Raw genomic sequence first — 110,890 nt, forward strand, 5'->3', positions numbered from 1 at the left:
ATGGTTTTGGGGCGAAAGAGGCGCAGGTTGCCGACCGCTGGGTTAGATAAATGAAACGGTTCTAAGCCACTGTGGAATATTCCCTCGATATGTAAAATTGAGCTGCCAAAGAGAAAGTAGAATGAAGAAAAGAAGGGAAATTAGAATGTTTCGTCTATATTCCAAAATATAGACAGAATATATTGTTCTGTCCGTCTTCAGTTTTCTTGGTTCTGACTCCATGTTATTGAAATTAAATTTAAAATATGAGCCCCTTGAATGTACTTCCGACGAAAAAAAAAACTTTTGACATACGCCTAATGGACGGTAACCAAAATTTGTTTTGTAAACAGGGTTTAAGGACTTTGAAAACTTTCTTTGCTTAAACTATTCCTTGGTTATTTAGAATAAGGAGTTCTGTCAATTTTGAATGTGCTTCGTTCTGACTTGGAGTTTGACTCCATGTTATATAAATTAGATTAATGACTAAAAAAAATGGGCCACTTGAAGGTACTTCAGACGGGAATACCTTTGGATGTACGCCTAGTGGACGCATTCTCGATCGCAAGGGGTGAACTTGTATCTTGTACAATAGACGTCGGTAACAGGCCAAGTTCACGGGAAGTAATTACTCCTATGTTTTAGTCCCAGTCCGTTATCTCTGTGCACTTTCATCGTAGGGCAACCTTTCTACAGTTACCAGTAATTTTGTATGTTCAAATCATTTTCTTTAACCTTTATTTTACCCTGCTATGGTAACTCAACCTCCAGAAACACAAATGTTAAAATTAAAGAAAACGAAATGTAAAAATAAATACTAGAAGATATTCTACACCATACAGTCTGCCTGTATTTTGGGATTGGGGTAGAATATTCTAAGGTCAATTCCCTTCTTCATCACGTTTGTCATACTCTCCCCTTTTCTGCTCAACTTTGCATATGAAGGGACATTTACAAAGGGGGGGGGGGGTCCGTGTTGGGGAATTAGCTGGAAATCGAATGAACTTTCAGATATTCATCCATATCCTAATTATAGCTCAAGATAGGCCTTCTGAACAGTGGCGTCAATTCACGAAAATGTAAGGGGGGGGGGGGTGTATTTTTCAAAATCTGACGATGACATATTTGTTGTTTCTTTTTAAATTTTAAGTAAAAATACCAAATAATGTGTTTTCCCATGAAAATACAAATTTAGGACGTGTTTAGACCTCGGGCTTAACGAGACAATGTCCTCCGTACTACCAGTCGTTCTAACCTCCGTATTTTTAGGTACTCTCTCAGTTTTACCGTCGAACTCTTAATTAACTTTTCGTAAGTTTCGCCACTGAGTAGAGGCAGTGCACATATTTACGCATGAGTTTTTTTCGGGAGGGGGGGAGGGGGTAATGCTAAGAAGAATAAATTTTATTGGGTAATTTAAATAAGAAACGCCAAGAAATTCGGAAAATTTAGGATTTTTGGGTGGAGGCCATCTTCCTGCGTATATCCTGTTGAGAACTTTATGTGTGGATTTTATAATTTTGACAAATTTCAGGACACTATTTTGAAAAGGACACCATTTAAGTTCCTCTGAAAAATTGGCTTACTTACAAAGAACCAAATTTTCAGAGTTCAGACCTTGTCAGAACTACGGTTTACTTGACTGTACTCAAGTCAGTCATAGTCACCAACCGTAATTCATAGCCAGAACGTACTCTTAATAGGACAAGTAGTCGTCCATGCACAACTTACTTAGATTACTTTCCATTGGACGCTTGAGTCTTTCCCGGATTCTTCAAGATCAGCCCCTTTTGTTTTCCTTTGCCAGTAGCCCTGACTTATATATTAAATAAATAAAAAAAAATCAACTGAAAGTAAGGAGCAACTTTTAAACTTAAAGTGAACAGAAATTATTACGTATATGAGGGGGGTTGCCTCCTTTTAATACCTCACTCTTCACGCTAAAGTTTTTTAGTGCTAAAAAAAAAAAAAAAATATTTTTGTTCTAATTAAACGGCCCTCGTGTTTCAGGAGTCTTTTTAAGAGAATTGGAACAAAAGGTCAAACTTTAACGCAAAAAGCGAGGTATTAAAGAGAAGGCAATCCCCCTCATATACGTAATACTTTCTGTTCGTTTTAAGTTTTAATGTTGCTCCTTACTTTCAGTTGAAATTTTTTTTTTTTTTTTTATTTCTGATCGTTTTTTAAATAATGCAGAGGAATCCGGCTTCCCCTCCATGGAAAGTTGCCTTCTCCACGGAAAGTTCTCCCATGTAAAATACCACTCCCTCTCCCGCCATGAAAATTCACTCCAGATGATTCCATTCTCGCTGAAAATTACCGTCGGAGAATTTCTTGCGGACGATTCCGCCTGAAAAGTTCTTCTTAGCACACTTTCATTTGAAAAAGACCTTAATTTCTAACTCTTTTTCTGATCCTGTTGGAGATCCTTCCTCCGTGGAAATTTTTTCGCGGAATCCCCCCCCCCCCCGTCCAGTGGAAAGTTGCCCCCGCAGAAAATTCCCCCATGGAGCATTTCTCTTATGGACCCCCCCCCCCACTCCCATCATGAAAAGACCCTCTAGACAATCCTAAGCCGGTGAAAATTTCCACCGGACAGTTACCCTTTACATCTCCACATGTAAAATTGAGTCGTCAAAGATAGACAAAGTAAGACAAATAAAAAAATTTCGCATAGGAATTCAGAAAATTTCCCCTGGAAAGTTCCCTCCCCCAAACTTTCCTCCCCACGGATAATTATCCCATTGGAAAATCCCCCCGGCAGAAAATTCATCCCACTCAAAAAAAATATCTGGACCCTTCCTAATTACTATACGTAAACAATGGGTAGATTTCATAACTTACAGACCTTTTCCCAGGGGCTGTGGGGGGTCATATTATCTCCAAAGGCATAGTTATTTTACCTTCCAACTATGCTGAACAAAATAGCTATCTCAAATTTTTATCGGACGACTTTGAGGAAAAGAGAGGGACTAGTTGCCCTCCAATCTTTTTGTTCACTTAAAAAGGGCACTAAATTTTAATTTTCGTTCTAATGAGCCCTCTCTTGATATCCTAGGATCATTCATTCGATAAGATCAACCCTGGGGGGAAAAAAACAACAAACAAATAAACATGCACCCGTGATCTTTCTTCTGGCAAAAATAAAAAATACCATATTTTAGCAGATGGGAGCTTGAAACATCTCCAGTAGGGTTCTCTGACACGTTGAATCTGATGGCGTAATTTTTATTAAGATTCCTTGACTTTTAGGCACAATAAGCTAATTCTTTTGATGTATATTCGTGTCAAAATTCCGTTTTTTAGAGTCTCTGTTACTATTGAGCAGTCACTCCTTACTTAAGTTACCACGAACTGCTTGAAAAACCAAATGATCTCTAAGTCAGGATTTATTAGCGTTACATTTAATCTACATAATAATACAACAGTTAATCATTAAATTGTAAAATGAAACAAAATATTTACACATCATTAACTCCGATTGAATTTGAACCAAGATTATCAATTTTCACTAAGAGCGCTCTCCACAAAATTAACGTCAGGCGGAGCTAATAGTGGTCTATATAATTCGTAAATATCACAATTTTTATTAGTATATGAAGAATACATGTATGGAGAAATAAATATTAGGGGGGGGGGGGCAAGGGGGACTTCGAAAAATAATAAATCACGAAAATTCAGGCGTAGGAAAGAAGCAGACCCTAAGCCAACACATGCCTGCCTGCATTTAGTTTAATATACTATAGGCATATAAAAACAAGTTTTGAGTTATTTATCTGCATTTGGCCAATCGTAAGAAAAACTGACCAAGAAGAAGAGTTCTGTCCTTGAAAATTACAAGCCCTAAAACTACGATTTTTGGTGCCCCCACCCCCAGTAACCAAACACCTCCCAGGGGCATACCTAGAGGAGGTCAAGGGAATAAACTTGTCCAGCCTCTGAGGGTGTCAATCTTTATTTTTTTGTTAAATCTTCTATTGTAGTAGTGATGGTTGGGGGGGGGGGGGGTAACAAAACCAAACACTGTACTCTCTGTTACCTCACCAATCCCTAGATCTTGCATTTGGGTCAAAAATAAATAATAATTGTACGATTTTCAAATTACAATAGTACAAAAATCTTCTCGTTCTGTATCCGAGATTAAAAAACACAAAAATTGTCCAGTCTATTAGATTTGAATATTACAAAGTGCAACTTTGCCCAAGCTCCAATAGCCAAACAACATAAAGGGAGGGGGCGAATATTGAAACTTTGAAATAGTAAAAAGATAACGAAATACATTGACAAAAAATGTAATTGTTACCCAGCGAAAGGGTCTCTGATTACGAAAATTACGATTTATTTGTATGTATTTAGTCACTCGTAACCAAGACCGACCAACAGAGTAGAAGGTTTATCATTAAAAATTACAAGGTCTAAAATTAATTTTGAATGATTTCTCAACAAGGTTACCCTAGTGCTTTCCCAAACCCGATTTCTTCCATTTTAAGTGAAAAAAAAAGTATGGATTTCAAACTCCCCCCCCCCCCCCGAAATGTTTGTCCGACTCGTTAAAACGAAAAAAAGTGAATATAAGCAAATTTTTGATGCGTGTTCTAAGTTTTTTTTGTAGCCCCCCCCCCCCCCCCCCGAAAAATTACTGGATACATTCTTGCCAGTGACACCAGGATTTGAACCTCTGTTCTCACAGACAAAGAGTGAAGGATTATTCCGTTCCTCTTTCTGGATTTGAGATACAAAACGGAAAAAGATTTTACGCTATTATAATTTGAATGTTATAAATTAAACACATACCCCTAGCTTCAATAGCCAAACAATGTAGGAGGAGAGGGGGTAAATAATGACACTGAAATGGCAGAAAGAGAACAAAATACATTGCCAAAGACAAACTGAAAATTGCACAAAAATAGGATCTGATCAGAAAATTATGATTAAATGACAACTTAAAAATTGGTTCTGATTTCACGTAAAGCTTTTCCTCCCACGATATTACAATGTTTTACACAATATTTTCTTTAGAGTGCAGCTGTGCCACCCACACTCCCGCTGTGGGCACCCTGAATTCTCCCTATTTTATTCAGCTAAGCAATATTTTCTTCTTTGGTTTCAACTATATAACTAGTATTGTCTGTTTCCGAATGAAAAATTGTCAAGGGCTGATCTTCATCACTTTCATCGTTCACTCCTGTTTCCACTGTCATATCATATTCACCTTCTTCCATTGTTTCATCCGGTTGCATTACATCATCATTTTCATTATCATTTGAGGCACCACTTAAAGATAAACCCTGAAATGATAAAAATAGATTTGTAAAAAAAAAAAAAAAAAAAAAAAAAAAAAAAAAAAAAAAAAAACCGGATAAAGTACAATTAAAAAAGCCCACTCTTATACAAGTATCCTTGTGAAACGCAAACCTAAAACTCTTTAGAATAAGAGATATTTTTTAAATAAAAAAAAATCGTTTAGGGCTTGATATCTTATATCAGCTAGTTCACGATCTTTCAAAGTTTTAATTAGAAAAACTGTGGTATCGTGGTTGCAATGGTAGCTCCAACCTAGCAAAAGACGACACGGCCCATAGTTGAACCAAAAAATAGCCTAAAACCACCCTAAAAATGGCGTCGGCTCAAAACAAAAATACATCATTGGAAATGCCTTGGCCGAAAACAATATACCGGGAAATTAAAGTCCCTTGGTTTGAACAACAAGTAAAATCTATTGGCTTGAACAACACGGAAAATTACTTTTTTCCCATGGGATGCATTTTTTTTTCTCCGCTACTAGCGGGGCACTGGAACATCATAGAGAGCTGTTTAAAGGCCAATTTTTAAGAAAATTGCTACATCTACGTGTTTTTATAATTAACAAAACAATATTTAAAGTAAAATCGACTTTTTAACAAAAAACCGCATGTTCGTATACAAGATGACGAATGACGTCATAATCGTAGGTTACAACTATTTTATAGCAAAGAACGAACTCTAGCTCATAGTTACTGAAATATTAAAATAAAATGCAACTTTTGACAAAAACTAAGTTATCATATGCATGAGGATGGTGCACACTTACCCTTTGACAAGATAATATGATACAAGTATTTTTTTAAAAGTTACTTCTCTTGAATATGGTGCCATAATTGACTGACTTTCGGTCTGATTCTCTTGTGATTCGTGTTTCGCTTTTCCAACGAAGAAAAAGCAAAAGGCTTTTTCCTGTGGGTAATTCAACAAATTTCGAGTTTCTAATTTAATACCGCGTTATTCAAAGTCAATGAAGGAAAGCTATTATTAAAATTCATTTAATGAAGAAAAACCATGTTATTAAAATGTCGCAAATGAATACGAAAGAAAATCCTTCCTTTATATTTACAATGAGAGATTAGCATCTACTGTAACAGTGTTGAGTACTTCCCCTCCCCATTTTTTTTTTAGTGAAAAAAAAGATGGTGCCAATATCACCAGTTTCAATTAAATGTACTTGATGTATAATATAGACGCTCTCCCCCACCGTGCGGCCTTTTAAAGTATCAAGGCCATTAAAATAAAAACAGTTTGCCTCCTGGACCCATCTTAGGTCTATTCATTTCTAAAATTTGCGACTTACTAAGATTTTTCTTTCGATTCTTTCAGAATTATCAAATTTTTGGGGCCATATTTTTGTGAAATGATGGTGAACCATAAAAATAGTTAGGCAAAACTAATCAATAAAATTTGACAACGCTTTTCGTCAGTAAAAGTTCAACATTAACAATCTACGATTCCCGAAGACAATAAATTTTCAAAAGAAAGCAACGCCTACTTAAACTGTTCGGTGCTGAATGTTTTCAGCTTATTTTGGCTGATCTTCCACCCGCACTTCTTTTTTTTTTAATTTGGCACCTGCTACTAACAAAAATTGCATAATAGACGACAAATATTTTTTTTGTCCTGATGTAAGTGACAGTCGTAGGCTTGTCGCAGAATCTTATGTTTAACAGGAAACATGCACCTTAACAATGAGATTTGATAGCACCAAGAATAACACCGATAGCACCAACATGCACCTTAACAATGAGATTCGATAACACCAAGAATAACGCCAATAACACCAACATGCACCTTAACATTGAGATTCGATAGCACCAAGAATAACACCGATAACATCAACATACACCTTAACAATGAGATTCGATAGCACCAAGAATAACACCGATAACACCAACATACATCTTAACAATGAGATTCAATAACAGCAAGAATAACACCGATAACACCAACATACATCTTAACAATGAGATTCGATAACACCAAGAATAACACCGATAACATCAACATGCACCTTAACAATGAGATTCGATAACACCAAGAATTATCTAACATCACATTTTGACCAAGGCTGGATTTATTCATGATGAACTCTGATCTCCTAGTTATGAACAATCTAGATTGTCACTGCAGAATAGCTCGATCTCATGTCCAACGACTTCGAGAGAAAATCTTATCTCTAATGTGTTGTCAACTGACATTTTGATACACTTATTTCTATGAAGTTAAGGATTGATTTTAAACTGGCCGGCCTTACATAAATACCAAAAAAGTAAAAATAAATTGAACTTGATGGCTATAGCTCAATCTCGAGATTAGCTAAATCGTACTATGCATGGGTCTGGCATTATTCAGTGTGTGGCCTAGTCTAGGGCCAGAGTATAGCCATAAAGCCACTGTTTAGTTTTTTTTCCAGATCTAAAACAGGTCATAAATAAAAATAGGACCTTTCTTAACAAAATCTCTCAGGAATAATATGTAGGGAAGACTAGGAGGTAGCAGCAAAGAGTAAGAAAAACTCTTAACTCTTATAAAGTCAAGTTCCTTTCAATCAAGAACACTAGCACCTTTACATAGAGCCTAAGATGAAAGGCCCACCTTTGCCAGAAAGACAGAGTAAGATTTCTCTTTTTATTAAGTAATAATTTTTTTTTAGAAACCACAAACAAAATCAATCTGTAGCAAACCAAAAATGTTGCTTGCGAGAATGTGCTACAGAAACAACAAATATAAGGTAAGCGGAATATAGGTGCTTCGGGGGGAGGGGGGGGGGTAAGGGGTTTAGGTGAATCCGTGTACCGAAAAATACATATATAAATACTTCACACACAACAAAACTATATCATAATCATGATAATAAAAAGACATAAAAGAATGAATCCAAGTACTTTTAAAGATATTATGAGTATATTCTAAAGAATATTGACCAGTAATCAGAGGCCTATGCAGATTGTTTGGCACGCGGGAGTTATTTCAGCTTTACCCTCCCCCCCCCCCTCCCCCACTCTTAGAAGTGCTCCAGGGGTATAAAGAAATCATTCAAACTCCTTAAAATTTTATAGTTCCGTTGGGTAATTTTGTACTGGCAGTGGCGAAGTCCAAGGTTACGTCCTTGTTAAAGCGCCAAACATTAGCTTTTATTAAATATCCGGACGTTTCCAGACGTTTATTAAATATCCGGACGAGTCCTGGATGTTTCATTTACCTAGTAAAATAACTTTCCAATTTAGTAGAAAGTCACTTTTATTGTTCCATTCCCGAGTTTCATTTACCTAGCAAAATACATTGCAAGCACATTTTAAAAAGGAAACTTTACAAACAAATTTAATTTGCAGAATCCTTATTAGTTTATTTTCAGAGAACTTTTAACTCTGAATAATCTAGTGTGTGATCTAACCAAGAAGAGGTATTCAGGCCATAGTGGGAATAAACAATAATCGGGAGCCTCCTTTTCAATACCCAGTAGTAATGCTAGTAGATTGATGTTGGGCTTGCAAATACAGGCCCGGGGTTCGATTTTAGCTCCCCGTAGGGTTGGGTGAGAGGTTGCTACTTGTGAACACCTCGTTTTTATGCAGGCGAAATGTCCGCGTCGTTTTTTTTTATCTTTTTGCTACTGGCCAAAGTCTCGTTTTGTCTGTTTTCTTCATTGAGGTTTTTCTCTCTAGGTTGCTACTTGTCCCTTTAAAACAGACCCAACAACTTAAATGTCGATTCAACAATATATGCGCCATCTATGGGTCTGGAGAGTCTTTATCTTTTTTTCAAAAGGAAGGGCCCGGTTCCCAGATGTTAAATGCCAGCTCAGTTAAATGTTATCTCAGTAGAAATCCAGAGACACTCAATTGCAGAGTGTCAAGCTAAGATGAGACATCAATTGCAAGATTTGATGATTTGGATTTCAGTTTAGAGAACATAATTATTGGAGGAAGTCCTTCCCCCTATAGGAGGATTTCAATAATTTGGATATCAGTTCAGCCGAGTATTAGCAGGCTAGACTTGAAATCCTTTGTCCGTGAGGACAGGGGTTCGAGTCCTGGTGTAGAAATCCAGGTAAAGCATAGGATATATTAAATACGGAACCTAACCTAGGTACCTTTTCTCCCCCTAAACCCAAAAAAACTAAACCTCTATATGCAGTCATGTGAGCCGTCTTAGCCGAGTGGTTGGCGCGCTCGACTTGAAATCCAGAGGACAGGGGTTCGAGTCCTGGTGTAAAAAGCCAAGTAAAGCATAGGATATATTAAATTCTGAACCTAACCTAACCTAGGTACCTTTTCTCCCCCTAAGCCCAAAAAAACTAAACCTCTATATGCAGTCATGTGAGCCGTCCTAGCCGAGTGGTTGGCGCGCTCGACTTGAAATCCAGAGGACAGGGGTTCGAGTCCTGGTGTAGAAAGCCAAGTAAAGCATAGGATATATTAAATACAGAACCTAACCTAACCTAGGTACCTTTTCTCCCCCTAAACCCAAAAAAACTAAACCTCTATATGCAGTCATGTGAGTCGTCTTAGCCGAGTGGTTGGCGCGCTAGACTCGAAATCCAGAGGACAGGGGTTCGAGTCCTGGTGCAAAAAGCCAGGTAAAGCATAGGATATATTAAATTCGGAACCTAACCTAACCTAGGTACCTTTTCTCCCCCTAAACCCAAAAAAACTAAACCTCTATATGCAGTCATGTGAGTCGTCTTAGCCGAGTGGTTGGCGCGCTAGACTAGAAATCCAGAGGACAGGGGTTCGAGTCCTGGTGTCGCTGGTTCTTTGGTTTAGAACGGGGGTCAGTGGCGTGGCAGAATTTGTAAGCTTAGGCAGAATTTACCCAGTTCTAAATGGGCACTAAAGAAATCTGGTAAATTTAAACAGGAAGGGTACACGAAAGCACAGGATGGCTGGCCCTTAACCTTTTGTTACACTTCCTAGGCGAAGGGCCATGAAACGGAAATCAGCACCGCCAGTAGGGACTGTAAAGTCCAATGCCTTACTCTTTTTCTTTTTATCTTTTATCTCCTAGCTGACAGATTTCAGCATTTGGTCCCTCACTCCCTCCCTTGTGTGAGGTATGGTCATATTGTTATTAAAGAGTTTACGGTCAAATGGTAGGGCTTTACAAAAGACTACGAAAAGTTTATCTAAACATGGTTAATATTTTAAAATGATATCTCGAATTCTTGACAAGACGATCGATAAAAATCGGGATTATGACACATCGATCAAGGTTGAAAAAATACAAAACAAAAAAGGCGAATCGTCAGTGGAAACCATGCTTCGCACTAAAATAAAATATATCCGAGATTTCGACGATATGCCACCCTTCAACAACCCCTTCCCAAGAATGTACCCAATTGCATTCTTTCCTTCTAACTGAAACTTATAATACAGCCCTTCATCAATAAAAAAAAAAATTACTACAAATCGAAGGAAAAAGAAAGAAAAAATAGAAAAAGTTTCAAAATGAAGAAAAAGTCAATTATGAAAGAGAATTTTTTCAACTTCGGCAACAGGAAAACCAGACAAATTTAGGTCATGACATTCGGATTACTTATATGGGGTTACTTAAGTCCCAATAACGTATTTGATTCTTCTGAAAAAAACTATAACGTAAGCATAAGCATCAGTTTGGAATTGTATACTCATTGTATACATACTACTGATTATTGTATATATACTATTGATCATACAATGAGAAATACTCGTTTCAGGCATCCATTGTTTCATCAACATCACACGATTATTTCATAGTTGAGCCATGGACATTAGCCAATTATATAGGTAGATATTTCAAATTGGGTATAATAAATATTTCAGTGATTAATAGGGATTTCAGTAGAGTCGCTATAAACATAAGAAGGAAAGCAAATACCTTGACATCCGTTTTTTCAAATTCTCTATTTTTCTGGTGTATTTTCATATGCTTAGAAAGGTGATCACTGCGCATAAACCGTTTTTCACATTCGGCGCAAACAAACTTCTTTTCTCCGGTGTGAGTCCTCTTATGTCGCTAAAAATAAAAAATGGAATAAAATAAAATAAATTTTCCAGATTCGATCATCATACCTGGAGGAAACGGTTTGGCACTATTCACGTACTTTTATTTGAATACTGCAATATTCGAAACAAGGACACCAATTCGCAAAATATATTGGAGGGGGGGGGGATAAAATTTTATTTTTCGAAGCCAAGGGACAATTTTCTTGTTTCTACAATTTTTACAATGAAAAAAAAAACAAAACAAAAAAGGGTGTTTTTCTAAGTTAATACCAATTTTTATTTCTAGGGGAATGGGGGGGGGGGTATGGGTGGGGGTTGATTGAAACTTTAGGTATTAATTATCAACTGAAGAATATAAATCCAAATGACGACGGTTCAAAACTAAAATAAAGGGAAGACCAAAAAAGACAATTTTAGGACATAAGAAAAAAAATTAACGAAGTTAATTATTTAAAAAAAAAGTAGAAAAATAATTAATTAGAACATCACATTTTTTTTTATCGAGATGGTCTCAAGTAAAGATCCAGAATAGTCAAACTCCAAACACGGTCTAGTGAGCAGCATCTGACATATTTTTACAATAATTTTGCACCAAAAATTTTAATTAAAAATGAAGATTTTTTTCTCTATTTCATGACTCACCCTAGCCAGAAGAATGTTTGTGCATTATTATACAATTTTTCTCCACAATCAACACCATACAACAAACCAGGACAATCTTTTTTTTTTTTTCTGAAAGTCCAAATCTCCCCAACTTACACCTTCTTCGCTCTCTTGTTGCAAAAAGTGCAGCATAATCTTTTTTCTTTAAAACTAACATTTTCATCAAATCATCAGTCAACCAATCGTCAAATGATACGCCAATCAATAATTTAACAAATCAATAAATTATAAGTCAACCAATCAAATTATAGAGTTTACAAGCTAAGAAAACAGAAAAAGACTATGGCTGAGTCGTTTTTCGTCCAGATGATGTTCTGCATCAGGGATACAATTTGGGAAGGACCAGGAGGCCAAGGCCTAGATCTAAATTAAAAAAACAGGCAAAACTATGAAAATGGGCTACTTAAGACGACAAATATAACCGTTTCACAACATAGCATACGCATCACCGCCCCTCCAATTTTCAAATAGTTCGTGGTAACGAAGGAGCGATGCGGCTCAATAGTAACCGAAATTCTCAGAAACGGAGTCTTGATAACAATGGATACATCAAAAGAATCTAATTTTGATGCTTATTCAAAATATGTAAAATTCAGCAAATTTAACGGGTTGTACCTCTGACCGGCATGTACCTTTGACCACCTTGTTTAGTGCTGCCATCTTACACATTTTTTGCTGTTAAATTTCCCGTTACATGCATCAGCCCTAGGAAGCCCTGCTATACATGTTTTAAAACACGTGCTTGCAGATTTTTCAAGAAATTTTTATCCATTTCCATGTCTAAAAGTAAGTATTTTAATGTGCTGATTTTTTATTATACTCTTTTTTATATTAAAAATGATTTAATTTTCAATGTTTTACATTGCGGTTATATCTTTGGAGTAAATAAATAGCATAGTATTTCAATCTTAAATTCATAGCCTATAACTGAATGAATGTCTTCAATAAATAATGGTGCTATGATTTACCTTTGACCGCAATGAATATTGTATCTTTGACCGGTCAATGGTACAACATATTATTATCCGACAGAACAAAAAGCATTAGCAAGGAAATAAAAACGGTCGATTATTTAGCATCCTTTACACGATTTATATTCACTGAGACTTAAATTGAGAAACTTGCAGGTTTTATTCGTCCTTCTTCGGATTTTTCTTATCCATCAGCAAGTCAACTTGCAATGTTTTTTTTTCGAAGGTGAGTTTTTCACCGGCAATGTTTATGTTAATTATAGATTTATGAAAACGGTATAACTAAATAGTGATAAATTTATAATGGTTTGCTGAAGCACGATTGATGATGCAACTTGCAGTAATTTTGGATGGGCTTTTTTGAGGTTTAGAATGCATCCCCATTCTCCTTTTTTTTTGTATGAGTAGCCTAGATAACCTTGCAACAAACCGGCAAGGATATTTAGCTTAGACGCAAAGAAATCTCTCAGAAAAAAAAGCCTGAAGGGGTAAATCAAAATTTTTTGAATCGAAAAATTGTAGGTATTTTAATACCAATTTACTACTTTTATTGACTGAAGTGTATTTACATGATTATTTAGCTTATGTATGTCAGGGAATATGCCGAGGAGTGAAACAGGGAAAACTCAACCTGCCCTCGACAAGGAAGATATGAAGAAAGCTGTCCAACAAACCCTGCGAGGAAAAATAAGCATTGGTGAAGCTGCAAGACATTACAACTTGAAAAAGCCAACACTGATATTTCATTTGAAAAGGTTTCAAACAGCTGGTGAGACCAAATTTGTTTATGAACGAAACCTTAATGTAAAATAGGTTTTCAGTCATGAAGAAGAAAGGTTACTTGTGAGTTATGTCAAGGAAGCTGCCATGATGCAGTGTGGTCTTTCATTTAAAATTGTCAGGCAGTTAGCTTACCAGTATACGGTCGCCAATAATAAAAATTAACCACTATCGTAGAATGACAATAAAATGGCTGGTAGACAGTGGTTAAGGGATTTCAGAGAAAAATTCTCCAAAGAACTCTCATTAAGAAAACCAGAGCCAACTAGTCTCGCCAGGTCAACAGCTTTCAACAAAGAAACTATGAAGCTTGTCTTTAATAATTACAAGAATGTTCTAAACCACTATAATTTTCAGCCATCCGATATTTGGAATGTTGATGAGACGGGTTTGTCAACGGTTCACACACCGCCCAAGATATTGTCCGCTAAGGGGGTAAAACAAATCGGAAGCATTACGTCTGCTGAAAGAGGCGCTAATATTACGATGATAGCTGATAAATGCTGCTGGCATCAGCCTTACACCTATGTTAATATTTCCCAGGGTCAATTTTAAAGATTTTATGCTGATAGGTGCACCACCAGGCACTATTGGAGCATCAAATCAGTTAGGGTGGTCCAATGAAAAATTATTTCTGGAGTTTCTGAAACACTTTATTAAGCACGTCAAGCCAACAGTTGCTACACCAGTGATTCTTCTGATGAACAACCCCGAGAGTCATGTGACCATACCAGCGATCACTTTAGCAAAATCTTCTGCGATACATTTATTAACATTTCCTCCCCACACCAGTCACGAAATGCAGCCACTAGACAGGTCTATTTTTGGACCTTTCAAAACCTTTTATAACATGGCAGCAAATGATTGGATGTTGACAGCTGGTAATTCTGGCAAGCCTATCACAATATATAATGTTGCTTATTTAGATGGATTTGCATATCCGAAGGCCTTCAGCTCGACTAACATTCTAAATGGCTTTAAGGTAGCTGCATTAGTGCCACTCAATGAAAATATTTTCAAGGAAGATTAATCACAATATATGATGTTGCTTCTTTATTTGGATTTGCATATCCGAAGGCCTTCTGCTCGACTAACATTCTAAATGGCTTTAAGGTAGCTGCATTAGTGCCACTCAAGGAAAATATTTTCAAGGAAGATGAATCACAATGTATGATTTTGCTTATTTAGATGGATTTGCATATCCGAAGGCCTTCTGCTCGACTAACATTCTAAATGGCTTTAAGGTAGCTGCATTAGTGCCACTCAATGCAAATATTTTCAAGGAAGATGAATTTTCATCTTCAACTGTAATAGACAGACCACTTTCTGTCGCCGAAAGTTTGAATCGGAATGGTAAGGAAACCTTGGAAGCCACTGATTTTTCATCCGAAAATGGCACTGAAATCATTTTACCAGAGATGTTAGACCTCGTTCAAAGGTAGGACCCAGGAAAGAAGTCACCAAAGGGAAGCAGAGAGGCAAGTCAAGAATATTGACTGATACTCCGGAAAAGGAAGAAATTGAGAAACATAAGATGAAAAAGAAAAAAGTGAGTCAAGTAGGCCGAAAGAAGAAAGCACCGAAATAGTTATTTCAAGTTGATTCAACATCTGATTTTGACCCAAATACTGAATTGGTGATAGATGATAATGAAGAATATGATACAGATTTTGTTGGTTTGGCTGATTTGGAAGAACGGGAAAATTTTGAAAGAAATAAAATTTTTAAAGGCGATTTTGTTGTTGTAAAGTTGGCTGGCAAAAAGAGTGTGAAATATTTTGTTAGAGAAGCAATAGACTTATATGAAAGTGAGTTATAAATTAAATATCTAAAGAAACTAGGTGATACAAATTCTTTTAGGTTTGTAAGGACTGATCAAAAGGAGTATCACATTGATGAATCAGGTATTTTATTTCAGGTATGATTGATGAATCAGGTATTTTATTTCAGGTATGATTGATGAATCAGGTATTTTATTTCAGGTATGATTGATGAATCAGGTATTTTATTTCAGGTATGATTGATGAATCAGGTATGATTGATGAATCAGGTATTTTATTTCAGGTATGATTGATGAATCAGGTATGATATTTTATTGAAACTTCCAGCTCAAGTGAAAACCTGTAGGACTGCTCGTCAAATAGAACATTTGCGATTTGAAATTGATTTGTCAATATTTAATTTAGAATAGTTGATCCTTGCTAAAGAACAAGTAGTAAATATGTTTCTTTTAATTTTTGTACTTATTTATGTAAGTGGTCAAAGGTACAGCATAGGGTGGTCGAAGGTACATGACCTATGTTATACCTTTGATTAGATGACTTATATTTGTGACCTTTATTTACTCTAAAAAAATTAATACAACATAGGTTCCAGAACTTAAATGTGGGCATTAGGAACTAAAGTTTGCCATGGATATAATAAATCATTTCATATTGAAATACAGTTGTTGTAATTTTATTTTTTTAAATGGTCAACGGTACAACACTCTACCTACCCATCAAAAGTTACGAGCCTGAGAAAATTTGCCCAATTTTTGAAAAAGGGGGGAATACCTCCAAAACATTAAGTGATCTTAATGAAAATTACTCAATCAGATTCAGCATACCAGAGAACCCTGGTATAGAGGTTTCAAGCTCCAATGTATAAAAATGTGGAATTTTGAATTTTTTTGCCAGAAGAAAGATCACGGATGCGTGTTTATTTGTTGTTTTCTTTTTTTTTTTTTTTTTTTTTTTCTCCAGGGGTGGTCCTATCCAACAGTGATCATAGAAGATCGAGAGAGAGCTCACTCGATCAGAAATAAGAGGTTCTAGTGCCTTTTCTAATTAGTCAAAAATATTGGAGGGCAGTTAGGCCCCCTCCCACGCTCATTTTTCCCCAAAGCCACCCGATCAAAATTTTTAGATAACCATTTTTTCAGCACAGTCGAATAACCTTATATCTATGTCTATGAGAATGACTTAACCCCCCACAGTCCCTAGGGGAAGGGCTGCAATTTATGAACTTTGCCCATTAATTAAATATAATATTGGTTATTGGGAAGTATATAGACATTTCCAGGGGGAATTTTTCTGGTTAGGGGAGGTCGGGGGGGGGGGGAGTTACGTAGGAGGATCTTTCCATGGAGGAAGTGAATTTCCCATGGAAAGGGAGCCGCATTTCCCAGCATTATTTAAAAAACGATCAATAATCAAATAAAATAAAACAGAAGTTTTTTTTCAACTGAATGTAAGGAGCAACATTAAAACTTAAACGAATAGAAATTATTACTTACATGAGGGGGGTTTTCTCCTCGTCAATACCTCGCTCTTTATGCTAAAGTTTTTTTTAGTGCTTTTAAAAGAGCTATTTATTCTAATTAAACGGCCTCTGTGATTCAGGAGTCATTCTCAAAGGATTCGGACAAATTTCGAACTTGCTCCTTACTTTCAGTTGAAAAAAACTTGTTTTTTCTTTTATTTAATCATAATACAGAGCCTGTCGCGATCCCTATTTTATAACCCCTCCTCTCCTGCCTCATGACTTCTCTGCAAGAATTAATTAATCTAAATTAATATCATAACAAAAATAGGCAAAAAAAGAAGAAATTTTTCAAAATTTAGGAGGGATTCTGACCTGAAGTTCATCTGAGCGGGTAAACCTTTTCCCACAGAAATACCAGGAGCAAACAAAAGGTCTATCTCCATTGTGCCACCGCAGATGAGCTCTTAAATGTGAGGTTTTGCCATACTGCTTTCTACACCCAGGAATGTGGCATATGTGAATTTTCCTCTTTGTTAATGGAGACCTGCAAAAAAGACGTAAGCCTGACAAATTCGGTTAACACAAGAGTATTTAAACATTATCATGACAAAACAACAACATGAGGTCAACTACATTTAAAGATTTTCTTATAAGCGTTTCTCCCTCCATTTGGGGACGACTTACATTTCGTTTGGAACCACGAGGATGACCAAAGAGATGGATGACCTGTGACACGAATAAATGCAGATATTCTGTTCACTGTTCGAAAATAAAATGGAGCCAGACACGTACACCGGAGTTTATTTTCATAGAGATAGGGGGGAGGGGGGGTGGTAGAAACGATATTCTAGGAGGGATATGGGGCTGAAGGCTCCTTCTCACGCTTGGGTACCTACAGCAAAATTCAAGTTTTGACAAATTGCGCCTCTAAAATGTACAAAATTTAATTAAAAATAACGGCAGTGCCTACAAAGTGTTTTTTTTCTTTTCTTATTTTAATAATGGGAGCTGTGGCGCATTAATAACTTGATGAGTTTCTGCTTGTTCTGGCAATTAGATATTTACCAGCTGTATCTTTTAATAACAGCGGCTGCGGCACATTAGTAACTTGATGAATGTTCTGCTTGTTTTGGCAATTAGATATTTACCAGCCGTATAGAAGGTCCGTCCATATAAGAGACAACATTGTTTCATAATCTAAAAAACATCAACTAAATCGATTATCTAACTTCAGCAAGAACGGTGGCAACAAACACTGAAAAGGTTTAGAGCTGGTACCTTGCAGCGCCAGCCACATCCAAATTCTGTAGACAGGATCGCCAACCTCTGTGCAGACGACCGAAGCCAAAAAAAAAAACGCAACTAATATTTATTAGATGTACTATTAAATTAAATAAACTAAATATTTATTTATTTATTAATACCGACAGCGGTAAGCTATACAAAAAGCTTGTCGCACTAAGGAATAACATAATAAGGTAACGATAGATCTTACTTTACAAAATATACACACAACAGAAATTCCCTATAAATATACATGAAAACACTTAAAATGGATCTTGAAAGAACCGACTGGGAAAATTCGTAGAAGCTAGTTTCGTTTTAAAAGTGTGGATTGTGAGAGTATCAACGGTCTCTGATGAAAGTACATTCCAAGGCTTGCACACACGGCTGGACAGTGAGTTCTGACCTAATCTTGTACGTGGCCGTGGTGGGTGAATTTTGTGCTGGTGTTGACGGGTGGTGTTGTATCCTGAGAAGGCGAAGAAGTGAGATGGGGTGATATTGTCAATGTTCTTAACGATTCTGAATGTATTTATTAGGTCTTATTGACTACAATATTTGACCAAATACTTAATATCTATTCCAGCACAAATATTTGCTACAGTATATTTTTGTTTAATACACGTACATAACGTTGTATAAGGTTTTATAAGAAAATGGAATAAGCGATGACCTCCAACTCTGCCCTCAGAAACTAAAATGGGATAAACCACAAATTCAAGTTTATAGGAATTATAACTGGATTTACTTAAGGCCTGGAAAATGATGGTACATGTTGTTTTGAATAAGGCAGGACGGGAAAGAGGTATATGACTAAATTTCTATGAATAAATCAATATATCTATAAAGATTTTTTTAGTAAGTTAATTATTTTTTTTTTGTCAAATTTCAAATTTGACTTGTCGAATCTTCGACAAGCCCAATTTGTCTCGATTTGGACGCTGAGTCTTCAAATAAATTTCACGTAAATGATATGCTTCCACAAGAAATGTACAATAACATAAATAATACGGCTCTTTTACGTGCAACGAAGCAAAATTTGTATTTATGTACCATATATATGAATTTTGTATTTTAGATTTTTAAGTATTTACTATATTCTATCTATTTTTGTATAATTATATATCTTTATGTTATTTATATTTTTTGTATGTTTTTTTTTTAAATTCGTTTATGTTTTATATATATATATATATATATATATATATATATATATATATATATATATATATATATATATATATATATATATATATATATATAGAAACAACTACCCCCACCCAGCCCTCTCATCAAAAAGTAGTCAAAATCAGGTAAATCTTCAATAGTGCACCCACTGGGGGGTCCTTAGGCCCAGCAAAACGAAAACGAAAGAATTAAAAGCAAACCTATTATCCCCATCTTTGCAATTAGGGCAGGTGCAAGCCACGCGTCGGAGTCGTGTTTTCCCCCCAGTTTCCTGTTCTCGATTGCCATTGAATCCAGATGCTAGCATAACAACTGTCGTACCGTCTGGCGTTGTTATTGTTGCCGTATTTTGTGAAGGCTGCTCCTGAATGTTACCAGCTGCAATAATATAATTATAAATAAAAAATTGATATAAAAAACGATTTTATAGCAAAATAAGATTAATTAGCTAATTAAAAATTCCTGCAAATTATTTGATATTAATTTATGAATTCAGTCATACTAATCGTAATAATAATAATCTCATAATAAAGCATTGATCACTAAAAAAAATTGGGCATTACCAAGGGCGTATCCAAGTTTTTTGTTTGGGGGGAGGGGGAGGTATACGAAAAACTTTAAAAAACGCATTAAAAATCTGTTTATATGCTTTTTGTCGTGTTTTTACGATTTGGACAGATTTCGAGGGGAGGGGGGGATTCTAAACCCGTACCTCCTCCTTCCCCTGGATACGGCCTTTTATATCTCAGGAAATAATACTGTCACAAATATACAAATAAAATCCAACAAAACCATCTAAAAATCAAATAACAGTCACCAAAGAATACAGTTGTAGAATAAGACTTCAGACCATAGACTAATGACAATAGTTATATTAGAAAGCGATTCCTAAGATTTTGAAAAGTACACTTGTAGAAAGAGGGATAAAAACTAAAAAAGAAAAGGAATGAGTAAAAAAATTAAATAGCAAAGTATAACAAAAACGTGTTAGTACAAGAAGCACCTAAAAAGAAAAACAACTGCCTCTTTTATTAATTACAGTCGACTCTCGATAACTCGAAAACCTCTATATTTCGAATTATTTTCAATCCCCTTGGAAAAACCTGTCTAAGTCGAAGAAATTAGCGTAAAGAGCGAGTTACTGAAGAGGGAGCTCCCCCGTCATATACGTAATAATTTCTGTTAGTTTTTAGTTTTAATGTTACTCCTTACTTTCAGTTGAAAAAAGACTTGTTTTTTATTTAATTTCAGATCGTTTTTAAACTATGCCGGGAGATCTGGCTCCCCTCCATGAAAAATTCTCTTCCCCCACGAAGAATTCATCCATGGAAAGATCCTCCCACGTACCCTCCTCCCCCCTCCCGCTTGTGATTCACTAAAATAGACTTACGCGATTGTCCTCTATCAAAGAAAAGGAACCAAAAATTAATACAATATCAATAAGGTAGTCACAGTTATATTAATGATATACACAGTTGTATGAGAAATCTATGTTCGAAAGAGAGAAAATAGAAATATTAGAAAGTAATTGCCAATATTTGAAAAAATAAACAAAATAAACACATCAGGAGTAAGAGAGAAAGGAAAAAGAAAAGCAAAAATTTAATGGTAAAATTGGCCAGAAAATATTATATCTTTTTAAACGAACAATACTTGCATACATAGGCCTACATGTGTAATTTTTTTTTCAAAGATGGCACTATAATTGTTTGTGAATACTGGCATACTACTATTTTTCGGCATTAAAAAATGGTCTGGATAGATTACGACTGGAAAAATTCGGTTAGGGCCTTAATCAAAATTGGGAACATTTTTCATATGAGTAACGTCACAAATACCCAGACATCCAATACCGTAATGGTTTTACTTTTAACAGCCAATAAAAAAAAATTAAAATTGTTTTCTGAAAGCGACATAAAACCCGTCTTTCTTTTCACTGAGCGAAGTTCAGTCCCTGGTACTTTTTAATAAAAAGAAAAATAGATAAACAAAAAAAAAACCTTCATTGACACCACGACAAACTTGCCCATGTATAAGGGCGTAACCCTATATAATTGCCAGATAGCAGAGAAAAGCAAAAAAAAAAAAAAAAAAATAAAAGAAGAGGCAATAGCTGTTATAGTCGTGATCAATGGCTGCAAATTTTGAACAAAATTTATAGCATCTATAAAAAAAAAAAATTAATGACAATTTGTTATCAATCAAGCCTCATCAGAAGTATACCAACACCGTATTAGGGTTTATACATCACTCTTTATTTTCAACAAAAAAAAATAATGTTTTCTTATTTTTAATATAAAGCATTTCTAATCAAACAAAATAGTTGGCTTCCAAGGCCGTGTCTAGGGGCCTTGATCTAGGGGCCTTTTAGCTACGCATAAAGATGGATAATTGATTTTTTTTTTTTATACGACTTAATAGGTAATAGAAAATGACTTTACCAAACACTTGTGCACCAATAGGCATCATTTGCTGAACCCCAACTTGTTGAAGAGCTGCGGCCGGGATAATTTGAACATTGCCAATACCAGGGATATGTTGGACTGGGTAGTTTTGCGCTATATTGGGTATTTGGGTTTGCCGAAGTTGACCCGCTGGAATTAATGTCATACCATTGATTTGACCTAAGGAGGAAGTAAGTCTGAAAAACGTATACAAAAAACTCAAATTCACAGCAACAACAAGAAAAATAGGCGTAACTCTGATAGGATAAAGGGGATTCGATACTTTAAAGAATCACCCCATTTTGTCCGTTAAAAAATTTTAGTTTGTGTAGCCATACTATTTAGAATTGAATGGGCGGTCTTGCCATAACTTGTAGAGTTCAAATACGAGACCCGAATAAACGACAGAAAACAAAAAGCCGACATTCACTTTCCTGGAAATCTTAGAAAAATCATTTAACTTCTCCCGAATGTGCCAGAAATAGAGATATCCAGGTTAAATAAACTTGCATCATTGGAAAGTGTGAATTTCGTTTTCTGGATTGAACGGAACAGAATCTCTTTTTTAAAGTTCAAGAAAGAGCCATCCCTAAAAGAGTCTAGGATATCTACTCGGAAAACATCAAAACCAGCTCAAAAGAAATATCATTTGAATAAATTGACAACTTAGGTAGTTCCCTGTTGTGAAAACCGCCCTTGATTGAAAACCTTGCCAATACCGGATACACATTATTATGCTGCATGCACACCGAATACACAGCACTCTTCTAAACAATTAGTAATAGAATATACGTTTCCTTTATTTTGAACTAGCCCCTCGTTAGCTTTTCCAACTGTTGACACATTTAAGTTCGCCTATCAATTTTTACCAAATTCACTTTGGGGTTCCAAATGAGGATGGGAATCTTGCTAATGACCCTTTGTATTTGAGACGGTCAGCCGACACTGAGACTCCCAAAATTATTTTTAAGGTATAAAATCCCTTTAACAAAGAGGGATAAATTTTTTAGCTGCATAAGCCAGGTAAATTTTAAGATCCTTGGGTTTGATTGAGCATTTATAAATGAATGACAGATAGGGTAGCATACAGTTAAACTGAACAAGAATAGAGGGAGTCAGTGTTACCAACACGGCACAAATTGTACCGTTTTTGGTAAGATTTAGAGGTCGTGGCACAATGCAGTATATCTGAAAATTTGTTGGTACTATACAAATTTCCCAGTACTTTTTGGTTTTACTTGCTCCTTTTGACTTGGATATCTGTTCAAATTTTCAAGTATTCTTTGTATGGCAAATTTTTAACCTGCTGTCCAGATAATACAAATTCATGTGTAGCGGTATAATTTTAGAGGGAAAACTGGTAGTTTATTTCGAAGTATTGGCAACGCTGGAGACAGTCCTGTCATCATGTAATACTTAGCAACGTTATTGAAGAAAATCATTTGGTACGACTTTATTAGGAGTACGTTCCCAGAGGAAATTTGAATTTAATACGGATTTACTTCAAATTTAATACGGATGAACTGCGAATCGGGAATGGTTTATTAACTAATGCCTTACGATTATTAAATATGATTAATTTTGATGAGTAATGAGTAAAATATAAAAAACACGTGTTAATGCCTTAAAGTACAAAGGACATTAAGACGAAAACATTTTTGCCACCTGGCTCTATCTTAGGTCTGTCGATACATGAAAACTAGGATTTTTATGATTTTTCTTTCGGTTGTTACACAATACTGAAGGTCAGTTTGCGTGCGGCAAGTGTCACCAGCGTTTCCAAACCAAACCCTGAAAACCAATATGCGGAAACTAATTTGGTAAATTCAATAATGTTTTTCGCAGTTAGAAATTGAAAGATATTGCAGAAATCTACAAAAAAAATTATTTAAAGACCTGTCTGAGCTTCCATGACGCAATATTTCACACTTATCCTCCATCAAGCCCGTACCCAGGATTGTTTTTTCGGAAGGGGGTTTACTCAAATATTTTTTTCGGGGGGGGGGGGGGGGAGAACAAAAAAAAACTACAGCCTCGTCCTCTATGGTGTACTCTAATTGTTTATCTTGCATCTAATGCTATCCAAAGGGGGATTTCAACCTTTGTTTATTACACTTGAATGTTTCATGTATTTATTTCTGTCACTGGCTTCTAAAGTGAAATAATAAACTTATTATGTGTGCTTTATGTGATAGAAGTTAAGCAATACAAGTGACACTTGTGGAATAAATATTTGGAAGGGATAAATATAGCTGAGTGGGATAGTTGGTCTTTCCAAAAAGATGCTCTTGTAGCTATACCAACAACTAATAATTTGAAGAACTGAATAATTTTAATAATAAACAAATTAATGCCTATCTTAGAGTTTAAGGTATTCCATGATACATCTACTTCTTTCCAATTCCTATTTGCTAATAACATGTTAGGATTAGCCTATATTTTAATCATACAATCGCTGGATTTTTACCTAGCTACTGCCAATTAATGGCTGTGTTTTACTTCTGCTATAGCAATTGGAAAAGTTACACTTTCTAGAGCTCTATGATAATACATTTTTTTGGCTCATTTTCTGCTGATTTTTAACACATTCTTTATTTTTAAAATTGATGGACAATTGGAAGAACAACTTGAAAATTTTCTTTATTAAAAACTAAATTCCTAGTTTTTCCTATTTCTTAAGACTGATATTTTTTATTTATTCATATTTTACTACAATTTTATTTTATATTTTTATATAAATATTTTGTTATATAATTTTGTTTATGAATATTTCATTTTTATATAATCATACTATTATTTTATTTATAATACGTAATTTTCCTATTTTTAGGGCGTATGGTTGTGTACGTTTCCACTTAATCAGTTTAAAGAATCAGGTTTAATTTTAGTGTCCTTGGTACTTTGACACCCATTAATCCTCATAAATTTGGTTTTATCCAGCTTCGCTCTTCATTGGCTATTTTAGAAATTTCGTCATAGCTATTTGTATTAAAATGATTTACCTTATCTTACTCAATTCTTAGGTTGGGCCAAACCCACCTGACTTATCAGTTAAAACCAGCCTCAGCCAATATATACTTATCGAGAATTTTGAATGACACATGTACTTACATACATGAAAAGAAAACCTTTAATTAATATCTATAGTTTTGTTTCAATGTAGTGGAAATAAACTACTGAAAAAGGCATGAAAAAAATTGACCTGCCAAACTTCAAAGATTTAAAATTTGATGGAAGTTGGCTTTGACACCCTCTAAAACTGTATATAGATTGTATAACAGTAAGTTCACAGCTGATGATTTTTGGCACTTCATTATCGGTGCGTACAAACAGCTCCTCCCACTTACTCTTCCATTAGCGGGTTAGTATGTATTTGTCATTCACTGAAAAATGGTATCAAATTGTATTATTCGTAATTGCGAAAGCAGTAAGAAACTTGGTGAGCCGGCGAAGTGGTTTGCAACTGTCCCATCTCACAGGTATGACTCAATTTATATACAAATTATGAATTAATCTATTATCTATATACAGTGGGCTTAACTGATTGGCCTACATGGGCACCCATATGGGGGGGGGGGGGCAGGGCATGATGCTACCTTATTTTTATATTTTTGTTCTGAGATTTCTATTATATAGCATTAAAAGTAGCAATTAGACGAAGTTTGCCCCCCCCCCTGGAATTCAGCTTATGGGCGCCCATGTTGGCCTATGTAGGATTTCTAAAAAGGGGGCGGGGGTTGATAAAATTTGTGAAAATAAGGAAATGGCTTAAAAGCTTATTCAAGGTGATAGTGAAGTATTCGAAGAAACTTATTCTTTTATGCCAGAAAAGGCCTACGAGCAGACAAGCCTGAATTTATCCAACCTTATACAATAATTTCTGGTCGTTTTGAGTTTGATTCATTTGATCTGCCATTAGCGGTCCAATTATCCTGGAACACGTATCTTGGTAGAAACCTTCTCAAAATGCCTTTGAAACCAACTCGAGACTTCGAAACCTACTTGTAATTCCTAAAAACATCTAATAATAACATTGCACTTCTAATTACCGATTTTCATATATGTATTGAAATAAACTAATTAAAAATTAGATTCTTTAAAATTTAGTGTTACAACGTCGAAGCCAAGTTTCGCGTACAAGAGAAATCTGAGTTGTCTACCCGTGAAAAGATCTAATCTCGCTTATGTTTTTACGTTCTCCGGAGCATTCGCATCTCGGTCCGGGTTTTTATAATGGGTGAGATAGGGAAAGATCATGCTGTCTATTATTTATATACTGTGCCCTTAAATATACTTTTACTCACACTCTAAATATCTTACACACTGGCTCCAAACGCTTACACTGTTTTTGAGAAAAAAAAGTTCTTGCCACAAATACTGAACATTACCAAGCAAGGCCGTATCCAAGGGGTTGCCGAGTTTGACCCCCCCCCCCTCCCGAAATTTTCATCCGACTCGTAAAAAAGTCATAATATATATATATATATATATATATATATATATATATATATATATATATATATATATATATATATATATATATATATATATATAGTTGTATTCTTGAATTTTTTTTTTTATAAATTTGTGTACTCTGTCTTTACTTCCAAGAATCAACATGACAGTTTGTCATGTCCTAGTTAGTTATAGTCAATTTGGAGAATTCGAGACGCTGAAAAATATTCTTTTTTTCTGATTAAACTAGCAATTTTCTACCCTTAAAAGAATGGCATTCCTTTCTGATGTCATTCTTTTTTCCTCTGTACATTTTAATAAATCTGCAATTCCTGGAAGGATTATTTTTAGCGGTACGTTCTTAGAACAAAACTTGAGCCGTTGATTAGATTTAGCAGAAATAAATTTGACAATCCAACGATAATGCAAGGAAATACAAAATATCACAGGGTCGACTGAACTAGTAACTTACCACCAACAGAAATCTGATGCACTTGTGAAGCTTCTACGTTTTGGGGCCTCGATGTTGGCTCATTCTGAGACTCCCCACTTTCATCATCACTCTAAATAAAAAAGCAAATATTTAAAAAAGCGATCATTAATTAAACAATTCAATATTTGTAACACCATCTACTATCACTACTACTAATAACAACACACCGTGCACAAAGCCTCCTGAGGCCGACACTACGCATGCTACTCCTCTATTCCAGTCTGTTCAAAGCCTCACAAATCAATTCCCCTTTAAGCTCCAATATCCTGTCGTGTGACCTCTTTCAAGCTCATTCGAGGAAGTCCTGTGTTTCGTTTCATCCAGGATAGAGGTCCTAAAATGCAACCCCTCTTCTAGTTATCCTATTGGCCCTGTTGAGATCCCTTACTTCCATCGGAACAGACACCCTAGTCTTTTCAAACCCTCACACATCAATCCCCCTCCCCGCTTTTAAGCTTCAATATGCTTTCTTATGACCACTTCCCAGTCCATTCATGGAAGTCCTGTGTTCCGTTTCACCCCGGATGGAGGGCTTAAAAGGCATTATCCTATTGGCCCTATTGAGATCTGATACTACCATAGGAACAGATCAACCAGTCTGTTCAACGCCTCACAAATCGATCCCCTCCCCCCGCTTTTAAGCTTCAATAGACTTTCTTATGACCACTTCCCAGTCCATTCAAGGAAGTCCCGTGTTTCGTTTCACCCCGGATGGAGGGCTTAAAAGGTATTATCTATTGGCCCTATTGAGATCTGCTACTACCATCGGAACAGATCAACCAGTCTGTTCAAAGCCTCTCACATCAATTCCCTTTCCCCGCTTTTAAGTTCCAATGTCCTTTCTTATGACCTATTCCCAGTCCATTCAAGGAAGTCATGTGTTTTGTTTCACCCTGATGGAGGGCTTAAAAGGTAACCTTTCTCCTAATCATCCTATAGGCCCTACTAAAACCGGAACAGATTGACCAGTCTGTTCAAAGCCTTGCACATCAAACCACTCCTTGAAGCTTCAAAATCCTTTCTTATGACTTCTCCCCAGCCCATTTCAGGATGTCATGTGGTTTGTTTCACCCCAGATTGAATACCACTCATAATGAAGCAGAGCTGAGCAAACTTAATTGGTATACTAAGAGTTATCAGCATATTAAGAGCAATATAGAGACCTCAGTAACAAAAAGTAGCCAAGTCCAGAAAAGTTACTGAACCAAATGGCTTACTTACAAATTACTTTCCAAATTGCTGTGCTTTTTGCTTTTTACAAATAGCAAAAAAGCTGTGAAATAGATTCTAGAATGCACAAGCCCTTGCCCTTGCACCATTTTGGTCTCTTCTTACTGCTTCAGAAATTAGGGATATACGGAAGTGTTTCTACAAGTATGCGAAATATTGGCTAAGGCTGCCTCTCTGGACTAATAACAGCTCACTATACTTGCGGTATGAAGTTGCAAGTCCAGTGTCCGCGGTACAGAAAAGAAATGAGAGATATCGGAGGCAGATTATTGGTGAAAGCACCTCTGAAATTGTCCGTCTTTGATAATATGTTTGTTATTACATATAATTGCCCCTATTTGTAATTTTTTTTTCTTATTGTCTGTTCTTCTCTGTTTTGGTTCTGTTTGTATTTGTCAGAATTTATTTGTTTTTTTTTCCATTTTCTTTCTTTATACTCCATCAGTGTTGTATTTTCAATTTATGATGGGCAATAAATTTATACATACATGCATACAAGATATATCTACAACACTGCTAGTAATGCTACTAAGAACTACTAACAACTGAATGCAGCACTAAGCCGCAGGAGGCCAACACAGCTAAGTACAAAATCGGATTATTATATTCTAATATTTTTGTAAAAATTTAAAAACATAGTTTTTCCCTTTAAACTTTTACTATCGAGTTAAACACACGTAATAGCTATCATCCCTGAATCACCTTATAATGAAGAATTTTTCCACTTGACTGTTTTTCCCAAAACTCGTCTTTAAGCTTTCGGTTATTTTGGACTAGGGTTCACTCTTTACTAGTTTGCAACTATTGCTGCAACCATGGTCTTTGTACAATTTGGGTGATGAAACTGAGAAATTGTAGAAATAACAATTTGCTACAAGTACCCTGATACTTTTCTGCTATAAGCATTGAAAAATAAAACAAAACAGAGCCAACATTTCATAAAAAAAAAGATTAAAAGAACAAATTTACAATTATATTAAAAAAAGAGTCGATGAAAGAACGGTTATGGATGAAAATAACTCCAACTTACTTCCATCTTAAAAACAGCTTAAGAAATAAAAAAAAAAATAATAGCTGTGTTTTCACTACTATTGCGTTTTTTGCCGCCACTTTTGCGAAACTACACACAGGGATTCTTACATATAGAACATCATAAAGTCAAGGAAATCAAGCAATCAAGGAAAAAGTTAAAATACAAATCAAAGTGTATTCTCTGAAGCTCTTTTTTGTATGCGTGTGTGTATGGGGGGGGGGGGGGGGGGCTTGCAAATTCTTCAAGACAACAAAAACCATGCAAACTATACGAAAACTAGAAAATAATATGGGCCGAATTAAAAAAGCACAGTATTTTTTCTTTGTGAGCTCAGCCTATATACATGACTGACAAAAGAGATGAAAGGAATAAAAGCCTTACGGGATGCAAACCTCTTATAATTGTAGAAACTCATAAATTCTTGGTATTTAGTCTACTATAGGCTTTTTTCTGCGACAATTTGGATTCTTGGTTGACAATCCAGATTGCAAGAAATAACGTTTCCTGTGACAATCTTGATTGTGACAACCGGTTTTCCTTCGACGATCCCATTATTATTATGAGGATAATCAATCTATATTATTATTATTAGGATAATTATTATATTAGGATATTCGAATTATTACTAGGATAATCAAAACGAGAATCTTGGTTGATAGCGGGATTATCAACTGAAATTATAAAACCAGCGGCAAAATTCAAAAATTCTGACCAAGGGCGTATCCAGGATTTTGTTCGGAGGGGGGGGGGGGGAGTACGCAAAAAAGCTTTAAAACGCATCAAAATTCGTTATGTGCATTTTTGTAACGTTTTTAGGAGCCGGACCATTTTTTGGGGGGAGGGGGGGATAAACCTCTTAACCCCAAAATACTCCGTACTTGGAATAGTGAATTGGAAGATGCTGAATGGAAATTGTTTACTTTTTTATTCATCCTATTTGCAACCGTTTGTTTTCAGTAAAAGAACAATGGACAGTGAAACTAACATCTGATCGTTTGAAAAAAAAAACGTGGCTCAATGATCAGCAAAAAATGAGCTAAATACACATGGCTCCAAACAGTTTAAGAGAGTGTACCTTTGCTTTGGAGGTTTGGTTGTCTTTGGGAGTTTTAATATTATTTATTTTCATAGTTTAATATGGCAACACTGACAGAACCGTGCTACTACCCTAAAAACTTCATAACCTTGAAACAACATAACAAAAATTTAAAAATCACGGTTTTACGGTATGAAGAGACCTTAGATGCGTATTATTATTTTATTTTATTCTTTTCGACTGAATTTCAATAGGTTGGTCGAAAATGTCATTTGAATTTTTTTTAGTTTATTTCTATTTAACTTCAAAATGCTATGAAAAAAAATTAAATTTTATAGATTATCTCGATTTAAATTTAATAGGTCCTTTGAAAAAAAAAACTCCCAAAAATTCAGTTAGGAGAAAAACCGGTTTAGGCTAATCAAAAAAACAACAACAAAAAGCATGCTACTAAAGCAACTTACCTGACTGCTTTCGGATGGGGAGGGGGGTTGATGAGCAACCTCTGATTGCTGGTTTGAATTTGTGGCTGGTGCTGGAATGCTCGCAACAGTTGCAATTTGAAAAGTCTGCACTCCGTTTGGGGTAACAAATTGTGCAAGCTGTGGTGACGGAACCTGAAATTACCAGAAAATATGAACCAATAAATAATTTTAACCCAATTTAATTTGACAAAGAAATTTTTACAATACAAAACAAAGATTATGCTGAATAAAATATGTTTAAATTCCAAGGATTTTGAAAATGAAACCAGATCGTTTGATTTTTTGCAATGGAGATTTACACTATCATATAGATCTTAAAAATCGGGAATTTAATTTTTAGCGAAAGAGACCTCCATATCAACTTCTTCAAGACGCAGGTGGTTGTTACGTAATATGGTTTGTTTTCTTCAGGATGTAAGTGTTAGCTCGGTAATAGGGAATATTTTCTTCGAGATGCAAGTGCTTGTTACGTAATAGGGTTTGTTTTCTAAGAGATGCAGGTGTATGTTACATAATATAGTGTTTTTACACGCTGTCAAATTAAACTAACTAATTCTGTTTATTTAGTTCCATAGTTCAACGTGGGAACACTGCCCTGAAAGTTATGCAGTTTTTGATAGTAGCGGTCACCGCATTTACGGAGGTGAAAAATCAGCTAAAGTTAAGGTAGAAAATATAGCTCAAAGCAGCTCAAGATGATATAGTTTTCCTTTGAAGGTTCAACGGAATCAACAGACGGTTAATATTTAAATTTCTACGGGGGAAAAGCGCTGTCAAACTGAACTAACTAATTATGTTTATTTAGTTTTACAGTTCAACGTGGCAACACTGCCGTGAAAGTTATGCAGTTTTTGATACTAGCGGTCACCGCATTTACGGAGGTGAAAAATCAGCTAAAGTTAAGGTAGAAAATATAGCTCAAAACAGATCAAGATGATACAGTTTTCCTTTGAAGATTCAACAGAATCAGCAGACGGTTAATGTTTAAATTTCTACAAGGGAAAAGCACTGTCAAATTGAACTAACTGATAATGTTTATTTAGTTTCACAGTACAACGTGGCAACACTGCCCTGAAATTTATGCAGGTCTTGATAGTAGCGGTCACCGTATTTACGGAGGTGAAAAATCAGCTAAAGTTAAGGTAGAACATGTAGATCAAAACAGCTTAAGATGATATAGTCTTCCTTTGAAGATTCAACAGAATCAACATACGGTTAATATTTGAATTTCTACGGGGGAAAAGCGCTGTCAAATTGAAATAACTAATTATGTTTGTTTAGTTTCACAGTTCAACGTGGCAACACTGCCCAGAAAGTTATGCAGTTTTTGATAGTAGCGGTCACATCATTTACGAAGGTGAAAAATCAGCTAAAGTTAAGGTAGAAAATATAGCTCAAAACAGCTCAAGATGATATACTTTTCCTTTGAAGGTTCAACAGAATCAACAGACGGTCAATATTTAAATTTCTACGGGGGAAAAGTGCTGTCAAAGTGAACTAACTAAATGTTTACTTAGTATCACAGTTCCACGTGGCAACACTGCCCTGAAAGTTATGCAGTTTTTGATAGTAACGGTCACCGCATTTACGGAGGTGAAAAATTGGCTAAACTTAAGGTAGAAAATATAGCTCAAAACAGCTCAAAATGATATAGTTTTTCTTTGAAGATTCAACAGAATCAACAGAGGGTTAATATTTAAATTTCTACGGGGGAAAAGCGCTGTCAAAGTGAACTAACTAATTATGCTTATTTAGTTTCACAGTTCAAAGTGGCAACACTGCCCTGAAAGTTATGCAGTTTTTGATAGTAACGATCACCGCATTTACGGAGGTGAAAAATCGGCTAAACTTAAGGTAGAAAATATAGCTCAAAACAGCTCAAAATGATATAGTTTTTCTTTGAAGATTCAACAGAATCAACAGAGGGTTAATATTTAAATTTCTACGGGGGAAAAGAGCTGTCAAAGTGAACTAACTAATTATGCTTATTTAGTTTCACAGTTCAAAGTGGCAACACTGCCCTGAAAGTTATGCAGTTTTTGATAGTAACGATCACCGCATTTACGGAGGTGAAAAATCGGCTAAACTTAAGGTAGAAAATATAGCTCAAAACAGCTCAAAATGATATAGTTTTTCTTTGAAGATTCAACAGAATCAACAGAGGGTTAATATTTAAATTTCTACGGGGGAAAAGCGCTGTCAAATTGAACTAATTAATTATGTTTATTTAGTTTCACAGTTAAATGTGGCAACACTGCCCTGAAAGTTATGCAGTTTTTGATAGTAGCGGTCCCGCATTTACGGAGGTGAAAAATCAGCTAACGTTAAGGTAGAAAATGTAGCTCAAAACAGCTCAAGATGATATAGTTTTCCTTTGAAGATTCAACAGAATCAACAGACGGTTAATATTTCAGCAAAATCAGGTTCTGTCGAAAGGATTGAAATTTTCGATAGCCCCTTCGAAAATACCTTATAGTGAAATTATCGCGAACACAGAGGGGGCATTTCATGACTCTCGTGCGGATATTGGAGATATTGCTGAGGTTAGCGCACATTTTGTTGAAACCTTGTTGGATTCGCCTTCTGTTAATAATCCAAATTTAAAAAATTTTAGTAAAAATGAACACTTGGTCTTACACACACTACATAAAGATCATTCCAGGATGATTACAAAAGCTGATAAAGGCAATACTGTTGTTGTATTAGATTCAGATGATTACAACAAAAAATTCAGAGACATTTTAAGTGATTCTAACAAATATGTACAACTACCAACTAATCCCAAAAATAAATTTATCAAGGAAGTCTGAAGACAGCTTTCTTATCTAAAAGAAAAGGTGAAATTACAGATCAGTTGCACAAAAGATTTTACCCACGTTGATGCACATCCCTTCGCTTTTATGGTCTTCCTGGAGTTCATAAGCGCGGTAATCCACTTCGACCAATTGTTTCTTCTTTTAATTCTCCTACAGCAAAAATAGGGAAATTCTTATCAGTTGTATTTCGCCCACTAATTCAGGCTCAAAAATCCTATATTAAAAATTCCGCTGATTTTGTTTCCAAGGTAAAGCAAGCAAATTCTTGTACGAGGTTTAACCTCTCGTATTTGGTTTAACCGAAAGGTTAAACCAAATACAAGAATTGGCAGTTTTGATGCAGATTCAATGTATACCAATTGTGATCCTCAAAAGGCCGAACTGATTTTGGAGCATAAACTTAATTCTAACCCATCTATATCAGAAAAATCTACCCTTTCGAATCAGAAACTTCTTTCGCTTACCGCCCTTTGTAACAGAACTTCTTTTTTACTTTCATTATAGAGGCATTTTTATAGACAGAAATATGAGCTTTCAATGGGCACCCTCTTGTCTTTAATACCGGCTGATATCTCCATGAACGACCTTGAAGAAAGGGCTAGTTTGCAAAATTCTTGTTAACTTGGTTTTTGGATTCGTATTAAAGAGGATATTTTTTATTCCGGAGAACAAAGTGATTAGTCTCGGGGTTCTTTTCTTCACTTGCTCAACTTCTTGGATCCAAAACTCAAATTTACTCAGGAATCAGAGATAGAGAGGCGTCTTTCTTTCCTAGATGTTCTGGTGCACCGAAATGATTCTTGTTTCGAGTTTGGTGTCTATAGAAAACCCAGACATAATGACCGTTACTTAAATTATTCATCTAATCATTCTCCTGCTGTGAAAAGAGGAGTTGTCACTTCTCTAGTTTATATAGCATTGAAAGTTTGTTCAACAAGCTTCTTGGATTTAGAGCTTAACCACCTTAGAGATATTTTATTTGGGAATGGTTATCCAATTAGTTTAATAAATTCTGTAATTGCAAAACGCATTAAAAGATTATCAGATAGTTCCACAGAAAACACAAATCAAAGGGAAAATTCAGTTCATCTTGGTCAACCATACGTTAAAGGGGTTTCAGACACTTCAAAAAATCTAAGGAAAAATAACATTTACACTTATTATAGACCCAGAAAAACTATCAGGTCCCAAATTTATCAAGATAAAGACCCTATCCCGATAAGTGAAAACTCCGGTGTCTACAGAATTCCTTGTTCATGTGGTCTTTGGTATATCGGAAGACCTGATCAGCGAATAACGGATAGATTAACTCCGGACTCTAGTTCAATTAATAAAGCACTTAAAAAGCGAGAAAAACCAGGAAATTTTTAATCTGTCCTTGCAGAGCACATTTTTGAAAAACCAGACCATACTATTTTGTTTAATCAAGCTAGCCTTATTTCGCTTGACAAAGGTATTGTCCAGCACTACAGAGAAGCTGTTGAAATTTATAAATACCAACATTTAGGTCTAGCTTTAAACAGAGATTCCGGTGATTTAAGAATAAACGAGTCATATTTCGGTTTTCTCAAAAGAGAAGCCGATACTATAGTAATCCCTGAAATACACCTTGCACCACTTTCCCAGTCATATAATCAAACACGTTAACAGCCCCTTAGGTCTCAAAGGGTGTCTGCAAGAAATGCATTAACTAAAATTCGAAGTCAGATGACATAGTTCTCCAACTTATTTAATTGCTGGTTCGTTTTGTTTGTGAGTGAATGAATTGTTTTCATTTCTTTGTCAGTTGTTGGCTAGTATCCGTCGATGGCAGTTCATAGTTTTTTGGTTTTTGTGCAAATCGCGGATATTGGCGAATAACTCGCTTTTATGGTTGTTAGGTATTTGGTTTTAATTTTTTTAATTTTTGGCTTTTATTGAATTTTATTCATCTTTTAAGTTTTTGTTGTTTTTTTTTCTTTGGTTTCTGGGTTCTTTTCACGTTGACTTTCCGCGTTAGATTTTTGTTGTTTTTTTTTTATTCGGCACTTTCCTTGGATACATTATTTCGCTTCGCGCTGAAGAAGAGAGGCGTTTGTCCTCTCGAAATATTCGCTTTGTTTTTTCAGTATTTTAATTTGGCCTATAAAAACCCCAATTTTGCTCGTTTTTCTTTCTTTATGTGCTAACATAACACTAGGGAAATTAAATGATTATGAATTTGGGAGAGTTAATTTTAATGAAATTATAAATAATCCGGATGGCAAAGCCCCCAATATTAATTTCTATAAACATTTTTAGAATATTATTGATAGTATCTTTGTGGAGGAGCTGAGATTTTGGGACTCTGGAGCTCGGTGGGGTGATGCATTCCCGGTAGTGCATCTAAAGGTTCAGGGCCTAAATTCCTCGTTTGATGATATTCAATTATTATGTAGGAATTCGTGCCCTGCAATTATCGATCTCTGTGAAACATTTTTGAGCAAGAAACATCAGGTAGTTTCGGATGTTCCCGGTTATGTATCGATATTTCTTAGTCGTAAGACAGCCCATAAAGGTGGGCTTTGGTTTTACAACTGAAATAATTTTCAGGCTATACTAAGACATAATTTATGTACAAATAATGAAAAGGAGTTTGAGTCACTTTTTATAGAAGTCCCAATCAACGCTAAGGAAAGAGTAATAATAGGCGATGCATATCGTTCTCCAAGTGGGTCTATAACTCAATTTATGGAAACATTGTTAATGTTCTTGGAAAAGTTTTTGGTGAAAAATCCGAAGTTATATTGATGGGTGACTTTAACCTTGACTTTGCGGAACCGTCATCAAGACAGGCTTCTGATCTTTTGTCTTTACTAATTTCGTATTGATTAGCTCCTTGTATAAAGATACCAACAAGGATTTCGAACCAGTCAGCAACATTAGTTGACAATATTTTTTCATCACTACACTCTATTAAGAACGAAGTACTGCTCTCGGATACTTCCGACCATTTGCCAGTTGCAGCCTTGTTTCCAATCCTCCAAAATCTACAAAGATTAGTCCCCCAGGATACACCGAGATTCTGTTGCCCACCAGTGGAGCTGGATAGAACAAAAGAAGATCTGAATACATCTTCATTGGACTATTCATTACCAGATAGTATAAATTTGCGGATTAATAGCAATATTTTTCGCCAGTTCTTTTTAGAATGTTAAGGAGAAACTCACGTCTTATTTTCTAAGAACATCTTCAAAGAGTTTTCGATCAAAAAGATCAACACACATGGCTCCCTGGTTAACATAGGGAGTCCTCAAGTCAATAAATAGGAAGCAGAACCTTTGGAAAAAGTACAAAAGCAGACCAAGTGGTGGTAAATTAGAAGCATTTACATTGTACAGTAATATGCTAAAATCAAATATTCGGTGAGGTAAAATAGTATATGTTATAGAGAGATTCGTTTATTGTGATGAAAATATAAAGAAAACATGGGACATGATTACAGAATTTACTTGGCTATCCAGGAAACTAGAATGTCTTCCTATATCAGTTATGGTATAAGATCAACTTATTACAGAAAAAGGCCAAGTAAGACATCATATGAACAAATTCTTTGCGGTGATAGGGAAAAACTGCTAATAGCGTTTCATATTTGATTAATAGGTCATTTCAACTAGGAGTATTTCCTCAACGTCTTAAATTATCGCGTGTGATAGATCTCTTTAAAGGAGGTAACCGTAAGGATCCTGGGAACTATAGGCCGATCTCTCTTTTGTCAGTGTTCTCTAAGATATTTGAAAGGCCAATGCTCAAACGTCTGGTGAGATTTCTTGAAGCAATTTTTTTTTCCATCAACATCAATTTGGGTTTCGCGCAAAGTATTCTACAGAACATGCTTGTAATAAACTTCTTCAGTTTTTACGACAATTTTTAGATTCTAATCTTATTCCTTCAACCATTTTTATTGATGTAAAGAAAGCTTTTGACAGCCTTACACACAAGATCCTCATTCGTAAACTTTCTCATCGTGGTGTGCGTGGGGAACCATTGTCTTGGTTCTCTCCATGCCTCACTGACAGATCTATTAACATGGAACATACAGACAAGGAAGTTCAAATTGAATACGAAGTACCCCAAGGTTCTATTCTTAGGCCAACCCTCTCGTTGATTTATGTGGATAACCTTTACCGACTTCTGAACATCCCAATCATCAACATTTGCTGTGGAATATGTCACATATGATGTTCTTACACTTTCTTGGTGTTCAAATCTGATTGTCGAAAAGAGCAGGTAGTTTTTGTAGATGACAATACTCTAGATGCTGCAGCTCCGGATGAGTCATCCCTTATTCTAAAGCTTCAAGCAATGACTGAGAAGATACTCAATTGGTTAGACATAAATCAACTAGCTTTAAATGTAAAAAAGTCGTACCTTCTTATTTTTTTTTCCGTACAGTGTGAGCTGCCCCACAAGTACTGCGCTTCCTACACCAAGAGGATCCATAAGTCGCCCCCCGTATCGATATATGCGATTCCTGGGAGTTCTTTTGGACGAAAATTTATCATTTTAAGTGTCACGTTCAAGTAATAAGCGTGAAAATTTCCCGCGGACTTGGAATCATTCGTAAATTAAAGCGTTTATTTCCTTTTCCTATATTCCGTCTTTTATATTTCTCTCTCATTTTCCCTTATATATGTTACTGTTTGTCTGTGTGGATGTCTACATTTCCTTCTGTACTTGCTTCTGTTCATGTTCTTCATGAGAAAGCGGTAAAAGTTCTCCAGTCAGCTACACTCACTCCTGATGATCTCCTTAAGATTAAAGATATTTATGTTATATCTCCATCTTCGATGGCATATCAATTCTTCCACGGAGATCTCCAATGTTGTTTTTCTGGACTACTTAAACTAGTAGGAGAAATAAATTTGTATACAGTTCGAAACTGGGAGGATGTGATGATTCCGGCTACTCCCTCGGTTCGTTCAGACTTTGGTCTGGTCGTGACTGTGGTACGTGCTTGGAACTTGGTTCCTGCTGAGATTCGTCAGTCACGAACACCTGGCTCCTTTAAAAGACATATGAAAAGTTTTTTATTAAAGGGAAAAATTAAATAATTTTTAGTTGTTTTATGGCTTTTTTGGAGGGAGGGTGGGGGGGGGGGGTGGTTGTTTTGTTTTGTTGGCGTTGGACCCTCAAGGATGAAGAGAATTTTATTTTGTTCTTTATTGTCGGGTGATAGGAGGGTCGCTGTTTCGTGTGGAATGTCGGCGAGTTAACTTCTTTTCCTTATATATTTATAAATTAGACATTGTTTAGTATTGTTTATGCCAAGTTTTAATATTATTCTTTTATTCTATGTCGTTTCCCAAATAAAGGACCATTGAGCCCTTTGGGATATTGTTTTTGTTATTGTTATTTATGGAAATAAATGGAACTTGAACTTGAACCATCAAACCAGTTTGGCTTTAAAATTAATATACTACTCGCTTTAATAGGTAATTTAATAAATAATCTGTAATTCCTTACTAAGGGTAATCAGTTATAGTTAATTCTTAAATAATAAGTGATAAACTCGGTGAAATCATAATAATTTAATATTTAAAAAAATAATACATTTCATTAATCCACTTTGGTTTTAAAATTAATGTACTACACGCTTTAATACGTAATTTAACAATTAATTAGTAATCAATTACTACTAAGCACTAATAATAAGTGATAGATTGACTTTAATAATTAACCAACTAATATTAACCAAAAACATTAATCTACTTATGTTTTTAAATATTTTACTTACACTCTGTACCTGCGGTTGGATAACTTGAAATTGACCATTTGGCGTCTGAATAACCTGATGTAGAGAACTTGGTGAAATCACTTGCACTGGTAAGTTCACTGTTTGGTAAACAGTTTGACCAGTCGCAGTGGACACTGGGATTTGAACTGGTATGGTTTGCTGCATCGGTATTTGTACAAAATTTTGTTGCATTGAAGCCTGTGGTCTCACTGTAATGGCCTGACCTAAGACGAATAAAATACTGAGTTAGCCTTTGACAGTCATAAAATACAACTTTGTAAATAATAGCCACACAATGATGATTTTTAAGGCAATTAAATTTTAAGTTATCCCTTATCAGGTTTCAAGTCCTTAAAGCACCAAGGACATCAAAATCAAAATTTTTTACCCCCTGATCCCATATTAAGTCTATTCATAGGTAACAATCGTGATTTTCTAAGATTTTCCAATTCATGCTCGAAAATTATAAAGTTCTTAAGGAAGCATCAAAGTGGATGGGTACCTTACACAGGTGAAAACTGTCGCTGGTTTAAAAAAAATAACTAACCCCATCTAGAGTTTGGCGTTTCCTTTGATTTTTCAAAGCTTCGTAATTACTTCTTTTTCAAAAACTGAGATCGATATTTATTTTACACTAACTTTGCCATTTACAAAAATTTCGCCTACATCGGGAAAAGTCTGAAACCGACAAACGCTAGATGGCCATGGTTTTTTTTTTTTTGTCAAAACAAGCGCCAATTTTTACTCTTGTAAGGTGCCCATACTCTATAAGCGGTAAAATATTTTCGTCAGTGTTGCCGCGTTGAATAGGGAGAGCAAATCAGCAAAATTAATTAGTAAAATTCGACAATGCTTATCATCTGCAAAAATCCAGACATTAACAACGTTTCGATTCCCGAAGATACCTACACCTTCAAGGGAAACGCCTTCTTAGGCAGTTGGTGCCAAATGTGTCTAACTTATTTTTCATCCGCGTTACTTTTTTTTGCCTTTTATGTTTGACATCCGCTACCACCATAGGCGTAGGGAAGGGGGCAGCTGCCCCTTTCCTTAGAAATTCAATTTTACACTAGATACTAACGAGAACTTTTCGTATGTAGGAACTTTTCTGTTGGATGTTCACTGGTAAATGGTTGAAAAGCTGCAAATAAACAGAAATTTCCAAATATCGTTTCCGTTATTGGTATTTACGTTTCGATATTCAATATTGACTTTGGTCTGATATACCGATATATCAATTTTGATACTGAACATCGCTCAACTTAAAACTTTTGAATTGGCTTCTTAGAAGAAGAAGCTGTTATCTAACCATAATGTGATTTGGGTCAAATCACTTTTATGGTGTTTATGTTTTTTGGAAGTACGATAGTTGGTTTATTATATTATAGTATTGCAAAAAGATAATAACAGTATAGTAATCCAAGAAGATTAATATTGAAGCTAACTGATGATTGAAGATTTTTGGTCATTATTGATTTTTTTTTTTTTTTTTTTTTTTTTGCCTTGTGCGCGGCCTTTCTCGTGGCTTACTTTTGTGTTTTGAATGGCTAACAATAGTTTTTTCATTTGATTGCTTTTCGTTTCTGTTTTTCTGTATAATCTGATTGCGACCAATGGATTGTAGAAGGGTATGAAGATCACCCTTCATACCCTTCTAATCATTATTATTTTTATTATTATCATTTTATAATTATTATTATTTTATTATGTATTATAATTAAGGGTATTGATTTGAAAATAATGTGCAGAGAAATGAATTATGTTATGCTTTATTGGTGTTTGAGTTTTTTTTTTTGTTTTTTTTTATCTCAATAAGTAATTGGCTATTGTTATCCGAGTTTGTGATCCGTATATACTCCCCTAATTACATGCCAAGGAACCTTTGGGGGGACTAGCACAGTGTATTATTGTATGTGGATTGATAATGAATAAAATCTTATCTTAATAAAGATTTCAAAAAGTAAGATGGAAATTGGTGACGATGTAAGGTTTTGTGAACTGCCGATGGAACTTCACCCCCCCCCCCTTCATCACAGAATCGGCTGCCCCCCTAGACAAGGTGCTGCCTACACCCATGGCTACCGCTAAAACTACATAACTACGTTTGGAGATCTTTTTCATCAAAATTGAGTTCCCGATTTCCCTAATTTATCCCTGATTATATATCTGGTTGTGTAAGCTTACACATAATCAATTCAAACAATCGAATTAATTTCACTGTCCTTGGTACTTTAGGGCAGAATATAGAAAACTGATAAAATTAAGAAATAAAATTTCTCAAATAATTTATTTGGAATTTTTAAATTAATTTAATCTTTTCCCTTGATTAAAAAAAATTAATCAGAAATCAAATTGGAATTTTTAAGCGCTACTGACAGTCCACGGCCACCAAACAAAAACGACTCTTGTTGATAGAAGAGCATCGCCAAGTGCTGAAAACCATGTTGTGACCAAGATGGGCCCAGGATTGCACAAAACCTCTATTCATGGATGTCCCAGCGACCTCTTGCAGTTTGGTTCTAAGCCAGCTTAAGCACTTCGGTGTAGACTTGAGAGGACATGTGATCCCCGTCCTGCATTGGTATCCGGAATCATTACTTTTCCTGGGGCAAAAATAATTTCAATGATTTAAAGAACACTGAAAATTGGAACTTGGAATGCTACGAAATTAAAAAATGACTATCGTATTGACATTTTGACTGACGAATTCAGACAATTCAAACAGGACTTATTGGTAGTTTCGAAAACCGACGTTCCAAGTGTAGAGAGTATGGAATAATGTGGCAGAGAATTTGTTTATTCGGGATGGAAGTATGGCGTTCATAGACAGAGAGTATGGCTGTTAAGGAATAAGGAAGCTGGTAAGTCTTTTTTAGGTTCGGAATGTATTAATAATAGAATACTAATTGCTCATTTTATGACTAGGAAGTTCAGGGTATCAGTTATAGTAGTATACGCCCCTGTAGAACCGACTGACGGAGATGCTAGTGACTCAGATGAATTTTACTTACAGTTACAGGAGCAAATAGACAGGGTCCCAGGTAGAAATATGATGGTATTACTGGGAGATTTTAACGCCCAGGTTGGTAGAAATAGCGATAGATGGTATCCCAGCTTTGGTAAATTTGGTGTTGGAAGAGAAAACAGTACTGGCGACAGATTTTTGCAATTTCGTGGGTAAAGCAATCTGATTATAACCAGTACGGTGGTTAGTCATAAAACGTCTCATAAGTAAACTTGATCTTCATGTTAGGGTAAAACAGCTAACCTTATTGATTATGTTATTGTAAAACAAAGAATGGGAGTATCAATAAAAGATACTAGGATATATAGGAGCGATGTTCTTGATGTTAAAAGTAAAGATCACCATTTAGTAGTGTCAAGGGTTAATTTAAAGCTGAAATATCGGAAGGGTAACTACGTCCCGGAACGTTATGATGTTGGGAGACTCCAGGATGAGAATTTGAAAGAAACTTTCCAGGAACAGTTGAATACTAAACTTAAAAGTTTAAAATTTGATAATGTGGAAGATGGTTGGAATAATTTTAGAAAAATTATTTGTGAAGTTGCTGAAGGTGTATTAGGGAAGAAAGCTAGAACTGGAGCTAAGATTATTAGTGGAAAAGCTTTACGTTTAATAGAAAGGAGAAAGGACTTGTACAAGAATTATCTGAGTGATAGATCGTATGAAAACAAAAGAAATGTAAAGAAAGTGGAGAAAGTATTAAAATATGAACTAAGGAGGTGTGAAGTGGAGGCCATGGATAAAATTACCAAGGATCTGGAAGATGCAGCTAGACGGCATGATAGTAAAATGTAAAGTACTGGCACGTTAACATTTTGAGAGGGAATAGTCAATCCGGACTTGTCCCAGTTAAAGATTAGAATGGGGTCGCAATTAGCGATAAGGAAAAAACTAAAGAGAGATGGGCCGAACATTTTGAGAATTTGCTTAACCGAGATAGACTTACAGGAAAAAATATAGAGGAAAATGAAAAAGTTTGTGATACCTTGGATGTGATGGAAGATTTTTTATGTTACGAAGAATTAGCGACAGTACTAAAAGGATTAAAAATTAAAAGGGCTCCAGGTGCTGAAAGAGCAGTAAATGAGTTTCTTAAATATGGTGGCTCTGAGGTTAGAAATAACTTACTGAACATTATGAATATGATTTTTGAAAAGGTGAACGTGCCAAACGATTTTAGGAAAACCTTAATTAAACAAGTGTGTAATAAAGGTAATTAGAGTGAGTTTTGTAATAATTAAGGCATTAGTCTGATCTCTGTAGGTAGCAAAGTACTTAGTAATATGATACTATTTAGACTAAGAGATGCTGTAAACAAGGTTTTAAGGGAAGAACAGTGTGGTTTTAGAAAAGGTAGAGGATGTGTCGACCAAATTTTCACTCTTAGGCTAATAATTGAGAAGTGCCTGAGTTTTTAAACACCTTTGGTCCTCAGTTTTATATATTACGAGCAAACGTTTGATTCTGTTGATCGAAGAGCTTTAGTAAAGGTTTTATCCTTGTATGGTATACCAGACAAATACACTAAAGTGATTAGTGCTATATACGAGAATGACACTGCTGTGGTTAAGGATTGGAAATGAGGTTAGCAGCTGGTTTTGTATTAAATCAGGAGTTAAGCAGGGTTGTGTTCTATCCCCCTTTATATGGATTATTTTGATGACTTTGTCTTAAGGAGCACAGGAAAGGCAATGGGAGACCACACAATCAAATGGGGAGGAAATAGTCTCCTGGACTTAGATTATGCTGATGACTTAAGTATTCTAGAGGAGACTATGGGCAAAATGAATGAACTTTAAGAGGTTTAGTGCGTTCAGGGTGCTAGAATTGGTTTGAAAATTAATGTTAGGAAGATTAAGTCACTAAGGCTAGGAATAAGTGAAGCTGAAAAGATGATGTTGGGTAATGAAAAGATTGATCAGGTGGGCAACTTCACTTACCTTGGTAGTATTATTAGTAATGATGGTGGGAGCAGTGAAGAAGTTAAAAGTAGAATAGCCAAGGCTCAGGGTGTATTTTCACAGTTTAAAAAAGTTTGGAAGATTAGGAAGATAAGTCTGCGAACCTAGATTAGAATATTAGAAGCTACAGTGATGACAGTGGTCAAATATGGTTCTGAAGCATGGACGCTCCGAAAAGCGGATGAAGATTTCCTAGATGTTTTCCAGAGAAATTGTTTAAGGATTGGTTTGGGTACCCGGCTGACTGACCGTATTTCAAACAATAGGCTATACGAAAAATGTGGTTCAATACCGCTCTCTAGGGCTATAGTGAAAGAAAGGTTGAGGTGGTTAGGGCACGTTGTGCGGATGAAGGATGTTCGGCACGTTGTGCCGAAGATTGTTCTCTTCGGCCAACCATCCAGGGCTAAACGGAAAGCAGGTCGTCCCCGTCTGGGGTGGGAGGACGTCATAAAAAAAGATTTCAAGGATATGGGAATTTTGTAGGACGGTTTAATAATAGAGACTTTCAATAGATCGGGATGGAGGAGGAGCTTGTGTAGCTGTGTTGGCCTTAAGCGGCTTGATGCTGAGGTGAGTTGTTAGCAGTAATAGTAGTAGTAAAATATTATCAATATAAAATAAAATTTTTATAATATATAAATTTTATTAATTAGTATATAATTTATTAGCGTTTGGCTTTCGTTTCAAGGTCCAAATTTATTTGGATCCAACCAGAAATTTTTTGAATGTAAGGAGTCTTAGTTTTTATTATTTCGAACTTTTTTTTTCATTAGTTGAAAAAAGTAAAGAGTAGAAATGAAAAAAGTAAGCAGTAGGTTAGAATACAGAACAAAGGTTTGTTACAACAAAATGAACAAACGCGCACTAGTCACACATATTGTGCCCTTTTGGCAAAAGTAACTTTCTCTTCGGTCCGATGCAGAGCAAAAAAAACAAAAAAAAACAATAAAGCTAAAAAAATATAAGTAAATTCTTATGATTAACTTTATTGATTCTTATGAGTTTTCTGGTCAACACTAGATGGCCTAAGATTTCTATTTGCCAAATGTTAGCTCGAGTCTTCTCGCTCTTTACTTACCCGATCTAGAGGTTAAATTGAAGTAGTGATAAGATAAAGCAGATGATTAACCCCTGTGACTCACAATTGCTGCAAGACTCCAAGAGGCCTCAACACCGGAGGTCTGGTATTATTTTGCCGCCTCCCTTTCTTTTTAAGATTATATTTTATTGATTAGGCGTGGCTACCCTAGGAGGTGAAGTAAAGGATTTCAAGTTTAAGCCCCGCCTCTACAATGTACAAATTACATAAAAATAAAATTTTCCGGTTAGCCTTGACTGGTATTTTCTACTCCCGATCCATTCCTCCCACCCTCAGCCTCCTGAATCAAATTCCTGGGGACGACCTGAAAAAATTTTACTAGCAAAAACACTACAGTTTTGTTGATTTTTGTTTTTTTTTTACAATAATGTAATTTTTTTTACAATTTTGTTGATTTTGTTGAACCACAGAATCTCAATTGTGCTAGTACCAACGAGTGACATATTGATAAAGGTGGTAATGTTAACTTACTACCTTGACATAAACCGAAAAAGAGAAAAAGGGGGGATCCTCCCAATAATCAGCTGAAAAAATCTTTTCTTCCCAGTAAAATCGGTCAGTTTTTCAACAGTTATTGCATTTTCTCCCTCCGAGGATTTTTTTTTCCTTTTAGCTGGTCCTGAAGATTGAGCCTGTTTGAACCTATGCATACTACGTTGAACAAGAAAGTGTCTAGGGACAAATTTTGCTGCTAGAATCAGTGGCGTCCATTCACAAAATTTAAGGGGGGGGCAGATCTATTTTTTAATATCTAGGGGGATGGGGTCCAATTTGTCATTAAAAAAAAAAAAAATTCAATGGATATACCGAAAAGGGAATTTTTCAATAGAAATACCCCAAATAAAACATGAAAGGGCCTAACCATACTACTACTACTACTTCTACTAACAACTCCCTGCAGCACCAAGCTGCCTGAGGCCAACGGAGCTACGCACGATTCTACCCCATGGATACAGTCCTGCCTACTAGAGTCGTTTTTTTTAGCCTCCCCCAAATTACCTGCTTGCATGGCTGTGCTGTGCAGAACTGTTGGTGATACAACGCTAGCTGTCGGTGCTCGGACTGTCGATCCGGTTTGTGAGTGACTAACATTTGTTTGTGTCATCTGTGAGGCCTGATTTGAAGATGAGACCGTATTTGGAGCTGTAAGATGAATAATAGAATTTAACAAAAATAAAGCTACAAGATAAAATTTCACTTTGAGTAGCACTCGACCTCTGAAGGAGCCTAAAAATAACTTGGGACCAAAAATTTGAATTGCTCGATCAAGCTAATTATGGCCGTCTCTTCTAAAGAACCCAGACGAGAAAATATTGTTTTTAAATAGAGAAAAGTTGACTTTTAAATTTTCAAACGTTTTTGTGGGTTTTAATAATAAAGATAGATTAGGTATAGCCGTTGAAGATAGTACAGAAGAGAGGGACAAATAGGAACCCACGTAGCGTACATCACATATTATTTACGTACTTCTAATCTCCATATGGTATTTTTTTCTCAATTTTTACAATAAACACTTATTATTTGGTTTCACCACGGCTAACAGTTCTCAGATTAAATCTGAATGTTCCTACCAAAACGTAACAGAGGAGTTGTTAAGGCGTAACTTGGCACCCAAAATCGGTAGGAACAGCCATAAAGGCCTACTTCACTGGATTTTTGACGCCTCCCTCCATTCATGCGGGCCTTCGGACTTTAAAAAAAAAAAAACTTTTTTAACTAAATAAATTATTAAAGTAATAAACGCAGTCCTTAATTATTTGCATTGCAACAACAAACAGTCTCTGATACTCATTTCGTCATAAAATAATGTCACAAAATAATTCGTCACATTTCGTTACAATTCGTCGCATTTCGTCACAAAATAATGGAGTGTTCTAAACTAATAAAAACTAAGATTCATCAAACTAAGATGCAAACAAAGATTCATAATACAACTACTCGCAGGATGGCTTCATGTATCAGTTGTATAACGTTAAACGTTGCAGACAGAGCTGGAGTTTACAGACATAGCTCATTATTATACAGGATTTTACTTGTAACTACCAAAAATGGGGAGAAAAAACATCTATAAAGCATAAACACTTGTGTTCAAATGTTATTTTTTTTTTTAAAGTACTTTTCTTGATTGTCAGTCTTTTAACAAGTTGAAAGGAGAGCCAACTGATAGATTCCTAGTAAATTCTATCTTGAACAATTAAAGAGCTTTTAAAAGTTTAAAAAATGGCTAAATTTATCAGTGGCGTCAATTCACAAAAATTTTGAGGAGAGGAAAAAAATCATTTAGCTACCCGAAATCGGGAGAAAAAGCATCTATGAAGCTTAAAAACTTGTGTTCAAATGTTATTTCAAAAGAAATTGTACTTTTCTTGATTGTCAGTCTTTTAAAAAGTTGGAAGGAGAGCCGAATGATAGATTCCTAGTAGGTTCTATCTTGAACAATTAAAAAGCTTTTAAAAGTTTAAAAAATGTCGAAACAGCAAGATTTATCAGTGGCGTCAATTCACAAAAATTTTGAGGAGAGAAAAAAATCATTTAGCTACCAGAAATCGGGAGAAAAAGCATCTATGAAGCTTAATAACTTTTGTTCAAATGTTATTTCAAAGAAATTGTACTTTTCTTGATTGTCAGTCTTTTAACAAGTTGGAAGGAGAGCTAACTGATAGATTCCTAGTAAATTCCATCTTGAACAATTTAAGCATCTATGAAGCTTAAAAACTTGTGTTCAAATGTTATTTCAAAAGGAATTGTACTTTTCTTGATTGTCAGTCTTTTAACAAGTTGAAAGGAGAGCTAATTGACAGATTCCTAGTAAATTATATCTTGAACAATTAAAGAGCTTTTAAAAGTTTAAAATATGGCTAAACAGCAAGATTATCAGTGGCGTCAATTCACAAAGATTTTGAGGAGGAGAGAAAAAAACATTTAGCTACCAGAAATGGGAGAAAAAACATCTATGAAGCTTAAAAACTTCTGTTCAAATGTTATTTGAGAAAAAAAAATTGCACTTGTTTTTCATGATTAATTACAAGAGAAAGCACCCTGCCCTGAGTACTTACAGAATAGCTTTGAGCACGTTCGAGTATAAATTTTGATTTAATACGTCTTTACTTCAAATTTAATAAGAATTAACCGCTTAGGACGGTTACTAACTAATGACTTAATACGCATTGTAATGACTATTAAAATAGGAGTAATTTTAAGGAGTAAAATATGAAAAATACGAGCTTTAATGCCTTAATACTAATTCTCATAAATTTGGTTTTTTGCCTCCATTTTTCCCAATTTGATGATGAATGAGCAGAAGTTATAAAATACTAGTCAACCGTTACTAAGAATTTAAATATACTAAAAATTTAACCGTTACTAAATACACTAAAAATTTAATACAAAGATAATTTCCATTATTAAAAAACCCTTAAAAGGCCAATTAAAAGGCTCATGTGTTTGAGAAATCGTTCTTAAAGAATTGGGAAACAGATTCAAAGTTTTGCATAAAGAGGGGAGGATTGAGAACAGAGCCGTTTCTAGGGTTGGTGGTGCCTAGGGAAAAATTAAATTAAAAACAATTAATTACAGCGCCCCCTTTACGATTCAAAAATAAGCAAAAAAATTAATTAAAGTGACAAATTTGATCATGGTGGAGAATACCCCCCCCCCACCCACACTGCGGCGCCTGGGGAAGCTGTTAATTCGCTCTCACCTGGAACGTTCTCTTTGCAAGACATTGCATGTTCATTCTGAATGGTTTCCGAATAATTGAAAACCTGTCTGTGGATTCCTTTTAAAAGAAGTTCAGCAATTAAATTTCAATTCAAGCAATTTCATTAAAAAACAAAACTCAATGTGACAACAAATCAAAATAAAGCAAAAAAATGCTTGAAAAATAGATATTGGGTATCATTAATGTTAAGGAATAATACCTATTAAAAAAAAAAAAAAACACTAAATAATAGCTCAACTGATAAAAAGAATACAATAACAAAAAAAAATCAATATAAATTCAAGAGACAATTTCCAGAGAGAAAATCTAGGTAAAAGGCCGAAAAATTAGTTTTTAGCAACACCATAAATTTTGTAATAATAATAAAAAAAAATGAAGTATCATACCCCAAATTTCAGGTGGGAAATCCAACGGTTTTGTCCTTATGCTTTTGAGAAATTCCTTTAAATACAACTAAAATTGAACGTATATAATTACAGATTTTAATAAAATAAAATAGTAGAAAACTGGTAAAGTGAAATTAATCCAGTACCTTGAACATAATATTCTTGACCGTTTATCTCAATTGTAGATACCGAAGGTTGTATGACACTAAATGATATATTCTGACCAGTTGATGTCTGGATTAACTGTCCACCCTAAAAAAGAATTTTTGAATCTTTAAATAAAAATATTAATATTAATTTTTATTTAAAAATATTAAATAAAAATTTTGAATCTTTAAAATAAAAATAAATTGAACGAACGTTGACAGTGTGGGTATAAATCAAATAAAAACGAAAATATGATACTACGATCAAGGCCGTATCCATGGGGGGAGGGGGGGTACCGGGTTTGAAACCCCCAAAATTTTTGTCCAGCGTAACAAACGTAACACAAATGCATATGAATAAGTTTTTGATGCGTTTTAAGTTTATTTTTTTACCCCCCCCCCCACCGAATAAATATCCTCGATACACTCTTGACTATGACCTAATGACTATCACAAATAATCTACGGCCATTTCATTTGTGTACAGTTTAAGCCCAAGATTAAGTATTTAAATACTGTCTGTTGTTAACAGGAGTAAATACAACGAACACTAGTGAAATTTTACTAAACCGACTAAGACCCCTGTCTTATTTTTGCCTGGTTTGTTCCAAATTTCCAAGGCCGTATCCAGAGGGAGGGTTAGGGGGTTTCGACCCCCCCCCCCAGAAATATTTGTTTGATTCGTAAACACGTAACAAAAATGGATATAAAAAGATTTTGTATGTTTTTTTTTTTGTTTTTTGTGTAACCACCTCCCAAAAGAAAATCTTTGAGTAACCCCCCCCCCCCCCAATAAAATTCTGGGCACAGCCTTGCAAATTTCCCTCAAAAATCAGAATTTGAAATATTTGCCTTATTTACCACCCCAGTTTAAGAATAGAAGAATTATGCAGAATTTCAATGCTCCAGATGTAACGGCGAAGACATTACATACAAATAAATACATATTCAAACCTGCATACGCGTGCCTAAGTGCACTTGTACTATGTTTTTATTTTATTTATTTTTATTGTCTATTATGGCAAGAGCGTAAAACACTTACTTGATGAGAGGTTCATGAAATGCTTATTTGACCTTGTTATGTAGACTTGAAGGCTACAGAAAAAATGTCAACAGAGTCCTTTAAGATGGCATAAGTTATCAATCTTGGGAAGGGGGTATCAGAAGAAGCATTCGATAAAAATTTAATTTTTAGGCAGCAATTCTTCCAGGGAAGGGGCCTTTGAAAAGATCTTGGTATCTGGAGGGGGAGGGAAATTTATAAAAAATTTGCTCTCATATTAAAATATAAAAGCAAAATGTTTTCCATTAAAAAAAAAAACAACTAAGTCTTCCCTGTATAATTTGACCTGTATCAGTTTACAGCAACAATAGAAATCGAACGAGATACTCAATAGATAGGCAGAAATACAATTAATAGACAGAAACAATACGCTTAATTTTTTTTCACTAATACTTCGGAAAGTCCATGATAGACTTTTTTGGCCTTATTATGCAGACTTAGAGGCCAGGAGGTGGGAAGGGGGGCATCAAAATCTTCTCCGATAAAATACACGACAAGATTTATTTTCAATTTTTCAGGAGATAATTTAGACAAATCTCGGTGGGGGTGGGGGTTTTATGAAAAATTATTGTGCTTATATTGAAAGTGCTAGGTGAATTTTTCTGCTAATGCGGAAACAATTATACTAAAATATTAAAAAAAAGTTAGGATTCTGTTAAAAGTGCTAGGTGAAAATCTTTCTGCTAAAACGAAAATTTGTAAATTATTCTTTTCATTTTCTAAAAATGAAATCAAAATAAGAATGGGTGACCAATACCTGGATAATTTGACCCTGTAGATTTTGCAGGGAAACAATCTGAGGTGATCCTGAAATTTGAACAGTTTTTGGACCTCCTTGACTAGCAGCTTGAAGGCTTTCGGCCGGGATTTGAACCAAACTTATAGATGGTGCTCCCGTCTGCAGAATATTCTGTATTTGCTGAGGACACGTAATAACTTGCGCTGTTTGTTGGGTGGCTTCTGCATTCTAAAGGTAAAAAAAAAGTGGGATGTGAAAACACGACCATACATAACAAAACACGTAATACTAAAATACTTCTTATGAGTAGAAATGGGGGTACCAGCCCCATGAGAACACCCTGCTGCCATCTATAATTTAGTCTAACTCTGTCAGCACACCATATATGGCAATAGCCTCCCCAGGGAGAATGATTGCAAAATCAAAGTGGGTTAATGACCTAAATTTCCAAAGTTTGAGTTATTTGCTGTTGTTGTTGTTTTGGCCAAGTACACGCTCAGGACGAATTTTAATAGCTGATGGGAAGGAAACAGTTAGATCACGTGTTTCCTTCTCAGCCCATCAGACAGTCGGATACATATCCTTTCTCAGCCAATCAGAGGCTTGCGTACATATGATTTTCCCCGTTACATAACAATTCACCCTTGAGATTTCGTATATAACGGGCATGCAATGTGATTAAATTATCAGAAAGTATTTTGACACAGTTCAAACAACTAGAATAGATACTATTCATGAGTTAGAAGCCTTGGCAACTTCAATTTACCATGTAAGTTCTGATTTAGTACATTTTTTATTTCCAAAATAAAATTATTTTCCTTGGTCACCCTCCAGTATATTCAGGTAAATCCCCTCCCCCCTCTCCCTCTAATACAAACATCACTATGCAATCTTTATACTCGCTAGAAAACGTAAAATATGTTTTTTTTACCCTCAAAACCTAATCCCTCCCCCATTGTTTTACAATGATAATTCTCGCAACTAGAAATAATTATCTTTCTCGATAAATTTAGACATTTCTGTATTGTAATCTTTTCTCTAACTGAGACATCCGTCACTGTTGTTATTAACCCGCTCTGGTTTGACATAAGGCTCTCCAGCACGAGGCCTATAATTAGCTCTCACCTTTTTTTAAAGCACTTCCTGTTCGTTACCGTTAGCAGTTTAGTCAAATGTTTCTCAGATTCAAAAGGATGCCTAGTATATTTCGCGAAATTTTTACTTTTTGCTTTACTGAAATGAGATAAATGCTTTTCTAGACAAAATTATGGGGCGTGGGAGGCGGGCTTGTTGCCCTCCAATCTTTTTGGTCACTTAAAAAGGACACTAGATATTTCAGTTTTCGTTCATATTTCAATTTCAGTTTTTCGTTCTCCCGATTTTCTAGGACTACGGTTCAATACGATCATCCTGAAAAAAAAATATTAAAAAAAAAAGATCACTACGCATCCGTGATCTTTCTTCTGGCAAAAAACACAAAATTCCACATTTTTGCAGATAGGAGCTAGAAACCTGTACAGCAGATTTCTTTGATACTCTGATTCTGGTGGTATGATTTTGATTAAGATTCTTTGACTTTTAAGGGATGTTCTCCCCTTTTCCGAAAATCAGGCATATTTTCTCAGGCTTTTAGCGTTTTCATAGGTAGCACTAAGCTTAATGAATCTTATATACTTGGAATCAGCATAATAATTCAATTATCTTTATATATTTATTGAAATCAAAATTCGTTTTTAGAGTTTCGGTTACTAGTAAGTCGTGTCGCCCCTTATAAAAGCTCCTTTTTTACCATCAACGTGTTACAAACAAGTTTGTTACCACGAACTGTTTGATTAAAAACCTTTGCCCAAGACCAACAATTCAAGTTGGCGTGGATCATTAAAAAGAGTGTCTGTAGATATCTCATTTGTGGAAAGTGAAACACATTAAGGATAAAACCCAATTTTTAGGCATTTTGTTTTCATTCTACCTAAGACTGAAACAAACCCAGAAAGTAAGGCGCAACGTTTAAACTTAAAACGAACAGAAATTATTCCGCATTTGAGGGAGGCTGCCCCCTCCCTAATCCCGCTCTCTTACCACTAAAGCTTCTTAGTACGTTAAAAAGGCTTATTATCCTTTTTGTTTCAGGACTCGTTCTTAAATAATAAGGACAGAAGTCAAACTTTAGCGTAAAGAGCGAGGGGCTGAGGAGGTGGTAGCCCCTCTCGTATACGGAATAATTTCTGTTCGTTTCGAGTATCAGTATTGCACCTTATTTTCAGTTAAAAAAAACTTGTTTTTTTTACTTAATTTCTGATCGTTTTTCAAATAATGCTGCGAAATCTGTGAAAAATTGCCCCTTCCCTACGGAAAATTCCTTCCCCGGAAAATTCCCCCATAAAACCTTTCCTGAAAATTCCCCCCAAACAACGCCCGCCTCGCTGAGATTTCCCCCTAGGAGATTTCCCGCGGACAATTCCCCCAGAAAATCTCCTAACTTTCATTAGAGAAATTTTTTATTTTTTTATTTCTGATCATTTTCCAATCATGCCGACTCCTCCCCCCTCGTGGAAAATTATTACCTTTCCAATAGAAAGTTCCTCCCGTGGAAACCTCCCCTAAGGAGGTCCCCCCATGTAAAAATCCCCAGATAATTACCTCTCCACTGAAAATTATTCTTTCCGTATGTAAAATTGACTGGCCATAGAGAATGTAAGTAAAACAAGAATTCAGTATGAATTCTGGTAATTAACCTATTAACCCCCCCTCCCGTGTAAAATTTGCCTTTGAAAATTAACCTCCGCGCGGAAACTTTCCTCCCCAAGACAAATTCTTCCCTTGGAACCCCTCTCCCTGTAGAAAATTCCCCCGAAAAATATCCGTAAATTTCCCAATAATAAATGCTATATGTAAACGATGGCCCAATTGTATAACTTACAACCCTTTCTCCAGGGACTGTGAGGGGTCATGTCATCCCCAGAAGCACAGTTATTGGAGCTTTCAACTATTTTGAATAAAATGTTTATACCAACATTTGGATCTGATGTCTTTGAGGAAAAAAAGGGTCATGGGAGGGGGGCTAGTAGCTCTTCAATTTCTTTTTGTTACTTAAAAATACTAATTTTCCTTCTGTAAAAAAGGGTGAAATTATTTACCATACTAACTTTTTTCTCTTCTTTTTTAAGGACAATTATGAAGAATGTATGCCGCCTCCCACCAAGAAAGCGAGAGTGGACGAGGCAGCCCCCGTGAGACCATCCATTATTAAGTATGCTGGCCCTTACACGACCCCAAAACAAGTGTTGACTGCCCAAGTGCAGCCATCTGTGCAGGCTGCAATGCAGCCAGGTCGAAAACTAAAGAGCGAATGGGCAGCTGCTTTCTATGGACTACCTGCCCCGTCTACACAAGGTCCGCCGATGGTAAAGCATGCTTCGCCTGGGCCTTCGGGCATTCAAATAAGCCGGAATTTGCAAATGTGAGCATTTTTTCTTATCTATCTTATAGAAATATATAATATATAAAACAAAACTATTTTTCAACCTAATATAAACTTGTCTCAGAGATATGAAAATATTAACCCCTCGCCCCCCAACCATTGTTTTAAATTGCCCCCCGCCCTCCCTCAGAGATATCTAAATATAATGTAATTTTTTTGCTTGCTAGTCAAAAGAAACCGCCGCTCTTTTTCTAATCTTTGCTATTTTCTCTGTCCCCCCTCCCACTGTTGCTATCTCTTCGCTATCTCATAATAATATTTTTAGGTAATTTCTAGTCAATTACCGCTAATGCTCACCATTTGAAACTCAAAATGCTATTTTTCACAATTGAATATTATAGTTTTATGGGGAAGGACAGAGATTATCCCATTTATCTATTGCACATATGGACTGTCTAATTTGCATAATATTTTTAACAGCCTTCAATCTTACAAACCCTTGCCAAGATTTTAGTGAGGGGAAAAATTGACAATATGAGCTAACGGTTCCCGGCATTTAATTGTATTTTCCTGCCTGCTGAACAGTCTTGGACTACAGAACATACGCGCGGCTTAAAATAAATGCGAGCTATTGAGTTCACAACCTGTACTGGGAATTAGAGAGAAACAACTTATGATCTAGCAATATCTTTTTTAGACATTATGTAAACGGTTGGGAGCCATGGTGCAGGCCGGGTAGTGCCGGTGGGCCCGAGAAGCAGCGCTCCCCGCACCGCAGGAAGCGCTGCGGGAAGCGCCGTGGGAAGCGCCGCGATGGCCTCTAATCCAAAAAAAAGAAAAAACAGTAGGGCTGATTTAAACAATGAAAATAAGCTATTTTTTGAACAAAATCAAATTACAACTTCTATGTAAAGCGGTGTTTTAGATTGTAAATATCGTATATTAGGTTGGAAATTGACTGCTTTCAGAATATCACTGGAGTGGGGAACAATGAATTAACCAAATGCTAGTATGGACATACTACTACTACTACTAAGCGCTGAATTTAAATAATATGTAAATAATAATCCAAATTTTAAAAACAGTAGGGACGATTTGAACCCTTTGAAAATAAGCTATTTTTCATTTATAGATTGGACCTTTGTTACCTTGTTCAATGTCACTATCGTCATCAGTTGGAGAAGGAGAAGACCTCTCAAAAAATTCAATGGAAATACCGTCGTTAAAAATTTATGTGCTTTTTGATTATTTTTTAAATTTATATAATATCGGAGTTAAGCCGGGGGACTTAGCTTTGCTAAGTCCAAACACACTACAGCTTTTGGACGATTTTACAAATGAATTAACTGGGAACCCTCCTCCTGCTCCTCCTCCTCCAGCCTCCGATAACCTAACGAATCCACTTCAAACAACTGAAGTGGAGCATTCGCATACCCCAAATATTGAACAATGTGGGGGTGGGAGTGTTGATAATATACAAGAGGGGGAGGGGGGCAATGTCTAATTTACAACATTTCCAGACTTTCAGCTGTCAAATTCGATATTAAATAATATAGTTGTCTACACTGTGACTTTTGGGAACCCTTTTAATTCACTTATGGGGGGAAATTTTGTGTTTGACCCTGTAGAAATTGTGCATGAATATGTAGATAAAATTCATGCACTGCTAGAGAACCAAATTCAGTTGTGGGGGAGGGATTCAATTAAGGTTTCTATTGTTTTAAAGGTGTTTTGTTTAAATGAGGGGAAAAGTGAAGTTTACCACCATTATATACATTCCGAGATGCGTTTGATCTATCCGAATTTATAGAATTTTGAGGGTGCCTTTTGCGAGTGGATAGGTCACATTATTGCGCATTTTGAGAACTACAATGAAAATGGGAGCGGCTCTCTAGTTCTTTATGTTGAAAATTTAAGTGTAAATATCTGCAAATTTAAGAAAAATTTTATTTTAAGAGGGGGGGGGGCAGGGTCTGTGGGGTCAATAGTTTTAAAATATAATCCAGATTTAGTAGGTTGTCGTGGTGTATAGCGGATTTGTTTTGAAACAGGTCAAAAATGTTTCAAGTACGCTTTCCTCATATCAGCATTTCCGCCTCTAGCAGATGACACTACCAAGACGAATTTAGACGATTGGTCTGTACATGGGAAGTACGGGTCCAATTTTCCAATAGTAGATTTCACTTTTTTAGATACCCATTAACGCTAAGATCTATTGATATTTTTTAAACGGCCAATACTTATTTAAATATCGGCGTTACTGTGATTCGGTATGAAACTGAATTTGAAGATGGGGTTCGTTTAAAAAAGAAGGGGGTGGTCTTCCCTGTAAGAGGCCCGTCAATTGAATTAGTCAAACATTGGGTTTGGTTGTTTTATACTCCACTATCTAGAGACTTTGCCAATTCAATTGGCCATTTTAACCCGATCACAGACATCAGTAGAGTTCTGGGGGGTGGTAGGGATCTAGGGGTACGTTTCTACTGTCCAACATGCCTGTCGCGATTCCGTAGTGATATAAAACTACAGGATCATATGAAGTATTGTAGCCGGCATGGATACCAGACAGTGGAAACGGTTTCAGGGGATAGGGCCATTCTACGTTTCAAAAATTTTCAAAACACCCTCCTCCAGTGCAACAAAATATCTTTAGACTGTGAAGCTAAGCTGGTGGAGGTGAATGATCCCCGATTTCCAAATCGAATCAAAGAATACTAGGCTATTGCAGTGTCATATGCCTCTGCCCAAAGAGACAGTTCAAACACCATGTGGTTGTTTGAAATAGTAGAAACATTGGATGAGGGCGAGTGCATGGTCAAGGCACTGACCAAACTAATTGGCACGGCTAATGGTGCTATTTCTCGTTTGATAACTACCCATTATCCAATGGTGTTGTCTGCAGATTATCGTCTCGCTATTAAAGATAAAAAAATTTGGTGGGTTTGTAAGGGGGCGTTGGTAGAGGGGGATGAGGGGACTAACGGTAAACGCGGGGCCGGTGGGAGGGGGAAAGTCAGAGATCATAATCACTTGTGGTAGGAAATATCCTCTAGGGGTAGTAATTTTAGAGGGGTAGCGCATCAATCGTGTAACTTAAATGTTAGCCAACAGTTTTTTATCCCTGTTTTTATCCACAACTCAAATTATGATTTAAAATTTATTTTACCGGCACTGGCACGTATGCACAGGGAGGGGGGAGTAGACAGTCCATGGGTAAACAGTTCATTTACCTATAACATTATTCCCAAATCGGCCGAGAAGTTGTTGCTTCTCGAACTGAAATGGCAGGCAGTGGATAATGGGTATACGTGTTGGAATAAAATCAGGTTTTTAGATTCTTTTAGTTTTTTTCCAAAGGCATTGAGTCAATTGATTCAAGTGCAGAAAAGCGACATTTTTGATAGCTTTCCTTTGCTTAAACAGCACTTTCCAGACAGTGAAGTGTATGACCTGTTGATCTGCAAAGGAGTGTACGCATACGACTATTACTGTTCTGACGCTTACTTAAGCGAGGTACAACTACTTCCAATTGAAGATTTTTATAATTTACTCACCAGTAGTGAATGAACAACTGTGGAGTATGATTTTGCCAAGAAGGTGTGGGCTAAGGGGAATTGTAAAAATGGGTGGGATTATTGTAGACTGTACTTGGCCAGTGACGTTTTAACTCTGTTGGATATAGTCTGTAAGAACACAGACCAAATCTATTCAGAGTTCGGGTTAGATATAGACTTGTAAACAGTTTTCTCTTGAGAATGGCAAAACCCTATAAATTGACACCATTTGAACTTGTCCTCTCGCCGGTCGAACATTTTGAAGACAATCTAAGCAAATTCATTAATGATGAGAATATTGCCGATGATAAAAAACTGCTTTTACTTCAAGATGCATTGCGACGTGTGGACAAACATAAACCTTATCGTGAGAGACCCACCACTGTCGCCACAGATCCCTCTAAACAGGAAACATCTCAAGATTCTGCACAATCAAAGGAGAAGGAATTGAATTCAATTGTAATGAAAATTGGGAACCTATTGCCACTGACCTATCGAGAACAGAGTAAAAGAGTATTATCATATCTCGTGTTGGAAAATGGTGATCATGTTCACGTCGACAGCACAGGGACACGAATTAAAAGTCAGAGAAAAAGTTATAATCTACTTGATTTAATTTGTGATGTGGTGACGAATCGTAAAGGACTTTTATCCTTTGACAATAATCTATACACCTTTCTAAGTGTATCAGACTTTCCCAAAAGTCTTATTGGCAATAAGCAAATTCTTAAGAAACTAAGAGAATATAGTCCTCCAACAACACCAACACCAACACCATTTAAAAAAGAAGAAGATTCAATATTTGAAAATACTATCAGTAGCAGCAGCACTGATTTTATAACACCTGTGGCTGCTAGTCAAAAGCGATGACGAATTGATTCATCCTCCAGTGTGCAAAAGGGGAGTGGATATTACACTACGTGTTTACGTTCAATATGGATGAAGTTCTGAAAGGTGTCTATGAAAATATTGGGGAAGTTGGAAGTTTAAGTTCTCCCAAAACGCTTTCTAAAGTTGTCTCCGGCACCACATTGAAAAAAGAAAAAGAATATCTAGAGAATGAACCGAGTTACACACTGCACCGGAATCACAGGCTTCGCAGCAAACAATATCGACAAACTAAAGCCTTTTCCCCTCTTCATATAATACAAACGGATCTTTTAACTTTAGACACAATTCAACGGCGTCACAATGCACCCTACAAATATATTCTAGTGGCAATCAGTGTCTAGTCGCTACGCCTATGTCATTCCATTAGGGTCAAAGAGAGGTGTTGAAGTTGCTCAGGCTATTGAAAGTATTCTTGAACAGGATTCGTATAGAAAAATTCAATCGGATCATGGCAGTGAATTTGTTAATCCCCATGTGCAAAAGGTTCTATTGAAATATAATACATCACTTTATCATAGTCACAGCCCGATAAAGGCTGCATTGCCTGAACGATTAATAAGAACGATTCGTCTATTAATTTCAAGATATTGTACACTGAAAAACAAACCGGCTTTTATTCATAATTTAGATAAAGTCATGCAGATATACAACCATCGACCCCATCGATCTCTGTCCAACTCAAGCCCTCGGGAAGTTCGCTGCAGTGAAAATGCATTTGATGCTTTTCTAAAGCAATATTCCAATGGTGAAAAAGAAAAAAAAATGTGAAGAAGAAATTCAATGTTGGTTATACTGTTCGAATTAATAGAGCCACCAATATCTTTGAAAAGGGGAATTATTTATGGAGCACCGAACTTTTTAAAGTGTCCAAAATCTTGGACATCGAACCCACGACATATCGACTGCGAGACACCAAAGATGATGAGATTCTCGGTGGTTTTTATGAATATGAACTGCAAAAAGTTAGAAACACTAGTGCAATTTATCAAAATGAAAAGATATGAAAGAGTCGTACTCGAAGGAGCAAGAGACAGTTGCTTGTTCGCTGGCTAGGATACAACTCAGATTTTGATTCTTGGGTCAGTGCTGAAGATATTAACAATGCCCAATGATTTCTATGTGACTTTCATGTCCAATGTTTCTGATCCTCTACAATGATCTGAATAGAACAAGTGATTTTTGGACAAAACTCTCCCCCACCATCAAATTCGACAACAATGGAAAGTATGAAGTGGCTCTTGTCGACTGTATTCTCAAAAATACCTATGACATCCTGAGAAAGGATCGTAAATATGAAATAAAAATTAGACCCTATGATTGGCCGCCACCACCCTCAAGTGATCAAGAACAAATTCAAAAAATCAATTGAATGAATTATCCATATATTGAATTACCCTACGAGGAACTCACCTGTATGAATGATTTATGTCGTTCTATTAATAAAAGAACTTCCGCTCGTAAAAAAGGAGCTTTTCATTTCAACTATTCAAAGGAGGAGGGCAAGATCTATATTAGTTCACCTATTGCCAGTGAAAAGGTTATTCTCAATGATAATCTAAAGGATGTTCTTGGCTTTAAGCTCAATATAATCAATGGTAAAAGTGCCGGAAACACTAATTTCATTCTTGCTGACTACCCGCCTGCCTTCTCCACGGACACTTGTATATTTCTGTACGCTTCATTTGTTGAAACATCTCGGGTTGGTAATTCAAATGTTCCCCTCCTACGAGTTCTTGAAAGAAAAACCAATCAAGAGCATATTCACCACTAAAATATAAAGCATCTTCAATATATTCCCGTAAACACTTCCTATTTGGAACTCTGTCAGTTAACACTAAGAACTGAATTGGGTGATCCCATAGCAATTTCAAAAGGTTTGGCTGTGATTACATGCCATTTTCGTCCCATCCTTCAAATTCAACAAGATGTCTAATAGAAAAGTGGTATTCACTTGTCCTGATATTAACTGCTATGTTAATACTCTTGGCCCAAGACAACAGGGCAATGGAATGGACTGTTACAGGGGTTACTCGTCAATGTCTGGCAATGGTCTTGATAGTTGGTTTGCTAAGCGGTTTTGCTCTTCACTACCACTGGCTAGAATAAATCTTTTACCAGCTGCGACAGATTTTGCATCTTCTACACTATACGATTGGGGTTCTGGCAAGGATTTAAAAAAAAGCGCTTCGGAAAATCTTAGGTCCAGTGCGTGAACCCTTGGCGAAAAATTAAAACAAAATGGTAAAGGCTTAAAAACATCGAGTAATAACTCATCATTCATCAGTGTTCACTTAGTTTGGAGACGAAACACATGTTCCCTCTTGTCAAAGAAAAGAAGGAAAAAGCCGACAAGTGTTTTAAGCAGAAGAAGAAAGCCCAGGAAGAAAATAGTTAGACCGAAACTGGATTTCTTCTCTTAAGATGTCCTACCTACCACATAAGGATTATCAACCTTCAATCACTGCCTCATTGAATCTATTCAATGCTGAAAATGTTGATGTGAGTGTCAAGCATGAATACTATGAACAATTTTATCCTCAACAACCCCTCTCCGATAATATTCACTTTCAAATTTATTCCAATGAAGACTACTTTATGGACATGTCTTCAACATTTATAGATTTGCAAATGAAAGTCCGGAAATCCAATCATACAATGCCAATTCGGGCCGATTGAATATCCTATGAAGATGGTAAACTACACAATTTATTTAATCTAATCAGTATCTACATCAATGGAATGCTGACCAGGACAAGCACTAATCTCTCAAATTACACAAGCTATATGCGAATTATGCTGATGACACCCAAGTCATATAAGGAATGGAAAGGCATTTCAATTGGAAATGAATTTATCACTAATACTGATAGTACAGATGTACTGAAAAATGCTGCAACTAGTGAATTACATCTAGTTGGAAAAATATATCATGAAATATTTAATATACCCCAATGGCTGCCGCTCAAGGTTAAAGTGGATATAAAACTGTCGCTTGCACCCTCTAATTTCATATTGAGAAAAGAACTTGCTGCCAATCCTGATGTAAGTCTCTCCCTCACCTCGACAATACTTCATGTACGTAATCAACAGTTCATGAGTTCTGTTGCTTTGGCAGTGGAAAAACTGAGAGCCAATGGAAATAATATTAAACTACTTGTTCCTCATACAATCACCAATCAACGTCATATTGCCATGGGCTCACGCACCTTCACCGATTCATCCTTTATCAATGGTGAAATTCCGTCAAAACTCGCTTTGGCATTTGTGAAAAGCACTAGTGCAATAGGATCATGAACTGAATGCCCACATAAATTCGAGATGTTTGGAATTTCATTTCTTGTGTGCAAAGTAAACGGTATCCCACTCTACAATCTATCTTTTGATAAATCCTATAGAACATTGTATGAGTTGACCATGCAAACCCTAGATCATGATTCGCAACTATTTGAAAATGTTGTAACCGAAGATATGTTTGCTAAAACACATGGTATCATTGTACTGGATTTGTCTGGCACGCAGTATATGAGTATAGTACGCACAGGGAGAGTGCGTTTACAGTGTAGAATTGCCGACCCATTGGCTGAGAGTATTGCACTAATCTCACTAAATCAATATGAAACCTATTGGGAAATCACTCCCGAAGGCAGTGTTCTACTAGACTTGGCACCATGAACACCAGTCAAATAATCAATGTATTTAATATGGATCCCTACATGTCCCAGTACAAATCCTATTGTCTGCCCTCGGACTTTCTTGGAAAAATTCAAAGTGTCAACAATATCTTAATTATTGTTAATAGCAGTCCGTCGACTGTGCTGGCGGGTCATTGGCTGTGCATCTTTCAACCAATGAAGACGATTGAATTTTTTGATCCTCTTGGTCTACCCTATACATTCTACACACCCCACATCAGAAACTACGAGGTATATTGAGAGCAGTGGGAAAACTATTATTCAAAATCGGAAGAGGGTGCAGGATCTAACGACTAAAAGCTGCGGCTTCCATGCACTACTATATTTTGTGTTCCGATGTCGCGGCTATACTTACAAGCAATTTCTCCAAATTTATGTTGACACTCCATGTCTGAAGGATTTCCTAGTGGAAAATATCCTCTCAGACCTGTACAGTGTTGATTTCAGTGCCCTAAGAGTAAAGTATTTAAAAAATGTTTATTAATTTATTTATTAATAAAATGCATATATATATATACAACAATGTCTTTAAATCATCATTTTAGATTTCTGCTTTTTCTTTTGCGGTGTATGGGTAACTGTCGTGAACCACTAATGCTGGTAAATAATTTGGTTTGACTGTATATTGATCTTGATTGACTGCAAAGTCAGGGTCACATTTTCTTTAGTACAATGTAACTTCACTCTTGTCATATCAAGGAGGCACACTTGTGCCTCTATAAAGAGGCGACCCACCACAATGTTAAGCGATTTCAGGTCCTAGAGGTCGCAGAGAGACGGCAGTAATCGCATTTTGTAGCCCAAGCTCAAACTAAGAATCTTGCAAAATTTCATCCTCCTCCGACTTTATCTTCATGGGGTAAAGTGGGCCGGAAGTTTCGACCCTCCCACCGCAGCCCCCCTTTAACGTTGTCCGATTGGGATGAAATTTAGAGGTTAAGCTTTCCCAGGGCCCGGAAGCTTATCCTCGAAATTTCAGCTCAATCCCATCACTACTTCCCTGTTTTCAAAAAACCAAATATAGTCACTTAAAATTCATCATTTCTCTTTTTTTCTTAGCCACGCCTACAGGCCACAGTTGGCAACTGATCCGGGTGAATAAGGACTAATTCGAAGCAGAATTTGATCTGTTAGGGCGTTTTGATATTTTCAGACCGAAAAAATTATCCCCCGAATCTACATTTACGAAAAACCTCGTTTTCCTATAATAGCCCATGTTAATTTTTCCCACCACAACCCCCTTTAACGTTGTCTGATCGGGCTGAAATTTAGAGGATAAGCTTTTCTGGGGCTTGGAAGCTTATCTTCGAAATTTCAGCTCAATATGATCACTCCTTCCCTGTTTTCCAAAAACCAAATATCAAGTTTTGTGGGGATTTGCTTGCGTCAAAAATAGATTCCATTTACTAAAAAACAATTATAATTGTGTCTCTTTAGTCCAGCGATTGATACTCCAGATTGTCAGGCGGAAAACCCGGGTTCGATTCACCGTCAGAGCAAATTTCTTATATAATGAATTTTAAAAAAGAAACTCTATTTTCTTTTTTAAATTATTTGAAAAAAATTACGTTTTCTAAAGAGTTAAAGAGGCTGAGTTACAAGGTCGACCCTTAAAACGTACAGGGATTAGGAGGCACAGTTGGGGGGCTGTTAAAGAGGCTGAGTCACAAGTTCGAACCTTAAAACGTACAGAGATTAGGAGGCACCCTGTACGACGTGATTTGAGTATTCAGGAATTAAAAGCCTTAACACAAGAATGTTCAAGAGCGGGGGTTTGGGGGGCGGCAGCCCCCAACTTTAACTCCTGACACGATCAGCTAACAGTTAGTCAAGCAATAATAATTAATAAACTGTACAAAAACGTGCAGAAATTATTTGAAAAAAACTACGTTTTCTAAAGAGTTAAAGAGGCTGAGTTACAAGGTCAAACCTTAAAACGTACAGGGATTAGGAGGCACAGTTGGGGGGCTGCCGCCCCCCAAACCCCCCGCTTTCGCAGCCTTTAAATAAAAAAAAAGTTCTTTAAACTGAAAGTAAGGAGCGACATTAAAACTTAAAACGAACAGAAATTATTCCGTATATGAAAGGGGCTGTGCCCTCCTCAACGCCTCGCTCTTTACGCTAAAGTTTTTATTGTTTAAAAAAAGAGTTGTGAGAAAGTCGAGAAAATCGTCATCCAAAATCAAATGTTTTTCCATAAACACTAGATTTGATCTAATTCTCTCTTTCTCAAATTTATTCATTTTTTAATCCCTTCACTCTGACCGCTGACTCTAGACTGACCCTGATTCGCTAGCCCTAACCTAACCAGAAAAGAACGGGAACATTTTCGATTTCGAACCAATTTTATTGAATAATTACAACAACAATAATCCTAAGCATATACAATTAGCAATAGAGTTTATTGTCGTCGATATGTTTCACTAATGCACATAAAGCATATTGAAGTCTATTCACATGTGTTATATCAACTTTAGCGGAAAAACATAATTGATCCTTCATTTTAAATTTGCTCAAGGATATCACATATCTTGCATATACTACATCCCATTCCAGACAAAGTCGTGATCCTTTCGTGATTTCCACCGCAATGTTTGGTGCTCTTGTATTATTAGCATCAACTCCACTATCAACTTCTAATAGGCTAAACATTCCACTCGCCATCAACACAAATATATATCCAAATGAGTAAAGTCAAACTCTTCTTCTTCTCACTCCTTTGAATTCTATTCACAGACTAATAAAACTATAGCAAAAACCCTTTCCTTATATTCTCTGCAATCCTCCGTCGCTAATGTGTAAGCAAGCCTCTGATGGGCTGAGAAGTAAACACGTGATCTGACTGTTTCCTATTCTATTAGCTCTTAACATTCGCCCCGAGCATGTACTTGACCAAAACAACAATAACATCAAATTAATCGACCTATTGAAATTTAGGTCATTGACCCACTTCGATTATGCAATCATTCTCCCTGGGGAGGCTATGCCCATATTTGGTGTACTGACAGAGTTAGACTAAATTGTAGATGGCAGCAGGGTGTTCTCATGGGGCTGGTACCCCCATTTCTACTCTTATGGCACTTTTCTGTTATGGCGCTATGTTAAGTTCTTCATCCATTGATGCACTGTAGAACCGGTTTCTTCGTTAGTTTCGCCAACACAGAGATAATTGGCAGAATAGATGGGAAATATATAATTTGGCCTATATATTTGCACACTAGGGAGAGGGGGTGGTGGTAAATTATTTGGACAGTGTGAAGTTAGAAAACAATTCTTATGTAAACTTTGGAAATAGGGTTTTCTTGGTTAAAACCAATAATTAAAATTCTAAGTCAGAAATTCATATGTATAATTCTTCCCAAGGTCACTTGAACCCAGAATAACCCCACTATCTAAAATGCAAACATTGTAACCCCACTTCTTGGAATAAAGCGATAATATTTCCTGTCTGGAAGAAGCTCAATGGTCAACAACCCAACCCGGATTGTCTTTATCAGAAGCAGATTGTGCTGAATATAAGTTACCAATTTAGATTATTTGAGTCAGTTCGAATTCTGTATCTGTCCTAGCCATATGTACCTTCACTGTATTATACGTATAAATAAACGTTTTATACTCTGAACACAGACTATGTGATGGTTAGAGAATCGTGGGCATAGGAGAATCGATTCAACATCATCTGTATACCAGCTTCCTGTGGAAACTCCAGTAGTAACTTCAGAAATAATGGAGGATAGCTCCGTTTCTAGCGAACAACATGAGGTTCAAATGGAATCTAGTCTAGTTAGTGTAGAAGTAGGTAAAGGGGGCATAGAGGTTAAGGCAGGCTCGAGTGGAGAATCAAGTAGTCTTAGGAGAAGTAATAGGAAAGCAGGAAATAAACCTCCAGGTTATTATAGAGAGTATTGAAATAATTATAGAGATAAGTAGAGTAAGATGATTGTAGAGATTAGTATGTTATTGCAGTAAAAACGGTGCTGGAAATTGATGTTAAGTTAAAATGAGGATGTAGCTGGTTTTTTATGCTGATTAACTGGACAGGAGAAATGCTTTCATTGAAATAGGAAAAATAGAAAGATAAAAATGAAAAGCGAAAGTTGTTTGACCAACCCTTTTCAAATGATGTATTTACTTCCTTTTGATACCTTTGTTTGAGGATAGAAAATCGTTTTTTTTTGGAAAAAAAAAGATTTTTAAACCCCCGGGGAAAATCTGTAAACTTTGGAAATAGGTTTTTCTTGGTTAAAACCAATAATTAAAATTCTAATTAAGAAATTCAGATGTGTAATTCTTCCCCAGGTCACTTGAACCCAGAATAACCCCACTATCTAAAATGCAAACATTGTAACCCCACTTCTTGGAATAAAGCGATAATATTTCCTGTCTGGAAGAAGCTCAATGGTCAACAACCCAACCCGGATTGTCTTTATCAGAAGCAGATTGTGCTGAATATACGTTACCAAATTAGATTATTTGAGTCAGTTCGAATTCTGTATCTGTCCTAGGCATATGTACCCTCACTGTATTATACGTATGAATAAACATTTGATACTCTAAACACAGAATATGTGATGGTTGGAGGCTCTAGGCATCCTACACCGGTAAAACCCAGAAAATAGGCCAACGCTACCATACGGCCATAAAAAGTAGAAGTTTCACTGTACAGAGAAATAGACAATTCACAGAGAAGTGAACAAAGAAAGTTTACACTTATTTCATAATATGCAGAATAATTGTACCTAACACAAAAACATATAGCCCAAATTTGTTTCTAAAATATTATATTTTTATCATATTTTGTGATATTTCACTAGGATTAGTCAGAGAAAAGGTTCTGCTTAGATGAAGAACTTAATATATGCGCTATAACAGAAAAGTACCAATCTTATTATTGATGTCTTATTATATATCTTATGTATAATAGATCTAAAATATAGATCTAAAATACTCTTATACATCTTAATAGAGATCCTGCTGACCAAGTTAAAGAGTTCAAATATCTGGGATCACTTATAGATGTAACGGGTGGAGCATCGAATGAGGTAAGATCAGCAAAGCCTGGTGGGCCTTCGGGCAACAACAAAAACCCCTATGGTTGAAACGAGAAATTGACTACAAAACAAAACTAAGAATATACTCGATTTACAACATCAGACGGTCGCAAAGAATCAGCAATCACGAGCTCACGAAGACGTGCGGACAAAAACTTACAATGTCCAGCATATTCAAGAAAAGAAGCCGCTTGGCCATTTAATGGGGCGCCCAGAGGAGACCCTAACACGCCAGGTCCTTACTGCAGTGCCTCCCTTCTCCTGGAAGAAAATACCAGGAGGGAGCTTAGATCAAGTCATGGCAGAACGTCGTGAACATTTAGCACATCTGACTGAAATAGGTTTATTAGAAAAATTTTTTCTAGTTGCAAAACGATACGACATGTCCTAAGAAGGATATTCCTTCCTCCCCTTTAAAAACATCGAGATTTTTAGGCAGGACCATATCCACCGGGGGTTACCGGGTTTGAACCCCCCCCTTTTTGTACCCCCCCCCCACCCATCCCCGAATAATAATAATCACTCCCCGGCCAGAAATCCAGGATATGACCTACTTTTTACGGTTTCCCAATAAATTGGAAATTGGATTTATCGGAACTATTATTAAATATGAAACGTGTAGCCTAAGCTAAGACCAAGGACTTTCCGAATACCCATCTCCTCCCTTATTCCCTCCAGGCCGCCAGGGCATTATTTTTTCATGAACTATGAACATTTTTATGCTGGCTAGATGAAATTTTCAGATATGAATCTTCAGCCCAAATAAGTGTCCTGAAAGCAGGGCCGTATCTAGGATTAGCTGGTTCGACCCCCCCCCCCAAAAAAAAGTTTTCTTCCAACAGGTAAAAAAATAACCAAAATACATATAAATAAATTTTGATGCATTTTGTAGTTTTCTTTGTACCCCCCCCCCCCCCCGGATAAAAATAAAACGAACAAAATTCAAGGATTCCGGAGTGCCCCCTGCCCCTCCCCCTAAAACTCTGACAATATTTAATTACACTTCTGAACTTTCAAAACAAAATGCTACTCTTACGTCATCTTATCATTAAATCACAAACTAATGAGCAATGAGCAGAACGATCGGCATTGCATTAAAAAGACCTACAGTCAAAAAGAAGCAGAAGTACAAGTCCTTGAAACAACTGAGACGCTTGGGAGATAAATCGGATATATATATATATATATATATATATATATATATATATATATATATATATATATATATATATATATATATATATATATATATATATATATATATATATATATATATCATATAACTTGGGCTGTATATTTGCATATTAGGGGCTGGGGGTTAGGGGGCTGCATGCAAAATATAACCTAACCAAAATACCAACTAAATATTTATTAAAATATAGCTACAATGTAGATTTCCACTAAGCCAAAGCTAATTGTCTCCGTATACAGACAGCAATAAACCGGTTATTATCTAATTTTATAGATCCAGATTTCGAGTGTGCACTGGATAACAGATAAGTACCGAAGCAGACTCTAACTCAGGGGTCAGCAACCTATCACCTGGGGTCACCGAGTGACCCATGTTATTTCATCATTGTTAGCGCACGGCGTGTGTCGTTCTCTGTTTTAGACCATATTCTCAGGGTTGTCACCAATAGTGATTTATCGCAATTTCTAGTGATTTTTTATATTGCCTAAAAAATCACTAAATCAGCACATAAATCACTATATTATTGAAGAAAATCACTAAACCAGCCACTACATGACTAAAATCTAGTGATTTTTTTCTCACCGGGCGGCAACTCTGTGTTCAGTAGCAAAAGAATAGTGACGCAGATGTGCAGCGAAATACTTATTACCGCTCAGCCTAGCGTTCGATATGTGACCAGAAATGACTTGTTATCTAGGGACGTGCTTAGAATCAGAAACTTAAAACGAACAAACATATTTATGAAAGAATCAACGAACAAAACTACGTCAGACTTAAATTAATACAAATTATCACAAAAAGGTATAGCTTAGCCCAAGGGCAGATCTAATTTCAGGGGCACGTGCCCTCCCTAAAAAGTCGAAAGTTGTACTAATTACAGGGGCTAAGGAGAGGAAAATACCGATAGGGAAGAATTATTCCCCGCCCCCCCCAAAAAATACAAATTAATTCTGTATCAGCCCCTGGCTTTGCCACTCTCACTCTCTGACACTTAGTGGAAGTACATTCACTAAAAGGCTGTTTTAAAATGAAAATATCACTGAACCAAATGTCCCCTTTATTGTTCGTATTTTGATCTGGAACTGAAAAAAGTTGGCAATCCCCTGCTCTGCCTTGATTTTCTGTCGGATTTAAAAAACGTTATAGTAGTTTGGTATTCTCTGGATTTTAAAGTCCCAAAAATAGAATAGATTTCTAGCCTCCTAATTTGGACCCTCCATTCACTCCTGAAACATCCATTTACTTAAAACAACAACTAACCAATTTAATATAGTAAAAATTTTAACTTTTAAAGTAAATCACTGAAATCGCGCAAAGAAGAAAGAGAAATCACGCAGTCATTAGCTTTAATTCATCTCACTTCATTCCCAAGTTATTTCTGTGATATGTGAGCAGAATTGCCGCCCGGTGAGAAAAAAATCACTAGATTTTAGTGATGTTTTGGCTGATTTAGTGATTTTCTTCAATAATCTAGTGATTTATGTGCTGAAATAGTGATTTTTTTGTTTAGGTAATATAAAAAATCACTAGAAATTGCGATAAATTACTAGCGGCGGCAACCCTGTCTGTGAGTGAACTAGCAGCAGCCAATCGGAACACAGGCATGAAAAGAAACAAAAGGTAGAATTATAGAAAAATATTTCCCCCCTTCCCCAAGTACAAAATCTTAAATCTCCCTACTCCTGCACCTTTCAAAAAAACTTTCTGAAAATTTCAACTCCGTCCCACAATCGCAAGACAAACCAGGTTAGACTTGCACAAACCGGACACCATTTTAATCAAGCCTACTGGCTGTAAAATGAAGAATACTCGCTTGGCTTCAGGCTTTACGTGCCCGTTGTATATCATACAAAATTTCGGAGTTAGAGATCAGTGATTGGCTGGGATTTACCAACATGAACAATAATATAGAAGGTAGAATATATCCGTTAAAATGGAAATCCACCTATCGTGAGGCGTTCAAAGAGAGGCGTCCCTCCAGGTCAGTGAGGTTATGAAATTAACGCGGATTGTGTGTTTTCTTGTTTATTGTGGCACTTGGTTCCGGCTTGATTTCGGCGGGTATCAAGTGAAAAGTGGCTGCCTATATTTTTCTTTTTAGTGTGTTCTTGCTTTGTTTTACTTTCTCCGTAGATCCTTGTGGGGGTGGGGGTATAGGATCTTGCGTGTGCTCTTACTGTTTATTGCTTGTTATTATTCGCTGATTGTGTGCGATTAAATATCTATCTACCTTGTGACTGTCAGGATTAGTCCATTTTGACTGTTATGAGGGATTGCTGAAGGAGAGTTCTCAGAGCTAGGGTGTCATCGTTTTTTTTTTTTTTTTTTTTTTTTAAGAATTATCCTGGCTTGGGTATATAATTTAGCTGCTGCATTAGCCCCAAAATTTCTGACTTTTATTCAGTGGCGTAAATTCAGAAAAATTCTGGGGGGGGCAAGATTTTTGCCACCTCACGGAAGAAAATTTGCAAATTTTCACTTTTACTTTGTCAGGAAAGTACAAAACTATGCTGATTATATTCTGTTAAAGAAAAAAAAGAAAAAAAGTTTGAATTGGTGAAAGTTTCGAATTTAGAGCGAGTGGATGGCTTGGAAAGAGCATTTCCTGCCGCGAAGTAGCGGATATTTTTGAAATATTATTAAAAACTGTATTATCCCTTATATTGGGCCTTTTAGACTCCTTTTCAGGGAAGCAAATTACTTAAACACAAATATTGTGCTGTGAAGGGTCTAAGCCAAAAAAGAAATTTTATAATTAGGAAATATCATTTTGTTTTGTTAAGAATTGAATTGAGTGAAGGCCTAGAACAGGGTTTTCTGGCGTAAAGCGCAGTGGCGGAAATGAAAAAAAACCTGAGGAGGGGTAAATTCCATGTCTCACAGGTCAGCCTCAAGTGGGTGAATTATCAAAAATCCAAGGGAGGGGGAAATCAAACCAAATTAAGTGGTAGCCAAATTAAAATTCTCCGGATAACAAAGCTTAGAACACAATTAGATATACAAAAATTAAAGTATATAAACAAAATTAAGCAAATAAATCATAAATTTGTTTGCATCACGACTGAAGTATCCAGAGAGAGCCACTATTCTAATGGGAAACGTCGTTGCTTCAGGGAAGCAAACTTGTCGACGGCAATGTTATAATCTATCTTTTTCGCTTTTTCCGGCTGGGTTGCTATAACTAACAAATCGCTAAGTCGCTCATCAGTAATGGTTGTTCTGAGATATGTCTTAACCCTCCTAAGCGTTGAAAAAAATCTCTCGTTAGAGGCAGTTGAAACGGGGAGCGTCAAAGCAATTTCGAAAGCTTCCGAGATGACAGCAAAGGCGTCTTTGTTCATGTACAGGTAGGCAAGAGCTTTTGATGGGCATTCTGGTTTCATCCTTTGTAAATAAGAATTTGCCAAGGCTATCTCCGACTCAAACTTCAACTCGTTTATTTTTTATTTTTTGTATTTTATTTAAATTTGTATTTTTTATTTGGATGAAGGATAAATAAGGGTATAATCTAATAAAATCTGGGGGGGGGGGCAAAACGAGGTCTTTTGGGGGGGGCAACTGGCCCCCCCCCCTGCCCCATAGCAATTTACACCCCTGCTTTTATTTGGACATTAGTTCTTGATTTCAGGATCACGTCAATGTCGTCCCATAGCAACTTTCCGAGATAGCGTAAAAGTAAAAAATCGCACTTTTGCGGGATTTTTCTTCTTTTTTTTTGCTCCATACCCCAAAGGCCATATTTTTGAAAAATCTTTTTTAGTAATTTTTGAAATTTAGAATGACTATCGGCCCTTTATTGAATAGTGCCTTATCAGTAGTCTTGACAAACCGTTTCTTTGCTACTTTAATGGTTTTTTTTTAAATAAATCCCCCTCCCCACATTCTTATTGAATTGACGTCCCTAACTAGATACTACCTGAAATATCATCTAAATAATGAGAGAGAATCGTGATACCACATCCGGGGGAACCGACGATAGTCAAAATGAAATAGCGAATTGTATTGTTACAACGTACAGGGGGGCCGACGATCTGACGATTTCGGAAGAATATAGGCCATTTCAGCAATTTCTAACGACTCCCATAGAGGACGACTATACTGCAAAAGACAAAAACTCTATCCTAACTCAGAAGACCCCATTTTATCCTGGCGCTTTAAACTTAAGGACTTAGGCAAAACCTGGGATATTACAACTAATGGTCAAAGAAATCGAAAGATACAGATGGAACCTTAGAAACCCTCAGAAACCCACCCACCTGGCTCGGCAGAACAGGGATGCAGCGATATCACAGCATCATATTCCGGCAGATGAGATGGAAGACACCGACAGGGTGTTGGGTTTCTTTTGACACGTAAATCCAAATCCGCACTCATAGCCACAAAACCAGTGTCAGTGTCTCACGATGATTCTGCTATGAGCGAAAGTACAAAACATTTCCCCCAAAATTTCCGCAAATTTTTGGACACTTTTATTATCAAATAAAAGCAGTTATTTTTTTTTATTCAAATAAAAGCATGTTTTATTTCATGTAATAAAACTGTATATTCAAATAAAACTGTTCTGTTGGTTGCCATGCCACATGATAAAATCTTTGAAAGATTACATAAAAACACACTTTAATCGGCTATCTCCCACTTATAAAGGATATTTTCGTTTTAAGACTGATATGTCGATCTCGGAGCCTCTCAAGCGAGGGCCATTCTCTCGGAAACCAGGTGGCAAGTGCCAAGCGTGGCGAAACTGTGCCAGGTGTTTCGGGGACTGTTCCAAGGATGGCGGGACTGTACGACACACGTTGCGTTTCGTGATATGCACAGGGTGGCGGGAAGTCAGCGTCCCCTCGTTCTCAAGACATCAGTCACTAAGGTTATTCTCAGTCCATGAAAAGACAGTATTCTGAGAGAGGGAAGTGGCCTGGGGTAGGAGCTTGAAAATACCTTAGTGGGCGTTTACGAGTCAAACAAGAAATTATAAGCATTGCAGTGCACATTTTTAGAAGAAGCAATTTCAAATTCTCTTGTTAAAATTTTCTATCCCACAGCGCACGAATTTGGGTTTTGTTTTTTAATTTTTGGGTAATTTTGTGACACAAAAGCTATTTGGCCCAACTTATAAGTTTGGCCGGCCAGTCTTATAAGTTTAGTTCATATATATCCATTTATGCCAATTTATAATCTTATATCTATCCTTACAAGTTTCGCTGATAAAGACAAATATATAGGACAACGAAGCCATTAATGCGGATTCCACTATTTATACCGTTCTAAAATAGCGCGAATTAAGGTTTACGGTGAAATGTGACCACGGAATTTTGCAGAATACGGTATGATCTCAATGGGATCACCTACTTTTTGGTTTCAACCGCAACATTTTAAAGGAACCAAGAATTCGAGAGACAAAAAAAAAATTCAACTTTGATTACATGCGAAAATCCTTTGTGCGCGCGATGAATTTTTGCAAAAATAGCGGCCTTTTGCATCTGAGTGCGAAGTATTACGGTTGCAAATCTCAAATTATATCTGATTACTTAGAACTGCCCCCCCACAACTAAAAAAAACGGCACTTGTCCATTATAAGTAAACCAGCGCTATACACGAAAGAAGTCAAGTTTGGTTACTGCTAATGAAATAAAATAGGATTAATATATAATAGTTTAGAAACAAATTTGGGCTATATATTTGCACATTAGGGGGGTGGGAGTAAAGCATAGCATATATTAAATACGTAACCTAACCTAGGTACCTTTCCCCCCCCCCCTAAACCCAAAAAAACTAAAGTTATAAAATTTTAGATGTTACGACGGTTAGTGGTTCGTGATGACGGTAAGTTTAAATATAGTTTCCAGATTAAGAAACCCTTGTTTCTTCGTGGGGGGTAAAGTATAGCATATATTAAATACTTTAACTAACCTAGGTACCTTTCCCCCTAAACTCCAAAAAACAATCGCTTAAATATTGTAAACTCAATGAGAAACCACGCTTTGCAATCCATCTATCTCTTGCAAATAGCCATTTGCCGGGTTTCGTGTCTGGTTTCCTTGTACTGTCTATAGCGCTGGTTTAGTTATAATGCACAAGTACCAAAAAAATTTTTGGCTATTGGGCCTCTAAAAAATTTTGCCGCCGCCATATGGTGAACCGTCACTTCGGCACTACTTTTAAAAACTGCCGTAAGTATGAAATGGCCTTAATGTGGCAGACAAAGGATTACTTTTTTGTTTCTTTTATTTTCTTTTCAAGATTAGCCCAGAGACAATTTACAATGCCGTTCTTAACATAAAAAAGTATTTAAAAAAAACCTGGTCTTTGGGGAATTAAATAGTTTTCGGCCAATCAAATTAGTTTTCGTTTTATTTTTTTCGTTTTATTAGTGCTTTCTTGACTTTTTTGGGCTACATTTTTTTCTCTAATTCAGCTTGTTTGAATCTCCTTGTTTAGAACTTTGGGTCTTGACAAGGCACTTCCCAGTATTCCCAGCATTTGTATTGAATTCTAATCCATAAATTGCTGTTCGCCTTTTTTTCAAAATCCGAAGCCATTTTCATGGAACATTTAAAAACCTTACAGATAGGGAAAGCAGTGGAGGTATGAAGTTGGAAACTCCTTTCCAGACACATATTCACATTCAGACTACAGGCAATAAAAGAAAGTGTTTACCCCTACTAGCATAACACTTTTTCAAGTTCAAGCAAATTTGTTGTTTTGAGGGAAGAGGGCAGAGTTTGGTACTTAAAAACTGTGCTGTATTGGCCTACTTTGCATTCATTTAGCTCAAAAGCTTTCCAAGGTAGCGAAAAGCCCCAAGACTAGTTTACAACGATGGAGCACCCACTTTTCAACAGCTGGTGGACATGTCAGAACGCCACGTGTATTTCGGTACTGGTGCATTATATGGTCACTTCTAAAAAGTCAAGTTTGGTTAATGCTAATGAAATAAAATAAAATAGGGTACCTGTGCCTTTACAAGAGAATCAGTCACGAAAAACCCGTTTTTTACAGATTAATCGCTATAGAGTAATAAATGATAGCGTGGTTTTCATTGCGTATACGATATTTAAACTGTTGTTTTTGGGGTGTAGGGTGGGGGGAGGTACCTAGGTAAGGTTAGGTTACGTATTTAATATATGCAATGCTTTACCTACTGTACAACTGGTCTGTGTGGGACTTTTTAGAAAGGCCAATATAATGCCCACGTACCATAAACTATTATATATTCATCCTATTTTATTTTATTAGCATTAACCAAACTTGACTTTTTAGAAAGGCCCATATAATCCCCAAGTACCTAAAATAGGATGAATGTATAATAGTTTATAAACAAATCTGGGCTATATATTTGCATATTGGGGGGGGGGGGAGTAAAGCATAGGATATATTAAATAAGTAACGTAATCGAAACTAGGTAACTCCTCCCCCCTAAACACCAAAAAACAATAGTTTAAATTACGTAAACGCAATGAAAACCACGCTTTGCATTGCATTTCTCTATAGCGGTCTCTTGCAATTAACCCGTCTGGCTAGTTTTTCGTGACTGGTTTCCTTGTAAAACATATAAAATTGACCATATAACACACCAGTACCTGTATTTCATAGCTCCATGACTCTTCGTACAATTTCCATCAGACGTGGCACCCTTACACCTCACTTAGAAATTCTAATTTCTGATGTAAATGGGAGGTAAGTTTAAACTTTACCCCCCCCACCCTAATGTGCAAATATATACCCTGGATTAGTATACATAGGGGTGGGGGTAAGGTTCATTTCCGACAAAAATGATTATTAAATTTGGAAAGAGGATAAAAAAAGGCATCGAGTGGTAGGCTATATTCACTTTATTCGTAAGTCAATAATATGATTTGGTAAAAATTTACCGATAATGGGATTAATACCGAATAAAACATGCACATGAGGCTTTTCTAATGAATATGTAGGCTAGAGCTAGCCTATTTACTCTCCATTTCTGTTTTCAAATTGTCTATAATGGTCACTACCATGACAATTACACCCACCCCTCCCATAGCGGGAGTAGATTTAGTCCTTGGCTAAGCTACAATTTTTTTTTTATTATTATTATTATTATTGGCATTAGTCTAGGCTATTTTGTATCGTGAATAAACTGTCGATAAAGACACGTGCAAAGAAAATATAAACCAACAGAACATCAATTTCTTATATAGCCTAGGGCTAAGTTTACCCTACTGGACCGGAGAGAGGGGCTGGGGTACAATCATCATAAAACCGACCATTATATTTGGAAGTGGTGTTGAATTGGGAATGAAATGTTGTAACTTTTTTATAATGTTAAATACAGATTGTGAATCTTGGCGCACAATTACCCATGTCTGAAGTAACTCGCCGAGGTTGCTTCTAAAAATTAACATATAACCTACTCTGAATACTGGGAAGAAATAGGCTAGCCTAGGCTATTGTTAAAGACTTGTTTTGTTCTCAAAGTACCAATAAATTTTGATCTTTGATATTCTTTACATCACCTAGATAGGCTAATCGTGTTTATGTCATCACTAAATAAAAGTTACAATAAAACAAAGGGGGAAGGTCCACCAAGAAAAGGGTCAAGCCCCTAAATATCACTCTAAATAGGAGGAAAAGTAACAAAAAAATCACTTACGCTTTCCTGATTATTATCTTGATGTTCCTGTGATCCTTCATAAAAATCCTCCTCCTTTTTCATCCTTTAATTATTGTAAATATAAAAAAAAATATATAAAAAATTAGTTACTAATCCAACCTTGTGGGCAGAGTCAGGGCGTGTACATATCTTGCTGTCTCCGGCGCGACGCACCGCCCGCCAGGCGGAATTCCGATAACTACCCGCCCCTTTCACCCACTGAAAACCGGATCCTAACATAGGTGACAGATGGTCTGAGATTTGAGATAATGAAAAAAAAAGATTGTTATGTTTGGTTGATTATTTTTAGTAAATTTTAACTGACGCTAAAAACTTTTTAGTACAGGAAATGGTAAAAGAGTATGATCTTTACAACTCTAATTTATGAATATCCGAATGATTCGTAACATTGGCTTGGTTACCAAAAAAGGTACTTGTGTATTATAGCAACCACATTGTTCTTGATCTGAGAAGAACCGGTATCGGTACTTGTTAAGAAAACGGTAAACACGCGATAAGTGAAGTTTCGTTAATGCTAATCAAATAAAACAAAATAAAATGAAAAAATAATAGTTTAGAAACAAATTTCGGCTATATATTTGCACATCAGGGGGTGGGGATAAAGCATAGCATATATTAAACACGTAACTTAACCTAAGAACCTTTTCTCCCCTACATCCCAAAAAACAAAAGTTTAAATATTGTAAACGCAGTGACAAACCACGGTTTGAAATCCAATTCTCTATTGAAAGAAACCCGTTTGAGTAGTTTCTTAAGCATCTTCCCTATATAAAATATCGCGTGTTTACCGCTTTCTTAACCAGTACCCCGGTTTCTCTGACCATGGATGAAATTCATCAGTTTGCGGTGTGTAGTGGTAAAGAATAGTGTCTGTCCATGGATGTTAAAATGAAAATTTGAGCTTTACCAAAGACTGAAGAAGAGGCAATCAGATTTTTCCAGGATAAGGGATTGTTGCCCAAAACAAAACAATGCGTCAATGAACACGGCATGACTTTATACTCTTTCGACAAAGACCCTTTTTGGAAGTGTACAACTAGGCCAAGTAGGAAAAGAGTCGGTTTGCGTGTCAATACGCGGTTTGCTAACAGTAAAATACTATTTGTTACTGCAGTTCGTTTCATTTATTGCTGGGTTTACGAATTAACGTCTGTGGCCTGGTGTGAATGAGAGCTAGGCATTTCTAACATAACAGTAATCGATTGGAATAACTACCTCCGTGAAGTGTGCGTGTTTCGTGTTTCCTGTGCAACAGCGGAGCGGAGTACATGTGGTGGGCGGCAGTAACGACAGATAGCAGAGCTGCTTTCAACTCGATTCTTACGGACATCTATGCCTTCTGGGCGGCTTGCTTTCTATAATTCTCTGTGGTAGTTTCCAAAATTTTGATAATAAACTATTATATTTTCATCATATTTTGGTATGTTTCATTAGGATTAACCTAGCATCACTTCTTGGGTGTTGTCGCTATAATATACAAGTCAATCTATACTGCTGTAATTTATGAATATCCGAATGAGTCGTAATATTAACTCGGTTATCAAAATAAAAAAAAATAGCAAAAATCATTTTTTAAATTAGATAAACCTTGCAAAATAAGAAATAAGGAGAATTAAGAAAATAAATATTCTGCTTAAATGAAGTACAACAAAATTGTTTTCAGCTTCGCAACTTTACTCAATCCAATTTTATAAGTTTTTAATATATGCAAATACATTTCCTAAATTTTGAAAAAAAAACATTGATATGGCTTATAATTCTACTCAAATAACAAGAAGTGCGTTTTTAGAACTAAAGCAAGAGAAAAAGAAACTGATAACTGAAAATTAAGGTAAAATGTTGTTTTGTCAAAATTTCAATAGACCTGTCATTAGGCAAATTTCAGGACCCTCTAGAGGGCAAAGGAGTGGAGGTAGGTACTTCAAATACCTTCCAAGGTCATACTTCGGCCTGTAGACCCATCTCTGAAAGTTCCATTTTCCTAACCTAACCCGTTTCCATGATAGCCAAAAGTAGCTAAAGTAGAATTTAAGCGTTGGTTACATCATATGTTATTTCAGAAGGGGTTGGCATACAAAAACTGCAAGAATAGGTGAAATTTAGGTACTTGTATGATATACCCCCTGAAGCTCAAGTTGTTCATGCATTGACGTACTGTAAACCGGTTTCTTTCGCTAGTTCATTCAACTTAGCGTGAGAAAAGACAAAGAGAAGTGAGAGATTAGATGGTAAATACATAATTTGGGCTATATATATGTACAATAAAGGTGGGGCAGTAAAGTATTTGGACAATGTGAAGTAAGAAAACAATTATTACTTCGTAATATCTGAATAATAATTGGAGCTAAAATATTTCGCAAGCAGTCCCGCTGTACTTTACCCCCACCCCCTTATGTGTAAATATATAGCCTAAATTTGTTTCCAAAGTATTATATTTTATCATACTTAAGTATATTTTATTAGGACTAACCTAAATTCACTTCTTGAGCTGCTGGGGGTATATCATACAAGTACCGAAATTTATAATAATTGGGGTCTTGTTTATTTACGGCAAAGACTCAAGTTTACGCTGTGTAAAACTCGAGAACAAACCGGTTTCTTCATTAGTTTCTTTCAGCTTAGCGTGAGACAAGACAAGTGACAGAATAGATGGGAAATATATAAATTGGGCTATATATTTGCACATTAGGTGGGTGGGGGTGAAGTATTTGGACAGTTTAAAGTAAAAAAAAACAACAATTCTTACTTCATAATATGCAGAATCATTGTACCTAACACATTTTGCATGCAGACCCGCTATATTTTACCTCCACCACCCTAATATGCACATGTATAGCCCAAATTTGTTTCTAAAGTATACTATTTTCATCATATTTTGTGATATTTCATTAGAATTGAGCGTCAAAGAAACAGGTTCTAATTAAATAAAGCACTTGAGTGTTTTAAAGTGATTAGTGCTATGTACGAGAATAACACCGCTACGGTTAAGGTAGGAAATGAGGTTAGCAGCTAGTTTTGTATTAAATCAGAAGTTAAGCAGGGTTGTGTTCTATCCCTCTTTAAATGGATTATTTTGATGGACTTTGTGTTAAGGAGCATAGGAAAGGCAATGGGAGACCACAGAAATAAATAGGGCGGAAAAAGTCTCCTGGACTTGGATTATGCTGATGATTTAAGCATCCTAGATGAAAGTTTGAGCAAAATGAATGAAGTTTTAAAGGTTTTACGCATTCAGGGTGCTAGAATTGGTTTGAAAATTAATGTTAGGAAGATTAAGTCACTAAGGCTAGGAATAAGTGAAGATGAAAAAATGATGTTGGGTAATGAAAAGATTGATCAGGTGGGCAATTTCACTTACCTTGGTAGTATTATTATTAAAGATGGTGGGTACAGTGAAGATGTTAAATATAGAATAGCCAAGGCTCAGGGTGTTTTTTTACAGTTGAAAAAAGTTTGAAAGAATAGGAAGATAAGTCTGTAAAACAAGATTATAGTATTAGAAGCTACAGTGATGACAGTGGTCAAATATGGCTCTGAAGCATGGACGCTCTGAAAAGCGGATGAAGATTTGCTAGATGTTTTCCAGAGAAATTGCTTAAGGATTGTCTGGGTACCCGGCTGACTGACCGTATTTCAAACAATAGGCTTTACGAAAAATGTGGCTCAATACCGATCTCTAGGGCTATAATGAAAGAAAGGCTGAGGTGGCTAGGGCACGTTGTGCGGATGAAGGATGACAGATTGCCGAAGATTATTCTTTTCGGCCAACCATCTAGGGCTAAACGGAAAGCAGGTCGTCCCCGTCTGGGGTCGGAGGACGTCATAAAGAAAGATTTAAAGGAAAGGGGAACTTCGTGGGCGGGTGTAAAAAGGGAGGCTTTGAATGGATTGGGGTGGAGGAGGAGCGTGCGTAGCTGTGTTGGCCTCAGGCGGCTTGGTGCTGCGGTGATTTGTTAGTAGTATGTATATATATATATATATATATATATATATATATATATATATATATATATATATATATATATATATATATATATATATATATATATATATATATATATATATATATATATATATATATATATATATATATATATATATATAGCGGCTTGGTGCTGCGGTGATTTGTTAGTAGTATATATATAGTAGTAGTATGAGATAGATAGATAGATAGATATATATATATATATATATATATATATATATATATATATATATATATATATATATATATATATATATATATATATATATATATATATATATATATATATATATATATATATATATATATATATATATATATATATATATATATATATATATATATATATATATATATATATATATATATATATATATATATATATATATATTATATATTATATATTATCAGCGAGTAAATTTTCAGCGAGATTGAATTGTCTAGATGATATAACTGTGGGGAGGGAGGATTTTTCTGCGAAGGTAATGTAAGACTTTCTGGCATTACTTAATTAACAATCAGAAATAAAATAAAAAAAAGTTTTTTAACTGAAAGTAAGGAGCAATATTAAAACTTGAAACGAATAGAAATGATTACGTATATGAGTGAGGTTGCTTCCTCCTCAACGCCTCACTTTTTACGGTACATCTTGAATTTTATCCAAATTCTTTATGAACGACTCCTGAACCACACAGGGTTGTTTTATTCGAACAATAAGAAGCCTTTTTAAAAGTCCTAAAAAAAACTTTAGCTACTAAAAAGCTACTAAAAAACATTAAAGATTTTAAGATTTTAAGAAAAAGTCCTAAGATTTTTGTGCTACTTGGCTTTACTCTCCTTCTGCTTATTTGTCTGTTGCACACCGAAATCTGTTCATAATCGCCAAGGTGTTTAATTTGGTTTTAACTGTATTTCGTTTTTTTTATCTCACTTTCACGTTTAATATCAATGCATTAATGGTATATTTTTATAAGGGCTTAAATAGAAAATTTTAATTTATTTTAAACACCACTTTGTCAACAGAGGTCCAGAGTGACATAGTATTTGGCTACCGAAGTAAAGTTCAACCAATCAGAACCTGGCTTCATTTAAAGCAACTGGAAATAAGCATGCAAATCCTTATAAAGTGACAAAAGCTTGTCGCAAAGAGCGTAGAGCTCTACAAAAGACGATACATACAAATCTAACTTATCACATAAATACAGACGCCAAAAAGAATCCTTAAACTATTTAAAAAAGTAAAGCAATTAAGAAGGTTAAACTAGTAACGTAGCGGAAGTCACTCCCACTCCGTAGTGCCAGGCGATTTTGCAGTCAGATCGTGTAGAACTCGCGAAATTCTTCGTACGTTTGCTATCTCGGCAACCATTTGATTTACAACATGAAAAATCCATACACTGAGCACTTCAGAAGCCAACCTTACCTTTACTTCTGCTAATTTATGACCCAGACTGAGATCCATTTCTGTTTATACCATTTATAGATCACACCCGCCTCCTTCTTAATTCAAATCAATTATTTGACAAAACATACATTACAAAAGAGCCTTGGACTTAACAAATACGTCGTTCGGCCCAAATCGATCCTGAGCATTACAGAAAAAACCTAACAGCATTCATAACAACAACGAAGCATCGGCCACAACAATAAAAACCACAAGATTTTAAGTATTAAAGTTCTAGTTCCTTACTTTTATTTTTAAAAAAATTAGTTTTTTTTATTTAATCATTTGAAGCCACCAAACTAGCAATACTTCTCTTCCGCCTCAGACAAATATTCCTGGCAGCATGAGAAGCAGTCTGGGAGCCGAAATCTGATTTAGTTAATCGATTGAAAGGGGTTAGAACTTTACGAGAATTACGACGGCAGTAGTTCGAATGGTTAGAGAAAAGAGATGGACAATGGTCATTTACCTGAGACATCGGGGCCCAGTTGGTGGACAAAGTCCTTACGGGCACCAAATGGTTCATTGGCAGGACAGCACTTGCTGTCCCGCCAATGAGAAACATGCAAAAAATATAAGAATCTTTTTTTAGGACTGTAACTATCCTGAAAATACAACAATTAATAAAAAAAAATAAAGCAATTGAGGCTTTCAGCTTCAGCTTATTGTAGCGTTAATAGCGGAGTGGTTATCACGATAGACTTGAAATCCTTTGTCCGTGAGGACAGGGGGTTCAAGCCCCCTGTGTCACTGGTTATTTGGTCTGGAAAGGGGGTTAGTGGTGACCGAAACAAAAAAGTGCATTATCTGAATTACCATTGCTGACAACTTTATATAGAAAACTTTCAGTCCCCTGGTCTGAACAACAATGAAAATCACTTTTGTAAGGATAGGACTGATGTATCTCTTTTTCTCTTTTTTTTCGGGCATTGACACATCATAGAGAGCTGTTTAAGGTTTTTTTTAAAGAAAATGGCCCATCTAGTGCCTTTTGTATTTAACAAAACAAAACATTTAAACATAATACTTTTTTGAAGTAAAGAGCCTTAATAAAGATTAATGACAAAAAGTTAATACAATAGTTCATACTCAAAACATACAGTGATTACTATGAATGAATAAATAAAAACCAAAACGAACCAAAATTAAAAAGAATAATCAGGTGAAATAAAAAAGGGAATAGCATCCCTACAAACCCTATGGAAGCGAAATGATCATTTGGGGCAGTGCTGAAGCAAAATGTTCATTCCTTTATAATAGGAAAAAACTAAATCATGAAAACTGTAAAAACCCGTAATATAAGAAAAAAAAAGATGCCGAGACTTCCAGGAAATTAAACATATTTTAAACTATTAATCTAGTCTTATAAATATCACATACAATAGATTTTCATTTGTGTTTTTCTTTCCTTTTGAACACATTTGTTTCAATTTTATAGAAAATCAACCATTTATTGATTTGTCAATCCAAAATATTACTTCGATAAATTATATAGATTGGTACAAAAATAGCCAATGGTAATTTAAAAGTTTGTGTATATATCAGTTCTCTATATGTTTCAGTAAGATAGAATCAAAATGAAAACTTTTAAAGAAAAGTATGCTTTTAATTTAGTTGAATTAAATTGAGAAGAATATATGTAAATATTCATTGCATATGAATATAATGAATTTCATATATTTTCTAATCTCTCAAATATCTTGATTATTATGGTTATTCTCTTTTTGCTGTTTTAAAACCTTATTGTTCGAAACAAACATCGTTCTGAGCAAAGCAAAGATAGGATTAAAGCCTTTTAGAGATTTTGATAGGAAGAGAGTATTCCTATTCCCATTGTTATAGTGACCCTTCTTATTTATAAACATAGATTAACCTTGTAATATTGTTTTGTTGTTGTGTTATTGTTGATGTTGCGAAAAATAAGAAATATAATGCTCAAAATACCAATCATTATCAACATAACGCAAATGATGACCTTGATTAAACCCCATAGGTTTTTTCTATTCTGGATTTGGCTTTGTTTGAAAATATCAGAACACAAAGCGATAAGAACTTTTAATGCAACAAAGAGAAAAAACAAAGAAAAAGAAATAAAAACTCTCAACTAGATAATTTTTCTTTGTTGCATAGCTTTTTTGTATTTGAGATTTCCAATGGATGAACAAATGAGCTCAGAAATCTTAACTCTAGCAATGCACAATTTTGTCAGTAATTAAGTTATTTTAATATTTAATTAACTTATTAACTTATTTATAACTTCTTTTTTTTCCCGACAGAAATGTTCGGCTCAGCTAATTATTTTAATTCGTTCATTTTAGAAACTCCAGAGGTTCCATTATATGACATGGGACTCTAGGGCTGTATTTTCTTCCAGATGAAAAAAGGTTTCTTGGTATTTTCATTGAAAATACCTCTTTTCGCATTTTCATTAAAAAAAATTGCTGTATCGATTTGGAAATATCGAAATTGCTCCCACCCCTAAATTTTCTGATGTATTGACGCCCCATACAGGGAACCTACATAATTTTACTTGCAGACGATTGCACTATTATCCATGAGTTCTAAACCTACAAGATGTTCAAGAAAACTGAAAACCTCCCTCCCTTACCTTATACCCCTTTTTAGAAAACTGTGGCAGAGAATTCAGTTTTTGGGCCTTGGACTTAAAAAAAATCACTTAAGACTGTAAAAACATCACAGCAGTACAAGTAGAATGACGTCATCTTCAATTGAAACGATCACAAAAATGGGACTAGGGCAACACAATGCAGGGCCAATATTAAAGTGTTATGACGTCATTTTCAACAGTAGGTATAGTGGCGTCATTCTCACGATATAAGATGCTGACCCAAACTTTGACAGTTATAGAAAGTTTTTACACTGAAAGTTAAACATTAGCTATCAACATTTACTATAGAAGGATGTCTTATCAAGTTAGGAATAAGAGACTAGCGTTTGCAAGAGAAAGTCAAAAGTCTTCGAACTTACCAACAGACGATTATCTGCAGTTTACTACTCCTCGTAGAATAATTACTATCTCTACGAAGATTCCCAGTAAGTTTAATATGAAACAAGAAAATGCATGGATACCATCTCGCAAGCGAAAGGATGTAGACCAATCGAGTCCACCAGAAGCTATTTGTCCCAGGAGCAAAGAAACAACACCAGCTAGTGACTGGAGAACCTTACTAACTCGCTATAAGAACACAATTGATACACGAAATTTCAATAAATATTCAGCCAAAGTCATAGAAATCTGTGAGCAGTTGTGTAAAGAGGACTTTGAAGACGCAATAGAAGTTATAACGACTGAAGGCATAGAACGCACAACGCCCGCTAATGAAATGATCTACATTGACCTTCTCAAATCCATAAGAAATGACGCTAAGACGGCAAAGCAATTCGATGGATGCTTAGAGGCTGTATACCTTAGATATCTTGGTCAGAACAGTAAAAGACAGGTAGCAATGGAGGCTAACAGAAAGAAAATGAGTGAGGAGAAAACTACTGAAGAGCAAAAGGAATCTCATGAATCACTAATGAGTAAATTTGAAGAAAATATTTTAAGATTTTACGGCAATATTCTAAAGGAGAACCTCATTTGCAATGAATTTGGCAGAAACATTGCCAAGCAACTAGTTGAAATGAAGCAAGATATCGCGATTCGAAGGGCGTGTATATTCATTGAACATGCTGGAAAAGAGTTCTCTAAGAACAATAAACAGCTCGTTCTTGCCATTCAAAAATACGGAAGAGATTATCAACTACCAATTCGAGATAAATTTCAAGTAATGGATTTGATTGATCTTGTTGAATGCAAGTGGAACATTGATCTAGGCCCAGATGATGCTATTGTAACATCAAAAGTCCCAAAACATTTGTCTATAGAAGAAGCCGAAACTGGCACAAATAAGAAGGAAAATTCAGTTGTTTTGAAAAAGATCAGCAGTAGGGCTCCATTATCTGCAACATCTGGAAAAGAATGGAAGAGTGTACTTAAGAACTTTTTGAGCGAGATTACTAATGCATCTTACGATCGCTTCTCAACCAAGATTTCTGAACTTGTATCGCAATTAAGGAAAGAAGATCTAGAGGAAGCAATAAAGATAATGTGCAATATGGGGGCTAAAAGTGGTGAAGATGTTCATATATTTTCTAATCTGTTTAAATCTTTGAGGACACAAACCAACAAAGTGAAAAATTTTGACTTGGAAGGCTATCTAGGATCATTATTCAAGAAACATCACGCCATAAAACTTGGAGATGAACCAAAACCATTTTTAAACATGAATGACACAGAATTTTTCGGTACTCTTTTGAAGGAAGGTCTTATTTCTGCCTCGAACGGCAAGGAGGTAATTGAAACAATGATTAAATCTAAACAAGATTCTTCTATAGCTAGGTCTTGCAAGTTATTGACATGTGCTGGAAAGAATTTCGCAGAGCAAAATAAACACATCATTACCGACCTGGAAATTCTCCTGGAAAATCCTAACCTTCTTTCCAGCACAAAAAATCATATATTGCACCTTATAGATCTTGCTTTGGATAGTTGGATGATTTCTTTTGATCTTGATGAGAGCAATCCTCATAAAGAAATTTTGCAAGAGTCAAACCGCGATATTATCGGTTTTACTTCTCCTGACCGAGTTACACCCTCTTCAAGTGATAAGCTATCAGCCCTTCAAACGGAACCCACAGAAAATAAAATCATAACCGCAGGTAGTAGTAAAAAGCCTGTTCTGAAGCATTTGGCAAAGAAGAAAAGATCCATTCAGAGCTACAAGACGAAAAAGACGTCCAGCAACTCAAAGCTCCCCAGATCAAACGTTGTTGCTTTAAAAGTTGATGAAATGACCTGTAAAGGTGGGTCAGCCCAAGTAATAACAGAAGCCGAAACTGGCACAAATTATAATGAAAATCCAGCTTTCTTGGAAAAGACTAGCAGTATGGCACCATTATCTCCAACATCTGAAAAAGAATGGAAAATTGTACTTAAGAATTTTTTGAGCGAGATTACTAATACATCTTACGATCGCTTCTCAACCAAGATTTTTGAACTTGTATCACAATTGGTGAAAGAAGATCTAGAGGAAGCAATAAAGATAATATGCAATGTGGGGGCTAAAAGTGGCGAAGATGTTAATATATTTTCTAATATGTTTAAATCTCTGAGGACACAAACCACCAAAGTGAAAAATTTTAACTTGGAAGCCTATCTAGGATCAATATTCAAGAAACATCACGCCATAAAACTTGGAGATGAACCAAAACCATTTTTAAACATGAATGATTCAGAGTTTTTTGGTACTCTTTTGAAGGAAGGTCTTATTTCTGCTTCGAACGGCAAGGAGGTAATTGAAATAATGATTAAATCTAAACAAGATTCCTCTATAGCTAGGTCTTGTAAGCTATTGACATGTGCTGGAAAGAATTTCGCAGAGCAAAATAAACACATCATTAACGACCTGGAAATTCTCCTGGAAAATCCTAACCTTCTTTCCAGCACAAAAAATCATATATTGCACCTTATAGATCTTGCTTTGGATAGTTGGATGATTTCTTTTGATCTTGATGAGAGCAATCCTCATAAAGAAATTTTGCAAGAGTCAAACTGCGATATTATCGGTTTTACTTCTCCTGACCGAGTTAAACCCTCTTCAAGTGATAAGCTATCGGCCCTTGAAAGGAAACCCACCGAAAACAAAATCATAACCGTAGGTGGTAGTGAAAAGCCTGTTCAGAAAGAAACGGCAAGAAAGAAAATGCCCATTCAGAGCCAGATACCTTCTGATGACCCCTTCGAACATCATCAAGGCCGGACTAAAACCTGTATTGACACTTCAATTACAATGTCCAATGATTTTGAGGCGCTGCAAGAAGCAAAAGAGCCAAGCCCTGTTTCAAATAATTCTTATGTGAAAAAACTTATTTATGGTGGCTCAGTTCTGTTAGCAGTTGGCACAATAGGCTTGATGTGGTTTATTCGCAAACCTTAAACTGTTGGCTTTATTATACATGCAGCTGTTATGCAATGTTAATCTTAATAATATTGTTGTTTAATTTTATTGTATATATTATCCTTTATAAAAATTGTTTTATTTTTATTTTGTATGTCTATTAACTAGAATATTGTTAATAAGCAGCCTTCAAAGTAAAAAAAAAGTGAAGAAGCTGCAATATCAGGAACGAATGAGTATATAATAATACCCAACTACTTTTCCGGTTTTTGGAACTGGATAATAAGATTTTAACGGGGCTAACTGAATTGGAAAGACGGTTTTGCTGGGATTTGGCGTTAAGTAGCTTAATGAGGCAAAAAAAAGAAAAAAACGTGGAATGAGGACAAAAAATGACTGGATAGTTATACAAGTTTTAAAAAACTCGTTTTCTCCTTTTCTTCTACCTTTTTTCACCGCACACATTTTACATAATGCGGATCCCAAAAATCGTATATCATAACCAAAAGCTTGAAGAATAATGTATGCGAAGATATTCTTTTACATTTCAGTATATAAAATGTTCAAATTTATAAAACTAGTTACTACTTATTACTACTTACAACTACTGCTATAATTACTACCACTACTACAGTTATTGGTACTACGAATACAATTACTACTACTACTACTGCTACTGCTAGCATTAGAGGTACTTCTACTACTACTATTGCTACAACTACTACTGCTACTACTTCTACTACTATGACTATTGCTACTAATTAAGGCATGAAGGTGAAAATTGCAAAGTATATCAATGGAAAAGCTAAACTAAATCAGAACACATTATGTGCATGCAGGTTGTCAAAATGGCGTATCTCAGAAACGGTTTAGGGTATTAAGTGGGATTTTCAGTGGATGATGAGGGGACGATCAATTGATCAAAGGGCAATATGTGCCCGCTGCTACTACTGCTTCTACTATCACAACTACTACTACCGCCAGTACAACTGCTACTTCCAGTGCGAGTAGTACTAAAGCTAGGTAAAACAAGGCGAAAATTTCATCAAATGTGATGACGTAGTTGAACTAAATTGAAACACACTTTGTGCATCCCTGGTGTCAAAATGGAATATCAGAGCATGACGAGAGGGATGTTCAAGAAACCAAAATGTTTGATATGTTTTTTGTCTTCTTCATTATTCTTGTTCTTCTTTTTTTTGCCATGAGTTTAAAGAACATCAGAAATTCGTAGGAGGAAGTGAAAAGTGAATCCCTAACCAAATTGGCTTAAAAGAGGAGCGTACTCGGTCGTTTCAGCCTGCGGCGGCTTTGACCTGCGGTTAGTTTTCATTGGTGGTAAGAGTTACTCACTGAAACACATTCTATATGCATGATTTCACAGATAGAGAGAAATTTAGGCACATGTGGAAGTAATTAATATATATATATATATATATATATATATATATATATATATATATATATATATATATATATATATATATATATAGAATACGAAAACAATCTTAAGAATTGTTCAATTTTGCGATGTGAGGATCTATACCTGGAAGCCATCTTTGAAAAGTCCAACAGCTATTTATTAGATTTAAAAAATGAACTTTTAGCCATTTTTTTAATGAAAATTTCTTATTTACAGTATAACTTTAAAGAGCTTAAAACTATAGAAAGGATCCTTGTTTCATTTGAAACTTTGAGACTGAGTACTTTGCGAGTACATCCCATTACGTTTTGCCAGTAACCATATAACATTTTGCCAGTAACCAGGTGTTTCAAGTATGGCAAAGGAGAAATTACGCTATAGGTTCTAAGGGGGGGGGGGTATTGAGGGTGCAGATATCACTCATAACATTCGCAATAATTTCTCTCTTTCAAATGTTTTCACCTTCTTCATTACATTTTTTAATGAGACTTGAATAATTTCTGATGGCGTTTGATACGCCAATTTTTTGCCAGATCTCAAACTCAAGATCGAGTCCTCTACATCATGGGAAAATTCCAAGGAGTGGGAGCCCTGCGACCAGCTGATAAAAGGCTATGACTGGCGTACGTAAAAGCTTCCTATCGTTGTAAAAATACAGTTTAAAATGTAACTAAATATACATACCAAATATTCAACGACACACATACTTAAAAAGAATCTACAAAGACTTCCATTTGCACTTTACTGAAAAAATATAAATGTTTTTACTTTTATAACTTTAATAAATCAAATAATCTTAACATTCTGATTACTAAATATCAGTATATGTATATTAAACTGACAATGTACATTCAACTGTATTTTTTTTAGTAAAGTGCAAATCATGTTCTGGCCTTGGGATGGCATAGGGGTTTTGAGCCCTACTCATGTTTTGAGTTTGACTCGGTTATTTATTGTAATTTCTGTTCGTTTTGGGTTTCATTTATTTATCGATGCTGATTTGTGGTAGTTTCACGCTTGGTAGATTATTTTATTTTATTTTTGCTCATTTTTGATTTAATGAGGTTCTTTACTTTTCTTTGAAAACTTTTTTGTGAAAAAGGTTTTTTAAATTAATTTATGTTCGTTTTATATTGACATGGTCTTTTCAGGGAAAAAAATTCTTTAATTTTTTTTTTTTAACTTTATAGTTTGGTTGCGGGGAAGGTTTGCACTTGTGTTGGAATTCAATGGGGATAATTTTCCGGGAGAATTTCACTAGCTCAGTGGAAATTCACAAGCTCAGAATTAGGCTCTCAGTCGACCAGCCTGAATGGTTTAAATTCACGAGCTCAGTATTAGTGTATTCGTACACCAGCCTTAATTATGTAAATTTACTAGCTCAAACGTGGGGTCTTAGTCAGTGTTCAGAGTGGATCGTTGGGGTATGGCTATCTGGGCTTTATTTGTCAAGGTCTGACTGCTAAGCAACGGACATGAGCTCGATTGGGAGCCCCATTGTGAAAATGGAAAACAAAAAACAAAAATATATTGTTGGTATGTGTGTAGAGCATGGCATGGTTACCGCTAGGGCAACAGTCTAACCGTTGACGGTTTTAGGTATCCGTGAATAAGTTCTAAGGCAAGAGTGGAAGTTGGGACAAATTTTTGGAGGTGCCCGCCTCACCTGCTCAGAGTCTCAGGCAAGTAACCCTAAATTTGAAAAAGTGGATATTGGCTCAGATTTTCTAAACTGAGCTGAGACAATGAATAGATACTATTGGGAAAGTGATTGGAGACACTGGGCATCCGTGAACAAGTGCTAAATTGAGAGAGGAATTCGGGACAATATTTGGGGGTGCCCACCCACCTAGAGTCTCGGGCAAGTGACCCAAAAATTCAAAAATAACACAGAGACGACAGACACAAAGAGACTAATCACACACAGAGAGGACAAACACACAGAAAACAACACATAGAGAGGACACATGCACATAGACGATACACACACACACAGAGTCAACACACACAGAGAGACGAGACACACACACACAGAAATGACAAACACACATAGAGACGACACAAACAAAGAGACGTCACACACACACATGTTTTGTTGTGCTTTACCTTGTCACAGTTACATTCTCTTAATTTTTCAAAGTTCATTTTGAATTTCTTTCGTGAAATGTAAGAATTGAAATATTTCAGTAGTGTCTTGTCGTGGTTTACCTTGTCACAGCTACATTCTCATGATTTTTCAAAGTTCATTTTGAATTTTTGTCGTGAAATGCAAGAGTTGGAATATTTCAGTAGTGACTTGTTGTGCTTTACCTTGTCACAGTTACATTCTCTTGATTTTTCGAAGTTCATTTTGAATTTCTGTCGTGAAATGCCAGAGTTGGAATATTTCAGTAGTGTTTTGTTGTGCTTTACCTTGTCACAGTTACATTCTGTTGATTTTCATAGTTCATTTTGAATTTCTTTCATTGAAATGCAAGAGTTGGAGTATTTCAGTAGTGTTTTGTTGTGCTTTACCTTATCATAGTTACATTCTATTAATTTTTCAAAAGTTCATTTTGAATTTCTTTCGTGAAATGCAAGAATTGTAATATCGTTTCTTCAACTGAAAGTAAGGAGCAACATCAAAACTTAAACCTTGGATACACAATACAGATACTTTATTCAAGAAATTATGAAAAAATCGCAAGTAAGTAACAAACTCTTTCTTGAATTCCCCATTTGGATGCACAATACAGAAATTTAATTTAAGAAATTATGGTAAAAAAATGTAAGTAAATAAGTAACAAACTCTATGCTTTTTCTGCATCAATTGTCGGATATGTTGAATAAAATATGCAAAGTCGACATAGCTTTATTTCATTTTTTAAGGTTAATTTAGACGAGGTTACGTGCGCGCACGTTCACGGATGCCCAGCGTCTCCAATCACTTTCCCAATAGTATCTATTCATTGTCTCAGCTCAGTTTAGAAAATCTGAGCCAATTTCCACTTTTTCAAATTTAGGGTTACTTGCCTGAGACTCTGAGCAGGTGAGGCGGGCACCTCCAAAAATTTGTACCAACTTCCACTCTCGCCTTAGAACTTATTCATGGATACCTAAGACCGTCAACGGTTAGACTGTTTCCCTAGCGGTAACCATGCCATGCTCTACACACATACCAACAATATATTTTTGTTTTTTGTTTTCCATTTTCACAATGGGGCTCCCAATCGAGCTCATGTCCGTCGCTTAGCATTCAGGCCTTGACAAATAAAGCCCAGATAGTCGGACCCCAACGCTCCAATCTGAACACTGACTAAGACCCAAATTCTGAGCTAGTGAATTTCAACCATTCAGGCTGGTGGACTAAAGCCCCAATTCTGAGCTAGTGAATTTTCATCATTCAGGCTGGTGGACTGAGATCCCAATTCTGAGCGAGTGGATTTCCACCATTCAGGCTGGTGGACTAAGACCCCATTACTGAGCTATTGGATTTCAACCATTCAGGATGGTTGACTAAGACCCCATTTCTGAGCTAGTGGATTTCAACCTTTCAGGCTGGTGGACTGGGACCCCAATGCTGAGCTTGTGGATTTCCACCATTCAGGCCGGTGGACTAAGACCCCAATACTGAGCTAGTGGATTTCCACCATTCAGGCTGGTGGACTAAGACCCCAATATTCCAACTCTTGTATTTCACGAAAGAATTTCAAGATGAACTTTAAAAAATCATGAGAATTTAGCAGTGACAATGTAAACCACGACAAGACACTACTGAAATATTCCAGTTCTTGCATTTCACGAAAGAAATTCAAAATGAACTTTGAAAAATTAAGAGAATGTAACTGTGACAAGGTAAAGCACAACAAAACACTACTGAAATATTCCAACTCTTGCATTTCAATGAAAGAAATTCAAAATGAACTATGAAAATCAACAGAATGTAACTGTGACAAAGTAAAGCACAACAAAACACTACTGAAATATTCCAACTCTTGCATTTCACGACAGAAATTCAAAATGAACTTCGAAAAATCAAGAGAATGTAACTGTGACAAGGTAAAGCTGTGGATTTCCACCATTCAGGCTGGGGGACTAAGACCCCAATTCTGAGCTAGTGGATTTCCACCATTCAGGCTGGTGGACTAAGACCCCAATACTGAGCTAGTGGATTTCCACCATTCAGGCTGGTTGACTAAGACCCCAATTCTGAGCTAGTGAATTTCCACCTTTCAGGCTGGTGGACTGGGACCCCAATGCTGAGCTTGTGGATTTCCACCATTCAGGCTGGTGGACTAAGACCCCAATACTGAGCTAGTGGATTTCCACCATTCAGGCTGGTGGACTAAGACCCCAATACTGAGCTAGTGGATTTGCACCATTCAGGCTGGTGGACTAAGACCCCAATTTTCCAACTCTTGCATTTCACGACATAAATTCAAAATGAACTTCGAAAAATCAAGAGAATTTAACTGTGACAAGGTAAAGCACAACAAGTCACTACTGAAATATTCCAACTCTTGCATTTCACGACAGAAATTCAAAATGAACTTTGAAAGATCATGAGAATGTAGCTGTGACTAGGTAAACCACGACAAGACACTACTGAAATATTCCAATTCTTGCATTTCAAGAAAGAAATTCAAAATGAGCTTTGAAAAATTAATAGAATGTAACTATGACAAGGTAAAGCACAACAAAACACTACTTAAATATTCCAACTCTTGCATTTCAATGAAAGAAATTCAAAATGAACTATGAAAATCAACAGAATGTAACTGTGACAAGGTAAAGCACAACAAGACACTACTGAAATACTCCAACTCTTGCATTTCACGACAAAAATTCAAAATGAACTTCGAAAAATCAAGAGAATGTAACTGTGACAAGGTAAAGCTGTGGATTTCCACCATTCAGGCTGGTGGACTAAGACCCCAATACTGAGCTAGTGGATTTCCACCATTCAGACTGGTGGACTAAGATCCCAATACTGAGCTAGTGGATTTCCATCATTCAGGCTGGTGGACTAAGACCCCAATACTGAGCTAGTGGATTTCCACCATTCAGGCTGGTGAACTAAGACCCCAATTTTCCAACTCTTGCATTTCACGAGAGAAATTCAAAATGAACTTCGAAAAATCAAGAGAATGTAACTGTGACAAGGTAAAGCACAATAAGTCACTACTGAAATATTCCAACTCTTGCATTTCACGACAGAAATTCAAAATGAACTTTGAAAAATCATGAGAATGTAGTTGTGACAAGGTAAACCACGACAAAACACTACTGAAATATTCCAATTATTTCATTTCACGAAAGAAATTCAAAAACGAACTTTGAAAAATTACGAGATTGAAACTGTGAAAAGGTAAAGCACAACAAAACACTACTGAAATATTCCAACTCTTGTATTTCAATGAAAGAAATTCAATATGAACTATGAAAATCAACAGAATGTAACTGTGACAAGGTAAAGCACAACAAAACACTACTGAAATATTCCAACTTTTGCATTTCACGACAGAAATTCGAAATGAACTTCGAAAAATCAAGAGAATGTAATTGTGGCAAGGTAAAGCACAACAAGTCACTGCTGAAATAGTCCAACTCTTGCATTTCAATGAAAGAAATCCAAAATGAACTTTGAAAAATCATGAGAATGTAGCTGTGACAAGGTAAACCACGACAAGACACTACTGAAATATTCCAATTCTTGCATTTCACGAAAGAAATTCAAAATGAACTTTGAAAAATTAAGAGAATGTAACTGTGACAAGGTAAAGCACAACAAAACACTACTGAAATATTCCAACTCTTGCATTTCAATGAAAGAAATTCAAAATGAACTATGAAAATCAACAGAATGTAACTGTGACAAGGTAAAGCACAACAAAACACTACGGAAATATTCCAACTCTTGCATTTCACGACAGAAATTGAAAATGAACTTCGAAAAATCAAGAGAATGTAACTGTGACAAGGTAAAGCACAACAAGTCACTAGTGAAATATTCCAACTCTTGCATTTCAACGAAAGAATACAAAATGAGCTTTGAAAAATCATGAGAATGTAGCTGTGACAAGGTAAACCCCGACAAGACACTACTGAAATATTCCAATTCTTGCATTTCAATGAAAGAAATTCAAAATGAACTATGAAAATCATGAGAATGTAGCTGTGACAAGGTAAAGCACAACAAAACACTACTGAAATATTCCAACTCTTGCATTTTACGACAGAAATTCAAAATGAACATCGAAAAATCAAAAGAATGTAACTGTGACAAGGTAAAGCACAACAAGTCACTACTGAAATATTCCAACTCTTGCTTTTCACGACAGAAATTCAAAATGAACATAGAAAAATCAAGAGAATGTAACTGTGACAAGGTAAAGCACAACAAGTCACTACTGAAATATTCCAACTCTTGCATTTCACGACAGAAATTCAAAATGAACTTAGAAAAATCAAGAGACTGTAGCTGTGACAAGGTAAACCACGACAAGACACTACTGAAATATTCCAATTCTTGCATTTCACGAAAAAAATTCAAAATGAACTGAAAAATTAAGAGAATGTAACTGTGACAAGGTAAAGCACAACAAAACACTACTGAAATATTCCAACTCTTGCATTTCAATGAAAGAAATACAAAATGAACTATGAAAATCAACAGAATGTAACTGTGACAAGGTAAAGCACAACAAAAAACTACTGAAATATTCCAACTCTTGCATTTCACGACAGAAATTCAAAATGAACTTCAAAAAATCAAGAAAATGTAACTGTGACAAGGTAAAGCACAACAACTCAATACTGAAATATTACAACTCGTTCATTTAAACGAAAGAAATTCAAAATGAACTTTGAAAAATAAAGAGAATTTAACTGTGACAAGGTAAAGCACAACAAAACACTACTGAAATATTCCAACTCTTGCATTTCAATGAAAGAAATTCAAAATGAACTTTGAAAATCAACAGAATGTAACTGTGACAAGGAAAAGCACAACAAAACACTACTGAAATATTCCAACTCTTGCATTTCACGACAGAAATTCAAAAGAACTTCGAAACATCAAGAGAATGTAACTGCCAAACTGTGACAAGGTACAGCACAACAAAACACTACTAAAATATTCCAACTCTTGTATTTCAATGAAAGAAATTCAAAATGAACTATGAAAATCGACAGAATGTAACTGTGACAAGGAAAAGCACAGCATAACACTACTGAAATATTCCAATTCTTGCATTTCAATGAAAGAAATTCAAAATGAACTTTCTGAGGATTCTTCGTTTTCCCTCCAAAATTGACCCCCTCCTCCCCTGCCCTCAGAAATGGGGGAATGAAGGACCTCTGAGCCTTGCCCTTGAGGCAGATCCCATTTATTTTCGATTCTGAGCATTTTTATTTTCCCCTCCAAAATTGATCCCCCCTCCCCTGCCCTCAGAAATGGGGGAACGAAGGGCCTCTGAGCCTTCCCCTTTAGGCAGAACATGCTTTATTTTCGATTCTGCGAATTTTTGATTTTCCCTCCAAAATTGACCCCCCCTCCCCTGCCCGCAGAAATGGGGTAACGAAGGGCCTCTGAGCCGTCCCCGTGAGGCAGATCCCATTTATTTTCGATTCTGAGTATTTTCAATTTTCCCTCCAAAATTGACCCCCCCCTCTCCTGCCCTCAGAAATGGGGGAACGAAGGACCTCTGAGCCTTCCCTTTGAGGCAGATCCCGTTTATTTTCGATTCTGAGTATTTCTGATTTTCCCTCCAAAATTGACCCCCCCCTCTCCTGCCCTCAGAAAGGGGGGAACGAAGGGAACGTTAGATACGATTTGAAATTGACAATACTTTTCAAACATCACTTGTGTATTATACAGACCATATCGGAGAGGTAAAGCTAGGTCAAGTCACAATGTCATTCTATCGTCGTTAGCCATTTTCATAGACTGATGTTGTTTCAAATTTATAAAGAATTAACTGAGTTAACAACTCCTTCGGGGTTACCTTAACTGCTAATCAGTTTAATCCTTTTTTTCTCCACCTTCATACAATCCAATCACTAATTAGAATCATTCACACTCCTATTATTCAAAACATTAATTAATATCGTTCATAGTGTTCAATTTGCGAATTCCTTATCTATTTTACTCTTTGAAAGAGTTATTCAAACTGTGAAATGCTACAACACGACAGTCTATTTCATTGGCAAAATGTTTGCATTCCTTTTATTCAAATCCAATCACCTATCAAGTAATCAAAAAATATTTGAATATATTAAGTTATAGGCAATACTGGTTTAGAAAAACTAGAATAGTCACATAATTTCACTTCATCGACCTACAAATTCCATTTAGGTTGCCGTGACCAGAAGTATAAGGCCATGTGAGGGAGCTCTGAATCTCTTTGAATAGGTGTAGAGGCGCGATAGAACAACGTTGAAATTGCTATGGCAGTACGCAAATATCATGGTCCTATACCTGCAAGCAAATGGCATGGTCCTATACCTGCAAGCAAATAGCATGGCAATTGCTATACCTGCAAGCAAATAGCATGGTCCTATACAGGCAAGCAACATAAGCATGGGCAATCCCTATACAGGCAAGCAAATAGCATGGTCCTATACCTGTGAGCAAATAACATGAGAATTACTATAGGAGTATCAGAATTCCATATGTACATACTACTCAAGGGTAATTTTCGCTTGAGGAAAAACATAACACCAATCTAAAAATGATCAGAAATTAAATTTTAAAAAAGGAGGTTTTTCAACTAAAAGAAGGAGCAACATTAAATTTAAAACGAACAGAAATTATTACGCATATGAAGGGGTCGCCATCTTCTCAATACCTCGCTCTTTACACTAAAGTTTTTTTAGAACTTTTCAAAACGCTTGTTATTCTAATTAATTGCCTTTGTGATTCAGGAGTCATTCTTAAATAACTATAAAAGAAAATCCAACTTTAGCGTAAAGAACGAGATGTTGAGGAGAGGGTGACCTCCATCATATACGTGCTAATTTCTGTTCGTTTTAAGTTTTACTGTTGTTCCTTATTTTCAGTTGAAAAACAATGTATTTTTTATTTAATCAGTACAAGGAATCAAAATTCAGTTTGACTTTGAAAGAAGGCTCATATTAAAAGATCTACCTGAACATTTAAAAAATAATAATTAGTAAAAGAGTTTTGAAACTTCAGAAATGTTTTAGATACTATATAATATCTAATAATCTTAACTGAGACTAAGCTATAATGAGAATATGGCTGATATGGCTAGGACACGTTCTGCGGATAACAGATTGTCAAAGATTGTCCTTGTCGAGCAATCACATAAGGTCAAACAAAACAAAAGATAGTTTTCAAAAAAATCGGGGTATATGCCCGCCGATTACTTTTGTTGATTCTTAAAAAGGTATATAGAAATTTCGATTTCCAATCAAATGATGCTTATACGACAACCCCTTACAATAAACCTTATCTGCCCCCGGGGCATAACTTGTAACACTTCCGCCGGGCTCTGGGGGGTTGTTTTGACCAATGAGTTTTCGTTATTCGATCTTTAAACTAGTTTGAACAAAAGGTCTATCTCAAAATTTTGATCAGATGCATTTATGGAAAAAGTGGTCTGGGGGGCTAGTTGCCCTCCAATCACTTTCGTCTCTTAAATAGGGCACTAGAAATTCCATTTTACAATCGACATGAGCCCCTTCCGAAGTTTACACTAACATCCCTTCCATAAAAACCTTATATGCCCCCGGGGCATAATTTGCAACACTTGTTCCTAGATTCTGGTGGGCTGTATCCCTGGGGTCTTTGTAATATGATTTTGGGTTTATTTCGAACAAAACGGCTATATAAAAAATTCGATCGGATGCATTTTGGGAAAAGAGGGTTGGTTTGGGGGGGGGGGGCTAGTTGCCATCGGATTACTTTTGAATCATAAAAAGGGAATTAGGACTTTCAATTTCTAATCATTTGAGTCCCCTCCAAGGATTTTACGACCACTTCTTTCATAAAACTTTATATGCCCCCAGGGCATAAGTCAAAATCCTTCCCCTTGGCTCTGGGGGTATGTTGACCCTGATGTTTTTGTTATCTGGTCGTTGGACTATTTTGAACAAACTGGCAATCTCATAATTTTAATCAGATGCATGTTGGGAAGAGAGTGTGTGTGGAGGGGGGAGGGTAGATGTCTTCCGATCCCTTTTGACTCAAAAAAGGTAACTAGAACTTTCAATTTCCAATCAAATGATTCATCTCTGAAGTTTATACGACCTTCTCTCACATAAAACCTTATAAACTCCCGGGACAGAGTTTAAAACAGTTGCCCCCGGGCACTAGGGGGCTGTGTCGACCCCTGGAGTTTTTATTATCTGATTTTGAACTATTTTTTAATAAAATGGCTATCTCAAAATTTTTATCGGATGGATTTGGGGAAAAAGTCCATGGGGAGGGCTATTTGCCCTCTGATAAGATAAGATAATATTAATTTTCCAAAGTCTGTCTCATGCTCTAATAGAGCCAAATTCACTTCATATGTCAAAAAGAAATAAAAAAGCAAAACGATGAAAAAAATAATACAGCAAGAAAAGAAACACCAATCAAGCATAAAAATGGTCGATAAGAATTTAACAAATGGCTAGAATAGAAACAGAAAAATAGAAGAAGAAGGGGTGGGGGATAAAAGAAAATCAGAGTCAAGAAGAAAAACATTGCCGACATCGTGTTCAAGGTCAAATACATAAAATTAAAAAAAAAACACTTAAAATCAAGCCAAATTAGTTGTCAGAAGAAATATTTACAATTAAAGAAAGGAATACAATTAAAGGAAAAAAAAAAATTAAAATTATAGGTCAGAAAAGAAATTTAACATAATAAGTATTAACAAAAGGGAAAATAAAAGTGACAAAGATAAGAGAAAAAATGAAGCAAGATTATTGTGAACATACACAACAACTAAAATAAGGGACGGAGGAGTTGATTTTGGTACAGCAAAAATTTAGGTGCTTATTTAGGGCTTTATTTAGGTGCGCCAAAATAAAGGGGATAAAACTTTTCCGGAACCTCTCAGTAACGGTATGGATAGATAAATATGTTGGAATTGCCAAGAAAGCTAAGCGGGGGAGACGGGATCTAATGGGGTCATGTAAATCAGGAAAGATGTCCTCAGTACGAGGATTAGATATTGCGGATTTAGCAAAACGCAAACAAATTTGTACTCTCCTTTCTTTTAAGGTGGTAATACCTGCGGATTTAAGGTGGAAGGAGTATGGAATTTTGCTCTCTTTTTAGATGATACTGAGCGAACGCTTTTGGACCGGCTCAATTTTGTCACTAAGCTCGCTTGAAAGATGCGAATGCCAGACCGGACATGCATATTCTAATAGTGGCCTGATAAATGATAAATAAATACGGAGGGACTGCATCTTAGGGCAATTAATTTTTTTTAATTTTCAACATAGATAATGAAACGTTTGCTTGTTTAACAAGATTTCTATTGACTAAAAAGTGAACTAGAATTTTCAATTTCCAATCAAATGAGCCCTCTCTGAAGTTTATACGGAGCATCTCTTCTATAAGAACCTTATATGCCTCCAGGGCATGACTTACAACGCCTCCCCCGGGGTTCTGGAGGGCTGTGTTAACCCTGCAGTTTTCGTTATCTGATCTGTGCGCTGCTTTTAGCAAAATGGCTATCTCGAAATTTTTACCCTCTGTGTTTTGGAAAAAAAGTGTGCGGGGGGGGGGGGCTAGTTGCCCCCGATCTCTTTTGACTCTTAAAAAGTTAGCTTGAACTTTCAATTTCTAATCAAATGAGACCTATATGAAGTTTATACAAGCATCCCTTCTATAAGAACCATACATGCCCCCAGGGCATAACTTATAACGCCTGCCCCCGGGCCCTGGGGGTTATGTCGACCCTGGAGTTTTTGCTGTATGATCTTTGAACCGTTTTAACAAAATGGCTAACTTAAAATTTTTATGGGATGTATTTGAAGGAAAAAGGGAGCGGAGGGGGGGGGGGGTAGTTGCCCTCCGATCTCTTTTTGGCTCTTAAAAGTAAACTATAAATTTCAATGTCCAATCAAATGAGCCCTCTCTTAAGTTTATACGCACATCCCTTCTATGAGAACCATAGATGGCCGAAGAGCATAACTTATAACGCCGCCCCCCGGGCCCGGGGGGAGTGTGTCGACCCCGGAGTTTTGTTATATAATTTTTCAACTATTTTGAACAAAATGGTTATCTCACACCGGTCTCGGATGGAGTTGGGGACGGGGGGTGGGTGTAGAGAGGGGATAGTTGCCCCGTGATCACTTTTAACTCTTAAAAAGGGCACTAGAACCTCCGATTTCCAGTTGAATGAGCCCCCTCTGAAGTTTATACGATGACCCATTCCATATTAAGTGCTTCTGAGGGAAAAAAAATAATAAAACATTGGATCCGTATGGACTTAACTATAGGCAACGCTATAGCGTTGCCTCTGGTTAAACAATAAAAAAAAACAATTTGATTCAACTGAAAGTAAGGAGCAACATTAAAACTTAAAACGAACAGAAATCATTACGTATATGAAGGTGGTTGCCTCCTCCTTATCACCTCACTCTTTATGCTAAAACTTTTTAGTGCTTTTAAAAAAAGCTTCTTATTGTTCTAATTAAACGACCCTTGTGTTTCAGTAGTCGTTCTAAAAGAATTAAGACAAAATTCAGACTTTAGCGTAAACAGCGATGTGTTGATATAAATACCCTCATATGCATTTATGAAACTTTTATTAGCATTAGGTGTCAAATTAAAAAAAAAAGAGAAACGTTGGTGAAAAACCACAAAAAAAAAAAAACAAGCCAAAAAATAATGGCACCAAACAGCTTAAAAAGGCGTAGCTTTCCGTTGAAGTTATAGTTCTCTCTGGGAATCAAAATTTTATTAACTTTTGAAATTTTATGGACGAAAAGCGTTGTCAAATTCAACCAATAAGTTTCGCTTGTTTATTTTCACGGTTCAACGTTGCAACACTGACAAAAATGTGCCACTGCCCTAGAAAATTCATAATTTTGGAACGGCTAAAAAAAAATAGCGGTTTTCAGGGATGAATAGAAGTAAAGTAGGTCAAAGGGAAGAGTTTTTTGTTGCTCTTGGTGCTTTAACTCTTTATATGATTTCGTCAATAACTGTTTTAAACATCTTTGTAATTAAATTCGTGTGTGACTCAGGTAACTTGAGCAACGTGCTATTCATTAATACGTTGTAAGTGCCCCCTTAGTGCCAGATCATATTTGACTAAAACTTAAGAAACCTATAAAATTACCAATGTTTTTGCTACTGCCCAGGTCAATCGTGATGGCCTCTAAACACAGGATTGTCTGAGGCAAAGAAGTTTATCATATCTATCAATTTTTCAAATGTTATATTATTTGATGTAAGTTATTATATTTTCATATTGTATTTGAAAACATTACTTTTTATTATATTTATAGTTTATATAATTTGATTATTTTTTGTACATTCCATTTATATATTTTGTATTTCTGTACAAAGTGAATAAACTTTTGCGATGTCCTAATCAATCCTTCGTTTTTTCATCTATAATTCCTTAAAACAAACAAAATATTACTTCACAGATTACGTAACACATTTCTACAAAAATAGCTTAAATAAACTAACTTTCGTTGCAAAACCTTTTAGCGAAATTTTTTTTTACAGAATCTTGAAAGAGCTGGAAACCCCTTGAAAAGTACGGCCAATCGAAATGAAAAGTACACCGTTGGATTTATCATGGTCAAATTGTAGATTTTGTTTATTTTCAAAGATTGTAGATTTTCAGCCCCCTATTTTGAAAACCCAAGAAAATTATATTTTAGCCTGCGTAACTCATGTGTCTCCATTTTAAGTTTTTTTTAGCAGTAGCGGGGACAGAAACATCTAGAGAGCTGTTTAGGGACTCATTTTATATTCAATGCTTATATCTACGAGCTTTTGTAGATTTATCTTGATAACGCTATCTGGATATGGAACCAAAAATGACACTTTTTGACCCATTGGTGGAGCGTAAAGGCTGGGAAGCATAATACGCATGTCATTAAAATCATCATGGTCAAAAACTCTAAACAAGAGGGGGGGAGGGGTTACAAAACCCGATTGTGCAACTTCAGCTTCACATCTATATTAATACGACAGACCACTTGTACTTGCAATAATGAATGAAGACCCCCTGAGACTTCAACGTTCTAGATGTCAGTTGCAATCTTGGACTGAATTTCTTTTATTTTATTTATGATTTTACATCAGTGATTTTATTGTATAAATTGTGTGGTCAATATAGTGTATTCCGTCTTTTCCCGTTTCTTGTTTTAAAAAATAGCTACAACCTACAAACGAGGGGACCCTGGCTATTCGCAACCCCCCCAAAAAAAAAAAAAATCAGCGAAACTGTCTCATGAGAAAAACGTCACAATTTTTTTGAAGGAAATTCTTTTTCAGTATGTTTTTATCCAATGCCTCTCAAAATAAATTTTCAAGATTCTTCTTTACTATTCCAATATTCCTAAAAAATTACAAGGAAAGTACAACATCGAATAAAAATTTCCGCTTTATCAGAGAAAAAACCTGAAAAATTTCTTTTCCTTCCGATGGGGTTAAAATTTTTAATGGAAAGTAGGCTCTAGCAAGCGGATATCAAACCTTCAAAAAAAGGAAAAAAAATAGATTCGGGGATAAAAGGCAAAAACCAGGATGGGGTGACCAATTTTCGACCACATTTTTTATGGTATTTGTCAAAATATCCCCCTCAATGTTTTAGTTTAGGTACTTAAACTATAGCCTACATTTTGTTGACAATTCAGCCATATGGCCGTTTCTGCCTATCCATGCTACTGTTTCTCCCTTTTTTCCTCCATACTTAAGGAGGTCCACATTGCATGAAGTCAACCAACGCGAGAATATATCAGCCGATTTGTCATTCAATATTCTTTCCAAATACTCGTATATGAGACATTGCCATTATAAACTCCATTTAGAACGGTTAAAGAGACTCTGAAACTGTTCTGTTGCCCTCTCTATACATTTTTTCTCTGCTCTAGCTAAAATTTTGATACGATACAGCATCTAGTCTAGGAAAACCTAATTTTTTTTTGAAAAAGTGAATATTTCTTGGGGAGTGGGGGGGGGAGAGTTCATTGGACAAAACCAAGGTACGCCAAAGCTTGGGATTGTCCTTGGACAAAACCAAGGACAATGCTGAACTGTGCTGGGATTTCGGTTTAAACCTCTGAGACATGATTTTTATCAATTTTATTTTTGTTTTGATAACTAAAAATGAATACTAGATTGTGTTTTGATTCCCCTTGTTAGAGGCTACACTAATCTTTTTCGTTTCTTTAGAAATCTACAAGTAAATCTTTGCTGATAAATGTCATAGCATTAAGTCATAAAATCTCCCTCCACTCCCCCTTGCCCTAGTATAGAAGTAGACATCTCTCCTCACTCCATTTTCATTTTAAATAGAATACCAATGGGAGATCTTTACCTGTGAACAAACTGGAAGCTTTTATTTATTTTAGGGAAAAAAATTCCAGCTGAAAAAAAAAACCGGATTTTCAACTCTTTTCCAAAACAGAATAAACCGAATTTTCGCCCATATGAATAAATTTCTTTCATTGGATGAACCTGAAATGTGACTGCCGCAGCGAAATTTAACGTTTCAAAACCTAGCTTAATATTTAGAGAATTAAGATAGTATCGATGACGAAAATCTTTTTGGCGTAAGAAAAGACGAAATAGAGTCCTTAAGACCTTGTCGAATTGGCCTCCTATTTTTTCTACGTCTATGGTCAAAGTATAATCATCTACTGAACAAGTACTGACAAAACTCTCCAAAAGTGACCCCGCGTACCTCAGCACCTCTAGACGCAAAATGTTGTACTACTTAATCGCTCTGAGCCAAAGTACTTTGCTCCCAGCCAATCGCCCCAGCCAATAGAGCGTGATTCAGGCGACGAGTTACCCGGAAATTTGTATTAAAACATAACCTAAGGGTCTGTGTAAATTGTGTAACAAAGGGTCACTTTTTTTGTGTGGAGAGGATAGGTTTTGTAAGTACTTGTTCAGTAGATGATTATACTTTGGTCTATGGTATTGACACCAAAACACTATCGATAACAAGAATCCTCTGGGGCCAGAAGAGACAAGTTCGAATCCTACAAGTCCTAACCTTTACAGCCCTCCTCTATATGGCACATCTTTTTTTCTTCTAAAATGTTAACGTTTTAAAAGTAAAGATTGCACTTGGCACATAAAACCTCACTTTTGCCCAAAAAGGCCGTTTTCTTCTAGTCGTTACCTTTTTCATATGCAAACGCAAGGTTTCATAACATCATGGTTGCAGCAGCAACCGCCACCTAGTAAAGAAAGAAGAACCACAACCCATTGTGACCAAAAATTAAAAAAGTAAATAGTGACAGCCACTGTAGCCAAAAATAGTGGCAGAAAAATTGTCATTTTTAGCTGATTCAGGAATTGTAACTATTATCTCAGATAGCCTAACTAGTAAAATGTTATTCCAAAAACAAATTTATGGGATTTTCAAAAAAGAGCATGAGACCCCTAAAAAATGGCGTTGGGTCAAACAAAAAGAACACCATTGGGATTTTCATGACCAAAAGTTCTGTATAGGAAACTTACAGTCCTTAGGCTTGAACAAAGAGGAAAATCACTTTTTGCATGGGTAGCAGTGACGTATCTTCTTTTTTTTCTCCACTACAAGCGGGGCATTGGACCATCATAGAGAGCTGTTTAAGGGCTCATTTTAAAGGAAATTATTGCATACACTGCCTTTTATAATTATCAAAACACAATTTTTTAAATAACATCATTTCTTTGATAAAAAAAAAACTACACCTTCGCATTCAAGTGATGCAAAAAGGTAAGTTGAGTAAAGTTAACTTTAGAAAAAAACTAACTTAGAGGAAATACCGCAAGCTTAAAGCGTTAAAAAAAAGAAAAAAACTGGCAAGTGAGAATGAATTGCCATATTTAGCTGATTCAGTAATGGTAAATATTATCTCAATTAGTCACAATAGTAAAATGTTATTTCAAAAACAATATTATGGGAATTCCAAAAAATAGCCTGAAACCCCTAAAAAATGACATTGGAATCGCCATAGCCAAAAACCTTATATAGTAAACTGACAGTCCCCTGGCTTGAACAACGAGGAAAATTACTTTTTTGCATAAATTTCATTGATACATAAAAGATTTCATTGTCGTTTAGTGGCGCAATGGGTGTGATCTCAGCTACAACGATGCAATGCAGGACTTGGAATTTGACTCCGATAATGAGATTATGCAAAAGAATCTCCGTATTAATCCAAGCAAGAACGTATTTCATCGCTATAACATGATGTCATCATTTATCATCTTGTAGGCTATGCCCGCTTATCAAACCCATTGCAACTAATAATTAGAAAACACGTTCTAAATAAATTTTAAAATGTGAAAGAATTTCAACTTTAATCCATGTTAAACTTAAAAGTAGAAAGTCATGATAAAAACGAATTTACAGGAATTTCAAAAAAAGCCAGAAAACCATCAAAAACAGTGGCAGATCAAAATAAAAAATATACCATTGGGATCCCCATGGTCCAAAGGCTTTAACTGGAAGTTTTCAGCACTCTGTCTTAAAAATTGAAGAAAATCACATTCTAGCTTGTGTAGCACTGACTTGTCCTTTTTAAAAAGCAGCTCTTGCAGGCTACTGGAACATTATCGAGAAATGTCTAAAGACTCATTTGAAGGCTAATGCTAACCCCAACGCGCTTTTTATAAATCCATCTTAACAATACTATGGTAACACATGGATTAACAATACTATGGCTAAATGAAGCTATGAGATCATGGTAAACTGTCTCTATATACAGAATGAATTTATAAATATAGGCTAGCTAAAGATATTTCGGTTTTACCTTGCAGATAATTCTGACATCCGAATTGATAAGTATTTGCATCCGAATGATGCAACGTTTTTTCTTTTCAAGGAAATCAGTCTTCAACTCCGATCACAGGCAAACATATTGCTGCACATGAAATAAAGTTCACAAAGATGGCAGCAACTCTCACATTCCACAGCGGAAATTGGTAGGAATCAAGCATTGCACACATTTAACTTAACATTTTTATACCTTATAAATATGAAAAGGGACATACGTGGAGAAAGAAAATGCGTTGGTTACTCAAATACTTTGCTTTTAAATTTTCTCTCAATACAAAATGGAAATTGTGCAAAATGTAAATTTGTGAGAGGAGTAATATTCATGATGTAAATGAAATGTACCAGCATAGCAGGCCGGAGGTCAATAAATGCCAAGTCTGAAAATTGCGTTAAACCTGACAAAATATTTTGGCCTAAGCAAGGGATCCTTTTCCGTGTTTCTGTATGCAGAATGTATATTGTCTTGATCATCAAATTAGTCACAACCGCGTCAATAATCTTTTATCCTCCATTTTTTCACTTAGTCTGAACAGTTATTCGTATAGCGTTCATCCACAAACAGTTTCAGCATGTTCTAATCTAGAGGCTTGTTGCGGAATAGCATCAGACACGCCATCTTTTCAGGCCGACAATACCAAATAAATAAGATAGGTCCATGATAGCAGGCCTTGGGTGCGTTCAGACTTTGGACTTGAGTTGAACCACAGTCAACTTCAAAGGTTTTTACCCGCGGTAGTCACAGCTACTCTTATCGCTATACTCTCAAGCTCTGGCAGACATTTTGTAGCTCCTGGACCAAGGCCGTATCATGATTATATATATATATATATATATATATATATATATATATATATATATATATTTTTTTTTTTTTTTTTGGGGGGGGGAGGAACGGGATTACAAAACGCATCAAAAAGTTATTTATATTTATGTTTGTTACTTTTTTTACGAGTCAGACATTTTTTTTTGGGGGGGGGGATACTTTTTATAAGGTATATACTAACAGGCTTAATTAAGGTAGACTACAGTAAAATTTTACCCAAGGCTAAGTATTTGATATGACCTTAATTTGAGATTTTGAAAGTTGACTATCAATTTCTTCCCTGAAATTTGCGAAAGAATCAAAATGTACCCACGCATATGTGGGAAACAAATGATAAGTATAAACCTATTAGTTAGTCTATCAATGCATAGGAGATAGGCCTTTTTTAGCCATTGTGTGCTAAGCAGCAAAAAAAAAAAAAAAAAAAAAAAAAAAAAAAAAAAAAAAACATGGAAACCAAATCGCTCTTAACCAAGTTCCCCAAATGGGGACTTGATTTTTAGGTCCTCTGGCTATAAAGAGTTTGCTGTGTATTCTGTCAGATGACTCAATTTTCAATTGAAGTAAGTTACATATTATTTTCGTACAATAGAGCTAACCGAAACTAAACACACGGAAGAAAAATGGTGCAAAATATTGCATATTATTTTCGTACAATAGACCTGAACAAAATAAGCATAAGGAAGAAAAAAGGCGCGAAATATTACATATCATTTTATATTATTATTTCACAGATTATTACATATTAGTTGTATATCATTTTCCTTCAATAGAGCTAACCGAAAATAAACACAAGGAAAAAATGGTTCGGAATATAAATTGCAGCCTAAATTTATTTGCATTTCGTGGATATTATCTCCCCTCCGCCAAATTGAGCATCCATTTTATAGATTTGATGTCATTATAAAGAGCTAAAACTTATCTAACCTGAGTGGAAAAAAGCCCTTAGAGGATAAGGCGACTCCAGAGCCATTGATGGCGCATAGGGTATCGAATGATATTTCAGTTCTTGGGTCTTTTTTACAGGGGCAGGGAGCCAGCCTGTCCCCAAACTTGCAGCAGCAGGAATCGAACCTTTGGCCCCATACTGCCGAGGAGAGCATCGATCCACTGATCTACCATAGTGTCAAATTTGTACCATAACAAAGGCTTGAGCCAGGATTACCGCGACCACAATGTCAGATCCTAACCGCTTGCAAAATAAAAAGACATTCAAATTTTTATTCCCGCAGTTATCAAAATAATTAAAAACGCATACAAGCTTGGAATCTTTTGCTTAGCCAATGAAATTCATGACGACCAAATGAAGAACGAAATGGCCGAAAATGAAATCGGCAAATGCTCTCTTTGGGCTAATGTTGTCAAACTGAACTTTGTTGGCAGGATTTATTTGCAGTCTCAAACATACTGAAAAACAGAAAATAGCAATTATTAGTAGTTTTATTCATAAGACAAAATATATCATTATTAAAAAAATAAGTCACAATAAAATTGAATTTTACTTAAAATTAATTAGAATTAAATTTAAGTTAAAAAACACAATAAAATCG

At 35.8% G+C, this 110,890-nt stretch overlaps 1 protein-coding gene across 1 annotated transcript; it reads right to left on the minus strand.

Moving 5' to 3' along the window:
- Positions 1 to 4,596: 4,596 nt before the first annotated feature.
- Positions 4,597 to 77,859, minus strand: LOC148945950 (uncharacterized). The gene is made up of 12 exons (XM_089098498.1): positions 77,722 to 77,859; positions 51,310 to 51,519; positions 49,491 to 49,596; positions 46,237 to 46,380; positions 39,150 to 39,373; positions 30,558 to 30,710; positions 26,774 to 26,864; positions 21,844 to 22,026; positions 19,603 to 19,780; positions 17,303 to 17,474; positions 11,143 to 11,280; positions 4,597 to 5,267 (listed from the first exon to the last, which is right to left on the minus strand). The coding sequence occupies exons 1-12, from the start codon at positions 77,782 to 77,784 to the stop codon at positions 5,061 to 5,063; spliced, it is 1,869 nt and encodes a 622-aa protein (XP_088954624.1). The 5' UTR covers positions 77,785 to 77,859; the 3' UTR covers positions 4,597 to 5,060.
- Positions 77,860 to 110,890: the final 33,031 nt, after the last annotated feature.

The sequence above is a fragment of the Artemia sp. Qi Xiang Cuo genome, chromosome 12, assembly GCF_049724085.1.
Source record: "Artemia sp. Qi Xiang Cuo chromosome 12, ASM4972408v1, whole genome shotgun sequence".
Classification (NCBI taxonomy): domain Eukaryota; kingdom Metazoa; phylum Arthropoda; class Branchiopoda; order Anostraca; family Artemiidae; genus Artemia; species Artemia sp. Qi Xiang Cuo.

Excerpts from the sequence above, each read along its gene's own strand:
- LOC148945950 (XM_089098498.1), bottom strand. The coding sequence starts at position 77,784 with ATGAAAAAGGAGGAGGATTTTTATGAAGGATCACAGGAACATCAAGAT. Across the intron at positions 46,381-49,490 it reads TCAAGAATATTATGTTCAAG|CTCCAAATACGGTCTCATCT; the intron begins GTACTGGATTAA and ends TTCATCTTACAG. Across the intron at positions 39,374-46,236 it reads CAGCACAGCCATGCAAGCAG|GTCAGGCCATTACAGTGAGA; the intron begins GTAATTTGGGGG and ends TATTCGTCTTAG.